The sequence below is a fragment of the Eubalaena glacialis genome, chromosome 3 (assembly GCF_028564815.1).
Source record: "Eubalaena glacialis isolate mEubGla1 chromosome 3, mEubGla1.1.hap2.+ XY, whole genome shotgun sequence".
Classification (NCBI taxonomy): Eukaryota; Metazoa; Chordata; class Mammalia; order Artiodactyla; family Balaenidae; genus Eubalaena; species Eubalaena glacialis.
In genome coordinates, this window is record NC_083718.1 from 35,852,109 (window position 1) to 35,996,287 (window position 144,179).

At 44.2% G+C, this 144,179-nt stretch overlaps 3 protein-coding genes and 1 pseudogene across 3 annotated transcripts; 3 read left to right on the forward strand and 1 right to left on the reverse strand.

The window, feature by feature from the left end:
- Window positions 1-25,928: 25,928 nt before the first annotated feature.
- CHI3L1 (chitinase 3 like 1) lies at window positions 25,929-36,130 on the forward strand. Its single transcript, XM_061183726.1, is given in 12 exon segments — window positions 25,929-25,977; window positions 26,177-26,206; window positions 27,141-27,206; window positions 27,209-27,341; window positions 27,861-27,917; window positions 28,691-28,841; window positions 29,580-29,701; window positions 30,773-30,896; window positions 31,486-31,668; window positions 32,169-32,285; window positions 32,485-32,646; window positions 36,113-36,130. Coding segments are annotated over 12 exon segments (1,212 nt in total).
- Window positions 36,131-36,277: 147 nt separating this feature from the next.
- On the forward strand, window positions 36,278-43,627 carry MYBPH (myosin binding protein H). Its single transcript, XM_061183727.1, has 10 exons — window positions 36,278-36,479; window positions 36,587-36,721; window positions 37,473-37,640; window positions 40,040-40,128; window positions 40,508-40,703; window positions 40,886-41,025; window positions 41,646-41,805; window positions 43,053-43,189; window positions 43,339-43,525; window positions 43,611-43,627. Exons 1-10 carry the CDS (start codon window positions 36,278-36,280, stop codon window positions 43,625-43,627), a joined length of 1,431 nt encoding a protein of 476 aa, XP_061039710.1.
- A 2,278-nt stretch (window positions 43,628-45,905) lies between these two features.
- On the reverse strand, window positions 45,906-79,033 carry ADORA1 (adenosine A1 receptor). The gene is made up of 3 exons (XM_061185517.1): window positions 79,015-79,033; window positions 78,250-78,592; window positions 45,906-47,041 (listed from the first exon to the last, which is right to left on the reverse strand). The coding sequence occupies exons 2-3, from the start codon at window positions 78,588-78,590 to the stop codon at window positions 46,402-46,404; spliced, it is 981 nt and encodes a 326-aa protein (XP_061041500.1). The 5' UTR covers window positions 78,591-78,592; window positions 79,015-79,033; the 3' UTR covers window positions 45,906-46,401.
- Window positions 79,034-115,559: 36,526 nt separating this feature from the next.
- Window positions 115,560-116,517, forward strand: LOC133087851 (annexin A2-like; annotated as a pseudogene).
- Window positions 116,518-144,179: the final 27,662 nt, after the last annotated feature.

Below are 144,179 nucleotides of genomic sequence, written 5' to 3' on the forward strand. Positions count from 1 at the left end.
GGGACTTTGCATATGGTGTTCTCTACCTAGATCACTTTCCCACCTCTTGGCATGTCTAACTTCCTATCCCTCAGATTTCAGCTTAAGCTCACCTCCCCAGAGAGGTTTCCCTGGCCATCCAAACTAAAGTAAGTCCCTCCACCTGCTCATCACCGCCCCCACCCCCAGCTTAGCCCAGGATTTGGTCCCTAACAGGGACTCAGCAGATACTTCCTGAAAGGATGGATAGCTGCAGCCCTGGGTCCCAGCTCCTGTGAGTTCTTTTCTTCCTCCTTCCACACCACCAGGGATTCAGCACCCTCCCCTCATTTTTACACTTTCTCAAAACTGCCCACACAAGCACCGTACTGTGGGGTTTCTTTCTTCTCCAAATTTAGCTGCACAATTGGACAAAGACTCCTTTGCTACCTGCTTCTTTGCTGTCACCTTCAGTTTCAGGTTTAAAAGCTAGTCACGGCAGGGGAAGAGTGGAGAGAATGGAAAATCACCAACAGGGGGAAGTGGCAGAGTCCAGGGCCTGACGCAGCTCCTGTGGACATGGTGATGCTCTATAGTTAGCTCCTGACTGCCCTTCTTGGCAAGATCTTTCCAGTTTCTAGGACAGTCCCGACTCCCACCATTCTGTTCTAGTGTCTGACTACGTACCATGAGTTTTCTTACCATATGGTTGCTCTACCCTTCTCTTCCTGCTCTTCTCCCATGACAACAACCTTTCTTAAATCACCCCCACACTCAATAGTTCAAAGGTCATGGTCTGGTTCAGCCACATGGTCTGGTTCAGCCTTGAGCTCTGCCACATAAAATCTGTGTGACTTTGGGCAAATTACTTATCCTCTTCAAGCCTCAGTTTGCTCATCTGTAAAATAGGATAAGAACAATACCTCCATTCCAGGAACTGCCAAAGCGGTGACTGGCATAATACACGTCAAGCATTTGGAACCCATAAAAAGTGCCCTCTTCCCCCTCAGGATGGATAAATGGTGTAACAGACTCTTAGGCTCTAGTAAACAATTTAGTGTTTTAACCAAATAGTGTACACATGAAACTGATATGGTATTGGATGACTGGTACATTGGATGGTACATTGGATGACTGGTACATTCTTGTGGCCTGAATGGTGAGCCAGGTCACGTCTGTAGGGCAGGAGCTCGGTCTCTGTGAGGAGGGAAGGGAAGAGGAGTTGGCTTGGGAATAAGGGCTGCACTTAAGTGGGGAAAGGGCAAATCTTTATTGGAAATCAGAGCTCATAAGACTGGTCTTAGGCAGACAGGAGAGGGTCACCCATCTCTTGGGCCTGGTTCTCTTGGTCCCAGCTTGGAAGCAGGGGTGCATCCCTGAAAATGGGTTGTGAGATGGCCCCCTTCCTGTGGGATCAAGGCGAAAGCATAGCTGGGAGGTCTCCTCCTCTGGTATCCATCTCTCAGTGTGCACTTCCCTTTGATACCCTGGAACCTTCCCTAAAGTCTTATTTGAATGCCGTGGCTCAGAGTCAGCTCTGCAGAGGGAAGGTGTGCCACCTCCTGGGCTAGAGTATTTATTAAGGGACAACCAGCGTCCCCAAGGCCACATTGGCGATAGCCTCTCAAGGGGAAGGTGCATCTTGGTGAATCCTGGGGACGGAGTAGGGATCACGTGGTCCAGTTGCCCCTCCCATGTAGGAATTCTTCTTCCAGTGCCAACTCGGGCAGTCCTGCCTGAAGTTTTTTTTTATTAAGGGAGCTGAAATGTCCCTTTCAACACCTCCGGAGGTATTCATTTCATATCGTGAAGGTTTCACCTCCCCAAGGCCACCACTTTGAAGGAGAACTTTCACTTTCAGGAATGGCCTCACAGTCCCTGAGCTCAGGTCTGCTTTAAGCTGTGCCTGGTGAAACAAAACTGAAGTCTGGGCTCTAGGGCAGGCTCTGCCACAGCAGCTGAATGAGCTGGAAATGTCACGTACTCTCAGCTTCCTTGTTGCCAGATGGAGAAAACAACCTCTGTGTTAGTTTCCTACTGCTTCTGTAACAAATTACCACGAACTTTAGTGGTTTAAGACAACACATATTTATTCTCTTACAGTTCTGGAGGTACGAAATCCAAAATAAGTTTTATGGGGCTAAAATCAAGGTGTCAGCAGGGTTGCATTCCAGGGTGGAATTCATTTTCTTTCCTTTTTCTCCTTCAAGAAGCCACCTGCATTCCTTGGCCTGTGGCCCCTTCCTCCATCTTCAAAGCCGATCACTCCAACCTCTGCTTCCGTCATCACATCCCCCTTTGCTGTGTCTGAAGGACTCTTGTGATTATATCAGACCCACCCAGATAATCCACAGTAATCTCCCCATCTCAAGATTCTTGACTTAGACACATCTTCAAAGCCATTTTTTTCATGTAAGGTACTGTATTCTCAGGTTTAAGAATCAGGATGTGGGTAACTTTGGGAAACCAGTATTCTGTCTACCGTAATCTTCTTACTATATAAGCTGTTCTTTTCAAACCTCATCCATTTCCCAGGCTCCAGAAGCTTCTTATCTCATCTCAGTTCAAAAGGCCTGGCTTAAGATTCCCTAAGAATGGAGGATCTGTAGATTCTTCTAGTTGCCTGTTTTAGTGTTGAAAGCCCTTAAAGGAATCATCTCTGGCTATGGTATAAGAGATCCATGTAGCTCTGACCAAGTGCTCCACAAATTCAGTACTTAGTGGCAGAGCCACAGAAACATTTCAACTGCAGAAGATGGAAATTCTATGGAAGAGCCAGAAATTAAGGTGGGGAGTGGAGAAGGAAGGTAACTAGCATCTGCTGAGCATCTGCTATGCACCCAGCCCTTACATACAAATCTCTCATTTAATCCTGGGGAGAAACTGAGCCTCAAATGTAAGGAGGTGGCAGAGCTGAATGAGAGTGAAAGGGTTCTTTCTGAGTCGTCCTCAGAGCAATGTGGGGTTAGGGGGTCACTAGAGCCCTGGTTTTATATTTTACCGGCATTTCTTTTCTCTTGGCATTATAAGCAATCCCAATGAGAAGACCATTGGTTATGGTGAAAATGCCTATATTTAGACAGGTTAGAGCTACACATTTGTAGATGAGAATTAGAGCTTACAGAGGAGCGAGAGGAACATTAACTCCTACTTACCTCTGGATATTCAAATGGAGAGGAAATGGGGGAGAATGCCCTACTGAATGGGAGATTAAGATTGTCATCTGGACAGGAAGGGAGGCCCAGCGAAGAATCACTGAAACCACCTCTGTATTCACTTTGTAGATGAGTGCAAAATATCCCTCAAAGAAGTGGCTTGAAATCACCACCATTATCATCCAAAGACATTTGTCAGAGACTTTGGTCCTCGAGCTAAAGACATCTGTTGAGAGTCATAACCCTGCACAGATACGGCGGTGAAGTCCGGCAGATGTTGACACAATCCCTGCCCTCAGATCTGAGATGGAAAGGAGGAGAGAGCCCCTTCCTTCAGGGAGAGCCATCTGTGGCATTTGGGAAAGAGACAGCCTCTTCCCTCAGAGAGTTCCCAGTCTGAGAGGAAAGCTATAACCCACAGGCACTAAACACACCACTACAGAGACAAGTGTTCCCAAACCCACATGGTTCAATGGCTGTAAAGCCAGAGACAGAGGAAAGATCCATTAGATGTTAGCTTGGTTAAAGAGGGAAGGTTCTAGGAGGATCATGAGTTTGGAAGCAGGGAGAGGAAAACTGAAATAGGGAGTTGGCACCAGAGTGCTGAAGTTGGGAGAGGAGCTTACCATCTGAGAGGCCTGTAAAGGCAAGAGAGGCGAGAGCTAGCCAGCTGAGGCCTTGGATGGGGAATCACCTGGATCAACTGGAGTCATCATCACTTCTTTAACAAGATGGATCCTATAGAAGAAGAAACACGCACTTGGATGAGTGAAGACTGCTGGCCCCATGTTCTCGAGTGGTTTCTCACCTGGATTTCTCTTCCCAGGCCACTTCTCAGAGAACACAGGCCCACAGGGAGCCACTGCTCCCTTACAGAGGACCCCCTCACACCCCCAGCATGGCCATCCCATCTGTCCGGGGAGAAATGGTGCCTGGGTCACTTCCCATCCAGTCTACTTACCCAGAAACTGATTTCAGGTCAGCCAAGGAGACCTAGTACAACCACCTGTCCATTATCTTCATGTGGCTTCTCCAGAGAGACCATGGTTTTCATGATCCTGTGAGGGACCATCAACAGCCAACAAATGTGTTGAGCACTGAAGAAACAAAAGTTGACACTTCCCTGTTTCCAAAATGACTAAACACTCACATGCCAGGAAAAGCGGAAAAACAAACCAACAGCATTGGCCTAACAGGTTCAGGTTCCCCAAATAATAAGCCTTGAATATTCCTCAGAAACTTGGACTCCCTAACAAAAACAATTTGATCTCTGAGTTTTGCTATGCTGAAATGTGAGGATATGATGTGAACATGATGATTATGTAAGAAAGTTGCTGTTTTCCACCATGAATAGACTAATATAAACATGGTCATCCTGGCCATTAAAAATGATTTCCTTTTAATACTTGTGCTTCGTATTTGGCCAGCCAGTTGTCTGAAGGCCAATTCATTCACAGACTTCACAAGTGAGTGTTTTCTTCCCTTTTCTAAATGCTTTGGTCTCTGGTCCTCCTTTGACAACTTATTCCTAGAGGTTCCACCAATGATGTCAACAGACACATGGAACCTACAGAGTCCCTCTGAGGGGACTCTGTAGTCACCCTCCCCTGACACCTCTGGGGACTCTCATTTGAGATGATGGAGCTAAATCTGATTCTTAGTCAATTTTGCTTCTGGCTCTGATGGAGCACAGCAAGTTGTGCCCACACTAGTGGCAGCAGGAATGGTACATGATCTGGCCATTAAGTGATTTCTGTCAGGAGGCAATAGATGGTGTTTCTGGAATCTGATTCCCTGGTAGTCTTTTGGGGGAAAATATGTTTTTCTGAGGATTCTAATATTTCCTGGCATTTGAGAATACAGAATTGAAAAAGGGTTTTTGTTTTTTGGTTTTTTTTGGTTTTGGTGGTTCTATGACTATTGATAGAATTGTCTGTGTTGATGTGTTTCATGTTGGTGCCAATGTGGATTCTGTTAACTCAGAGCCTCCTTCCTCATCCCAAAGTTCTGGCTTTTAAAGTGTATAACCCATTATGGTCCCAATAGCTACTAATAGCTACAAAGGTGAAATTCCTATACCTAAGATGAAAGGAAACAAATCAGCTTTCTTTAATTTCTCTAAAAAATTAAATGATTCAAAAATTGTCTCTTCAGAAACTTGTATACAAGGTTAAAAAAAGGATGTGGACATTAGAAGAGAGAGAGCTTAGCCGCTGAATTCAGAAGGAAATCCCCCAATTACTCAGATTTTCAACAGTGATACTTCCCCCCCAAAAAGAACTAATGGTGCTTAATTATATGTTTTAATGGATCACCTTTTAGGTTTTTCTTAGGTGATCCTTTTAGTTCTTCCAACTTGTACAAGAGTTGATAAAATTATCTACTTTATAAATATGAAAAAATTTTGAGCAAATTGATATAGTTAAACTTCTGGAGGGAGTTAATAAATCAGATTATAAGGTTTTATTTATTTATTTTTAAGTTATTTATTTATTTATTGGTTGTGTTGTGTCTTCGTTGCTGCACGCAGGCTTTCTCTAGTTGTGGCGAGTGGGGGCTACTCTTCCTTGCGGTGTGTGGACTTCTCATTGCGGTGGCTTCTCTTGCTGTGGAGCACCAGCTCTAGGGGTGCAGGCTTCAGTAGTTGCAGCACACAGCCTCAGTAGTTGCGGCACACGGGCTCAGTAATTGTGGCGCACGGGCTTAGATGCTCCTCAGCATATGGAATCTTCCCGGACCAGGGATACAATCCATGTCCCCTGCATTGGCAGGCGGATTCCTAACTACTGCGCCACCAGGGAAGTCCCGATTATAAGGTTTTAAAATCTAGTGGAGCAAGCTCATGTTCCAAACGTCTTTTTTCTAAAAACAATACTATCATATCAAGCACTTACACAAATGTAAAGAATCCAAAGATTTCTAAAATATTTTCTACTTGCATGCTTTAAATCTGTTGACTCTTTCAGATATTTTTTCTCCCTAAAACTGTAATTCAGGGGGAAAAAGAAAAAAAAAGGGTTTTGACTCTGGGTTTAATTAATGACCTTTGTTTCTAGGTTACAAAATAAGAAGCAAAAGTATTACTGGTAAATAAGGTGAACGTTTTAACATCTAATATATAATTGTATAAGAAGAAAAATCTGTATAGTATTCTCATCAAGATGATTCTTTGGAAAAATTAAACTGGTTTAATAATTTTGGCTTAAAACACCTCTATGCCTTCTCCCTGATTTTACCACCATTTAAAAACAATGCAGACACAGTATTCTAGTTTGTAACTCTTGTGATTATTTTCTCTTGAAAAATCCAATTATTTTGGATGGCCTAAATTTCTTCTACTGTTTTTTCTGGTCATATAAACTAACATCAATTTATTTAAGATTATAAAATTGCAAAATAAAGAGTTCAGCTAAATAGATGATAATAAGTAATATCTTTGTAAAAGGAGATTATTTTATGTAATGCTAAAAGATCACATAGACTTGATGTGCCAACTTAAATTGTAATTTCTAGACCCTTAGTTAACTTTATGACCTTAAACTAATACTGTATTAATTTGAATTAGTAATAATCTCTGGATACTCAAACAACAAATTTAAAAATACTCCTACTGTTATTTAATGCATCCTAACATAGCCAACAGTAACAGGTTGGAAGCTTATGTAAATGCTTTTGGGTTATGTTAATGTACACATTGAGTTTTTAAGAAAAGTACAAAATGTCTGGGCCAGTAAGGAGATGTGTATGCGAGATAATGGATGTGTTTTTGTTTATCAAGGGAAAAAAAGGAATAACTTTATCTTAAACTGAAAATGTTCTTGCTGTGTCAAAACATAAAAGAAGATAAAAGAGACAAATCTGAGGTTGTTTCATAAGCTTAGATGGTCTGAGGGGAAGTAAACTTTATTTTCTTGTGTTTAAAATAGCTACAAATAATGAGTTTGAAAAGCATAATTATATATGTTAAATTTTTAAATGCAGTTAGACCAATGTTAATTAATTTACTCATTAGTATTGTGTTCTTTACTGAGATTTTTCTGCCCATTTATATAATCAATTTAACCTATACCAAAACAACAGAAGTCTCTTTTTATGATTAATATATTCTGTTAATATTAATTCTCTGTTCTTTTGGCATGTTTTTACATTTTAACAAAGATTCCTTCTTTTTGAAAAAGTTAATATTTCTAATAATTATTACTACCTATATCTGAGTGTTTTTTAAAAACATTGTTTATTTCTTGCCTTTAAATACTTCGATGTAAGTTCATATCTTGTATCCTCTGACAACTCTTTCGAATTTTATCTTGCTCAAATTCAGGCCCCTTATTCAGAATTGTAAAACTGTTAGGATGTCTTTTTTACCAGACTATTTATGGGTTTTTTAAGATGGCCATGGGTAACACATGAATTTATTTTTTACCTTATAAAAGGTGAGATATGAAAAATAGTTATATTTGACATTCTCCAGATGATTGATTAGCTCAACACAGTTGTTAGAGCCATCCTCTTCATTCCTGCTTATCAAAAAGAAACATTCAGCTTTTTAGGGTTAAGTATTTATAAGTAAAATGTATTAATTTAACCATTTCAGTGATTCCATTGAAAGCAATCATACTCACATTTCACTTTGAAAAGAAACATTCTGATGTTCATGTACAAAAACTAAAACACAATAATTGCCAACACATCTATTTATTTTAGGTTTTGTCCCTAGGTTTAAATATCCTTGTCAACCGGTGACATTCTTACTTTACGGCATAAAATAAAGGCCCTGGAGATTTGCTAGTATCCTCACTCTCTCACACAAATTGACTGCATATCATACTTGAATTAAAAAGGCTCTAAATTCCTACAATCTGTTGATTAACCAGAACCATTTAATCTTCTTATTACAGATGATAGTTAATTAATCATAATTACAGATTATTTTTCCTTGCATCTACTAAAGGCCCCTGCTACAAGCTAAAGATCAGGAATTCAGTCTTCTGAAAGAAATAACAAAGGAACATCAATTAAAAAAAAACTGAACCTGGTACTCTTTTTTTAAAAAATTAATTATTTATTTTATTTATTTTTGGCTGTGTCGGGTCTTAATTGCGGCGTGCAGGATCTTCATTGAGGCCTGCAAGACCTTGCGGCGTGCAGGCTCTTCGTTGCGGTGCGCGGGCTTCTCTCTAGCTGTGGCATACAGGCTCCAGGCCAAGTGGGCTCTGTGGTTGTGGCGCGTGGGTTCCAGGGCCCGTGGGCTCTCTAGTTGAGGCTCTGAGCTCAGCAGTTTTGGTGCACAGGCTTAGCTGCCGCGCAGCCTGTGGAAACTTAGTTCCCGCACCAGGGATCAAACCTGCATCCCCTGCATTGTAAGGCGGATTCTTTACCACTGGACCACCAGGGAAGTCCCTGAACCTGGTATTCTTGACTTGGATACGATAGGATACACTCATGGGTACAGACCTCCCTAAATAAATGGACATCATTACCATGGATCTGTTAGACTGAACCAAGTGACTGAGTCAGAATTCCTAGAGTGGTTTTGGTCTGGATTTGAACAGGGGTCAGCAAACTATGGCCCTCGGGACAAATCCAACTAGCTGTCTGATTTTGTAAACGTTTTATTGGAACACAACCATGCTCATTGAGTCACTATTATCTATGGCTGCTTTCCTACTACAACAGCAGGATTGAGTGGTTGCAAACAGAGTATGCAACTGTTCTAAAAGCATACAACTTTGTAGAAGTAGACTACCTAACCCCAGATCAATAAAATAAAAATTAATTACCTAAGTGGACTAAATGAACTGATTTCATATGATTAGCATTTATATTAATTGACATAAGAAAAAAAAACTTTTCTTTTTTAATGTATTTCTTATCCTCCACTTAGAATATACCTAAAATTTTTTAAATAATATATTTTATTTAACCCAATATATCCATAATATCAACATTTCAACATGTAATCAATATAAAAAATATTAGAGATATTTTAAATTCTCTATCTTCAATTTTATTTTAAATGCAGTGTTTATTTTTATACTTACAGCCCATTGAATCACGTTTTTTTTAACATTTAAAATAATTAATTAATTAATTAATTTATTTATTTTTGGCTGCGTTGGGTCTTCGTTGCTGCGCGCCAGCTTTTCTCTAGTTGCTGAGAGCAGGGGTTACTCTTCCTTGAGGTGCTCGGGATTCTCATGGCAGTGGCTTCTGTTGTTGCAGAGCATGGGGTCTAGGAGCACGGGCTTCAGTAGTTGTGGCACATAGGCTCAGTAGTTGTGGCTTGCGGGCTCTAGAGCGCAGGCTCAGTACTTGTGGCACACAGGCTTAGTTGCTCCATGGCATGTGGGATCTTCCTGGACCAGGACTCAAACCCGTGTCTCCTGCATTGGCAGGCGGATTCTTAACCACTGTGCCACCAGGGAAGCCCTGAATCACATTTTGAATGTCATTTTTTCCCAAATGAACTTTTAAATTTCAAAAGGAAAAAAATATTCCATGAGTGATCCTAATATAGATTATAAGCTAATGTATCATTAGGACAGTTCAAAAAGAACAATTTTGTAAATGGTAATGACATGTATTGATTGGACTTGTCTACAGGACAATGATAACACAGGTTAAATAATATGGAAAGTGCCTTTACTAAGTTCCTATACTTTTTTTTTCCTTTTCTTGTGATGTCTTTTTTTTTTTTAACATCTTTATTGGAGTATAATTGCTTTACAATGTTGTGTTAGTTTCTGCTGTATAACAAACTGAATCAGCTATATGTATACATATATCCTCATATTCCCTCCCTCTTGCTTCTCCCTCCCACCCTCCCTATCCCACCCCTCTAGGTGGTCACAAAGCACCAAGGTGATCTCCCTGTGCTATGCAGCTGTTTCCCACTAGCTATCTATTTTACATTTGGTAGTGTATATATGTCAATTCTACTCTTTCACGTCGTACCAGCTTACCCTTTCCCCTCTCCGTGTCCTCAATCCATTCTCTACGTCTGCATCTTTATTCTTGTCCTGCCCCTAGGTTCATCAGAACCATTTTTTAGATTCCATATATATGTGCTAGCATACAATATTTGTTTTTCTCTTTCTGACTTACTTCAGACTGTATGACAGATCTAGGTACATCCACCTTACTACAAATAGCTCAATTTCGTTTCTTTTTATGACTGAGTAATATTCCATTGTATATATGTGCCACAGCTTCTTTATCCATTCATCTGTCAATAGACAGGTTGCTTCCATGTCCTGGCTATTGTAAATAGTGCTGCATTGAACATTGTGGTACATGACTCTTTTTGAATTATGGTTTTCTCAGGGTATATGCCCGGTAGTGGGATTGCTGGGTCATATGGTAGTTCTATTTTTAGTTTTTTAAGTAACCTCCATACTGTTCTCCATAGTGACTGTATCAATTTACATTTCTGCTAACAGTGCAAGAGGGGTCCCTTTTCTCCACACCCTCTCCAGCATTTATTGTTTGTAGATTTTTTGATGATGGCCATGCTGACTCGTGTGAGGTGATACCTCATTGTAGTTTTGATTTGCATTTCTCTAATGATTAGTGACGTTGAGCATCCATTCATGTGTTTGTTGGCAATCTGTATATCTTCTTTTGAGAAATGTCTATTTAGACCTTATGCCATTTTTGGATTGGATGGTTTGCTTTTTTGATATTGAGCTGCATGAGATGCTTGTATTTTGAGGATTAATTCTTTGTCTGTTGCTGCATTTGCAAATATTTTCTCCCATTCTGAGGGTTGTCTTTTCATGTTTTTTATGGTTACCTTTGCTGTGCAAAAGCTTTTAAGTTTCATTAGGTCCCATTTGTTTATTTTTGTTTTAATTTCTATTTCTCGAGGAGGTAGATCAAAAAGGATCTTGCTGTGATTTATGTCAAAGAGTGTTCTTCCTATGTTTTCCTCTAAGAGTTTTATAGCATCTGGCCTTACATTTAGGTCTTTAATCTATTTTTAGTTTATTTTTGTGTATGGTGTTAGGAAGTGTTCTAATTTCATTCTTTTACATGTAGCTGTCCAGTTTCCCAGTGCCACTTATTGAAGAGGCTGTCTTTTCTCCATTGTATATTCTTGCCTCCTTTATCAAAGATAAGGTGACCATATGTGCATGGGTTTATCTCTGGGCTTTCTATCCTGTTCCACTGATCTATATTTCTGTTTTTGTTCCAGTGCCATACTGTCTTGATTACTGCAGCTTTGTAGTATAGTCTGAAGTCAAGGAGCCTCATTCCTCCAGCTCTGTTTTTCTTTCTCAAGATTGCTTTGGCTATTCGGGGTCTTTTGTGTTTCCATACAAATTGTGAAATTTTTTGTTCTAGTTCTGTGAAAAATGCCAGTGGTAGTTTGATAAGGATTGCATTGAATCTGTAGATTGCTTTGGGTAGTATAGTCATTTTCACAATGTTGATTCATCCAACCCAAGAACATGGTATATCTCTCCATCTGTTTGTATCATCTTTAATTTCTTTCATCAGTGTCTTATAGTTTTCTGCATACAGGTCTTTTGTCTCTTTAGGTAGGTTTATTCCAAGGTATTTTATTCTTTTTGTCCAATGTTTCCTTAATTTCTCTTTCAGATTTTTCGTCATTAGTGTATAGGAATGCAAGAGATTTCTGAGCATTAATTTTGTGTCCTGCTACTTTACCAAATTCATTGATTAGCTCTAGTAGTTTTCTGGTAGCATCTTTAGGTTTCTCTAGGTAGAGTATCATGTCATCTGCAAACAGTGACAGTTTTACTACTTCTTTTCTGATTTAGATTCCTTTTATTCCTTTTTCTTCTCTGATTGCTGTGGCTAAAACTTCCAAAACTATGTTGAATTATAGTGGTGAGAGTTGGCAACCTTGTCTTGATCTTAGAGGAAATAATTTCAGTTTATCACCATTGAGAATGATGTTGGCTGTGGGTTTGTCATATATGACCTTTATTATGTTGAGGTAGGTTCCCTCTATGCCTACTTTCTGGTGAGTTTTTATCATAAATGGGTGTTGAATTTTGTTGAAAGCTTTTTCTGCATCTATTGAGCTGATCATATGGTTTTTATCCTTCAATTTGTTAATATGGTGTATCACATTGATTGATTTGCGTATATTGAAGAATTCTTGCATTCCTGGTATAAACCCCACTTGATCATGGTGTATGATCCTTTTAATATGCTGTTGAATTCTGTTTGCTAGTATTTTGTTGAAGATTTTTGCATCTATGTTCATCAGTGATATTGGCCTGTAGTTTTCTTTTTTGTGACATCTTTGTCTAGTTTTGGTATCAGGGTGATGGTGGCTTTGTAGAATGGGTTTGGGAGTATTCCTCGCTCTGCCATATTCTGAAAGAGTTTGAGAAGGATAGGTGTTAGCTCTTCTCTAAATGTTTGATAGAATTCGCCTGTGAAGTCATCTGGTCCTGGACTTTTGTTTGTTGGAAGATTTTTAATCACAGTTTCAATTTTAGTGCTTGTGATTTGTCTGCTTATATTTTCTATTTCTTCCTGTTTCAGTCTCAGAAGGTTGTGCTTTTCTAAGAATTTGTCAATTTCTTCTAGCGTGTCTTTTTTATTGGTATATACTTGCTTGTAGTAATCTCTCATGATCCTTTGTATTTCTGCAGTGTCAGTTGTTACTTCCTTTTCATTTCTAATTCTGTTGATCTGAGTCTTCTCCCTTTTTTTCTTGATGAATCTGGCTAGTGGTTTGTCAATTTTGTTTATCTTCTCAAAGAACCAGCTATTAGTTTTATTGATCTTTGCTATTGTTTCCTTCATTTCTTTTTCATTTATTTCTAATCTGATCTTTATGATTTCTTTCTTTCTGCTAACTTTGGTTTTTGGGGGGGTTTTTTTGTTCTTCTTTCTCTAATTGCTTTAGGTGTAAGGGTATGTTGTTTATTTGAGTTTTTTTTTTGTTTCTTGAGGTAAGATTGTATTGCTATAAACTTCCCTCTTAGAACTGCTTTTGCTGCATCCCATAGGTTTTGGATCATTGTGTTTTCATTGTCATTTGTTTCTAGGTATTTTTTGATTTCCTCTTTGATTTCCTCAGTGATCTCTTGGTTATTTAGTAGCGTATTGTTTAGCCACCATGTGTTTGTGTTTTTTACAGGTTTTTTTCCTGTAATTGATATCTAGTTTCATAGCATTGTGGTTGGGAAATACAATTGATACGATTTCAATTTTCTTAAATTTACCAAGGTTTGATTTGCAACCCAAGATATGATCTATCCTGGAGAATGTTCCATGAGCACTTGAGAAGAAAGTGTATTCCGTTGTTTTTGAATGGGATGTCCTATAAATATCAACTAAGTCCATCTTGTTTAATGTATCATTTAAAGCTTGTGTTTCCTTATTTATTTTCATTTTGGATGATCTGTCCATTGGTGAAAGTGGGGTGTTAAAGTCCCCTACTATGATTGTATTACTGTCGATTTCCCCTTTTATGGCTGTTAGCATTTGCCTTATGTATTGAGGTGCTCCTATGTTGGGTGCATAAATATTTACAATTGTTATATCTTCTTCTTAGATTGATTCCTTGATCATTATGTAGTGTCCTTCCTTGCCTCTTGTAATAGTCTTTATTTTAAAGTCTATTTTGTCTGATATGAGAATTGCTACTCCAACTTTCTTTTGATTTCAATTTGCATGGAATATCTTTTTCCATCCCCTCACTTTCAGTCTGTATGTGTCCCTAGGTCTGAAGTGGGTGTCTTGTAGACAGCATATATATGGGTCTTGTTTTTGTATTCATTCAGCCAGTCTGTGTCTTTTGGTTGGAGCATTTAATTCATTTACATTTAAGGTAATTATTGATATGTATGTTCCTATTACCATTTTCTTAATTGTTTTGGGTTTGTTTTTGTAGGTCTTTTCCTTCTCTTGTGTTTCCTGCCTAGAGAAGTTCCTTTAGCATTTGTTGTAAAGTTGGTTTGGTGGTGCTGAATTCTCTTAGCTTTTGCTTGTCTGTAAAGGTTTTAATTTCTGCATTGAATCTGAATGAGATCCTTGCTGGGTAGAGCAATCTTGGTTGTAGGTTTTCCCCTTTCATCACTTTATTTATTTATTTATTTTTAAACATCTTTATTGAAGTATAATTGCTTTACAATGGTGTGCTAGCTTCTGCTTTACAACAAAGTGAATCAGTTACACATATACATATGTTGCCATATCTCTTCCCTCTTGCATCTCCCTCCCTCCCACCCTCCCTATCCCACCCCTCTAGGTGGTCACAAAGCACCGAGCTGATCTCCCTGTGCTATGCGGCTGCTTCCCACTAGTTATCTATTTTACATTTGGTAGTGTATATATGTCCATGACACTCTCTCACCCTGTCACATCTCACCCCTCCCCCTCCCCATATCCTCAAGTCCATTCTCTAGTAGGTCTGTGTCTTTATTCCCATCTTGCCACTAGGTTCTTCATGACCTCTTTTTTTTTTTTTTTTCCCTTAGATTCCATATATATGTGTTAGCATACTGTATTTGTTTTTCTCTTTCTGACTTACTTCACTCTGTATGACAGACTCTAACTCCATCCACCTCATTACAAACACCTCCATTTCATTTCTTTTTATGGCTGAGTAATATTCCATTGTATATATGTGCCACATCTTCTTTATCCATTCATCCGATGATGGACACCTAGGTTGCTTCCATGTCCTGGCTATTGTAAACAGAGCTGCAATGAATATTTTGGTACATGACTCTTTCTGAATTATGGTTTTCTCAGGGTATATGCCCAGTAGTGGGATTGCTGGGTCATATGGTAGTTCTATTTTTAGTTTTTTAAGGAACCTCCATACTGTTCTCCATAGTGGCTGTATCAATTTACATTCCCACCAACAGTGCAAGAGTGTTCCCTTTTCTCCACACCCTCTCCAGCATTTATTGTTTCTAGATTTTTTGATGATGGCCATTCTGACCGGTGTGAGATGATACCTCATTGTAGTTTTGATTTGCATTTCTCTAATGATTAATGATGTTGAGCATTCTTTCATGTGTCTGTTGGCAATCTGTATCTCTTCTTTGGAGAAATGTCTATTTAGGTCTTCTGCCCATTTTTGGATTGGGTTGTTTGTTTTTTTGTTATTGAGCTGCATGAGCTGCTTGTAAATCTTGGAGATTAATCCTTTGTCCGTTGCTTCATTTGCAAATATTTTCTCCCATTCTGAGGGTTGTCTTTTGGTCTTGTTTATGGTTTCCTTTGCTGTGCAAAAGCTTTTAAGTTTCATTAGGTCCCATTTGTTTATTTGTGTTTTTATTTCCATTTCTCTAGGACCTGGGTCAAAAAGGATCTTGCTGTGACTTATGTCATACAGTGTTCTGCCTATGTTTTCCTCTAAGAGTTTGATAGTGTCTGGCCTTACACTTAGGTCTTTAATCCATTTTGAGTTTATTTTTGTGTATGGTGTTAGGGAGTGTTCTAATTTCATACTTTTACATGTACCTGTCCAATTTTCCCAGCACCACTTATTGAAGAGGCTGTCTTTTCTCCACTGTATATGCTTGCCTCCTTTATCAAAGATAAGGTGACCATATGTGCGTGGGCTTATCTCTGGGCTTTCTATCCTGTTCCATTGATCTATATTTCTGTTTTTGTGCCAGTACCAAACTGTCTTGATTACTGTAGCTTTGTAATATAGTCTGAAGTCAGGGAGCCTGATTCCTCCAGCTCCATTTTTCGTTCTCAAGATTGCTTTGGCTATTCGGGGTCTTTTGTGTTTCCATACAAATTGTGAAATTTTTTGTTCTAGTTCTGTGAAAAATGCCAGTGGTAGTTTGATAGGGATTGCATTGAATCTGTAGATTGCTTTGGGTAGCAGAGTCATTTTCACAATGTTTATTCTTCCAATCCAAGAACATGGTATATCTCTCCATCTATTTGTATCATCTTTAATTTCTTTCATCAGTGTCCTATAATTTTCTGCATACAGGTCTTTTGTCTCCTTAGGTAGGTTTATTCCTAGGTATTTTATTCTTTTTGTTGCAATGGTAAACGGGAGTGTTTTCTTAATTTCACTTTCAGATTTTTCATCATTAGTATACAGGAATGCAAGAGATTTCTGTGCATTAATTTTGTATCCTGCTACTTTACCAAATTCATTGATTAGCTCTAGTAGTTTTCTGGTAGCATCTTTTGGATTCTCTATGTATAGTATCATGTCATCTGCAAACAGTGACAGCTTTACTTCTTCTTTTCCGATTTGGATTCCTTTTATTTCTTTTTCGTCTCTGATTGCTGTGGCTAACACTTCCAAAACTATGTTGAATAATAGTGGTGAGAGTGGGCAACCTTGTCTTGTTCCTGATCTTAGTGGAAATGGTTTCAGTTTTTCACCATTGAGGACAATGTTGGCTGTGGGTTTGTCATATACGGCCTTTATTATGTTGAGGAAAGTTCCCTCTATGCCTACTTTCTGCAGGACTTTTATCATAAATGGGTGTTGAATTTTGTCGAAAGCTTTCTCTGCATCTATTGAGATGATCATATGGTTTTTCTCCTTCAATTTGTTAATACGATGTATCACGTTGATTGATTTGCATATATTGAAGAATCCTTGCATTCCTGGAATAAACCCCACTTGATCATGGTGTATGATCCTTTTAATGTGCTGTTGGATTCTGTTTGCTAGTATTTTGTTGAGGATTTTTGCATCTATGTTCATCAGTGATATTGGCCTGTAGTTTTCTTTCTTTGTGACATCTTTGCCTGGTTTTGGTATCAGGGTGATGGTGGCCTCGTAGAATGAGTTGGGGAGTGTTCCTCCCTCTGCAATATTTTGGAAGAGTTTGAGAAGGATAGGTGTTAGCTCTTCTCTAAATGTTTGATAGAATTCGCCTGTGAAGCCATCTGGTCCTGGGCTTTTGTGTGTTGGAAGATTTTTAATCACAGTTTCAATTTCAGTGCTTGTGATTGGTCTGTTCATATTTTCTATTTCTTCCTGGTTCAGTCTCGGCAGGTTGTGCATTTCTAAGAATCTGTCCATTTCTTCCAGGTTGTCCATTTTATTAGCATAGAGTTGCTTGTAGTAATCTCTTATGATCATTTGTATTTCTGCAGTGTCAGTGGTTACTTCTCCTTTTTCATTTCTAATTCTATTAATTTGAGTCTTCTCCTTTTTTCTCTTGATGAGTCTGGCTAATGGTTTATCAATTTTGTTTATCTTCTCAAAGAACCAGCTTTTAGTTTCATTGATTTTTGCTATTGTTTCCTTCATTTCTTTTTCATTTATTTCTGATCTGATCTTTATGATTTCTTTCCTTCTGCTAGCTTTGGGGTTTTTTTGTTCTTCTTTCTCTAATTGCTTTAGGTGCAAGGTTAGGTTGTTTATTCGAGATGTTTCCTGTTTCTTGAGGTAGGCTTGTATTGCTATAAACTTCCCTCTTAGAACTGCTTTTGCTGCATCCCATAGGTTTTGGATCGTCGTGTCTCCATTGTCATTTGTTTCTAGGTATTTTTTGATTTCCCCTTTGATTTCTTCAGTGATCACTTCGTTATTAAGTAGTGTATTGTGTAGCCTCCATGTGTTTGTATTTTTTACAGATCTTTTCCTGTAATTGATGTCTAGTCTCATAGCGTTGTGGTCGGAAAAGATACTTGATACGGTTTCAATTTTTTTAAATTTACCAAGGCTTGATTTGTGACCCAAGATATGATCTATCCTGGAGAATGTTCCATGAGCACTTGAGAAAAATGTGTATTCTGTTGTTTTTGGGTGGAATGTCCTATAAATATCAATTAAGTCCATCTTGTTTAATGTATCATTTAAAGCTTGTGTTTCCTTATTTATTTTCATTTTGGATGATCTGTCCGTTGGTGAAAGTGGGGTGTTAAAGTCCCCTACTATGATTGTGTTACTGTCGATTTCCCCTTTTATGGCTGTTAGTATTTGCCTTATGTATTGAGGTGCTCCTATGTTGGGTGCATAAATATTTACAATTGTTATACCTTCCTCTTGGATCGATCCCTTGATCATTATATAGTGTCCGTCTTTGTCTCTTGTAATTGTCTTTATTTTAAAGTCTATTTTGTCTGATATGAGAATTGCTACTCCAGCTTTCTTTTGATTTCCATTTGCATGGAATATCTTTTTCCATCCCCTCACTTTCAGTCTGTATGTGTCTCTAGGTCTGAAGTGGGTCTCTTGTAGACAGCATATATATGGGTCTTGTTTTTGTATCCATTCAGCCAGTCTGTGTCTTTTGGTTGGAGCATTTAATTCATTTACATTTAAGGTAATTATTGATATGTATGTTCCTATTACCATTTTCTTAATTGTTTTGGGTTTGTTTTTGTAGGTCTTTTCCTTCTCTTGTGTTTCCTGCCTAGAGAAGTTCCTTTAGCATTTGTTGTAAAGTTGGTTTGGTGGTGCTGAATTCTCTTAGCTTTTGCTTGTCTGTAAAGGTTTTATTTCTGCATTGAATCTGAATGAGATCCTTGCTGGGTAGAGCAATCTTGGTTGTAGGTTTTCCCCTTTCATCACTTTAAATATGTCCTGCCACTCCCTTCTGGCTTGCAGAGTTTCTGCTGAAAGATCAGCTGTTAACCTGAGGGGAATTCCCTTGTAGGTTATTTGTTGCTTCCCTTGCTGCTTTTAATATTTTTTCTTTGCATTCAATTTCCGATATTTTGATTAATATGTTTCTTGGCATGTTTCTCCTTGGATTTATCCTGTATGGGACTCTGCGCTTCCTGGGCTTGATTGACTCTTTTCCCATGTTAGGGAAGTTTTCAAGTATAATCCTTCAAATATTTTCTCAGTCCCTTTCTTTTTCTCTTCTTTTTCTGAGACCCCTATAATTCAAATATTGGTGCATATAAGATTGTCCCAGAGATCTCTGAGAATGTCTTCAATTCTTTTCATTCTTTTTTCTTTATTCTGCTCTGTGGTAGTTATTTCCAATATTTTATCTTCCAGGTCACTTATCCATTCTTCTGCCTCAGTTATTCTGTGATTGATTCCTTGTAGAGAATTTTAAATTTCATTTATTGTGTTCTTCATCATTGTTTGTTTGCTCTTTAGTCCTTCTAAGTCCTTGTTAAACGTTTCTTGTATTTTCTCATTCTATTTCCAAGATTTTGGATCATCTTTACTATCATTACTCTGAATTCTTTTTCAGAATAGGCACGTAGACTGCCTATTTCCTCTTCATTTGTTTGGTCTGGTGGGTTTTTACCTTGCTCCTTCGTCTACTTCATATTTCTCTGTCTTCTCATTTTGTTTAACTTACTGTGTTTGGGGTCTCCTTTTTGCAGGCTGCAGGTTCGTTGTTCCCATTGTTTTTGGTGTCTTGCCCCAGTGGGTGAGATTGAACCAGTGACTTGTGCAAGCTTCCTGGTGGGAGGGACTGGTGCCTGTGTTCTGTTGGGTGGGGCTGGATCTTGTGTTTCTGGTGGGCAGGGCCATGTCCGGTGATGTGTTTTGGGGTGTCTGTGAACTTAGTATGATTTTAGGCAGCCTCTCTGGTAACAGGTGAGGTTGTGTTCCTATCTTACTTGTTTTTTGGCATGGGGTGTCCAGCACTGGAGCTTGCTGGCCGTTGGGTGGAGCTGGGTCTTAGCATTGAGATGGGGATCTCTGGGAGAGCTCTCACCAATTGATAGTACATGGGGCTGGGAGGTCGCTGGTGGTCCAATGTCCTGAACTCAGCTCTCCCACCTCAGAGGCTCAGGCCTGACACCAGGCCAGACCACCAAGACCCTGTCAGCCACATGGCTCAGAAGAAAAGGGAGAAAAAAAGAAAGAAAAATTTTAAAAATTAAAAAAAAATAAATTTTTAAAAGTTATTAACTTAAAAAAATAATAATTTTTTAAAAAAGAGAGAGCAACCAAAGCAATAAACAAATCCACAAGTGAGAACAAGTGCTAAAAACTAAACTAAGATAAACATAAAAATCAGAAACAAATCAGTTGCAGACAGCAAACTTCAAGTCTACAGTTGCTCCCAAAGTCCATCGCCTCAATTTTGAGAACGTTCTTTGTCTATTCAGGTATTCCACAGATGCAGGGTACATCAAGTTGATTGTGGGGATTTAATCCACTGCTCCTGAGGCTGCATGGAGAAATTTCCTTTTCTCTTCTTGTTCGCTCAGCTCCTGGGGTTCAGCTTTGGTTTTGGCCCTGCCTTTGGTGTAGGTCGCCTGAGGGCATCTGTTCCCCACCCAGACAGGAGGGGGTTAAAGCAGCAGCTGATTAGGGGACTCTTGCTCACTCAGGCCAAGGGAAAGGAGGGGTACGGTAGTCATAATTGGAATGTGGGGCGAGCCTGTGGTGGCATAGTCCGGTGTGACATGGCAACAGCCTGAGGCCTGCCGTGTGTTCTCCCAGGGAAGTTGTCCCTGGATCGCAGGACCCTGGCAGTGGTGTGCTGCACAGGCTCCTGGGGTGGTGTGGCTAGTGACCTGTGCTTGCACACAAGATTCTTGGTGGCATCGGTAGCAGCCTTAACGTTTCATGCCCAGCTCTGGGGTCTGAGTTGACAGCCGCAGCTGGTGCCCGTCTCTGGAGGTCATTTAGGTGGTGCTCTTCCTTCTGTGGGCAGACGGGGAAGGAATCCCCTCTCCTCGTGCACCCTGAAACAATTGTCTCCTGCCTCTTCGGCAGTTCCAGACTTTTTCCCGGACTCCATCCTGGCTAGCTGTGGTGCACTAGCCCCCTTCAGGCTGTGTTCACGCAGCCAACCCCAGTCCTCCCCCTGGGATATCAACTCCGAAGCCTGAGCCTCAGCTCCCAGCCCCCACCCGTCCCGGCGGGTGAGCAGACAAGCCTCTCAGGCTGGTGAGTGCTGGTTGGCACGGATCCTCTGTGCAGGAATCTCTCCACTTTGCCCTCTGCACCCCTGTTGCTGCGCTCTCCTCCGTGGCTCCAAAGCTTCCCCCCCGCCCACCTCCTGTCCCCACCAGTGAAGGGCCTTCCTAGTGTGTGGAAACTTTTCCTCTTTCACAGCTCCCTCCAAAGGTGCAAGTCCCGTCCCTATTCTTTTGCCTCTGCTTTTTCTTTGTTCTTTTGCACTTACCCAGGTACATGGGGGTTTTCTTGCCTTTTGGGAAGTCTGAGGTCTTCTGCCAGTATTCAGTAGGTGTTCTGTAGGAGTTGTTCCACTTGTAGACGCATTTTTGATGTATTTGTGGGGAAGAAGGTGATCTCCACATCTTCCTCCTCTGCCATCTTGAAGGTCCCCCCCAGTTCCTATACTTTTTATGGCCTAATTCCCTATTTTATAAGTTTGAGGCAATGGAACCGAATTGATGTACCTTATTTACCTCTAGAGTGATTTAATACTTATGGTCATGTAGATTGTTTATATAGGTTCAATAAGAATCTGTCCTTTTTCTTACCAGAATATAATTGAATATTCACTATGCCAAAAATTCCACTTAATTAGGTGTGATAAGCCCTTTATTAAGGAACAAAGACTACATTTTACATGTGAGAATGACATCTATGAAGTCCTCCCAGGAAAACTTCTCTGGGATGGCTTTATGACTTATGAAATTCTAGCCTTACAGGTAGTAAAAATTTCATTTCCTGGCAGGCATATTAACAAATATGGGAATCTTAGAGAAAATAGTGCTAATACGGATGGTAAAATTTCTTCTGACACATAAAAGTTATTCCCAGCCCTAGGAGTTTTACAAGCCTCCAGACAGAAGTTCACTGTCAAGCCTCAATATCATGTGGCTCTAATTCTGTTAGCCACTCAAAAAGGAAGTGTTTATATGTTACATCAACTCCTCTTGTTATGCTTGTGGAAATAAATTTTAGTCAAATAAAACAAAATATCAATTTAATAACACTGAGTCAGAAAACTGTTAATCGGCTTAGGTTTTCTCAAAGGCAAGAACTTGCCCACAGAAAAGAAAAACTGCAGAAGCAAAAACTGACACTTCGTTCTGCTTCATTCATGACTGAACCACTGGGGGGTGGGGGTGGGGACATTCCACATCTGGAGATAATCCAAAAACAACAGGCTATTGTGCCTGGCTCAGGACTCCAAAATAATAAACTCTGACTCTTTCTCATAAATATGGACTCTGGCAAAAACAATTTTCTCCTTGATTTTTACTATGCTAACAAGTGAAGATAAACTGTGAATATGATGGACATGTGAGAAAGCTGCTGATTTCTACCATGAATATTGTAGCCTTGGTCATCTTTTTTTCCCTTTAAATACTTGTTGTGATTTGTATTTGACAAACCAATCTTTCTTTCTGAACTTGGACTCCCTTTACCTTTTGCAGTAAATTGTTTATTTGTCCAAATGTTTCTGTCTCTGAGTCTTTGACGGCATTTACTATGTGCTGACACTAACACCATGCTGGAGTTGAGGATTTGGAAATGAATTTGGAGGAAGACACCTGCCTGTAAATAAAGAACTTCCCCTCAAATATTTGGTGGGATGTTAACACCACCTTCATTTGCTCTGACACTCCATGCAAAAGGAACGGATCCTCAAAACAGTTATGCCTAAGAGGCCACACCTGGGATCCAGAAAGTTGTCCTCTGAGGTGGTTCTGTCTACAGCATCCTTATCCAGCCTCATCTGTGCCTCTCTTGCCCTACTTCGTGCTTCAACCACTCTTGAATCCTCCCAGGTCTTGGAACATGGCAGCCTCTTCCCACCCCAGGCTTCTTCTGTTTCTCCTGCCTCACATGTTTTTGCCAAGCTAGTACCTGTTCCTTCACAATTCAGCTAAACATCATTTCCCTAGGAAGACTTCCCTGACCACCTGTAGCCTTTTATAAACTCTCCTAACCCTCAGAATTGCCTTGAACTTTTCACAGTTGTAATAAATTATGTGATCCTTTGTTTAATGTCCACATTCTTTGCCAGACCATGTACTTCATGAGGACAGGCACTGATTCTCTGTTTTCACTCACCTTTCTGCCCTCACCACCTCCCACGGTGCAAGGCAACTGTGCGCGCTCAGTAAACATTGGTTGAATGAGTAAACGAATAATAAGAGCAGCGTGGGGGCTTAGAACAATTGGACCAGGGAAAAATTGTCAGGATGTTTGTTTTGCGATTTCATGGTACCTCCTGAGTTGGTTATTCACAAGGTGACAAGAACTATTGAAAGAGATGAAATTTCTAGAATTTCAGGTTCCAAAGAAAATAGAAGAGTTTGAAATTATGTACCATCCTGAGATCATTCATTTTTTCAGTCGTTCAATAAATACTTTACTAAGCATCTACTATGTGTCAAGCACTAGGGATGGACACAAAGGTGAATAAAACAGACCCAGTCCTTGCCTTTACTGTTTATAGTCTAGTGAGGGAGGCAGACATTAACAACATCCACACTGACACACAAGATGTAAAATTATAACCAAGTCACGTGCTAGGAGGAGAGGTACAAAGCACACTGACAGCCCCAATAGGGGTTTTCCCTCACCAGGGAGTCTGCCTTTTCCAAAGGTGCCTGCTGAGCTGCAATCTGAAGGATGAGTAGGTGTGTTTAATTAAGAATATGCAGAGTATGACCTGCTGAATAAGGATGCACAAACCATACACACAGGGTGGGCAGGTAGCTCCCTCACTGTCTGAGCTTCCACTTTGGGGAAATGTTTTGACTGAAGGCACAGTTTCAATACACTCACACAAAGAAGTAAAGTGACAAGATTTATTACTTACAGATTCCAGAAACAGAGGAGGGTGGTGTGCATTGAGCTTGGGCGGGGGGGCAGTCCTCTGTCCTGGGTCACAAGCCAGCAGGACACAGAGAGTAAACACCTTTTACTTATAAGATGGTTGGGGAGCACCACTAACTTTTCGAGGGCTTAACTTTAAGTGCTTATTTTAAAAGGTGTCCTGGGAAATGCAAAGCAGGACCTTGTGGCTGGAATCCTAAACTCAGGTCCTTATCTAAATGTCCAGACTCTGGGTACAAGCAGAGTTATACTGTAAAATGCCTGGGCAGCAACTCAAAATAGTTGCCTCTTCACAGGAAGTGATGCAAACATGAAGTTCATGCTGCTTGACATGCCATGAATAAGTACTTTTTCTCTGACCTAGGGTTCTTGTGTCTTCTGCCAGAATCCATGAGATTCTGTCTATCTCATTAGCTTGCAAGTAGTATAAAATCTCAGGCCCTTCATAGTTATTGACAGGCTAGTAGATGACATATACAAAGGCACTATGGTGGGAGAGAGTAGAGCAAATATAAGAAAGAAGGCACGAATGGATGCGTTATAGGGAGTGAAGGGGGCATGGCATGAGATGAGGCTGGGAGGTGATGTGCCATGGGACCCTTGGCCAATCCTGCTGGGGCAGGCCCAGGGAATGTCTTGGCTGTTTGTTATGACAATGCCACCTTCATGCAGAACATGTGGAACTAATAAACTGGGTTTGGGGGAGCACAGGACAAGGCTTGGGCTAATCCGTACCTATGAAGTAATTTTTAACAAAGGAAGAGAGTGAACTTAGGTGTTTTCTTAACATCCTGCACCCTGTTATGAAAATTTTTACATGCCTACTACTTCGTAATACTTCTATTAGAGATTAGAGGAAGTCCACTTCCCAGTGCCCTAAACAAACAAGGGGAAGTTATCATGGACTATCATTGCTATCAATCATCTAGGGTACAAAAGAAGGCTAGTTGCCTTAAGAGGGTGAAGCCATGACCCTTTAGTATTCGTGAGTATGACTCTGGACAAACTGCTTTCTGACCATTTCTCTTAATAAAGAGATGTTTCAGTTTATAGGGAGAGGAAGGAAGAGAAGTGGGACAGAGGGAGAGACCTCACCAAGAGAGGGCTGTGAAATCAGTGTGGCTAACATTGGATTATTACCTGTGATTGTAAAAATAAAGGTATCTGTTGAGAAGCCCTCTGACCCATTCTGGCAATTGGAGTTCTGAACTTTTCACTCCCTGCCTATTAATTAATTTATAGCCTGCAAAGAATGGAGTTGTCCAGGATCTTTGGCCAAAAAAAGTATCCACAAACAAGGAACAAATCATGCAGAGCCTTGTTAAGAAGTTTTGTTCTTATCTGAAGAGTGATAAGAAATCACTGAGGGATCTAGAAAGGGTTGGCATCATTACACTTAGGTTTCAAAAGAGAGGAGCTGAGAGTATGGAGATTATTGATCTTCTGAGATTATCTGCTCCTGGGGGAAATCAAGAGTTCCCTGAATTTTTACTCCTTGGTACTTCGCTGCAGCCCCAGGCTTCCCAGATTCATACTCATTTTAATGGGCATTTCAAAAAGGAAGCAAAACAGCACCAGGTCTCAGAGCGTTCTCAGCAATATCCCACTCCTCTCCAGGTTTCTTTTAAATAATCAGCACAGGCCAGCTGTGGGAAACAGCTTGGAGAGGGGGAGAGTGGGTGAGGCAGGGTGCTGCTGGGCTCAGGGAGAGAATAAATAACAGCATTTTTTGGGGTACTGCTGGTTACAGAATTCAATTGTGCCCAGTTTCAACCTGGCTAAGGGCCTGGACAGAGGGCTGGAGAGGCAAAAGTAGAGGCTGCCAGAAAAGCCCGGAAACTTCTGGCTTTTGGAGAAGATCATCCGCCTGATGGCTTTTCTGCTGGCAGGTGCCTCAGGAAGACCTGGCCCAAGTTTTCAGAACTCTCCAGGGTTTCTCAATCCACCTCAGGTGGCCCGCAGTGCTCCTCCCCCGCCACTTTCCAGCCTGCTAGTTCCTTCACTGACACACAGCTCAGTTCCTGTAAATGGGATGGTTTGGGGTGTGGGGGAGTGGAGTGGGACAGGTATAAGAGGAAGTTGGAGGCCCAGGGAAGCGTCCTGTCTAGGCAGCTGGGCACCAGGAGCCTAAGGGCAAAGGAAGAGGCCACGCCATGCCCCCCTCTGCTGCAGCCAGGATGGGTCTGAGGGTGGCTCAGACAGGTCTCTGGGTTGGCCACAGAGCCGCTCCACAGAGGGCCTGGCTTCCTACCTGCTGTGGGAGTGGTAGCAGAGTCAGGGGAGAGAGAGAGGAGGAGGCTGGTGTGAGGAGGCCCTTGATTCCTTTATGGTGGGGGGTGCAGGGAGCAGGAGGAAGGGCAGGAGGTACTTGCAGGGGGTCTCACCCTGGATCTCCCTTCAGGTTTTGTGGTCCTGGTCCTGCTCCAGAGCTGTAAGTAACCCCTTTTAAGTCATGGGAGGTGGGGATGTGGTGAGGGCTGTGTGGAAGGGACCTTGCCACTAAGGTAGCGCTTTTCCAGCTTCTTCTGTGATTCAGATGGTTCAGAAATATTAGCATTTGTTAAACCAAGGTGATGAGTATATAGGTGTTTATTATACTATTCTCTACTTTTCTGTATATTTAAAATTTTTGAAAATTAAAAACTTTCAAAGGCTCGGGTTCAATGAAGGTTTCAACTAATCGTTTACTGGGAACCGCTAACAGGAGACCAGTAGCAGCATGGATGAGTGATGCCCACTGTTATTCCTCCACAGTCAAGAGGGCAGAAAAGGCTTACTTTGCAGCAGGAAAAATTAGAATGAGCGGGGAGGAGGAACTTCCTGGTCCATTGGGATATTGTGCCCCAGCTGGGGGGATGGACTGAAGGGGTCTGGGGACTGCCATTCTGGGTGGGTTACAAGTTAGGGGCACTCCCACAGGAAGGCAGAGAAGAGATGCGCCAGAGCTTCTCAGATCAAGGACTCCACTGAAGGTCCTGCAAGACTCTCGCCTGAAGGCCAGGGTCTTCTGATATGGCTGTCTGGGGCTGGGTCCCTCTTCTCCTTCAAAGCCGCTGCCTCCAGGAAGCCGTCTTTACTTGTACCAAGTCCCATTTCATCTTTATTCATCAGCACCCCCTCACCCCACACAGTGTTCTGTTCTTAGTCTGCAGTATATTTATCTACTATATTTGATCTTTTCTAAGCATTTTCAAAATAGACCTTATTTTCATCAGAAAGAGAACTCCCCTGAGCCAGCCCTTTTCATTTAGAATTCTAACTTTGCTCACAATTTTGCCCATCAACCCCGCCCCTCAAAACCCCATTAGTGCTCAGCTCAGGGCTCAGCCAGAGGGTCCCTGGCTCAATCTTGGCCTTCTCCTCAGGTGCTGCATACAAGCTGATCTGCTACTACACCAGCTGGTCCCAGTACCGGGAGGGTGATGGGAGCTGCTTCCAGATGCCATCGACCCCTTCCTCTGTACCCACATCATCTACAGCTTTGCCAACATAAGCAACAATGAGATCGACACCTGGGAATGGAATGATGTGATGCTCTATGACACACTGAACACACTCAAGAACAGGTTGGGCCACTGGCTGCCCAGCAGGAGGAAGATGGAGGGTTAGCAGGGCTGGTCTCAGGGCAGAGTACTCCTGCTCAAGAGGATGGGCGAGGTCCCCAGTACTCACCTCTGGGTGGAGAATTGGAGGGCCTTAGCTTAAGCGGGAGGAAGTGATGAGGGCAGGTGTCAGGGTGTAGAAGAAGACTGTAGAAGAAGGCACAGCTGAGCTCCCCTGGGAAAGGGAACCCTCTCCATCCTCTGAGGGTGCCTCTCCACAGAGAAAGTGCTCATGACTCTATTTTGCCATATCCTGGCTTCCCCACTGGAGGGAACAAATATTGGCAACGTACCTCAGAGTAACTGCCACAAATGCTTAGAAAGTCTTAGAATACTGAATCTCAGGGTTGGAAGGACCTCAGAGGCCTGATTCAGCCTCCCACCCAAAGCTAGAAGCCTGATACAGCCTCCTAAACATGGGGCCACCCCATGTCACAACAACTTCACTCAACCCCTGCCCTCCTGCCTCCCTGTGCCCCACAGGAATCCCAACCTGAAGACCCTTCTATCTGTTGGAGGATGGAACTTTGGTTCTCAAAGGTAGGATGACTCATCCCCCAGAGGTTGATGGAATATGAGGAGGCATAGGTTTCTCCTCATCCACTGGATGGGGGTCACAGGGACCCCAGACTGGTCAGGCACAGGGGCCTGAATGGTTGTCAGGAGCCTGTCTCATGTACAACCACGAAATCAGAGCACAGAGAGGGAAAGGAACTTGCCAAGAGTCACACAGCAAGGTGGCAGTCAATATTCTGATTCCTTGCCAATGCTCTTTTACTACTTCTCAGACATGAAAACAAAGAAATTTGGGGTGGCGAGGGATACTGTCCTAAGGGCTGGAAGGAGAGAGATGGAATGAATGGGAAATTTGGGAATGGAGACCCTGTGAGGACATCCTGGAGCGGGTAGAATTGGAACAGGCTTTAAAAAGGGGGCAAAGATGGCCATAGCAGCTCTCATTTACTGAGCCGTTACTATGTGTCAGGCATCCTGTCCAACCATTATCACATGTAATCCTCATAATAGCACTGTGAGATGGTATATTTATGCCCATTTTACAGGTGAGGAAACTGAGGCTCAGGTTATAACCTGCTCAAAGTGGCTTGGCTAGTAGGTGATAGAGCCAAGGATATCTGACTCCAAAGCACATGGTCTTTCTAAGATAATTGGAGGTGGGTCCTGTCCCAACCATGCCCTCCTAGAGCTGTGTGGGTTCAGACTCCCAGCTCCACATGCCCCAGAGACCCTTCCAGAGGGCTAAGGCACCCAGCGTATTGGTACTGAGCACTCTACTGGGGTGATTTCGGTTCTAGATTTTCCAAAATAGCCTCTAACACCTGGAGTCGCAGAACTTTCATCAAGTCGGTGCCACCATTTCTGCGGACCCATGGCTTTGATGGACTGGACCTAACCTGGCTCTACCCTGGGCGGAGAGACAAGCAGCATCTCACCACTCTGGTCAAGGTGCTGGTTGGGTCAGGGAAAAGGGCAGGGAAGTGGGGAGCACCAGGGAGTGGGGAGGGCAGAAGCTGTCTTCAGAGATATTCTCCTGAGGCAGGCAAAGGGGGATTCAGGCCTCTTTGCTGCAGGGTCCTGAGATCTGGACCAGGGATAAGACAAACAAGCCTGTGTCCTGAGATCTTACACAGCAAGGAAGACATCTTTTGACAACAGTGGGAGGTAGGGAGCGGTTCTAAGAGGCAGAGGTCACTAAGCAGAGCACCCATTCTTCACTGCCTCTTTTCATTCTCAAACTGACACTGCCCACTCCACAGCATGCACTGCATCAGGGGTACTCAGTTACCCCAGGGGAAGAGTGATCATTTAAACAAATTGTTCACGGTACAATATAAATCACTTTAATTTTGTGTTCTCATTTATAAGCTTGAACAAAGCACAGACCAACAGGCAAATATCTTCCAGCACCATCTGTGGACCAAGTGGGATCACTCTCTATTCTCATGGTCCCTCCAGGACAGAGAATAATTGAGTGTTGATGAGTATGCATGGGGTGTAGGGATGAGATTGGTCCAAACAGTTTTTTAGGAAAAGGATGGGTGAGTCTGAGGATGAGACCACTTTATCGTTCCCACTGAGCTCCAGTCAGGTTGGAGACTACAGCAGACAGCGAAGGCCAATGGCATGCTCAGAGATCTTTCTCCGCAAGGTTTGCTGTCACTCACCTGCCTCTCTCCCAACCAGGAAATGAAGGCTGAGTTTGCAAGAGAAGCCCAGGCAGGAGCAGAGCAACTCCTGCTAAGCGCAGCAGTGTCTGCTGGGAAGATTGCCATTGACAGAGGCTATGACATCGCCCAGATATCCCGGTGAATCTCCTGATGCACTCTGCCCTAGCACTCCATGTGCAATCAGAAGACTGGGCTTCTAGTCCCAGTTTCTCCAAAGATGTGTGACCTTGAGCAAGTCACTTCCCCTCTGTGTGCCTCAGCCTCCCCATCTGTCAAATGGGGCATAACAATCCCTATCCTTCCTTTTCATTTGGGGTATTGTGCTGCTCAGTTGAGAAAGTCGTTATGAATGTATGTATTTGTGGAAAAGGAAGTAGCGAAAGTTATACAAACCAGCCAGTCACTAGTCTCTGGAGGGGCAAGGCAGCAGTAATGATACCTTTCATTTCCAGGCTGCTGGGGAGTCCTCAATGTGCTGTCACATGCAGGTGACCCCCTCCCTTTCCTGTTCACCCTGCCCCTCCTCCTCGCCCTGCCTCCTCATGCGTGAGAATGAGCAGTCCCCAGCCAAGCAGGCTGATCTCTCGGTGGAACAAAGGCATGGGTCTTAGGAAACCCAAGAGTAAGAGACAAAGGCTCTTCGCTCTGACTTTAGAATCTTCTTTAGGGTCTTAGGGAGTGTAGACTTGGTGCTTTAATTGATCACTTAGAGGGTGGGAATGAGGTGGCTCTCAACCATTTGCCATAAACACCTGAAGCTCATGTTCATGCAATCCACCTGCAGACCCCCCAACTTTGTGTGTGGAAACCTTACTCCCCACCAGGAGGAATCATAGGTTCAGGCCATCCTTTGGTCCTGCTCTCTCCCGACAAGGCTAGCTGTTGATGCCACTTGTAATCTGCTTTCTCAAAGATGAATGTGGCTGGAGTGGAGGGGGTGACGTGTGTTGGAGGCCAGCTCCGAATTGTGTGCTGGGGGCAGATTGGAAGAACCCCATTCTTGCCTTGAATGCTCCTGTGGGACCCTGAGCCCACTTCCCAGTGTGGCACAAGGGAGGTGGTCCAGCAGCCTAGACAGTGGGTCACTGGGTTCTACTGGGTTTTGGGTTAATGGCTTTTCTCTTGGCTGCCTGTTTCTCCAGCTCACATCCTGCTAGGGTGGTGCGCTTATTCAATTTTTCGCCTTGTCCTGCATCCACTCTTCCACAGACACCTGGACTTCATCAGCCTTTTGACCTACGACTTTCATGGAGTGTGGCGCCAGACCATAGCACATCACAGCCCCCTATTCTGAGGCCAGGAAGATACAAGTTCTGACAGATTCAGCAATGCTGTGAGTGTCCCAAAGGAAGGAGGGCTGAGAGGGGACCACAGACATGCCACTTGCCAGAGCTCAGACACCAACCTCTCCACTCCTCAGTAATCCTGCAAGGGAGGTGTTATAGGGCCCACTTCACAGATGAGGAAACTGAGGCCCAAAGTTTATGCATTCTCCACAGCTCTGGGAACTGGGAAGGTGATAATTCCATAAAGAATCAGGACATCTCCTGATGGGCCTATAGGGTGGACCTAGTGAAGGCAGAGGGCAGATTGAAGACAGCACAAAGAGGGCTGGGGGCTGAGAGGGCAAGAGTCTAGTCTAGACCTGCCATTGTTTGCTGTGTAACCTGGGCCAATCACCAGATTTCTGCAACTATCGAACAGTAATAATCCCTTCCTATACCTAAGAGGATTTTTTTCAAGACTGAAATTACACAATGCTTTTTAGACTGACATTACAGGTTCCCAGAAGGAAGGGAAGTCCAGATGCATCTAGACCTGGAACTCCACCTTTCAAGGCAGCAGTGGGAACTGCACAACCTTTCCCCTCCTAGACCACCAGCATCTAACTGCTCAAACTGTCCTGCCCTACCCACCCACAGGACTACGCTGTGAGCTATGTGTTGAGGCTGGGGGCCCAGGCCAATAAGCTGGTGATGGGTATCCCCACTTTTGGGAGGAGCTTCACCCTGGCCTCTTCCAAGACAGATGTGGGAGCCCCGACCTCAGGGCCAGGAATACCAGGCCGGTTCACCAAGGAGAAAGGGACCCTCGCCTACTATGAGGTATGAGCTGGGGAGAAGGTATGATTTCCCACGGCACCCGCAGCCCCGGGGAAGGTGAGCCTCCCACCCCACCCCCACTTTACTCCTTTGGAAGTTAAAAAAAATGTTCCAGCAGACCTAGCACGCTGGAGAAGAGGGAGGAGGAGGGCAGGCACATCCTGTCTGCACCCCCTCTGGCCACCAAGTTGGGGCCTTCCTTCTAGCCCAGGAAAAAACAATGGCCAAGAGGTAGGTTCTTTTGTTTCAGCCCATCCTCTGATGCTCTGTGCTGCCTTGGGCCGGTCCTCAGTGTCAAAGCACCATTTCCCAAATCCCTGTTTAAGATGCAGGAAGCTAATCAGAGCCCCCATAATGCCCTCACGTTACAGCAGCTACAGGATCCTGGGATCTTTGCATCTGTTTTAAGTAAAGTTGTGTGAAGCCTGCAGTGGCGTCCCCCTGGTGACCTGCAACGTCTCAGCACAGCTCCCCACACCACCCCTGCCCTGTTCTCTGCTCAGACCTGTGACTTCCTCCGCGGAGCCACGGTCCATAGACTCCTTGGTCAGCAGGTCCCCTATGCCACTAAGGGCAACCAGTGGGTGGGGTATGACGATCAGGAGAGCGTCAAAAACAAAGTACGTACCTAAGGCCACACCCCAAGTTGAAGAGGGGGAGGGAAGCCCCCTGCACTGAGGGTGGGGCTTGGCTACAGAGGTGTTTTGGGTCTCAGGTGTCTGCTTTTTTCTCCCATGGGGAGGTGTCCAGATAGCATGCCCCCCATAAGCACCCTGGCCCAGGGAACCCAGCCCTGCCTGCTCTGGGTCTCCCTGCCAGGTGCAGTACCTGAGGAACACGCAGCTGGCCGGCGCCATGGTGTGGGCCCTGGACTTGGATGACTTTCAGGGCACCCTCTGCGGACAGAATCTGCACTTCCCTCTCACCAGTACCATCAAGGATGCGCTTGCTGAGGTGCAGCCTTCGGTTCTTGGGCACACAGTGAGGCAGAGATCACTTGGCTCTGACTGGCTAGGAGACTGATCACCTGCCCTGCTGGGTCCCCTGTTGAGCTTCAGTCTCCCTTCCTTGGGCCCATGCGGAGGGCCACAGCTCTGCCATCTGAGCTCAGCTCCGGTGGACAGGCAGGTAAGGGTGGGGCTGCGGGACCAACACAGTGTAAGACACGGGGTCAGCACATAACTGCTGATTATGGAGAATGCTCAACAACTCCAAGCCCCACACAAGGAGATTTCTTCAACTCCCTTACCCTCAGGCCTCCATGCCTAAGGACACCATTTTGGCAAGCTCTACCACCGCAGAGTGAAATATCTTACAAGAAGCAGCAACCACACTAATTATATCCTCTGCAAAGCCCAACTTGAAACCTTTACTCAGGAACATAATCACGTCCCCATTCCACTTCCCATTCCTGATTCTGCAGCTGCTCAATAAAGCACTGGGGCTCACCAGTTATTAGTGCTTGCTTCAGTCTATCTTTGTGGTCCCACTGGACCCACGGGGCTCACCTCCCCCATCTCTTCTGGATTCCTCTCTCTCAGGCTTGGTAGTCCTGAGCTGCAGAAAGTGAGATCACCCTGTCCTCTGCTGGGCCCCAAGAAGTCCCCAAAAGAGGCAAGCATCACCAGACCCATCAATCATGGACTTAACCCAAGAGGGCTGATGGGCTTCCAGATCTTAAAAGTCATTGTCGTCCAGACTTCTCGATACAGTTCCTTGTTGAAAGAAGCCTTTTCTGTTTCCAGGGGCTAGCAGGCACTAGGAAGGAAACTCTTTAACACCAACCCTTCATCTCCTCTCACCCTGGGGAGGGGTAGGAGCCAACACAGGGTCAGGTTAGAGAGAGCCCTGACCCTGGACTCTCAGGGCTAGAAGGAGACACCTATGTTACCTCACATACCCTCCCTCCGTCCCAGGCCTAGAGTCTCTACAGGGCTTGAGAGCTAGCCTTCCAACCTCCCCCCACACTCTCAGTGACCAGTTGCTCATTACCTTAGAGGAACCCTTTCCATTGCTGGGCTGAAATCAGTCAGATGTCTTAGGGCTGTAATCCAGCCCTCTGTCTCTCCCCTCTCGGGACATAGCCCTCAGCCCATGCAGAGATCAAGACTCCTCAGCTCAGCCTGGGACATGAGGTGGGGGCCAGATGGGACGGGATGGGTCAGACGGGATGAGCTCAGATCAGCCAGCCTTCCAGCCTTTATGAAGTAGAGATGTTCTCAGCAGTTTCTGTGAACTCCCAGAGCCCCGAACATGCCTTATATCCAAAGAGAGTTCAGCTGCATGCTCCAAAACCAAAGAGAATTTATTTGTGGATTCCCCGATGTTTGGATTGTCTGTGACTTGGCCTAGTGGTTTGTGACACTGGTTTGAGCTGTGGGGAAGAAAACACCTATTGGCCTCCCTGAAATCTGAACCAGCTGGAGCGGGGCAGATGCAACTGATCCCAAGGTCACCGCCAAGCTAAAGGCAAAGAGAGTGAGAACTTGGCCAGAGCTTCAGCGGGTACCTGGCATTTCGCTGCTGGCCAGTGGGTCAAGCATTCCCTAATCCCTGCCCACTGCCTACTCTACCACACAGGGGTCTTTGAAAAGCCAGGGGCTTTTGAGTGAGTCCTCCAGGGCAGTCAACCCCCACCCTACCTCCCCTGGCCACCCTTCCCCCATCCCGGGACAGTCTCTGGAGGGCTGACGCAGTGTCCTGCAGAGTTAGTCACATTCACTTATAGCTGCAGAGTCAGAGGCCAGGGATAGGGATCGGGTCTCCAGTCCTGGAGGACTGCCCAGCAGGACACTGAGTCACCCGGTAGAGGTCACGTGCACCCAAGCAGGGCAGGATCTGGAGGCTCCCCAGGCCCTCCACTGCCTCTCCCCAACAAGGACAGCCACTGGTGAGAGGTGGCCACACTCCTGTGCCCCCAAGCCCCAGGGCAAGGGGAGAGCATGCATGCGACTGAGGGCCCTAAATGAATTACATGTGTATTGATTTTTAAATTATGGGATATATCATACAAGCTAAACAGTGCATAAAATGTATTTGTTTAATTTAAAGAATTACTATATAGTGAAAGCCTGTGTAACCACCACCCAGGACAGGAAATGAGACCTCATTGGTGCCCCTGAAACTCCACAGTCACATGCATCCCTGTCCCTCTGCCCAGAGGCAGGCACTATCTTGACCTTCCCTGCCTTCTTTTGTGGTCTCACCCCCTAGAGACGCCCCTTGAAGAAGAGAGCTGGTGCTCCCTGTGCTTGAATTGAATATGAATGGGGTCTCATCGCTCTCTGTGCCTGGCTCCTTTTGCTCCCTGTTATGTCTGTTAGATCAACCATGTAGCTGAAGTTTGCTCATTTTATTCCATTTTGGTTTATAGGGGTGCATACATGTCACAGTTATTTATGCATTCCCCTGCTGAAGGAGAGCTGTGTTCTCCAGATTTGGTGTTACAAACAATGCTGCTGTGAATGTTTGCATGCATGTCTCCTGGGGCACAGGTGTGAGAGTTTCTGGGGGTGTAACTGCTGGGTCAGAGAATTTGCACATTTTCAATCTGACTAGATATTGTCTCACTTTTTCCAAAGAGATTGCTCCCATCTACACTCCCACCAGCAATGAGAGTTCTTGTTACTTCCCCTCCTCCCTGACACATGTTATTTTCAGGCTTATTAAATCATTCTCAATCTTACTGTTTTATTGGATGAATAACTCAATGACTAGAAATTTGGTTGTACCTGTCTCATTTCCCCGTGGCATGCAGATGTCCTGCTTCGAAGAGTTTACAAGTCTCAGAGTGCTGTCCTCCTCCAAGGTCTCTTCCAGACCTGTCTTATGACTTGATTTTACCCCCAAGGGCTAGGGGACTGTCATAGTGCTCTCTGTAACAGATGGGGAAACTGAGGTCCAGAGCAGGGATTGGAGAGGCTGGGTAACCAGGGGCCTTAGACTCCCTTCCTGGGGTCCCATTGCTAGAAGACCTTCCTCCAATCAGGCCCACCTTGGGCATCCCAATTCCCTCCCTCTCTAGGCCCTCAACCTCATACAGCACAAGTGAGAATTCCCAGGGAATGTGAGGACCAGGGGAGTGTGGGAGCCCAGGGACAAAGCTGGGAGTGCTCCCAAGAGAAGGCTGTTTCAGGCTGTCTGGACCCCAGCACCCAAGCTGAGAAGCCCTGGGCACAAGTGGTCCCCCAGAGGCCAAACACACAGAGCCTGATCTGGGTTCATTCTCCAGATGGAAGCTCTTGTTCCCATTGCCCTGACCCCTGGCACAGGCTCCTGGCAATGTCCCATCTCACCGATCTGTACCCTCCTCCCATCTGGGCACCAGAACCTTGCCTGCTGAGATCCAATCGGGGTGATGGATGAGGTCGTGCACTCCTCAAGGGACCCTTGCAGTCCTCCGCCAGAGCTATTCCTGGCTTCAGCGCCTCCCCACGCACCCCCCCAGTCCCCCTGCCTGACCTGACCCCACAGCTGGGAATCATTTGCTTGGGGGTGGGGCAGCCCCCTGACTATATAAGCCTGGACCTAGGTGTCCCAGGCACCCTGGAAGCACAGACCCTCCAGTGCTGCTCCCTGCGCACTCCAGCCGGACCCTCCAGCAATCCTTGCAATGAGAGGAAAAGCCACCTGGGAAGCCCTTGCCTGTGGTCTGGAGGAGACTGCCTCTGAGTCTGCAAATGTGCCCACCACAGAGCCCTCTGGAGAAGTGGCAGCACCGAAGTCTACCGGGGAAGAGCCGGCTCCCAAGCCACAGGAGCCTGCCCCTCAGGCACCTGCCCCCGCAGCCTCTAAACCCACACCTCCAAGTGAAGGTGACAAGAGGCGGGGCAGGTGGAGGAGGGAGGCAGACTTGGCGGAGAGTGGTGCGGGGAGAGCTTTTGACTACGAACCTCTTTATCTCCCCCTGCTTCTCCCTCAGATGTCCCCAGTGCCCCGCTGCTGCTGGCTGTGGAGGACGTGAGTGACAGCTCGGTGACTGTGAGCTGGGAACCCCCGGAGAGGCTAGGGAAGCTGGGGCTCCAGGGCTATGTTCTGGAACTCCGCCGAGAGGGAGGTGAGCTATGGGCTAAGCCCTGCATACACCCAGGGGAGGTGGGCTTAGAGGGCAGCAGGGACAAGCTTCCAGACTCTGCAGTTGGGTCAGTCCAAAGGGAGATACAGAAGGAGGGAGAGGAAGCAGTCCGCTCAAGCCACTCACACACAGCTTCTTGCTCCACCAACACACCTCTGAAAGCAGGAGGATGTCCAAACAGCCTTAGGAGGCCCCCTGTCCTCCAGCTCCAGGAAGCCTCTGAGTAACAGAGATAAAAGGGTAGGTGACACTGGGGCACTCCTCTGTGAGAATGAAGGAGGTGGTAAGTCTCAGAGGACCCTGCTTGGGGAGGGCAAGCAGGAGGTGGAGAGCAAAAGAAGCTGAGGGGGAGGGTAAGTTGTAAGCGACAGTGAGGAGAAACAGGGGACGGGCAGCTCTGGCCAAATTCCTCATGCCACCATCCTGTTATCCACCTCCGTGGCAGTCAAGTTCAGCCTTGCCTCTGCCTTTGCCCCTACCTTGCTGTGTGATTTGGCAAATGTGTCCAACCCTCTCTGGGCTTCAGTAAACCCATCTCTGGCCACCACTCAAGGGTTCTAACATCAGGTGTCTTTGATGCCATTTGACAACAAGAAGTCAGGGAGGCAAAGGGAAAATAAGTCCCAGAAAGGGAGGTCAGCTTCCTCAGATCATCAGCGAGAAGGGAAGCCCCACTGAGAAGGGTGCCCACAGCCATGGAGCCAGGGCCTTGCACTCTCTTCATTTCTCTCAGCCTTGGAGTGGGTGCCTGTGAATTCCCGGCCCATGATGGTGACCCAGCAGACCGTGCGGAACCTGGCTCTAGGTGACAAGTTCTTCCTACGTGTGGCTGCAGTGAGCTCTGCAGGGGCTGGCCCACCAGCTGTGGTGGACCAGCCTGTCCACATCCAAGAGATCATTGGTAAAGCCTGCTCCCCAGCCCTTCCCAGGCACCTTATCTAATGGATGGAGAAACTGAGGCCAATGGGTAGAGCGAACAGGGCAGTCATTTCCCCCCATCCCACACTCACGTGCACAAGCCACCTGCTATCGCCGTTTTGCCTTAAGAAAGTCCCAGGTTCCTCAGCAGCAAGGGGCCTCTAGAGGTCAAAGAGGCCATTTCCATGAGTGGCCCAGCCGCCAAGCTTCCTGACCTCCAGAAGTGAGAGCTCAAGCTCCCCAGGTCACCTGCCTCAGAGTCCCAATGCTTAGAGTCATTACATTCTTCCTACCTAATCTTAATTCCTTCAGCGGCCATGGAAGCTCATTTTCTGCTCATTTCATATGGCCTGGGTTCCAGATTCTCCCAAACATTTTGGAATAGAGAGGAGTCTTTGCTTGCCTCTTGCTGCACCACGTCCCTAGTGGGAAGAAGATTAATGCCCTGCAAAAGGCCGGTGAAGGTTTCTCCATCCCCAGAGGCCAGTGCTGCACTGGGAACCTGGGAGGCCAGCTGCTGTCCCCTTGCTAAGATTTCTATTTGTAGGGTGCATTAGCCTCAAGCCCTCCCAGGACTGATCAGGTTTCAGTCTGTTAATGGCAGTGAGTCATTTGGTCTGATCCAAGGTCTCTGGGGACAGCCCAGAGCCGCAGGGTGACAAGAGACATAGGCCAGCAGGTGGCCTGAGGCCTTCTCCACATTTCTCCTTGTTCCCCCCTCCTCGTCTTGACCCCATAATTCTGGACAAGGCCTCCAGACAGAGGGCGTTTCGCGGCCACAGAAGGGGGTCAAGTTTGGATTCAAGGAAATACTTTTCAACTCTAAGACCTGAGAGATGTGGGAACCAGGAGGTTGGGAGTGTAGAATTGTAGACTGTTACGGCTTGTCCATCCAAGCCAAGCAGGTCCAAAGGCACCCAGGACTCCCTTGAGGTCACCTAGCCTATTAGTGGCAGTCCCAGAACCTGACTCCCACACAGGACAGTTCATGTCTTACCAGGCAGCAGGGAGTCTTTTTCTGGTGGTTTTCAAAACCAGAGGACTTTCCCTTCCTTTGAGTCTGGGTGAGACATGGTCCCACCTGGCAGCTCAATATGGACTCATCGATTCTAGCCTGGGAGTGCCAGGAAGCCCTCCTTGTTGCGGAGTGGGGTTGGTGGGCATCCTGGACCTTCCCCGAGGGCCCGGGGATCTCAGACTCTGAGAGCCTGCAGGGGCCAGGGCCCTCTACTTCAAGGCCTAACACGGAAGGAGTCAGCTAGACTCAGCACCCTCTACTCCATTAAAATTCCTCTGGCAGGAGAGAAGGGGATTTCCTGGAGAGAAGAGGGGAGGAGGCTGTGAATAAACAGGGAGCAGCCAGCCAGGCCCCCCTCATGGGCAGGGCAGGGTGGGGACCCTGTCCAGAATCCTCAGCTGCTCAGCTGTCCCTCCTCAGCCACCTGGAGCTGCCAAGCATTCCTGGCCCCCTGCAGCTGCCCCTGGAACATTCCACGCCTGATGCTCCCAGGGCCAAGTGCCTGCACAGCTAATCCTCAGAGACACTGTGTTCCTTCTGTCTCCTCCGTCTCTGCCCTGCGTGCCACTGACCAACTGCTGCCACCTGTTTGCCACTGAGGAGCCTCAGCCACCACCACCCCTACGCCCGCCCAGGGGGATAGTGGCAGGGGCTGTTGCAGCTTCTCTTGGAATGCCCTTGCACCTGATTAGGTGATAGTCAGGAAGGTGGTTCTCTACCGTAGCATGGGGCTGAAGTAAAGTGTCAGGAAGGACTTCCCCACCGCAGACTGAAAGGTAGTGGAAGGAGTAAGAGAGAAGGAAGCGGGTAGGTCTGCTCTGGCTTCATTTAAAAAGGGAAAGATCCCAATCCTCCCATATGGCTTGGAGACAGAGCAGTGGGCAAATGGGTCTCACAGGGGCTTCTCTGAAGGCCTGAGCTGTTCAAAGCAGAAGGGCAGAGGGACTGGGAAGACAGTGTTGCCACCCTTCCTGGGAATGCAGGGCCACAGGCGCAGCACATGCTGCCCACCAGGGGGAGCCAGGGAGCCAGCTGGGGCCCATCTGGAGCCCAGGAATACCAGAGCTGCAGGGCAAATCCCAGCCTGGCAGGGTCAGGGCACCAAGGGAGTGCCCGGGATGCCTACCAGTTCACACCATGGAGGCCCTGCCCTCCTGGAACCTCCTGGCTCTCAAGTCCCCAAGGGCCTCAGCGGATTTGGTCCCTGGATCTGGGGAGTGAGCTTTGCCCTGTCCACAAGGAGGCAGCCTCAGAGCACACCCAGGAGACCTCCTACCCAGCCAGCAGCCTTCTCCAGTTGTCCCCTACCCCTGCCACAGAAGCCTCCAATCAGCAGCCCCCCTGCTGTGCTCGCTTTAATGCAGAGGCCCCCAAGATCCGCGTTCCCCGCCACCTTCGTCAGACCTATGTCCGTCAGGTGGGAGAGATGATTAACCTGCAAATCCCCTTCCAGGTGAGTATGCCTCCTGCCCAGGTTAAGAACTTGGGTGAAATAAGGGCCCCCGTCTGAGGTGTATTAGAGGAGCCCAGGAAATGTCAGGATCCCCGTGGAGGTCTGCCTGAGACCCATCCACCAAGATGGCCTCATCCTCCCTCTGTTGTACACATGACTCAGTTGTGATTCTCCAGCCGGTGAACAGGACAGGTGGCCCCGGGGCTGGCTGGACATCCGGAGAATGAGGCTGTAGGCAGCACCTGTGGCTCTAGCCTCTGCTACCTCTGCTCGGAAGGGCCAATGGGGCCAGCTCTCCTGGCACAGGGATCCCTGGAGCTGAGTGGGTGTGGGGGTGCTGGCACCTTCTGCGTTCACCTTGAGGGCTCCTCCCTCCCAGGGGAATCCCAAGCCTCAGGCCTCGTGGACCCACAACGGTCACGCCCTGGACAGCCAACGGGTGAGTGTGCGCACCAGGGACCAGGACTCCATCCTCTTCATCCGCTCAGCCCAGCGCTCCGACTCAGGCTGCTATGAGCTCACCGTACAGCTGGAAGGCCTGGAGGCCAAGGCAGCCATCGACATCCTGGTGATCGGTATGGGGCCAGGAGAGGCAGGGCTGACTTGCTGGGGACCCAGAGACCTCACCTCCTGCCGCAGAACTGATGGCCAATGGGGTCAGGCCAAGAGAGAGTGATAAGAGCCAGATCTTGGGTGGGGGGATTTTGCAGCAAGCCCAGCCCTCCCCCTCACTCTCTCTCACACCCTGGTCCTACAGAGAAACCTGGATCCCCCAGCAGCATCAGGCTACTGGATGTCTGGGGCTGCAACGCTGCCCTCGAGTGGACACCACCCCAGGACACAGGCAACACAGAGCTCCTGGGCTACACAGTGCAGAAGGCAGACAAAAAGACAGGGGTGAGGCCTGCTAGAGCAGAGTACGGGGAGGAGGAAGGTCTGACTGGGGTTGGGTTTGCGGGGAAAGAAGTGGCCCAGGTGTCTGGGAAGGCCTGTCCACTAAGAGTCCATGGACCGAAGAGCTCTGGTCTGCCCACCACTAACCTGACTCCCTGTGTGGCTTTTGGCAAATCTCTTTCATCTCTGGGTTTCAGTTTTCTCCTGAAGACTTCAAGGGTGGCTCTCTGAGGCCCTTCAAGCTCTAGAGCAGTGCTTCTGGAAATGTAATGTGCATATGAATTACCTGGGAATCTTGCTAAAATGCAGATCTTAATTCAGTGGGTCTGGGGTGGGGACTGAGATCTTGAACTTCTATGAAGTTCTCAGGTGATTCTTACTTTGCAGGACCTCGGGCCACACTTTGACCAGTAAAGTTCTAGAATTCTCTGAGGACCCCAGCAAGGTCACATTCTCCCAGGGGTTCCTTCTCCCAATTTAAAGTCCCTCAGACCCAAAGCTGGATGATTCAGCCTCCCAGGGATGGGGCGTGGAACAAGCCCCTCTGAGGAAGAGGCCACAGGGGGAGCAGGGAGGGGGAGGGCAGGGGGGAGGTGAGGATGACAGGCCCAGGGTCCCTGCAGCAATGGTTCACAGTGCTGGAGCGCTACCACCCGACCACCTGCGCTATCTCCGACCTCATCGTGGGTAACTCTTACTCCTTCCGAGTCTTCTCGGAAAACCTGTGTGGACTCAGTGCCTCGGCGGCCGTCACCAAGGAGCTCGCCCACATCCAGAAGACAGGTGGGTCTGGGTCCAAGACCGGAAACCAAGCTAGGCCTTGCCATGCTGACCCTTCTCCCTGTCTCTGACTTTTCCTTGGTGTGTCAGCAGCCCTCCCTGTGTGCTTCTCATGGGTGCCCACTTGCCAGAGCTTTTGCTGCCCTCTCCACACCCACTCCACAGCTACCCACACACACACATTCACATGGCGTGACTGTAAAGAAATGGATGTGGTTGATTGATTGTAACTAACACATCAGAGCAAACCCATGCAAATGAGAAGCACCCCTTGGGAGGCTGTGCACTTATTCTAAAGATGCCGTATGGCTGCCAACATCATAGCAGTCATTGGGTCTCCTGTGCAGTATCCCAAGGGAGCTACTCTGAAGGGCAATGTGTGTGGACAGGTAGACTGGTGAGTTTGCTAAAAGCAAACTCCCGACCCTAATATAACACCACAAAGATGGACAAGAGAGATATGGGTATTTACTGTCTCTATACAGACACATGGCCCTCTTGCGTCAAATGTGAAATTCCAAGCCCTTTCTCCCTGTCACCCTGCGTGCTCCAAGGCCCTCCCCCGTACAGTCTGTGTGGGCTGCAGAAAGCACACTCTTTTAAACACTAGCCTGAACTGCACAGAATTAGGAAGAAATTTTCGTTTAAAAGAAGAAAGCCAGTCAAGTCTCCAAAGACAAACAGAAATGAAATGTAGAATCCCTGGGTTTTTAGTCTCCACCCTCAGCCAAGATCATCTCGTCTGTTTGGTTTTGCTGCCCACTCCCCTCTGTCCTCCCCTCTGTGACTCACCCAGCTGTGGTTTCGGCTTTCCTCTGCCTCTTTGAGACATTCTGCCTCTAAGCTCCTGCATGTTGGTTGTGCCTGGCTTCCCAAAGACCCCAGGAGCCTGGGGTCCTGCCATGGGGTTCCAGAGGAGGAGGCAGGGATGAAATGGATTGTCTCCCACCCTTAATTTTCCTCCAGACCACCAGCTCTCTGCTCAGAGAGCCATAGTCATCATGTGACCTTCCATCGCTTAAGCCGCAAACTCACTACGTGATATTGGGCAAGTCCCTCATCTATGAAGGGTCTTAGTTTTCCATCTGTCAACTGGGGATGACAAATTTATCCTTGCAAAGGAATGCTGTGTAGATTAAGTGGGATACCTAAGTGTAAGCTGTAGTGATTTTAAGAAAATGGATGAGGTCAGTCTTAAGAGGTCTCCTCCTGTAACCTCAAATTCACCCTACTTTGTCCCCCAAAACCAGATATTGTTGCCAAACCTAAAAGCTTTGTTGAGCAAGACTTCTCAGAAGCCCCCTCGTTCACCCAGCCCCTGGCTGACCACACCTCCACCCCTGGCTACAGCACGCAGCTCTTCTGCAGTGTCCGAGCATCACCCAAGGTAAGGGGCAGGGCCCTGCTGTGCCCTGGGCAGGGGCACTGGGGTTGAAGGATCTTCCCAGGCATCTTTCCCTAAGCCTGAGGATGGCCTTCGAGAGCCTCGTCCTGGCCCACAAACTTCCCAGCTCTCCTCTGACCTTGCTTCCCCAGCCCAGGATCATCTGGATGAAAAACAAGATGGACATCCAGGGTGATCCCAAATACCGCGCCCTCTCTGAGCAAGGTGTCTGCACCCTGGAGATCCGGAAACCCAGCCCCTTCGATTCCGGGGTCTACACCTGCAAGGCCATCAATGTGCTGGGGGAGGCGTCTGTGGACTGCCGGCTGGAGGTCAAAGGTGAGGGCTTGAAAGGGGTCACTCCTTAGGAACCCTCCAATGGATAGGAGCCCAGGAGAAGCCACCTCTTCTCCTGCTGGACTAGACGAGGCTGAGTGCTGAAAATCAAGGCAAGACAGGGGTAGTGAAAATCGAGGTCAGGCTGTCAGAAGGACTTTCCAAGAGGGAGGATGGCTTAATGTGGGTAAAGGAGGCGGTAGAGTCTGCCTCGTAGACAGATGGATCACTGGGGTGAGGGCATGAGACTCATTCACGCCCCCTCACCCCCCACTCGGGTCCCCAGCAGACACCCACCCCCTCCCTGAGCTCTAACCTTCAGATCTCTCCCAGCCTCAGCCACACACTGAAGAGCCACTGGTGGAGGCTGTGATGAGGAGGAAGGTAAATGGCTGCATGCACTCCCTCTGCTGCCTCTGGGGGTGGAGTCCAGGAGCAGGGGTGGGAGTGAGAAGGGAAGGGGGCAGCCAGCTCTGAGTACAAATCTGCAGTCACAGGCAACGAACACGCACAGTCCTGGGGGTGTTCCACAGATGCTGCAGGGCAGGGTGATGCTGGTGAGGCCTGGAAGGGATGGGCATTCAGTGGAAGGGATTCAGTGGATGGTCAGAGGACAGGATCTAGTCCTGGCTCTGAATGACCTTAGGCCAGGGCATTCCCTTGGATCTGTTTCCTCAGTCAGAAAAGTAGGGGCAACATCCGTGCCCTGACTGCCCTCCCCAGGTGGTTCTGAGGCCCTGGACTAGTGAGGATGTATCCTGGAGCTGCAGTGGGCAGAGCTGAGACCTGGGCTTTGGGCCCGAGGGCCTAAGGGGAAGGAGGCCTGGGAAAGGAAGAGGGGTACTGCTTCGCCCTGCCCATATCACCTCTTCAGCAGGGCACGTATAGCCCAGCTCTGCCTAACAGCAGGGGCTCATGAAACATGTTCTCTGCTAGGTGCTGCAGGCCTGAGGGTTCAGGGCAGCCAGGCCCAGAATCAAGATCCACGGAGGCCAGAGGTCCCCATCTCCATAGTGATGACTGATGGCTTTGCTCCTTGGTACCTGCCTAGCAGGCCCCAGGCCAGGCTTCCTGGATACAAGGGGCCCTGGAAAGTGCAAAGATTGGAGCGCTCCTGCAGAGAGTTGTACACTGGGTGAGAAGCACTTGAATAAAGGTGTGTGGTGATACAGTACAGGGGCCTCTGTGACAATGAGCATCATCATGATGGGGGCGGCACTGCGTCACCATGAGGGGGGTGTTAAATGTGTCATCATGAGGGGGTCTCCACCTCTGACACCATGAGGAAGGTGCCAGTGGGAGGGAGCTTGCAGTGTCATGGGGGTTTTCCAGATGTGAGATTTTTTAGGATCTCATTTCACATGCAGAGTTTGCTACCCTAAGAGGATAACTATAGGAACAGACACACCCTTCTTTGGAACCCTCCTTGCTCCAAATGCCTCCAAGTCCCCCCTCTCTTCACTTCTCCCCATCCCCCACCATTGCTTTTTCTCTGTTGAGGTTGTTTGTTGCCCTCAGACAGTGGTGGGGTACGTTCTCCATGAGGGTTCACAGTCTTTTATTAGTCAAGTGGCCCGCCCTGGGAGCCAGGGGATATCCCACCTCTGAGAGAGGGAAGGGCCTGGAATCATGTCTGGAGTTGCTATTCACACTTAGAACCTGGCCCCTCATTCTTCTGTATAAGGAGCTTTGGGCTTGGCCAGGAGCGGACCCTTCCCCAAGGGTTTAGTCTAAAGGCCTAGACGCTGCAACAGAGCCTCAAAGCCCATGATCACTGTGCTAAGTGTCAGGGGTACTGAGGGTATCTAAATTCTGGTAAGACCTTCCTGCCCATATACCCAGGAGGGTAGTCTCCTCTGGCCTGACCACCCTGTCACACTTCATCCCAGCGTGACCAGAGCAGCCCACTTTCCCTTCTTCATCCACTCCCCAGGCAGGCAGAATGCTCCCAAGAGTTGGCATGTCTGGGGCTCTCCTCTCCATCTGGCTCAGAAGCAACAGAGATGGGTGTCATCTAGGAGGGCACAGGCCCATCACCGAGAGCTGGTGGCCCAGAGGACAGGCAGTTACACACCAAGTCTCCTACTTGGGAGGCTCAGGGCAAGAATGAGGGCTCAACGCTGTCTCCCAGTGGCTGTTTGAGGCCCACACCTACCATTCCACATTAGCTCCAGAGAGCTCGGAGCCCCCACTCAGGTCCAAGGGCTAGTGGAGAATAAAGCAAATACTGGAAATTATTTCTGGACTCGCTATTTTGGCCTCTCCCAAGTATAACCCTGGAATCCCCAGGGCAAAGAGAGCAGGCACCCTGGCATGCAGCATGGCCAGGAACACAGGGTTCTGGGAGGTGGGGACTGAGGCTCCTTGATTCCTGCCTGTCAGTGGCTCTGGTCACCTTCTGCTACAGAACAGGAGAGAAAACAAGGCCAGGACATCTAGTTTCTCTCCTTCCCTCCATCTTGGCGGGGATATTCTCCTCTCCTTAAGCTTGGTCCCAGGGCTGCACCACTACCACCTAAGACAAGCAGACTCCCCTCCCTGCCCGCCATGGGACCTGAGCTTGCCCTCCTGGCCCACATGGCCCCTTGGCAGTCTCAGTGTCCCCAGGTCCCACTCAGCCTGATGCGCTGGGCTGCCTGTGGGTTGGTCAGGCAGGTGGGGAGGCTCAAGCCGCTTTCCTCCTCCCCTCAGGTTACCTGGTTCTTTCCCCATGGGTTGCCCTCCCAAAACTCCTCCAGGACCTCGAGGTGCCGGGCACTCACAGCCCAATGCCCAGTAGGGAAGAGTCAGGGAGACAAGGGAGACAAGCGGGACAGTAGGGAGGTGAGGACTGGGCTGAGATGCCCCAGATGTGGGCAGGTGGGAGCAGGAGGTGGAGTCTAGTCATTGGGCCTCTCTTCTGGAGGATCCTCATCAATGGGGGGTGCAGGTTGGCAGCGGAAGTGGTCATTCCAAATCTTAAGGAAGGTAACCCGAAACTTCTGGATGCGGAAGGCATAGACGATGGGATTCATGGCCGAGTTACCATGTGTGAGGAAGATGGCGATGTACATGAGGAGCCTCGGCTTATGGCAGGAAGGGCAGAAGAGGGTGATGCAGTTAAGGATATGTAGGGGAAGCCAGCTGAGGGCGAAGAGGAAGAGGATGAGGGCCAGCGACTTGGCAATCTTCAGCTCCTTCCCATAGTACTTCTGCGGGTCGCCAGAGGATGCGGACACCTTCTTGTTGAGCTGCTTGCGGATCAGGTAGAAGACCTCCAGGTAGATGAGGACCATGAGCAGCAGTGGGGGCAGCACCCAGACAAAGAAGTTGAAGTAGACCATATACTCCATGCTGATGACCTTCTCAAACTGGCACTTGATCACGGGCTCACCTACACTGCCATTGGCCACCCAGGCCCGCTCCACTGCACTCAGGTTGTTCCAGCCGAACATAGGTGTCAAGCCCACCACAAAGGAGAGAATCCAGCAGCCAACGATGGCCACCACAGCCCTTCGGGGAGTCACCACTGTCTTGTACCTGGGGGAGAGGAGGGCAGAGTGTGAGGCCCCCTCCTCAGTTCACCCAGCCCCTGGGGGTCTCTAAGAGGAGGCCCCTGCTCAGCCAGGGCCCAATGAGTGGGGAGGTGGTTGTCTTTGGCTAGAGGGTCAAGTCTTTGGGATCTAAAATTTAGGCCAGAACTTGCAATGCACTGGTTCATGTCTACTGCTGAGGGTGGGAAAAAACATAGAAGAAAACAACAAATGAATTCCTTTAGGAGTTTTACTAAAATTACCAAAGTAAAAATTGCTCACATGTGCTTGGCACACCCCCACTGGTGACCTTATCATTGCTTTGTGACAGTTCCCATGGGGTAGAAAAGCACCAGCAGAATGAGTGCCCATTTGACAGCTGAGAAAACTGAGGTTCAGAGTAGTCACGTGTTCTGCCCAAGACCACATGGAGGGTGGCAGCAATGTCCTATGCTTCCTAACTGACCACACAACAAGGTGATTAACAAACCACCCCTCCCCTTGGGCCAGCTGACACACTATAATAAAAAGCCTTCCCACACCCCCTCCTTTTGGCTGTGTCCCATCTCTGCCAGTGCCCCCATCTCCCACCTCCATCCTTACCTCGCCTCCCCTTTCAGTCATGTACAGTGCTTATCTCCTGAGGGGTTGATCTCAAGAACCAGCTCTCCACCCCCAAGCTAATTGGGAACTATTCTCAGGAAAGAAAACTGATGTTCATTGAGGACTACATGCAAGGGACTCCCATTTATGCATGCATACATCGGTGTATTCATTCATTTTTGCGTACTTTCTGTTCCAGGCATTGGTCTCTGTGCTAGGAGTAAGATTAATAATCCCTACCTCTATGCAGCTCACATTTTGGGTGAAGAAATAGATAACACAAAAGTAAGGAAATAAATAAACAAGACAACTAGAGGTTGTGATATGTCCTTTGAAGGAAATAAGCAGGACGATGTCAAGGGGCAGAGCTACCAACCTTTTTCATGCCATGACATACACAGATGATGAAAACATTTGGATGACACAGAAAATGGATGAGGCTGCCCATGGGCCATGACTCTTCCCCCACCCCTGCCCCCAGGGTTGAGGGGATGCCCCTCCAAGGGGGGGCTCCCCACTTCCCTTTAAACCAATCCAGCCGGCAGCCAGAATGTCCTCTGCCCAGGCACTGGCCTTGGAGCTAGTGCCAAGGGCGGGGCCCGCCCAGCTCTGTGCTGAGGAGCTGGCTCAGCCCAGCAGCTTGCCCAGTTGTTATTTTCCAATGTAGCTTCTGAGATGGATGGAGTGCCCTCCTGAGCATGTGAACAGCTACTGAGACCCACGGGTGTGAAGGCGGAGGCCTCCCTCTGACTCCGTTTTCTTCCCGTGCCTGTGGAATCTGCGGCATTCTCCTTCACAGTAGTGATTCTTAAGGTCCCTCTCACCCTGGACCAAAGCCCACTGCTCCTTGAAGGCTTTACAGGAGTGGGAAGGGGAATGATTTGAGGGATGGGAGAAACTGGACCGCACCCCCACCCCATCTAGAAAGCAAGCACTAGAAGCGACCTCATTTCCAATCTCATCATTCCAGTGGGGAAACTGAGGCCCCTAGATGACTCCAACACCTTCAGTGTGGTTCCCCATCCCCTACTCTGTAATCATAGGGTCCTTGTGTCCCCAAAGCTCCAAGGGGCCTTGAAATCTGTCCAGTTTGCTTCTGCCTTCCTGAAGTTTTCTTAGATCTAATCTTTGCTCTCTTGCTGTAACTAAAGCCTATTTCCACCTCTTGAAGCCCCAGCAGGATAGCCAGCCTGGTGCATACTTTGGAGTCAGAGATCCATATCTGGGCCCCAGGTCTGTAACTTACTAGGTCAGTTCTTCCTCTGTAAAGTGAGACTGTGGGACCCACTTCAGATGAGCTAACATATGTGAAATGCTCTGTAAGCACGCCACCAACATTCCTGTGCCTGAGCTCCTAACCCTCCAAGCCCCTGAAAACACACGCACCTGAGGAACCCTGCTATCTCTAGATGCTCAGCAAACACAGCCTAATGGCTCTGTAAACATCTGGCTCAAGGTTTGTTTCTGATGAGCTTAAAGTGCTTCCCACATGTCCTATAGTGAAAGAAGCTCTGGGCAAGTCTATGGGGTGAGACTAAAGGAGCGCAGGTCATTCTATCAAAAGAGAAAAAAGGCTAAGGTACTCTGCCACAGCTGTCACAGGCAGGGGGGCAGGTCCCTGTGGTGAGCCTCAGCAGAGCCCAATGGAGCTGCAGCTGCAGAAAGAAGGATGTGGGCCAGGCACCCCCTATCATAGCCCATCACATCTATGATTTACATCATATTTATCATTTACAAAGCCCTTTTACATTCATGTCCCAGGTAATCCCCGTAACCACCCTGTGAGGTGAGTACAGCGCATAATGGAATCCCATTTTACAGATTAGGAACTCGAGGTCCAGAAATGGGCAACGACTTGCCCACATCTCCTGACTCCAAGACCAGCTCTCCTCAGGGCACCAGGCTGACTGTGGGTTGTTTAGATGTGGATGACTGGCAGATTGGGAACATCCCTTTCCTACAAGCTTTAAAATGGGAATGTCTAGACCCTATTCAAAGGTGGTACCACCCAGAGAAAGGGGGGTAGACAAAGTGACCTCTGGTATTGCCGTCCAGCCTGAGGACTAGGGGAGGGGGTATCTCGCCCAGGACCCACATCTGGGCAGTGATGACCCACCAAGAGAGGAGGTGAATTCTGACAGTGTCCCAGGTGACAGAGAAGGAGGAGGTAACTTCTAGCTAGAGAGGTGCCCGCCTTTTCTCTTCCCCTCACCCTTCCCAACTGCCTGGAGCCCCGGGGTTAAAGCTTTCCTGGGGCTCCTCCGGGCCAGGTCCCAGCAGACCCTGCAGCTTAGGGTATCAGTTCTCATCTGTTTTTCTTGCTATTTTCTCCATGGTGGGAAAGGGCTGGACCCAGGACCTTGGCTGAGGTAGGGCAGGCTCTCACAGGAAGGGCTGCCTCTCAGAGCTGGGAGAAAAACTTACCTCTCCCTACACGTGGGAAAGAGAAGCAGAGGCTGCAAGTCCTAGGGTGCACATGGGGTGGGGCGTGCTGAATGTGCCACAAACACTTGTCCCACCAAGTCATGGTCCAAGGCCTCATAACCCCCAACTTTATAGACAGCCCTGTGAGAGCTAGCCAGAGAGATGGCTGCCCTCAGGAGTGTGCAGTCTCAGACAGACAAAGAGGAAGCAACAGAATGGAGGCACTGGAACACCAAGTGGAGCCCTGTCCACAGACAAGCAGGGCAGGCAGCTCCTTAAAGATGTTGTTGAAGAAACCAGGGAGAGCCCTGCCCCCTCCTGTAGCTCCCACACAGTGCATAAAATCCCCCCATTGGTGAGGTGTTCCGTTGGGTTAAGAATCGCCCTGTGTGTTATTTTTAAAGCCAAGATAACACTGACTCCATAGCATGAATTACTTTGTCAGTATCTTCTTATTGATGATGAGAAAAATGAAAAAACTGGGTACCTAGAGTAGTTGGGGCGGCAGAGACTCCAAGAGGAAAAGGGAGAGCTTAAGGAAAGAGGTAGAAGAGTCTCCTGTTGCCAAGAGCTGGCCTAGCTGAACAGACAAGTATTTCATAATATAGCTACTGCAAGAATAAGTAAGTGTGGTTTAGAGGTCAAAATGAGGGAAGGAGGGCTACGAATCCTGTACCCAAATAGGGAAAGGCAGAGGAAGCCTTTGCTACTTCCCTGGACACCCTGGCAGGGCTGCCATAGGAGAGGAGGAGGTTCTGGAGGCTAAGGGAGGGGGATGTTCAAAAATAATCGTTAACTGATTGACAGTAATAATAACAATGCTAATAAAAGCTAACATTTATTGATGCTTTTCACATGCTGGCACCAACTTTATAGACAGCCCTGTGACTTAGGCATTATGATGATTATTATTCTCATTTTCTAATCGCAGTAACTGAGATTCAGATTATGAAACATGTCCAAGGTCACTCAGTGAGTAAGAGGTAGAGATGGAATTTCTAAGACTGAGATTTGTCCTAGTCCAAAGCCCATGATGGACCCCAGCTCTGCCACTCTGGGAAGATGGAGGACAAGGGGGGCTCAGAGGGTGGAGGTCCAGTACAGAAGAAGGGAGTCACGGTGGATCTCCCCTGCTTCAGGTAACCCCCGGACTGGGCAGCTCTGAAGATGACAGCAGGCCTGCCTGGGAGCCTCCCTCCTCCCTCCAAGTCCAACCTCTTCGTAGCCCTCGGACTGGTCTGTTCATGATCTGCTCAGCTGTTTAGTCGTCAGTGCTGGGGCAAGTAGGCAGCTGAGGCACCCTCCCTTTCATTCATTAAACAGATATTCACGGAGGGCTTTTAGGTGCCAGGTTACAAGTTCCGGGTTCAGGAATATCAAAGAGAACAGGCTTTCAGGAAAGTAACATTCTAGAGGCAGGGGATAAACCAATAAACAGATCGTTTGAGACCTACCAAGTTAAAGAAATAGGACACCCTGAGGGCCAGTGGCTGGGCATAGAGTGCTGTTGACTTAGGTTGTGTGCGTGCTCAGGACAGCCTCTCTGAGGAGGAGACACTGAGCCGAGAGGGACATGACCACCAAGGGCAACCAGCCATGAGGTACCAGCAGGCAAAGTCCTGAGGCCCGAGTGGCTCAGGGAGCAGAGCAGCTAGTGGGGGCTTCCTGAGAGTGAAGGCAAGGGCCAGGGCGGGGCAGTCACAGATGTGGTCTGGGATGGCCACCTGGGCTGGGCAGGTCACACGAAAGGTTCCAAGGTTTTATTCTTGTGCAGGGAAAGCCATTGTAAGCAAAGGAGTAATATCTAATTTCTGTTTTTAAAAGATACTTCGGGCTGCAGTGTGGAGAGTGTGTTGTGTGCAGCAGGGAAAGCAAGAACACCATGGGGAGCGTATTTCAGCCATCCAGGTAATAGGGGAGGTGGTGAGCTCTCGTGGGTGGCAGTGGGGAGTGGGGAGGAGTGCCTGGCTGTCAGGTGTGTTTGGGAACAGAGCCAACAGGACCTGTTGCTGAGTTTGGGTGTCCAGGTGAGAGAAAGCACCATCAGGATGACTCTCATGTTTTGATCCCGACCACTGAAGGGAGAGTGGGGCCATTCCCTGACCCTGACCCTGACCCCTCTCTGGCCAGGGGCCCTTCCCCTACTCCCAATCCTGTTGCACTCACTCAGGAAGTCCAGACCACACTGCTGGACACTTCTTTGTGTGCACCTCCCACCTGGGGACTGTGCACTTCCTGCTCACCTCCCTGAGAGGGCTGGTAAGGCTCCTTCCCCCACATCCAGATCTCAGCTTAGATGTTACCTCCTCAGAGGAGATTCCCTGACCACCCTGCAAAAGAAGCCCGTCACTCTGTAGCCTTCTGCCGTTTTTAATTCTCTTGATAGAGCTTATCACTTCTTGACTCTCTGAATCCATTCATCTACCCCCCAACTGCTTCCTCTCTCGATTAAATATAGATATAAATATGTAGGTGTTTAGGAATTTATCTGTTTCTCTCCAGTGGAATGTAACTCCATTAGGACAGAGATTCATTTTGCAAGTTCACCAACTGCGTTCCCAGTACCTAGAAAAGTGCTCAATAATTATTTGTTGAATGAATGAGTAAATAGACGTAAAAATGGATACATGAATCCATATATCCATTCATTCAATCATTTATGATTTATTCAATGAAAATACATTTTATTCAATGATAAATAAATAAATGATAAATAAATTAAAATGATAAATTAAAAAAAATTATTCGATCATTCATGATTAATTGAGGACCTACCATGTGAGTACCTGTCAGGGAACCACAGATAAGGATTAAATGGTAGGTGCTCAATTAGAGACAGTCAGATTAGAAAGGCATAGCTGAAGTCTTAGAAGCAATTACAGTGCCCTGGATGGAAAAAATCTTTCCCTTGTTCATTCCCCACTGGGCTAGAAGCTGTGGGGATCTGCTGCTAAGTCAGATAACTACTGGTCCCCTGCTTAAGCCCTGTGACATAAGGTTGCTCTGATGAGGGCCTCTTATGAGAGGTATGAGCAAGTGCCACCAGGCCACCAGCCAGCCTCCAGCACATCTATGGCAGCCCTGAGCCCCAGCTCTGTCCCTGCATACTGTGAGACCAGCAGAGGCCACCCCGGCCAGAACTAGCCTCCCCAGAGTCTTCCAGAGGAGCAGCATTTCCATCTCAAGCTAAACCCCAGCAGGAGCCATGAGCCTGCCTGAGCTCTCCATTGGTCCTTTGCTTCATGAAGAGGCCCCTTTCATAGGTAATCAACTGGATCAAATCCAGTTGGAGGCCTGACTGCACAGAGGGGTGTCCTCTGTCTGCCTACAGCCTCACAGGAGGGCTCTTCCTGGACACCACTGGGGACTGACTTTTAGGCTGACTCTGAGAACATGAACAATAAGCCTCCTTAGAACAGGAAAAGCTCAGAATGCCATTAGGTGGTGAACAGACCAGGGGACCTAGGCAGGAAAGATGCATTTGACAGAGAAAAGAGAAGGGGGGTGGGCGGCATAGAGATACGCAAAAACTCTCTTTGGTGGACCAAGAACTGACCAACGGAGGAAGGTGTTCAGATAATCTGCTCCATCACTGTACAAACAAGACTGGAGTGTGCTGGTCCTGAAGCTGTATGTCCTCAGCTTCCCCTCCTTGCCCTGCCCTGCTCTGAGTCGCGGGGGAGGGCGGCTGACCCCTGCAGGCTGCATTTCCCAAGCTCCTGGGTCACTGGGTTCATGGAAGGCATTGGAGTGCTGGAGGGAGGAGGTGGAAGGATATTTCCACCCCCCTCTCTCTGTCACAGATGGGTCTCAGGCAGCGGTTACATCTCTTCCTTGGCCCTACCTCCCACCAGCCAGGCCCTCTATGGTTTCAGCTTCCACTAGCCCCCTGTAGCCCCTGGGCTCCAGGAGCACCTCCTTCCTTTGCCCTTTAGTCTAGGGGTAGCTTCCTGTTGTTGCTAATGTCTGAGTTACCTCACTATCCCCTATATGACTTCTTAGATTCTTCATCACCTGTGTGACCAATTCCTGGCATTAAAAGCCCTCAGCTGTAAACACCTAAGCCATTTCCACGTTCCTGGTTAGATCCCAATGGTTCAGGAGTGAAGCTGGAGCAGGAAAAATTGAATGTAGTTATCACAAAGAACTCCCTCCTCGAGGGATGAGAGGACTGACCAGACTCTTAATAAATATGTGTTGACTCAGAAGAAGAGAGAGAGAATCCACAGGATGGGTTTGGAAAAGGCTAAACATGGCTCTGTTTGAGGGCAGGGGTGATGAAGTGTCCTGTGAACTGCTGAGACCAGGGCAGGGTCCTCAGGCCTGGCTGTCCCTGTTTCTTGTCACCAAGGCACTGGGCATGCGGCTGGGTAGGGTATTGGAGCATGTCTGCATCTTTCTGCAACGTGCAGTTTGGATAGTCTGGGACTGAATCCTCCATCTTCCCTTCCCACTTTCTTGCCTTGTGAGAAGGAGTGATTTTCCACAGCTCTGGTGACCTCCTTCCTTGCCTCCCTCCTTATCATTGATCTCAGCTAGTTGTAACTGGAAACTTGGATCTCAAGACCAGGGAAGTAAGGCTTTAGGACTATAAACCACTTCCTTCAGAGAAATTCTCCCTCTCAAAGGAAACAGGAAACCGGATACAATCAAAGGCACTGGGCACACTCCAGGGGCCAAATATTTAATGGTAACATTCCCCGGGGGAGTCTGGATCAGGGACCCTGGGGAGGGACCTGGATGTCTGGGTCCTAATAATCCTGCCTTGAATCTTGCTTGCTTCAGGACCTGTGGCATCACCCACCAACTCTAAATATCAGTGTCACCAATCCCCGAAAGGGGGATCCATTGGACACCCTCAAGGCTAGTTTGCAGAACTATAGAGAGCGGGCCCAGACACTGAACTCCTTGAAAGAACAGAGCTGGATAAATTAGTTAGGCTAGTAGTGTAATGGGCCTTGGAAATAACTCCTGGTCATGTTCTGAGGACAAACAACTCAACAGCCTGGTGGGAAAAACAATTATGTCTATGTATGTGACCCAGTAGCGTCCTCTATTCTGAACATCCTCTATTCTCCCTGCTTCAGATTCAGAGCCCCTTCCTTGAATCTGGGAGTGAGCAGAAAAAACATAGCCCCTGACCTAAAGGAGTTCTCCATCTGATGGGGAAGGTACAGCCCCTGAGCAGAGGGAGTGCCCAGTCTGATGGGAGAGCAGCCCAGGCTAAATAAAACATACAAGGCCAAAGTTCCTGGCATCAACCCCAGACTCAAAGGTGGCACAGGTAACTGACATTGCAAGTTCTACCTCAGGCCTGTGTGCCTGTGATGAAGCCCCTCTCCTCTCTGGTTGCATCCTCTCATCCTTACAAAGAGGGGTTGGGATTTGTTCAGTGCACCTGATCCACAGGAGGCTGCAGGGGGTAGTGTAGGGAGGGAGGTTCTCAGGTTTGGGGAAGGCATATTTTCAAAGTATACTTGCCAACAATCCCCAACCCTTTCCCGCAGTCCGGGGCATATCAAAATGTCCCCACACAGGCAATGGGAGGCCCAGGGACTGCACTTTGACATAATCCCCTAGGTAATTTTGAGATGCAGCCACCTCCTCCCCAGCCCCAGTCCTCTAACTCCTGAGACCAGTGCAGCCCCACATCCCAGTGACAGGGTGGTCTTCAGGGAGGAGGGTGTCTGACCTGAACTGTAAACTCAGGACAACTGGACCCAGACCTCAGCATTCCTGGCCATTTCCTGCTCTGAGGTTTGATTCTCTCCAGCTCTTGGGGTAAGGCCAGGATGGTGAAAATACCAAGGCCAAATTACCCCACCTGCTGTGGTAGACTTTCTGACTCATTCGGCGGTATGGAAAAAAATTATCCTGTCTGCATATGGATTTAATGACCTATGAGTGGCTGGCGCAGTGAGGCCTTACTGGGATGACCATTGTGGTAAAGGGGGTCAAATTTCTTTTCCAACTAAGTGGAAAGACCTGACATTATAGGAAAAGAGAGCTGACTGAATCATTCCCCACCAGCCTCTCTGGTCTTTGCAGATAGTGGTCACTTTTAAGAGGTGGCAGGGAATCCTGCAGCCTGGCTGGCACATCAAGAGGGTGAGGGCAGGAAGGAGCTGGAAATGTGCAGAGCTCCCCAGCCTCGAGAGAGCAGGGGGCCCACACTGCCCATCAAGGTGCCTGCAAGGACAGCAATGACATGAAGACCCCCAGAGCAGGGCAGTCCTCCCTTGGAGCACCCCACTGTGGTGGGAACCAGGAGACCTCGGTTCTGCTCCAGGCTTTGTTGGGAGGGAATGAGCTGGCCTTGGGTGAAACTCCTCTCCTTTGGGGGCATCTCTATCCTCATCTGGATAATGTAGGACTGAATGAGATGTTTCCCAAGCTCTGGCAGGTCAAGTTCCCCTCTTCTGAAATGTGTCAGATCATCTGATACGAAGAGGTGAGCTTGGCACTAGTGGAGGGAGGGAACACCAAAATCCAGTTTGGGGATGGGGAGCCCAGGGGCAGTAGTTGAGAGGCACATACAACTCCCCAGAAGGGAGTCCCCCCCTCTAAGGATTTCATGCTCCAGCTATGTGCCCCATGGAGAGGAAGATGGGGAGCAACATGGAATGGAAAGAGAAATAAATATTTGTTGTGAGTGAATGAATGAAGGAATGAATGAAGAGTGTTGCGGAGTCAGATCTGAGTTCAAGCTGTGGCTCTACCAGTTAACAGCTTGTGGCCTTGAACAAGTAAAAATTCCTTGAGCCTTGCTTTTGTCCTCAGCATAATGGCACAAGAAGACTTGCTTGGCAGGCTCACTGTGACCATGAGGCCCCTCTGTGAATAGTGGCAACTGGTGCCTACTGTTATCACCTCCCCTCTCCCAAGGATGTCCCCGACTCCCCCAGAAAATACAGTCAGCTCCTGAAGAGATACAAAACAGGTTGCAGTGACACAGACAAACAAAAAGTTATTTGTTTCACTTTGGAAAGACTGGTCACATGGCTTTAGTATCTAGTTTGCACTCAGCTCTCCTACCTAACTCAACCTTCGTACAGAATTAGTCTGTGTTCCCTGATCTGTCTGCCTAGCATCTGAGTCTTGGGTGAGGAGCAGATAGGGATGTGGGAGCTTGCTGAGCCCAGCACAGACCCCACACAGGGCCCTGGAGAAGCCACACTTCCTGGCTAAGCGCAGTAAAGCTCTCTTGAGTAAGTGGCCAGTATAGAGACTGGAGACCGGGGAGGCAGACTCAGGGGGAGCTCATGATGCCCCTTCTCCCACCTCCCTTCTGCATATCTCCTGGCCTATCTGGAACCACAGAGTACTCAACATCTGCCTGAAGGCCTGTTTCCCTCAAGGGACCATGATCCAACTCTGGCCAGAGAGACAATATACAGATTCCAGAGCAGCCCAAAGGCAGTGGTCCACTGAGAGCCAGACAGCAGACCCAGTGCCCTAGTGCCCAGAGCCTGGAGTCACAGGGGATGGCCTGGGGGACAGGGATGCTTGCCCTGAGGAGGCAACTGCTCTCATAGGGCTTGGGTTCTTTCTCTGCTTTAGCTGCCTGGGTCTTCAGAGCTCCCTAAAGTTCATAGCATCTAGCCCTCTATTCTAGAAAAGATGCAACAGATGGCAGGATGTGGGAGGAGGACAGAGAGGACAGGGAGACTTTTGTCCTCTTTCCAAAGAAAGGTCCCACCTTCACCCTCAGGCCTCCCTCCATTCCATAGCTTGTACTTTTATATCAGAAAGTCCTACCCAGGATCTAACTTCAGTCCCTCTTGCTGCACCACAACCCAAGGCAGTCCTGCTCTTGCGACCTGGAAGAAGCTGCAGTCGTATTCTCCCAGGTCCTGGACTTTCTCCCCACTTCACATCCAGGTTGGTGGAGTTTGGAGCCCAGATAACAGTGGTAAGAACCCCAGTACCCAGCAGTTTCCCATCATCCCTCCTTGGTGCCTCTTGTTGCTTTCTTTGTCTTACGTCCCAACACATGCCTATTCACTGAGCCCCACAGTGTGCAGGAACATTTACATGAAGCTGCAGGCCAGGCCCAATCCAGGAACCAGTGCAGCCACTCAGGCAGCAGCATGCAGAAGAGTTTAGCAACAGCTGTCAGCCCTGAGCCCTGCCCCACCCTGCCCCTCCAACGCCCTGCATTTGCTCCAGGTTTTCCTCCTCTTTTCTGCCCCAGCCCCAGAGATGGGCTGGGGATAAGGAGGATCCTGATGCAGTGGAAGGTGGGGAAGCACCCAGTCTTGCCCAGGTAGATACAGGCTGGGCATAGAGTCCCCTGCCCAGGACAGCATGCAGCAGGATCCCCTGGATCAAGGTGGGAGCTGATGCCCTCCTCTTCCCCATGTGGGACAATCAGTAAAATTATTTGTTTCCTCCCTGAGCATATAACTGCAAGTCCCCCAAGAGCAGGAGTCAGGTCTGGTTCAATGTTGTACTCCTAGCACCCACCATGGTATCTGGTACACAGTAGGCACACAATAATATTTTTAGAAACGAAAATAGATTCATATAAAATGCTCAATTAAAACCAGAGAAGGTGGAAAAGAGAAGGTAGGGGAGAAACAAACAACAAACCCAATGAATAGAAAAGTTACCAACATGGTAAACATTAATCCAGTGATATCAATAACCACTTTAAATGTGAATAAAGTAGGAAGGAGGGTAAGAGGAAGCCACTTTGAAGCTTTTTGCTTCTCTCCACAACATCCCTCCTGGCAGGTAGAAGACCCTGCACCCAGCCCACCCAGATGAGGGACCTTCCATAGAATCCTTGAGATTTCCATTCCAAGTTTCTGTCCCAGTCACCCAGTCACTTTGCATTATAAGTCACCCAGCTTAATACATTAAGCCACTTAATTAGGTGGTTCTAACTACAAGACCAGCCTTTCTCCTCACAGCTGTCCCTGGGTGGAAGTAGGGAACAGTCTGTTCTCAGGGAGCTGCCTTACACCCCTGTGATTTGCGCCAGGATAATGGAGCAGCATGGAGCCGCTGGCAGCATCCCAGAGCAGGGGCCTGGCAAGGCAGCTTCTCTGAGCATTGATCAATGACCATATTTTCAGTCACTTCTGCCACTCTGCAAAGCCCAATAAATCACTCACATCTGCCACGACCCTCGATGTGGGAATCTCACATTATGATGTATGTGGGAGAGGAGGAAGCTTATTATACCAAAGCCTTTTTTTTCCATACACCATTTACAAAAACTTCAAAGTGCTGTGCTCAGAGCCACAAAAAAGAAAATGCAGATTGCTGACAATAATGGGCCTTGGGGACTCAACCAGGCAAGAATCAGGTAGGACAGGCACTGCAGGCACAGGGTGGGGACACCAAAGTGGCCTCCCTCACCCAGCTGATATTAATACCAACAATCTGGGGCATTTGGAAGGTCCAACTCTAGGGTCCCCAACTTTCAAATCCCACAAAGGCCTGACCACCCAAAACTCTCCCTCCCTGACCTCCATAGCTGGTACCCACTATCTCCAACAGAGTCACACCAGTTGGCCAAGGAAGCAAAAGGCTCAAGATGACAAAACACTGGCAGGCATGTGACAGGCATTAGAGGGCCTGGGCTCTAATCAGACTCAAACTTGCTGTGTTAGCAGATTATATCACCTTTCAGAATCTTAGCTTCCTCATCTAAAATGGAGCTGATATCTGCCTAGCCCACCTCCCAGTGTTCCTATAGTAACAACTTGGCATTGAGCTTTACATACAGTCTCTCCTTTCCTCTTTTCACAATCATCTTAGGAGGAAGGCAGCATCTCCACAGATGAGAAGACTGAGTAACTCCCTCAAGGTCACATAGCTGGTGGTCAGAATTGGAACTGCAACTCAGGTCAGCCGCCTCCCAAACCAGGGTTTTGTGTTTCACACAATAATATCCCCATGAGGCTGTGAGGACTTTGAGAATAGGGACCATAGTCTTATGTTCCCCAGTACCCCTTATCGTCCAAGCTTCTCAGACTGCAATGTGTGTGAGGAGCAAGGCCCAATGGCATTCAGCCTAATGCTGGCCCAGAAGTAACCCTCCCCACCCTTGTTTGGGGAGAAGGCTGTCTGAGGAGCCCAGAAAAAGGAAAGGCATTGTCTTGGATCCTGCAGGAAATAGGAACTCAAATCCCTGCCAGATCCCTTGCAAACCACCTGTGTGACTTGTTTCTGTTAATGGACAGCCACCTCCACCATATGGAGAGAGGAAAGGCAGGGAGCCAGGGTGGGAAAAGGGAAGGCAAGAGGCTCCCCACCTCAGCGAAATGATAGTGGGGCGGCACAGCTCTCCTCACAAAGCATTTCAGCTTGCCTGATAGACAGGGCAGATTTTGTTGCTGCCATTTTACAGAGACCCAAGAAGGTTCAGTGAGTGCCCAAGGCCATAGCTTGGCTGATTAGTGTTTGAGCTGAGACTGAACCCAGGTTCCTCTGAATCTGGCCCAGTGCTCTTTGCAGGATGCATGCTACCTGTGGGTGGCAGAGAAGGTCTCCTGGAATCCCTCACAACACTCAGCCCTAGGACCCAGCCCAGGGTCAGCTGGGCTGCCTCTCTAGCCCACCTCCTCCATTCTCACTTCCACAGACCTCATGGGATTATTTCTGCTGCCATGATGTTAGCAACACCTCCTGATTTAGCTTCCCTGCACTTGTGATCTAGGTAGCTGTGCAAATGAGCACATGCAGGCCCTAGAACCTGAGAGAAAGCAGGCAGGGCCTAAAGGAAACCAGATGGCAGGTCAGGCCAGGCCTGTGCCCACTAGCAGCCTCTGTCCCAGAAGTCTCAGCCCCTCTTAGCTCGGCCTGTGCCAATTTCTCTTAACTGCAAAATCTTGTGTTCTGCCTCCATCTTAGCCTAGAAGCTCTCTGAGGACAGGGGCTGTGGTTCCCCACAGTCTGGAAATCCCTGAGGAAAGTGCCTGGGTTAGTGGGTATATCACAAACAGCATTCACTTTGGTATCTGGCAAGCTGGTTCAAATCCCAGTTTTGCTAATTACTAGCTGGATAACTATTTTCCAGTTCCTTTACCTCCCCGGTTCTCTTATTTCTTTATTTGTAAAAATGGTGTTGATACCAGCCTTGCAAGGCTAAATAAAATTAAACATGCTACCAAAGAAGGCACTCATCACTGTTCCCGACATTGAGGAGACACTCAGCAGGCAGGCACTCCCTCTCCCCCCAGACCACATGTCTCCTTCCTCAGGATCCTCTCATGTCAGGCAGCCCCTGGACTCATGGAGGAGCTTGAAGCAGAGAGGGAGGTGCCCCAGGCACTGTACCCAGAACAGTGACAGAGCACGCCTCACCTGTGTATACGGCTCTATGCACCTCCGAGCCGTGCCACGGCCACTTCCCCAGGTGGAGCTCACCAACATTAGGCCATGGCATGCACGTAAAGGAACCTTTCAAGCCACAGTGGAGGGTGGCTGTGTTAACTGTCCACCCCAACTGCAACAGAGACAGAGAGACACACGTGTGCATGCTGCTATCCATCCATTGTCTTCCCTCCCATGAAACAGCAGGAAAGGGGAAGAACAAGCCCCTGTGATACTGGAGAGAGATGGTGGGTTTACATTATTTTCACGTGTAATCCCCTCAACAATCCAATGAGGAAGATGTCATTATTTCCATTTTACACATGTAAAACTGAGGCTCAGAGAGTTTGGACAAGATCATAGAACAAGTAAGTAGCAGAGTCAGGACTGGGAGACCAACACTGCCAGCCTGACTCCTAAGGCACTCAGAGTTCTGTGCCTCTCAGCATCCCTGCTTTCCTCAGACTCAGCACACACACTGCGTGCTGGATCCTTGCAGCAACGCTGAGAAGTCAGGCAGGGACTGTGAGTCCCCTTTGCTGAGGAAGATGCAGCTCCGGAGAAGTGAGGTGGCTTGTCCAAATGGGTACAGCGGCAGACTGAGTTCCAGCCTCTGAGTTCCCGGCTCCGGGTCTCCCTCTGTACTGGGTGAATTGGGGGATCAAGTCTCCCTGGTTTGGGAGGGGGTTCCCCTGTCCTTGATTCTCCTCCCAAGTGTTTCCCTTGAACATTTTTTTCTTCAAACTTTGACAGTAGACCGAACTCAGACTCAGGCCATGTTCTGACAGGAAGACTGCGGCCTAGAGAATGGCCCCTCCTTGCCTGTGTGGACTTCAGCAGTGGGAGGTGACAACCGCTCCTGGCAGACCCCTTGAGGCCCTGGAGCTGCCCGTCATGGAGGAGTTAAAGCCCAGCAGTAGCCTGCACATCCAGTCACTGTGAGTTCCCTCCCCACCAGGCCCAAGGCGCCCGCCCACCTCGTGTGGTCAGGGAGTTGTTGGTGTGGAGCCTCCACTCCACTGAGTGCTGGAGATGCACGACCGTCTCCCAGCAGCCAGGAGAGCTGTCTACAGCTCGAGCAGGTGGTAGACAGTGTGGCACGACACCCAAGGGGGAAGAGGGAAGAGGTTTTCTCTTTAAACGGCAGCTCCAAAGACAAACTCAGCCCCTCTGCCAGGCGTGCGGCAGCACCCACTTCCTGATCCTCCTCACTTCCCGGTGGTAGTTGTGTCTCTCTCAGGTCTCTGCTCCACTCAGGTACCCATAGCCCGGCAGCCAACATTAGCTCCTTCTGCCACCTCAGTGCCAGGCAGTCAGGCCAGCTCTTGGGTGGTACTCTGCAGGCCAGAGGACAGCTTGGGGTGGGGGTTTGGGAGCCTCCCCACACACACCCAGAACCAACTCATCCCTGAACAATGCAGCCATTTTCCTCTTCTGAGAGCACTGCTTTATAGACAACTCTCTGCAGTAGGGATAAGGAATTGTGCCCATTCTATAGGTGTGGAAACTGAGACCCAAAGAGGTAAGTGATTTACCCAAAATCACCCAGCAGTAAGGCTGGAGTCAAGGCTCAAATGCAGGTCTCTTCATTCATCCATTCAATTGTTCGTTCAACAATTCCAATTACACTTAGATGTTGTGTGACTAATAATAAGTTGTTTAACCTCTCTGAGCCTCAGCTTCCTCAGAAAATGTGGAAAATAGGAATATATTATTACTATTATAAAATACTATTAGTGCCTCTTCATAAAATTGTGCAAGGATTTGAATAAGAGAATCCATATAAAGTATTTAGCAAAGGCCTAGCAAATATTAGGTGTTCAAGAGTCACTTGCTACTATTACCATTCATTTATTGGTCAGGCATTGGATACCAAAAATGGGCAGAAACTATGCTGGACACTGTGAAGGAGAGTTGAATAGGCTTGGACCCCACCCTCAAGTTGCTCACAGGCCAGTGAAGGAGGTTACCTTGGTGCAATCTGACAAGGGCTGTGTTACAGGGGAGCATGGGGAGCTGTAAACACACCAAAACAAGGAAGGCTTCGGGAGGAGGTGTCATCTGAGTTGACTATTAAAGAATGAGTAGGAATTAGAAAAGAAAAGGGAACACATTTCTGAGAGGTGTGTGTGTGTGTGTGTGTGTGTGTATTTTTAAGACATGGTCTTCTTAGATGTTAAACATCCTTCTTTCATCCTCCTCAACTCCAAGGCCTGGACAGGTTAAGATGTAACTGGCTAGGAGGCAGGGAAGGTGAGTTTTGAGCACAGGTAAAACGTGGGGTGGGGTTGAGCATCTTAGACTGGGGGAGCAACCTTGGCCCTGTGTGCTTGTGTGTGGGCCAGGCCTGCTCAGGCCTCCTGCTGCGTGGCAGCTGGTAAATTGTCAGTCTTGCCCAAGAGACTGTGGGTCTGTGCCATTGAGGGCAGGACTTGTGTTGTCAGAAAACATTTCTTAACTTGAACATATAAACTGTGTTCCTACGTCAAGGAAGATTAATGGTGGGGGTAGGGCATGAGGATTGGGTGGGGCACAAACAGGAAAGAGATTAGCCTTGTTGGGACTCTTCCCTAGGCCTTGAATGAGGGACTGGGATGGGCGGGGGCAGGGGTGAGCAAGCAGAATTGAATGAAAGGTCTGAAAACCCAGGATATAATTTTTTGACCTTTAAAAATAAAAAGCTATAGCTCCCTACACACACACACACACACACACACACACACACACACACATACACACACCCCCCACTAAGAGCCTGAAGCCACCGTGGCCTCCTGTCATGATTACAGGTGATGATGGCAGAGGGAAGGCATCATGCCTTCACACCCCTCTCTGGCTTGCTGGCTGCTCCCAGACTGTCAGCCCCTGGGCCTGACAGAGCCGCTCTGAGCGGTTTCTGCGTCTCTCCCTGGCCCTTGCTGGGCCATCTGAGAATGGCAGCCCCAGGAGCCCATAATGTGGGGTAGGGGGTGTTGTATTTACTCTGCAGAGGATGGGCCACCATGGCAGGTGTGTCTGCTGAGCACAGCGAGTCCCCAAACACACTGAATGTCTTCCTCCCCAGAGAGGATTTACAGAGCTGCCAGCCCCCAGGGGAGCCCTTGCTTCGGCTCCCTCAGAGGCCAACCGTCCAGGAAGGGCTGGACAAGGCCTTGGGAAGACAAGCAGAGCTCAGGAGGGACTATTCACACCCTTTCCTCATAGAAACAGGAGCACGGGGACCAACAGGAGCTGAGCTGGGGGTCAGGAGGCCAGAATACTCCCCCCTAACTTGCCAGGTAAGCTTGAGCGAGACCCTTTACTCCTCTCATCTCCTGGGGATGTTTTAATGAAATAACCCTTCACTCTCCAGTACCTGCGTTTGCCCTCTGTGGGTGAATGTAAAATATCCAACTAACTTCTTCTCTACCTGGCTACTCAATGTGCCCCACTAAGGCTTCCTTCCCCCCACAGACACTGATCCAGCCACCTACTAAGTGCCAGCCAGGCATGTGTTGTTAGGTACTGAAATACAATGAGCGAGGCAGATGGAGAGAACCACACCCTGCTCTCACAGAGTATGCAACTCATCTCGATGAGGACTTGTCCCAGTGGAACTACAGTGGCCACACAACATCAAGTGGTATGTGAGAACCAAGTTTGGATTATTTGACGATAGTAACAGCCCCCATTTGCTGAGTGCCTACTATGTGCCAGCCCCTTAATGTATCTCATCCCTAAGCCTCATTACAACCTTTAGAGGAAGTATTAAGAAGCCTGTTTTGCAGAAGAGGAAATGGAAGCTCAGAAAGGTTAGGTAACTACTCCAAGATGACACAGTTCCAAGTACCTGAACTTTCTGTCTGGGGAGACTGCTCTTACCCTTCATTCCACTTGCATACCTCCATAAAGCAGGGGGAGAGAGATGTGTCTCTGAAAAGGTGATCATTAAAAATATCTGGGGTAAAATAAGTCATGGGAATGTAATATACAGCATAGGGAATATAGTCAATAATAGTGTAATAACTTTGTATGGTGACAGACAATAACTAGACTTATCCTGATGATTATTTTGTAATGTATAAAAACATGAAATCACTATGTTGTACACCTGAAACTAATATTGTAAGTCAATTATACTTCAATAAAAAAATGAAAAAACATATCTGGGGTAGAGGGGCTTTTTTCCAACAGACCTTTCCCTCTGGTGCCCCCAAGAGAATCACTGCCTGGTACATTCCATTCCAGTTGGGTGGGTGTGCATCAGAGCTCTTGGTTCCGTTGGGCTAGAAAAAAAGGGCTAAGAAGTAGCTCTTGCTCTGCTGTAGTCTCAGCCCCTGCTCTCCCAGGGGTGGGAAGCAGAGAATTGGAAGCCTGTGGACTCTGAGAGCAGGCTGCATGGTGAGAGCTGCAAGGTCTGGCCCTCAGGTTCTGCACCAACCTCACCAACTGCACTGCAAAGCTTTCTCTGCTACACAAGGCAGAAGATAGTTTCTGCACAGAGGAGCTGACAGTGCTCCACCAAGCAGTCCAGAGTGACAGAGACCCCGTCCCTGTGTGCCCTATGCTAGCCTTGGGGCTCCCCCAGCCCTCCTGCTCTGCCCATCAGGGTTAGGCTGGAGCCGATACTTGATAACTGCCTGTTTATTGATTGACCATCTTCTCTGCTGCATTAGCTGAAACTGGGCCACCCAGTGCCCAATATAGCAGCTGTGAGAGGACCCTGCTGCGGAATTGGGGAGGAATGACCACTGTGCAGGGGATTAACACAATCCCCAGTGCCAGGCCACTAGTGGGTTCCAGCGATGAGGGTGGGAAATGAGGCTGTGGAGGCACAGAGTATCTAGGGAGAGTGCCCACCTGACTGAGGATGGGTAGAGACTTGGGGGGCCTTAGCTATCACAGAAGATACTGTGTCTCATTCTGAATAAAGCCTGGCAAGAAGGACGAACCCCCAACTATTCTGTCTCCTTCTGGAAGTTTTAGGGAGCCCATAGCCACATGTCCTTATTGCTGTGCTTTCAGCCTAAGAAAGCCAAAAGCCTCCTGAGAAGTGAGGTGGGAACAGTAGATGGAGCAGCTGGAGGCACCCAGGAAACTTGCTGGACATTTGAAGGACTCCTTCTTTGGTGCTGTGTGAGGCAAAAGGGGGCCCATCTGTTGGACCACATGAAGGGACAGAAGCTGGGGAATGAGCAAGAGAGAGACCACCAGTGGACCCGCCGTTATATCACTACCACTTGAGTACCTACTAGGATCTGAATCTTCTCCCTATTCCTCCCTTCCCCACCCTTCCCTATCTCCAGAAATGGCACCACCATCCACCCCGTGGCTTCACCCTTAATCCTGGAGAGTCATACTTGATCCTTCTCCCACTCTGTACCTCCAGTCCATCACCAGTTGGTTCTAACTCTAACATGGAATAAAACCTATTTGGTTGTGATATATTATCCTTTTTATGTGTCACTGGATTTGATTTGCTAATATTTTGTTAAGGACTTGACATTTTAAAAATGTAATCTGGATTATGTCATTCCCTGCTTAAAGCACTCAAAGGCTTCACTGTGTACCTAGAATCCTATCCAAACTCTTGACCATGAACCACATGGCCTATAAGGCCCTACCTTAGTCCTTGGGCCCCGTGAGGGCTGGACTGACACAGGGTTTAGAGAAGCCAACAAGGGCCAGGCACAGTCAATTCCAGGATGGCTTCCTTCCTCAAATACTTCTCAAGGTGTAATTGTAGCTACCTCCTTGTTTATCTGTGTCTTGGCTCTCTCCCAGCTAGTCTCTAAATTTCATGAGGGCAGGGATCAGGACCGACTTCTTGACCATGATAAGATACCTAATGCCTGGCATGGAATCTGGTGCTTCTGAATTAGTGAAGGAGTGAACTCGCTGCCTCCTCCATGCCTGGGCCTGTGCATCTGAACACTCAAATTTATCACCACGAATTTCAGGTGGGCCCTTAATGCTGCCTCCAACTATACTAGACTTTCTGAGTCTAGCCTTTCTCCTACTTCCTAAAGAATTATTTCACACTTGCTACTCTCTCCATCACCTCCTCCCTCTCAGCTGATGACCTCGCTTCCCACTTCACTAAGAAAACCGAAACACTCCGAAGAGAACGTCACCTACCAGCACCCACATACTCTGCCTTTCTGCCTCTTAGATGATCTCCAGGCTCCTCTAAAGCCAATCCCTGTGTTTGCCCTAGGTCCCAGCCCTGCTTGCCTAAATAAGGACATCAATCCAGAAATTCTATCCTTTGCCCTATCATTAGTTTTGCACTCTCTACTAGATCGTCTCAGTCAGTACACAGACATACTAATGTCCCTTCTTAGCAAACAAAGCAAAATGCCTTGTTTCCACTTCTCCTGACAGCTCTTGCCCCATGCCTTTATGCTCTGCAACAAAATACCTCAAAAGAGTAATCTACACCAGCTGTTTTCAATTCCATTCCTCTTCTCTCCTGAGCCCTCTCCAACTAGACTTTCTGCTCCTACCACTCTATTAACATTGCTCTTGCTAAATCCAATGGTAATTCTCAGTCCTCATCTCACTTGACCCATTGGCAGCACTTGACAGCCAATCTCTTACTCCTCCTTCATATACTCTCTGCTTGGCTTCTAGGACACCACACCTGGGGCTCTGGGTTTCTTCCTGTATCTGTAGCTCTCCTTAAGTCCCTTTTGCTGGTGCTTCATCTTCTCCCCAAACTCTCAATGCTCAGTCCTTGGTCCTCTCCTCTGCTTTCTTAAACTTTTAAAAAAATTTTTATACAATTTTGAAAGGTTACTTTCCATTTACAGTTATTACAAAATATTGGCTATATTCCCCATGTTGTACAATACACCTTTAAACCTTACACCCACTCCCCCATCCCTATATTGCCCCCACCCCTCCCACCCCCTGCACTGGTAACCACTGGTTTGTTCTCTATATCTGTGAGTCTGCTTCTTTTCTGTTACATTCACTAGTTTGTTGTGTTTTTTAGATTCTACATATAAGTGATATCATACAGTATTTGTATTTCTCTGACTTATTTCACTCAGCATAACGCCCTCCAAATCCATCTATGTTCCTGAAAATGGCAAAATTTTGTTCTTTTTTATGGCTGAGTAGTATTCCATTGTATATATATACCACATTTTCTTTATTCATTCATCTGTTGATGGACACTTAGGTTGTTTCCATATCTTGGCAATTGTAAATAATGCTGCTATGAACATTGGGGCGCATGTATCTTTTCGAATTAGTGTGTTCGTTTTCTTCAGATATATACCCAACAGTGGAATTGCAGGATCATATGGTAGTTCTATTTTTAGTTTTTTGAGAAACCTCCACACTGTTTTCCACAGTGGCTACACCAATTTACCTTCCCACCAACAGTGTAGGAGGGTTCCCTTTTCTTCACATCCTTTCTAACATTTGTTATGTTTGTTCTTTCTGTTGACAGCCATTCTGACAGGGTGAGTTGATATCTCATTGTGGTTTTGATTTGTATTTCCCTGATGATTATCTTTTTATGTGCCTTTTGGCCATCTGCATTTCCTCTTTGGAAAAATGTCTATTCAGTTCTTCTGCCCACTTTTTAATCAGGGTTTGTTTTTTTTTTTATGTTGACTTGTGTGAGTTGTTTATGTACGTTGGCTCTTAATCCCTTATTGGTCATATCATTTGCAAATATTTTCTCCCATTCAGTAGGTTGTCTTTTTGTTTTGTTGATGGTTTCCTTTGCTGTGCAAAAGACTTTAAGTTTAATTAGGTCCCACTGGTTTATTTTTGTTTTCATTTCCATTACTCTAGGAGATGGATCCAAAAAAATATTGCTGCGATTTATGTCAAAGAGTGTTCTGCCTATGTTTTTCCTCTAGGAGTTTTATAATATCTGGTCTTACATTTACATTTTTAATCCATTTTGACTTTATTTTTGTATATGGTGTTAGAGAATGTTTTAATTTCATTCTTTTACATGTAGCTGTCCAGTTTTCCCAGCACCACTTATTGAAGAGACTGTCTTTTCTCCAATGTATATTCTTGCCTACTTTGTCGTAGATTAATTGACCATAAGTGCATGGGTTTATTTCTGGGCTCTCTATCCTGTTCCATTGATCTATGTGACTGTTTTTGTGCCAGTACCATACTCTTTTGATTACTGTAGCTTTGTAGCACAGACTGAAGTCAAGGAGTGTGATTCCTCCAGCTCTGTTCTTCTTTCTCAAGACTGTTTTGGCTATTCTGGGTCTTTTGTGTTTCCATACAAATTTTAAAATTATTTGACCTAGTTCTGTGAAAAGTGCCATCAGTATTTTGACAGGGATTGAACTGAATCTGTAGATTGCCTTGGGTAGTATGGTCATTTAAACAATATTGATTCTTCCAATCCAAGAACATGGTATATCCTTCCATCTGTGTGTGTCATCTTCAATTTCTTTCATCAGTGTCTTACAGTTTTCAGAGTACAGATCTTTTGCCTTTTAGGTAGGTTTATCCCCAGGTATTGTATTCTTTTGGATGCGATGGTAAGTGGGATTGTTTTCTTAATTTCTCTTTCTGATACTTCACTGTTAGTGTATAGAAATGCAACAGATTTCTGTATGTTAATTTTGTATCTTGCAACTTTACCAAATTCATTGATGAGCTCTAGTAGTTTTCTGGTGGTGTCTTTAGGATTTTCTATGTATAGTATCATATCATCTTCATCCTCTTCTTTATTTCTACTTTCTCTCTTGGGGATCTCATCCAGCCTCGTGTATTTAAACACCATCTACATGCCAATGGCTGTCACATTTACATCCCCAGCCCAGACCTTTCTCCTGAACTCCATCCTTGTATATCCATCCAACTGCCTGTTCAACATTCCACTGAGGTATTTAACAGATACACCAAACTCAACGTGTCTAAATCTGAACTCCTTTTATTGCTCCAAAAACTTGTATCACCTGCAGCCTTTCCCACCTCAGATAATGCACACTCTGTATTTCCAGTTGCTTAGAACTAAAAGTTTGGTCATACTTGACTCTTCTTTCTCTCACACCCCACATCCAATCCATAAGAAAACATTTTATTTCTTCCAAATACATCCAGAATTTAAAAATCGTGGCACATTCATTCAATGGAATTCTAACAGCAATGAGAAAAAACAAAACAAAAACAAACAAGCAAAACCAACTATTTCGCTCAATAGTATGGATGAATCTCAGACATAATTTTAAGCTTCAGAAGCCAGACAGAAAAGAGTATATACTACTCAATTCCCTTTATAAAAGTTCAAGAAAAGGCAAAATCAATCTATAGGGATAAAGGTCAAAATAGTGGTTACCTTTTGGAAAGTACCTTTGGAAAGCACCTTCTGGGGTGTTGAAAATGTTCCAAATATTGATCTGGGGGGTGGTTACATAGATACATCCATATGCCAAAAATTTATTGAGCTATACACTTAAGACTTAGGTACTGTATGAACATTTTACCTCAATAAAAAGGATATAAAAAGTTAAAATTTGAAAATGCACATCCAGAATTAATCACTTCTTACCACCTCCTCTGCTTCCTATCATTCTGATTCAAGCCACTTCCCTCTTCTCTTGTCTGAATTACTGCTGTAGCTCCTAACTAGTCCCCTGCTTGCCCCTACAGCATATTCTCAACACAGCAGTCAGAGTGAGCCTTTAAAACCTAAGTCATATCATGTCAATTCCTTGCTCTAAACCTGCAATGGCTCCCCATCTCCCTCAGAGTAAAAGCCAATGTCCTTCCAGTAGCCTCCAAGCCAGCAGCTTATTATCTTTCCAGCCTTATCTCCAACCACTCTCCCCCTTTATCCCAGCCACACAGACCTCCTTGCTACCACTTTGGGTACGTTCCTTCCCTAGGACCTTTGCTCTAATTATTTCCTCTGTGTGGAATGTTCTCCCAGTATCTGCATGGCAGAGTTCCTCACCCCCAAGATTGTGCTCAAATGGCACCTTCTCAAGGAAGCCACACTTACCACCCCATTTGAAATTGCAAACCTTTCTCCCCACCCCCATCTTAGCATTCCCGATCCCATTTGCCCTGCTTTTTATTTTACCTTCTAACACTCTACATATTAGGTATTATGTTTATTATTTAGTGTCTGTCCACCAACCCATTAGCATGCAGCCTCCATGAAGATCTTTGTTTAGTTAATGAATGTATCCCAAGTACCCATAACAATGCCTGGCACATAGGAGGCACTCAATAAGTATTGCTGAATGAATGAATGAACAGATTTCTCTATATTAGGGCCCTGTGTGGAGACAAATCAGGGTGACCAGTTGCTTTCCTCTCCCAAAGAACAGAGAAGTTCTGAAAGCAGGTGGCAGGAAGACAGTCCCAAAGGCCCTCTCCACCATGACCAGGGCTGCAGAGAGTGGGTGTGGAGTTGGGTCCAGATGCCCAGCCCAAGCACTGCAAGGTGTCAGGGGCTGATTTTCAGCTCTCTAGCCACCCCCACTCCCACCAAAGGCAGGTTGGGAGTTTCTACTTGGCCACCTTGGTCTGTGGGAATCCACAATCTCAACAGTGTCTAAGCACCCCCAGACAGAGATAGAGACCAGACCAGACTGCCCATCTCTGTATCCCCAGGCCCCACAAAGTACCCAGTAAATGGTCAGTACTCAAAGTATGTTTATGAAATAGATAAATGGATATCACCAGCTCCCTAACTGAACAGCTCTCTGCAATCCTGCTAAGGAAAAAACTTCCAGGGTGAGGAGCATTGCAGGATAAGATGCCTGATCTCCTTTATCTTTTGGGTCAGGGAAGCCCTTTGCCAGCTGTCCCTGTCTCCCTGCCCACCCACAAGCCAGTATTTCCAAGGGGACATGAATGCCAAGGCCCACCTGCCCACCTCCCCTTTGTATCCCAGCCCACCATCAACTGCCAGCCTTTTCTTTGTTCTACAGAGCTGGTAGCCTCCTTTGGGCTTGAGTTAAGAAGGAGGCTAAGGCTGAAGGGGTGATTCATGCAGCTCAAAGAGCCAGGTATCATCCTTCCTCTTTGTTCTGTGCCCATCCTGCCAAATGAGGCCAACCAGGAAGTACCATACTCCAAGCCCTCTACTCTAGGGACTGCTCTCCTCACTAAGATGCAAAGAAACAGGATGCCCAGGCCTCAGGGAATAGAGACTAGGCAATGTGGACTAGACTTGGGGGCCAGACAGTCCTGCCCTACCTAGCCCAGAAGGGCAAATGGGCAGAGAAATGCCAGGTGCACCTCTGGGGGTTTGCAGTTTTGGTGAAACTGGGCAGGAGGAGAAGGGAGAGTTGGAGGAAAGGGAGTTGGGAAATATTTAACCTTATAAGAAAATCCTTACAGACAGAAGCTGTGCTATCTACTAGGAGGCAAAACCCAAAGTTCTAGGCTTGGCTTTGATCCTACAAACAATGTGAATTGTGGGTATCACTGTAGTGTTATTTGTAAAAATTAAAAATCAGTAACAATCTAGTCAAAATTATAAAAATGAGTCAATAAAATATGATAATCATTTATTCAAAAAATGTTTATAGCATGCCTACTCTGTGCCAGGCATGAGGGTTACATAGGTAGGTGAGCAGATGTGGTCCTGGCCCTTTTGGTGCTTACCAAGCCCAGAAAAACTACCTGGGCCAGGAGAGATGGGGAAGGAAAAATAGATCCACCCAGAGGAACTAACAGAGGAAATGAACCTGGTCTAGCGGGGGAGGGGGTCAGAGAAGGCCTCCTTAAGAAGGGGCTGTTTTAGCTAAGACTTAAAAGATGAATAAAAAGACAATCCAATATTATACCATTATAAAAATCCTTAGAAAATATTCTTTATTGACATGGGGGAAATGATTATAATGTAACATTAAGTGTATAAAATAGGATATAAAAACCATAGATGCACTCAACTATGTAAAAATAATTATCTATCTAACATCTATCTATCTATCTATCTATCATCTATCTATGTGGGAAAATTTTCTGGAACACCAGAAATTTAACAGTAGTGATCTGCAGGTGGCAGAATTACTGGTTATTTTGTCATCTTTATTCTTTTCTATATTCCTCAAATTTTTAACAATAAACATAGATTGCTTTTATGCTTGGAAATAAATATCAAATATCAAACACAACACAGCCTCCAAGGCTCTGCCCCATGACCTCTGGGTAGAGGGGTTCTTCAGAAAGTAGCCTGGCCATTCCCTTGCTTCCAAGCAGCACTCCTAAAGCACTCGGAGGCTTCCTAGATGCCATTCCAATGTCAGCTGGGAGAAGCTTTCACCACTGATACTAATCTGGATTGCCCAGAGTGCTCTTTAGCATAACCCACCTGAAGGCTATCCCTAGTTCAAACAAAGAAATTACCTTTTTAATCACAAAGTTGACATCCTTCCATCACTTTCCCCCTGTAAGCCCACCACTAATTTGCTGACTTAACCTGTGGAGGCTGAAATTTCTCTGTTCTATTCCTTGCAGGTAAGCCTTTTACATCAAAGGCTGGGGAGCAAGAGTCAGAATTAGGAGGAGAAAAGAGGCTGTGGCTGAGTGACCTTGAACATGCTGGAACTCTGGGCCTCTGTTTCCTCTTCTCCAAATGTGAGGGAGTTGGGCATCAGGGCTTGCTATCACTCCTCTTCTGTTTCAGCCACTCTAGGCCGATGACTAATCCATCCATACAGGAGTTAGAGATGGCCTACCTCTGCTGAAAGCAGATGGCACCACTAGAGAGCCCAGGCTAGCTGGGGGGTGGGGGGAGAGGGCTAAATTGATGCCTAAAAGCAAACATACCTTAATCTACCAGATTTCTTTCCCAGAGCTCTGGTCCAGCAGTCTGGCCTCCCCCACACTCTGCTGTACTTCCCTGGTCAGCAGCCCAGTTGGGCAGGCCTCCAGCTGTGGACAGAGGCAGGGCTGCCAGGGGCTCAACTGCCCACTGGAGTGAAGGTGAGGAGGGAGGGAGAGGCACCAAGCATGGGCTGGAGCAGAGTGCAGAGGCCATGGCAAAAATCAGAGGGGAAATATCACCCCCGCTGACAGCCGTGAGGAAACTGCTCCATAAATCCTATAGCTTCTCGAGGCTGATTCAAAACACATATGGGCTCACTGGTTAAAGGCATCTCTGGTAGACAGACCTGGATTCAAATCCTGTCTTGACTCCTGATAAGATGTTTGGGAAAATTACTGAAACTTCCTGAGCTTTAGACCTCAGTGTATCTATAGACGTGTCTAGAATGGGGATAACAATAACCTCTACCAGCAAGAAACTATGAGCATTAAATGAGATAAAGCATATAAAAATATAGCATTGTGCCTAGCTCACAACCACTAGGAGTTTAAAAACACAACACAATCTTCCCAGGATTTCAACACAGTATTGGCAAGAGTCATGGTAAGGAAGAACTATAGAAAGTTAGAGCTGAAAGGAACCTCAGAGACCTCGAATCCAGAATCCAGTCCCTTCATTTAACAGACGGTGGCAGGGGGTGTGGTGGCGAATAGGAGGCTCAGGGATTGAATAACTTATCCAAGAAGGTTGCACAGCTAGTTTGTAACAGCAAGGTTCAAACTCAGGTATTTCTGACTCTCAAATACCCATCACCCCTTCACCCCACACCAACCCACCTAGTCACAGACAGACCTTGCTCAGGTCTCCTTCTCACAGAGAGGGCTGTGGTGGTCAGGGAGTGGCACTCCTCCCCATAACAAGCCCCCTGGAGTAGGTATCAAGTTGGCACAGAGTGCCACCAAGAAAACCCAGGGATTCCCTAGAAGTAGGAGCTGAGGGGGATGGGGTATCCATTACCAAGCATGTGGAGGTGCCAGGCAAATAACCTGTAAAATACATGTAAATAACCACAGGTTATTGATGAATCAACAATTTAAGCTTTTTTTTTTTTTTTGTAACTGGATCACACTACACGATGTGAACCTTTTTTTCTCTTGGCTTTCTGCCAAGTGGAAGGAAATAAAATTTGTAGTTGCCTGACCAAACCATGCCTTGCTTGGTGAGGGGCCCAGCTGACTCCTGTCACTGAATGCCCCATACATGCCTCACCAATGCTTGGGCAGTATTGCTCCCTGGTTCCCAGGCCACATCTACCTCTGTCTGGCTTGTCAGGGCAGGGAGCCAGGCACCTGGGGACCTCCGGCAGAAAGGTGTTCTCCCAGACCCAGCAGCCTGCTGACTCCAGCTGCCCAGAGGGCAGCAGCGCAAGCTGTTCCTCCTGCAGGGGGACCTGGAGTGACCCGTCACCTCAGCCCAGCCTCCAGGATCCCAGCTTTGGAAGCTAGGCCCAGCAGCCTTTCTCTAACTCAGGAGAAAGACTCCTCTCTCAGGCACTGCTGGGGTGTGGCTCTGAAGGAGCCACCTGAGCTGATAAGGGCAGCTGTGGTCAGGGCCCTGAGGTAGAATGCTGGGAAGATACAGACCACAGCACGATGGTTAGAGGTTAGACCCCTGGAAGGCCTGCCCGAGGCTCAACTGTGTGAGCTCTGAAAACTCATCCAATTCAATCAACATTTACTGAGTGTCTGCTATGCGCCAGACACTATGCTAGGCATTCTGGAGAATCTGTAGAAACGAACAAAATGTGGTCACTGCCCAGGTCGCTGCACTTGAGGCATGACAATCTAGCAAGGAAGAAAAACATGTATAAATATAACTTAACAGTACTTTGACACCTCCCTGCAAACGTGGTGTGTCATGTGTGCCCATGTGTGCGTGCATGTGTATAAGGGCATATGTGTTGTTATGTAAGAGCATCAGTGTGTGGGGGGGTGGGGGTGCAGGGCTTGCCTATTCAGACCCACTTTGAGCCATATGTTAACAATGATAATAAAACTACAAAATAAACCTACCACTTACGGCTTGCATATAACGCCAAGTGCATTATACAGTACCACGTGCTTTATATGTAGGAGTTTATTATATTCTTCCAATCATCCTAGGAAGAAGGTACTATTATTAATGTCTCCTTTTATTGACGTGTAAGTTAAAACTGAAGGAGGTTAATAAGTGACTTTCTCAAGGTCATACAGCTAGGAATTCATAGCAAGGATTTGAACCCAGGCCTGTATTTTTAGCCTCTATGCATACCTCTGCCTTGGCCCTCCAACAACAGCTCTTAAAGACCCCCAGCTCCTCAAGGCTGGAGCAAGGAGCAACAGAAGCTGTCTTCTGGAAGAATGAGCCTGCAATTCTGCCAGCACAGCCATCGCCATCCCCACAGGACAAGGAGGGCACATTCTGTGGGCCCGTAACCTCTGTTACATCATGACCAGGCCTTTGGTTTGCATTGGCACCCACTCAGTAGACCAGATTTCTTAAGCAGCCTTCCTATATTCACATATCTGCATGACTTTCCTAATGTGGCAACACTTTGTTATAATCGCCAGGCTCAGAGGCCCAGCCCACTCTAATGGGTTGAAATCAGGTTCATTGGTATACCCCAGCCACAACCTGGGGCTAATGGCAGCATGAAGGCCCCTCAGTGGCTGAGCTTACAGGGTTTCTGGGCTGCCTTCCCTGTCTTCCCTTCTCCCCTGAGCAGCAGTCTTCACCTCACCTTCCCTGGGAAACTTGGAGGTTGTGAAGGAGGTAAACAGGGCAGAAACACTGCCATCAGGGGGCTGGGACACTGGGGGAATCAGGAAGGAAGGGGAGCAGTGGAATCAAGGCTCTGCTCCCAACCAGCTTCAGGAGGTTCTCTGGATCTGTTTCCCCTTTACCAGCTCCTACTTCACCTCCCTTATAGGATCATGATGAAAAGAGGAAAAACATGGTGCATTATAAAATCTTTGAAAAATTAAATGTGTACAAATGTAATGCAAACAGGAGAAACATGGGTGCCTAGGCCTGCCTGGGCAAGTTGTCAGGTGAGGCCAGAGACTCCATGTCCCAGTTATGGAAGCTACTCCAGGGACAGCAGGTGCCGAAGACGTCTAGAACTCCGCAGTAGAAAGGGAATCTACTGGTGAGAAGATTTAAAGAGGGGGCAAGCACACCTCACAAGAATGTCCCAGTGAGGCCAGCACTGGCAGTGTGCCCAGGCATTTGCTGGCACTTGGTGGCCCAGGCACTGCCTGGTGACAAGATTATGGCCTGGCAGGCCCAGGGAAAGAGCCCCAATGTGGACTGGACACCTGCATGACAGGACTGCCACTATTAGGTCACCCACCCTGGTGCTGCCTGGACACAGCATAAGCACCTCTGCTGTGACCGGAAACACAACATGGTTTTGCAACACAACAGGAACATTAAGAGCCTGCCTCCTCCTGCCTGCAACAGAGATCCCATAAGTGGGAGTTGGGCAGAGGTAAGCAGACTGTCTGGGTTCAACAGGACAGCCCTGGGGCATGGAGCTGGCTAGCACAAGGGTATCTGCAGAACAAGAAAGAGTATCCTCAGGAAGCTTTCCCAGGTCTGGTTAGAGAAGCAGCACTCTTGTCCGTGGTGTGCCACCCTAAGCCCACCCTAGCAATCTGCTCTGCCCCTTCCACTTCCCTCAAACTGGTGGAGATCAGCTCATTCCCAACCAGGGCTCACTGTCCACCCCACCCCCGCCCCCACCCCCCTACCCCCGCCCCCCCAGGCCAGGCTGAACAGGCAGCCTCAGGTTCCCTGGCCGGGTCAGGAGAACAGCGGAGCTTCAGCTCTGGGGTCCTGAGCACTGCCAGGTTCACATTCCTCCAGCCACCCAGCCCCCTCCTGCTTCAACTTCAGTTCAGCCTGATACTGCAGAGCAGAGGAGAGGAAGGCAGAGTGAGGGCTGGGGCACAATGGCCCAGAGCCTATCCGGCTTACTTGGGGTCTTATGCTCTACCTTTTATCCTCTCTAGATGGCCCTCAAGCCACCCAGCATGGGGCACAGCAGGTACCTTCAGCTGCTCTGGACTCACCTGAGTGGGATCTTGACACGGAGGTAGCGGTCGACAGCAATTGCCAGCAGGGCCAAGATGGAGCTCTGAGTGAGGATGAGGACAGGGCAGGCGACCATGAGGCAGGTGTGGAAGTAGGTCTGTGGCCCAATGTTGATGAGGATGGCAAGTGGGATGACCAGAGCGCCCACTGCCACATCAGCCACTGCCAGGGACACGATGAAGCAGAACGTGGCATCCCGCAGTGCCTGGTTCACCTTCACTGCCCAGATCACCAGCACGTTCCCAGGCACGGAGACCAGGGCGATGAGCACCTCGATGCCAATATACGCGGCCTGGAAGGCCGAGATGGAGGGCGGCATGGTGGGCACAGGCTGGGCACATCAGCAGACAGGCACCAAGGGGCAGGAGGCAAGCACCTGTGGTCACGGAAGCCTGGGGTGGGAAGGCCTGTCTGGGAGGGGGAGGGGAACCCAGGCAGCTCTGGAAGTCCAGCTGCTCTTTGGAGATGTGCCCCACTTGGCACATCTAGTGCCTGCCCAAGCTGGTGGGGTACCCTAACCCTTTCTCTGCCGAATCTTTGTCCCCTCCCCTTATCAATCCCAGAGGATCCATTCGACAACATAAAATAGCAGCACTCACTCCTCCACTGGCTTTTTTATCAGGTGTGAGGCAGTTCCCAGCACACACTCACCCCACAGGGGTCCCCCGTGCTTGGCTCTGCCTGCCCATGCCCACAGAACAGGATGCAGGGAGCTCACCATCCTGTCTGCTGGTGGCCAGGGAGTCCCAGAGGCGGTGCCCAAAGTTCCGGGCACCTGGTGCCGCTCAGGGCTTGAGGCCGCGCCAGGCAGGGCTGGGCTCTCAGCACCGCGCGCAGCAGCTCACAGTCCTCCAGGCTCCCGCCGCAGAGCTCCTAGCCCGGCCTTTCAGGCAATCACATGGTGCGGCAGAGGCTCAGCCCCGACGCTTTTAAAGAGGTAGCGCCCCTGTTTCGCACCTGGGACTGGTCTGGCAGACGTGGGTCTGGAGGACTGAGCCCAGCACCAAGCCAGGGTGCGGGGTCCCCTTTCCCCAGCTTGCAGCGCACACATGCCCTGCGCCCACCCACCAGAGGCACTGCTGGCTCCTGCTTCCTAGCAGTCCCCGGTCCCGGTCCGGCTCTGCCAGGGACCCTCGCACACACCCTGCCCCAAGGGGGCATTCTAGTCGCCTCTTTCAACCCTTTCCTGCATCCCCACTGGGGATGACCCGGAGGCGAACTGAGGTACAGACTTACCCAAGGTGACCAAAGCTGGCAGAGCTCCTAGCCACCTGAACGGTTCTGTCCAAGCGCCCTCCTAGCTCCACGCCTTGGGCAGCCTCTTGTTCCAGGGATGCCTGAAGAATCCAGGGCCAGCCTGTCAGGTCCAGAGGGATGGCAGCTGTCTGGGACTCGACTCGGGCACCCGGCGCCTCCGTCGCCCACGGCGCCGGAGCTGAGTGGCAGTCGAGCTCCGCACAACCGGAGGGGGTGGGGGCGGCGGCGGCACCGCGGGGCCCCTCCCTCCTGGCCCTCTATCTCCTCCCCCATCCCCTCCTCTAAACAAAGGCAGTGATTCTGGGTGAGAAAAGCTGGGAAATGTGAGCTTATCGTAGGGTTTGATGTGTGAATCCTGTCTCAAGAGTGGACAGCGGTGCAGCCTCCCTGTGTTCACTCTCCCTCTCTTCTCACATGTGGGGTGTCAGCGATCCCTCCACCTGTCACAGCAAGGCATCTCACCTGCAAGACTCCAGGATGCCCCCCTTCTCCATTTCCCCCAACAGTCAGTTGGAAGTCCTGGCACACTCCCGGACCCCTCAATCCTGAAACCCTGCTTTCCCATGAAATCAGCCCCTGCATATTCCAGCACACATTGCTCTGCAGGCTCTATCCTGAGTAATTGTGTTCCTTTCTCCTCTATCTGGTAATTTCCATTTTACAGAAGAGGACACTGAGGCTCAGAGAAGTGACCTAGCTTCACAAGGTCATCTACATCAGTGTCACCTCTTCGTGTGCTCCTTTTCTTTCCTCCTTCTCCCTCTTCATAGCACAGTACCTAAGCCATAGGTATCCAGTCCAATTTCCACATGTTATTGATGAAAAAGCAGACCCAGGGAAGGAAGGGACTTTCATAAGTTCCCACAGCAAATTCTAACAGAACCAGAGTAAGAAACCATGCTACTGACTCCCAGCACAGGGCTCTCCACCACTGTGCTCCATCCTGATCCCACTCTTGGCTGTCTCCTACCACAGTTTCAGTTTAGGTGGGCCACTGGTATTGCCTAAGGACCACCCCATGGCAGATGCTCACTCAGACCAGGTGCCTTACAAAGAACCCGACTTGAGAAATCCTTGTTCACGGATATTGGGAAAGAGCTCTATGAGGGTGAAGAGAGGCTGGGAGACCCCAATGCTGCCTGGCCACATCCCAGTCACTGAGGTCACTGCATTCTTGTTGGGTTTCAGGATGTCAAGAGAGGAGTTCTGCTGAGAGGAGCGTGCCAACTAAAACTGCCACTTGTCATCTGCCTCTACAAGGATTAGGTCACTAGCCACTGCAGTCCCTGATCTTCAGCACAGGAGCTCAGGGCAGAGATCAGGAATGAGGCACTCTAATGAGTTTTAGATTGTAATATGTGAATCATGACTAAGTGTTAAAATGAAACTATGAGATCTCTGGTTGTATCTGTCTATATGTCTATGTTGGCATATATGTCTTTACCTTTGGATGGTATTAGCTGTACTTAATTGGCTTAAAGGAAATTAAGTGCTTATATAAATTTCTCAGAAAGGAAACTTGCCAGAATGAATTTTGTGTTCATGTGAACTGGGAAATATTCAGTATTAAAATAATACCTGGTATTAAAGTTAAAGTTTGTAGATTTAATTAATATAGATATGTCTTTAGAGTCATCAACATTAAGTGTAATACTTTTATTGTATCAATACCTAGATTTCATAGACATCAAATAAGATCTTATTACATCCGTTGCAAACTTGTCAGCAAGAAAAATAACTTGTTATGATGAAATTTTTATAAGTAAATTAAATGTAAGTGAGATAAGAGCTTTTGGGTGAACTCTTTAGGAGTAATTATATTTTAAGAATGTCTACTTAAAAATAATCTCTCCAGATATTTGGTAACTTAAAAGTTTAGAGTTGTGCTAAGTTAAGTTAAATGATAGAAGTTTATTGAATAGCTAAGTCATTCCCAAATAAAATAGGATACTGAAACATTAATTACTGAACATTGGCTTCCTTTTACAGAGAAACTAAAGGTATTGAGGATTATTAATAATTGTATTTGGTGCCACACTGAGACATTTTCTATAAAAAAACACATTTTTTTTTAGAAGTTATTATTGGTATTTATGTTTTCCAATCTACAGAATGCTAATGTAGAAGACAGTTCCCAATTGCTTACTTTTTCATTCTCACTAGAAATTAAGGTGTTTAAGAGTTGAGGATTCTAATTTAAATATGTCATTAAAGCTACTTGAAATAATAAAGGAAACATTTCAGTATGCAGCAAGAAAGTAGGATGTGTGTTTTCAATAAAGGAAGTTATGAGGAATGGAATTGCATTTCACTAAGGGAAGAGTAATTTTGTCCTAGAGCTGGTTGTTGCTGGATGGAGAAAATGAGGGACAAACTAATATGGGTACAGAAAGTGATGGAAGGTTTGTGGGAAAGGAACCCTGAGAAGAGTTTTGTGCATGGTCAGGATTGGTTAAATTTAGAATAACTTTAATCGAGTAAATAAATTTTAAAAGTAAGTTGGTGCAAAACTTGAATTTGGTTTTTCTTTCTGTAAAGAGAACAAAGTTTTCTTAAAATGTCGATCTGCTTTTGATACCAGATTTTAAGTTTCTCTACATTTTCAGTGATTTGTTCTGTATTTGTCTTTGAAATCTTTTATTGTCACTTTGGTTAAATGAATAAGTATTATTTCACAATGACCTATGATCCTATTTGACCAAGTGTTTTAAAACCTTTTTGTTATTTTTTGACAAACTTCCCAAATCAAATTCTAATGAAGTTTCTTTGACCTCTAGCTAACTTTGGGATGCTTTAAGGGGCCCTAAAACATCCCAAAGAAAGATATTAAACTAATTAGGTTCATTTGGTATGTTAATTACATGGGAAGCATTGTCAAATGGGTAATAAATCTTCTTAGGTTATATTGTATGGGTAAATGTTTTTAATCTAGATATTCTAGAAATTATATGGAATTTCTAAAACTATGGTATGTCCTGGTAAAATGTTATCAGTCATAATTATAGTTATTATCTTAAAATGTTGTATGTCAAAGCAGTAACCAAGTTTTTTTGTCCATGACAATGTAATCAGGTCTTTAACTGTGCCTTCTTAAGTCTTTGTCATTCATAGACAGTTACTGTTTTACACTTATGCCTGCAAAAATGCTTCCTCTTCAAGAAGACTCATAGCAAGAACTTTCTGACAAGTTACAGCAAAGCCAAATGTTAAAAAAGCCTGTATGACCAATTATATGAGTCATTAGACCAAGTTTATCGAAACCAGACTTATTTTGCAAACAAATTAGTCAACTTGGCTGTATTTGGTAGAAATGAAGGTAATTTTAGAGAGAAAAAGATTATGTTTCAGTGGATTTTAAATTCTAAATTTGTTAATTGAGGTCTGTATTCACTGCCTAAGACTCACTTCACACATAGCTCTTTGTTGTTATGTTATATTATTGTAAAGTTTAATTGAATTATTAAAAAACACTCTAAGTTTGTTTCTGAAGCTTATCCCAGTAATCTATCTTTGGATGAAGATCAGATGCCCCATGACCTGAAACCAGGAGAGTATACATACTGGAAAAGACATAATTTAAAAGACTATCTCCAACCTAGATGGAAAAACCCTTATCAGGTACTCTTAAGTAGCTCATGCACAGCAAAACTGAAGAGAATTGACTCTTGGATTAGTATACCCTCTTAGAAAGGGCTCCTACACTGACCCAGCCTATAGAGAGGACTTCAGACCTTAAAATCACCTTAAAACAATGCTCAAGCAGAGAAGAAACTACCAGACTAGGATAAGAGGAAGACAATATCTGAAGTAGAGAGCTGGCCCAAGATGCTGGACCAGGCCTCTATACCAATTACTCTGATAATTGCTCACACCTTTGCTTATGAACCAACTATATATCACAATCTTATGCAGAGTTAAAGTTCATCCAATTGTTAGGTTTATGGTCAATTACCTATATCCAGTATTTCTGGGTTACATTGGTGGATTTCTCCACTCCAAGGCTCTAATTGGAAGGCCCTTAGGGAATTATTCTAGAAGAAAGAAATTATAGCTCTGTTCAGGTCATTACCAGTATTACTAGGTGGGATCCCCTCACCTGGCCATTCAATAATACCTGCTCTGACTCTGACCATAAATATGAATTTTCTTCTAAAGTTACTCAAGTTCAGTCAGAGCAACAATTAAAATTTCAGCCAAGGAATATAACCTCCCTCAGTTGTGGGATGGATTTATATGGCTAACACCAGGCTATAATCATTTAAGTTTAAGGTCCCTCTTAAGTTGGGAACCATATTAAGGATAACCAGCATAATAACACTAGGAAATTGGGTTGGGTGCCTTATGAATAAAACCAATATGTAATTTCCCTTAAAGGTAAGGATTGGTACAGAATTGACTGAGATGACTGGGGATATACTGGGTTACACCTAATGGAAGATCTTGACATTTGTATTTTGCCTGAGTTACAAAATTGTTGTTTCTTGCATTACCAAATGTATGACTGAGCCTCTGATAAAATGATGACTAGGGGACTTGAAGCAGTTGACCAATTACATAGTTCTATATGAATGGTTGTTATAGTGTAACTCTAAATATGGAAAAAAGCAACAATAAGGAATCATTTCCTGGACCATAACAGACTAGTAAGACAGGTGGTCCAGAGACGTTTGGCTACCATTAATAAGGTCTAGTCCAGTAATAGCACATTGAAAGTAGCAGGATACAAAATTAATGCACAGAAATCTCTTGCATTCCTATACACTAATGATGAAAAATCTGAAAGAGAAATTAAGGAAACACTCCCATTTACCATTGCAACAAAAAGAATAAAATACCTAGGAATAAACCTACCTAAGGAGACAAAAGACCTGTATGCAGAAAACTATAAAACACTGATGAAAGAAAGTAAAGATGATATAAACAGACGGAGACATATATCACGTTCTTGGATTGGAAGAATCAATATTGTGAAAATGACTATACTACCCAAAGCAATCTACAGATTCAATGCAATCCCTATCAAACTACCACTGGCATTTTTCACAGAACTAGAACAAAAAATTTCACAATTTGTATGGAAACACAAAAGACCCCGAATAGCCAAAGCAATCTTGAGAAAGAAAAACAGAGCTGGAGGAATCAGGCTCCCTGACTGACTTCAGACTATACTACAAAGCTACAGTAATCAAGACAGTATGGTACTGGCAAAACCCAGAAATATAGATCAATGGAACAGGATAGAAAGCTCAGAGATAAACCCAAGCACATATGGTCACCTTATTTTTGATAAAGGAGGCAAGAAAATACAATGGAGAAAAGACAGCCTTTTCAATAAGTGGTACTGGGAAAACTGGACAGCTACATGTAAAAGAATGAAATTAGAACACTCCCTAACACCATACACAAAAATAAACTCGAAATGGATTAAAGACCTAAATGTAAGGTCAGACACTATAAAACTCTTAGAGGAAAACATAGGCAGAACACTCTATGACATAAATCACAGCAAGATCCTTTTTGACCCACCTCCTAGAGAAATGGAAATTAAAAAAAAAATAAACAAATAGGACCTAATGAAACTTCAAAGCTTTTGCACAGCAAAGGAAACCATAAACAAGACGAAAAGACAACCCTCAGAATGGGAGAAAATATTTGCTAATGAAGCAACTGACAAAGGATTAATCTCCAAAATTTACAAGCAGCTCATGCAGCTCGATATCAAAAAAACAAACAACCCAATCCAAAAATGGGCAGAAGACCTAAACAGACAATTCTCCATAGAAGACATACAGATTGCCAACAAACACATGAAAGAATGCTCAACATCATTAATCAGTAGAGAAATGCAAATCAAAACTACAATGAGATATCACCTCACACCAGTCAGAATGGCCATCATCAAAAAATCTACAAACAATAAACACTGGAGATGTGTGGAGAAAAGGGAACCCTCTTGCACTGTTGGTGGGAATGTAAATTGATACAGCTACTATGGAGAACAGTATGGAGGTTCCTTAAAAAACTAAAAATAGAACTACCATACGACCCAGCAATCCCACTACTGGGAATATACCCTGAGAAAACCATAATTCAAAAAGAGTCATGTACCACAATGCTCATTGCAGCTCTATTTGCAATAGTCAGGAAATGGAAACAACCTAAGTGTCCATCGACAGATGAATGGATAAAGAAGATGTGGCACATATATACAATGGAATATTAGCCATAAAAAGAAACGAAATTGAGTTATTTGTAGTGAGGTGGTTGGACATAGAGTCTGTCATACAGAGTGAAGTAAGTCAGAAAGAGAAAAACAAATACTGTATGCTAACACATATATATGGAATCTAAAAAAAAAAAAAAAAGTGGTCATGAAGAACCTAGGGGCAGGATGGGAATAAAGACGCAGACCTACTAGAGAATGGACTTGAGGACACGGGGCGGGGGAAGGGTAAGCTGGGACAAAGTGAGAGACTGGCATGTACATATATACACTACCAAATGTAAAACCGATAGCTAGTGGGAAGCAGCTGCATAGTACAGGGAGATCAGCTCGGTGCTTTGTGACCACCTAGAGGGGTGGGATAGGGACAGTGGGAGGGAGGGAGACTCAAGAGGGAAGAGATATGGGGATATATGTTTATTTATAGCTGATTCACTTAGTTATAAAGCAGAAACTAACACACCATTGTAAAGCAATTATACTCCAATAAAGATGTAAAGAAAAAAAAATAGCACATTGAGTGGCCTATCAACGAAATCCTCATCTGACCTAGGAATGAGCATTCCTAGCACCATGGAACAAAATGATCATAAAATGCCTCCCAAACTATGGTCGAATTTAGGACCATGAGGGGTCCCTGCCAGCTAAAAATTGTCATTTGCCATCTGCCTCTACAAAAATTAGGTCACTAGCCACTGCAGTCGCTGACCTTCACCCAGGAGTTCAGGGCAGAGATCAGGAATGAGGACCTCTGTGTTCTGGGAAAAACTGGAAGAATAGGCCTTCAGATAGTTATTTTCAGGAGAATATTGTATGAGCCCAATTTCTTGTATTTTCTCATATCTAGAAAAGCACTAAAATCATTAATGGAGACCTTTGCGCCTTGTGACTAGCAGCAACCCTCTGCCAAAATGTGTGCTTGATTGCACGTATCCCCCTTCACCAAAATCACATATATACTGACCTCTCCCGCACTTCTTTGGGGCAGTTCCTCAGAGCTATCTGAGAAGCTGTCTCCAGGCTATGGTCCTCCTTTTGCCCCAAATAAAACTTAATGCACAACTCTCATGTTGTGCTTTTTCAGTCAACAAGGGTGAGAACACACCTTCTGCTGGGAGTCTGTGCTGAATCACAGTGAGGCCTGGGGTGGGGCTTGAACCTGAGTAGCTGGGAGGAAAAGGGTAAGGGTGGGTTGAATCTTCCTGGGGGAGGAGGAAGCCCAGCATGGGGAAAGCTAACTTCCATTTCTACCTTCAGGGGGAGCAAAGAATCTATGCCTCAAATAGCAAAATTGCAATCTTTCCCTAGAGCCTAGCTGGAGAAACTGGAACATGTCAACTCTCCTTCCCCCTTTCCCCTCTACTTCCCCTACAGATTTCCTCCACACTCCCGATGGCATCCTAAAGGTCTGCTTATTCCCCATGTCATGTGAACATACAAGGCTTGTGTCCATGCCCCTGCCTCTCAGCCCTTTACTTGGCCCAAATTATTTTTGGTTCAAGGCTTTCTCTTAATTTTCACTCAGCTTCCTAATTTTCACTCATCTAGCTGTCATAAAAACCTGCAAAGACCCAGGCAGGCCTGGCTTGGGGCAAGGGGTGTATGATTGGGTCACCCTATCTAAACTTCAGCAGCAACTTCAGCTCTGGAGACAACAGATCCCCTGCCACAAACACACACACACACACACACACACACACACACACACACACACTCCCACCCCCAGTTCTTCTCACTTCACCATGGATTGTTGACATGTAGTAGATACGTTTGCATAATACCTGTAGGCAATGTGTTTGTTCCTCAGCTCTGGGTAAAATAAACCAAAACAGCTTTCCCTTCTCTCCTCCCTCCCTCCTTCCCTCCCTCCCTCCACCCCCTGCCTGTTTCCAGGGTCAGGTCTTCTGGGGGATTAGACTGGCCTCTTTGAGAACGGAGCCGATTCAGTCAGAGTCCATCCTGGAGAGCTGCTCTGGGAAAAGCACACCATCTCCTCAGAGTCTTCTGGGAGGGAGAGGGTGAGGGTGTTCGTGGTAAACACAGTGCTCCTGGGCAGCAGGTCCCTTTGGTGCAGTGAAAAGACCACTTGATTGAGAGTCAGAAGAGCTAGAAGCTGGCTTCTGGACCACACTCTGCCACTCACTGGCTACATGGCCCCAGCCAAGTTACTTTTCCTCTCCTGGCTTCAGTTTATCCATCAGTCATCTCAAACAATTGACATCTATCATCCTGTCCTGCTCTGACAGCCGGTAAGTCTGTTCCAAGGTGGAAAAAATGCCAAGATGGAGCCCTTCGGCACTTGACTTTTCCATCTAGAAACTTCTAAGTCCAGGCTACCACATCTAGGACAGATTCCAGGGCTGAGAGGAGGGGAGGTTTGTGGTGGGGGAAGTAGAGAAGGGGGTCAGAGGTCTATAGTGGGCAGAGGATGATGTGGAGAGGTGTAGGCAGAACAGGTAGAACAAAGGTGTCTGGAATTTACACTGAGCCAAAAACTCCGGCTTTCACAGTATGTCCAGGACACCCTGACTAGATGACCCTCCGCATGGCCAGGGTCCACTTATGCTCTGGAGACATGTGACGTCCATGCTTTCACCTGCCTTGAACAGCACAGCCTTGGTTTCCTCATCCATAAAATTGGTGTAGGAAAACCACCCCATAGCATGGTTATGAGGGCTTAATGAGCTGACTTATGGAGTGTCTAGCACAGATATTTTGTCAACAAGGCAAGTAGGCAGCCCCAAGCAGGTGGAGTACTGGGGGTAGAAAGAGTAGAAGAGTGAAAAATTCTGGAATCTGCTCTGTGCAGCCAGTCATGCTAAAGTCCCACAGGTACCAGGTTTGGGTGTCTTTAAAGGTACCCAGTGAAAAGCTTCTATTTGGCATGTGGCTCTGGGAGCAAGATAACATCACAGAGGGTCTAAAGACCCCCAGGGCCTGGCCTCACCCCCTCTACCCCTTTATCTCTTTGTCCTGCTTCTGTCCTCCCAAGGCCCCTGTCCCGGGTTTCTCCACTGACCCTTCACACCTACAGTCTCTGCATTGGGAGAAAGGGTGGCTAGGGGGGAGGGAGGGCTGATGTGGAAACAACTCCTGAGGGGCAGCCCTGCATGTCTTCCTTCCTTGAGTTCTCCAAACTGGGCTAGACACCCCAAGTCAGGAAGGGGCCTGCCCATGGAGGCGGAAGCCATCCCAGTCACCCCTCAGGACACCAGCAGGGAAGGCGGGTGTCAAGGCTCGGCTCAGCTCCAGGTGGGTAAATGAGGTTTTAGGATTCTCCCCTTCCCAACAGCAGGAGGTCATTTTGGTCCTTGCCTTATTTTTCAGCATTGTTCTGGGCAGCATGTGTATGAGGAGAAGGAGGAAGAGGAGCAGGGCTGGGAAAGGACAGGCAGTTTGGAAGGAAAAGATTTCTGGATGGCAGGGAAGCCCCTGGCCTTTCCCCAGTGGGGCCCACCCCAAGCCAAGTCTGCCTCTGCAGCAGCTTCCCTGAAGTTCCCTTCCTCTCCTTTTTTCCTCTACCCTTCCCCCTTCAGATTTGGAATCTGTCTCTGCCTCCTTCTCCCTCCCTCGTCCTCTCTCCCTTCTCCAGGATCAGAGGCTCCTATGGGGGAGATGCTGGGTAGTAGTGTCAACTCAGGCTGAGTATTCCCTGTGGATCGGTGTGTTTGTGAGGTCAGGGGGGCGTGGGATAAGTCAGGGCCAGTTAGTCCAAGTCCCTCCAGACAGCACGGAACTGTTCCTAAATCCTGAAGATGTCACTTTCATTTCTTCTTAAACTCATTGTTCGTTCGTTCATTAATCCATTCATTTATTCTATTCAACAGACATTTATTGAACCCCTTTTGTTGTATCAGACAGTGAGCTGAGCACTGGGGATATAGAGATAAGAAAACCTCCCAGTCAGGTGGGGAACAGAAGGCATAAACAACCCCAAAACACAGTCCCTCCTGTGAGGATTGGGGAAGATTTTTTCTACTTCGAACCTCAGTCTTTCTACCCCCACTGATGAGTACTTCCTCCTGTTGAATTTCAGCAGGCATGGAAAAGAGCTCACGCCAGTGCTAGAAGGATCGCTATGATACGATAAACAGAGAATCCCCTCAGGGCTTGGCAAAGGAGCCTCCAAAGGCTGGGAAGGAGGGTCAGGTCTTAGGGGTTCATAGAGCTGCTCCTGTTTTAGCTGTTTTGACTTATATGACATATGGGTTGCTGGTATAAGATTTTATTAGCCATGTGACTTTTAAAAAATTTGAAAATCTGAGCTTCAACTCAACCTGCCCATTGTATAGATAAGAGAACTGAGACCCAGAAAGGCAACAAACTCATTCCCACCCATCCATGAGTTGGGGGGAAGAGCCTGGTGCCTGGGGAGATGTCTGGAGGTGAGCCATGCTCAGAGAATCCCTCAAGCACCAGCGCTTCAAACTCAGAACTTGGTTGAGTGAGGGTTTTGGCTTTCACACCCTCCCCATCTCACATGGGAGGGAGGCAGCCTGTGAGCATACACAGGTGGACACACATTTCTACAATAATTAATCCCCCTCACAGTTGCACAGCAGCTTAGTGTTCACACAAACACACATTATGCCTCACATAACGGCATCTCATTTAATGCTCACCACACACCTGGGAAGTAGCAAAGCAGGTGTTATTAGTCCCCCATCATAGATGAAGAAACCAAGGCTGAGGGTAGTTAAAGGACAGCCATGCAGCAGAGATGAGACTGACCCAGATGTGATGTGCTTTACTCAGGGAGGTGTGTGTGAAGGTCAGGGGGTGATTAGAACCACTGAACCAATTGGTCTGTGAGGGGTTTCTGGAGGAAGAGAACCTCCAGCAGCCCCATCCATTCATTTACTTGCTCAGCTGGTTTTTATTAAGGACCTCCTATGAAGATGACACTATTCTAAGGGGCCCTCCAAGAGCTCAAAGCTCGGGGGCTGGAGTGTCAAGTCTGCTCCGGGGTGTGTTCTGAGTGCCATAGACAAAGGAGAGAGCACATGGGGCCAGCAAGGGCTAGTAGCAACCTTGGAAGATGGGGAAGATGCTCTGTTTTTGTGCAGAGGGGCTGGTGGCATGGAGGAGAGTATTCTGGGCAGAAAGCAAGAGCAAACAGCCTGAGCAAGGGAGGTATGTTTTGGGCAAGGCCAGGGGCTTGGCGAGAGCATTGGCCTCCAGCTGGGCTGATGGGTGATAGTGAAGGGTTACGTTTCTGAAAGCTTCCCAGGGGAGGCTGAGAAGACTGCAGTGGGCGGTGCACCCAAGTAAAGCTGGAAGGCCTCGGTGCCTGTCCCGGCTCCACACTTCAGCCCTGAGTGAACCCCCGCAATTCACCACATCTCTCTGAGCCTCAGTTCTCTTACCCATAAAGGAGGGACAATCACATTACCTATTTTATTTATTTGAAAGTGTTTTTCAGGTTGTAAATCACTAGGCAGATATCATGGTCTGTCCTGTTGGTGATGGAAAGCCTTTGTAGATTTTTGAGCAGGAGACTGAAGGATCTGAAAGAGCCTTTGGAAAGATCATTCTGTGACTCTGCAGAGTGAGATGGAAGAGGGAGAGGGTAAAAGCAGGGAGACCTGTCAGAGGTAACAGCAGTCTTGGTCAAAGAAGATTAAAAGCCAAACATAAGAGGAAGCAGTGGGAACAGAGGAGATGAGCAAGAGAGATGTCACATAGGATTCCCGGGCTCCTTGGCCAGTCAAGCAGAACAGCCAGGCAAAGATGACTCTTGGATTTCAAGCTTGAACTCCTGGGGAAATGCTGATGCCTATAAGGGAGATAGGGAGCAGCAGAAGCTGGTTGTGGGGACTGGAGAAGGATGCGAAGTCCACTCCTGGACAGGTTGGTGGGATGTGCCTATGGCAACATCCAGGCGCAGGGTCCAGCAGGCTGGTGGAAATGGCCAAGGGGACAACTGGAACTCCCCTTGATGTCTGGGTCATCTCAATTGTGTTCTGGGAGAGATGAGATCACTCAGGGAGAGGATGTAGAAGAGAAGTTGGAAAGAAGCAGGGCTGTGCCCATAGCACCAGGGAGGGAGAGCAGCCAAAGTGGGGAGCAGGCTAGCAGGTATTTCAGGAAGAAGGGTCCTGGGGGGGTTCAGGGCTGGAGAGCAGCTGTGAATGATACGAGGGGGAAGATTTTGTGACAAGAAGGGGGAAGAGTGGGGTAGAAGTACCATCTCACAGGTTAACACTGGAGCAGGCAGGAAAAGGTGGGGGTGTGGGTGCAGATGAGGCTTTGAAAGGGTTTGGCAGGGAAGAGAATAAAAGATGGACTGTTAGCTGCAAGAGAGTGGGGTCAAAAAGAGGTTGGTTTTAGATGGGGAGAACTGAGCATGCTCACAGCCTGAGGGAGGGACGCAGTGGCAAGGAAGAGATGAATCAGAGGGAAGAGAGACTGAGAAGAGACCCTACTTGTCAAGGTCCTAAGTGGTTAATGACGGCTGCTGGGCACAGAGTTTTGGATGCTCAGAAACTTGGAAGTACTAGTGCTCCAAGCCCCTCTCCCCTACCCCCACTGAATCTTGAGGGGAGGCTCCCAGGTCTCCTGCCCCAACCCAGTCTCTCCGAAAAGCCCCTCCACTCCCCTGCCCCCACCCACACCCGACATGAAGCCAGCAGTTTGCCCTGCCATGTTGCACATCAGTTAAAGAACCAGCCTTCTCTCAGCATCAGCTCCTTTTCATCTGGGCCCGTGGCCCAGCCCCCACTCCTGACACCAGCCCACAGGGTACTTGCTATGAATTTCTTGGCTTCTCTGGCCCTTGACGGCAGCCAAAAGGGCATCTCTGGGCAATCCCCCTGCCACCCCATCACAGGCTGGAAGACCTGGAGTTGACTACCATTAGAGCTCACACCTCCCGGCACAGCCCACCCCATCCTGGCCAGAATATTCATGCCCAATTTCCTGGGCTCCTCAAACATCACCTCTAAGGGTGCAAGGCAAGGATTCTCTGCTTCCCCTTCCCTCAGTGGGCAGAAGGAAAAATCAAGGCTAGGGAATTATGTGACTTCTGTTGGAGATTAGGCAGACTGGTATCCAGACTCCGTAATGCCTCCCTTATTCCTTCTCACTCATCAAACAGTGCTCTTGCCCCTCAAGAAAGGAATATGCCCACTACTTTCTGTATGTTCTGAGAAGGAGAAGAAGGCCATGAAGACTGGGGGAAAAAGGGAAGGAAGGACAAAAGTAGTGTTGTCAGATTAAATTCAGAACCAGTTAAAAATTTTTAACAGATTTATTGATATATAATTTACATAACATAAAGTTCTCCCATGTAAAGTGTGCAATTCAATGGTTTTTAGTATATTTACAGAATTGTGCAACCATTACTATAATTAATTTTAGAACATTTTTCTCACTCCCCAAAAAACCTTACACCCATTAGCAGTCATTTCCCATCCCCTCCCCACCCCTTCCCAGCTCCAGGCAAATACTAATCTACTCTGATCTCTATGGATTTTCCTGTTCTAGACATTTCATATAAATGGAACAAAACAATATGTGGTCCTTTGTTACTGGCTTCTTTCACTTAGCATAATGTTTTTGAAGTTCATCTATATTGTCCCACGTGTCAGTGTTTCATTCCTTTTTATGGCTGAATGATATTCTGTTGTGTGGATATCCCACATTTTGTTTATCCATTCTTCGGTTGATGTACGTTTGGGTTGTTTCCACTTTCAGACTATTATGAATAATGCTGCTATGAACATTCATGTACTGATGCAAGTTTTTGTGTGAACCTATATTTTCATTTGTCTTGAGTATATATAGACAGAAGTAAAAGTAGAACCATGTTCCTGACCCTTTCTCACATTTATTTCATATACCATCATGCTGCCTTGTTGGGAAGCTAGTGCCCTTTAACAGATTAAAACACTGAGGCTCAGAGGGAGGCCTGAAAACACCAAATGCTAGAGCTGAAATATGAACCCAGTCCAGGGTTCTTTCCAACACAGCACAATGAGCCCCTCTCAGAGAGTCTGCAGCCCACTCAAGGGAATAAAACACATGAACTTTGAAAAGCAACATAATGTGAACATTCACCTCGTCACTCTGAACTCCTAACCAAGTGCTTTGTGGACTGTGTCCTGGCATAAGGGGTTAGACTGAAGCCAGAATCTTCTTGGAAGGAGTAAGGTAGAAAGCTAGCCAGTGGAATGGCCACTTTCCTCCAATGGGACCCCAGGAGCCTGCCAGGGAGCCCACCACACACAGGTTTTCATAGTGATTTGTCCAACTGAAGCCCTGCCCAGGAGGGATGGAGCCAGGAGTCAAAGCACTAGGCACTCATCCCATCACACTGAGGAGACAACATTCCTGGGAAACAGTTCTGGGAAAAGAATGGACAGGAAACCTTTATTCTGGCTTCAGCTCATTCTCTCAGCTCCGGTCCTGTCCTGGCCCTAATTCCCTGATCTTAAGCAGAACTCTTAATATTCCATTCACATCTGCCTTGCCCCTCTGCCCTGAACCTAAGACCCTTTCCCCAAAGAGCACTGGGAGTGTGAAAAGACTCTGCGCTAAGTATATTTTCCTGAAGTCAGGATGGATGGAGAGGTAGGCTGTGGCCTGGGCTCCCCGGCCCCTCTGTGAGCCCACCCCAAAGTCCCAAATTCCAGGCCACGAGAACAAACAGGAGCTTGCCCGAGGTGTCCATCTATACCTAAGAGCCATCCACTCCATCCAGCTGATCAGATGGAGTGGGAGACACAGAAGAGCTCTCCAGTTGCTGGACTTTTCTATTTCAACCACTGTCCCTGGCCCAAGGGTTGGAGGGATTCCATCTAAGGCTTAAAATCACTCCTGGTACATAGTAGAGCTCAAGAAGCATTTATTGAATGCTGAATTTTCAGAATAATATAGTACAAGACTACAACAACAAGAAGAAGTCTAGCAATGCTTTCTTGTTTATTTAGAACTCATTTAACTCACAGCATTGCTGGTGAAGTAAGTATAATTATTTTCCCTTTTTCCAGAGCAGGAAACTGTGGTGCAGGGAGGTGTGTGGATATGCTCAGAGAAGGGATCCAGAGCCAGAAGAAGCCACCCAGCTCAGGGCTGTTGCCTGGGCCTCTGGGTCCCCCTGCTGGCTGCCGGAAGCCTGGGTATGGGGTGAGGATCTTGGAACGGCCGGCTTCCACTCCAGCAGCAGAGGCTCCCTCCCTGGGCTGGCTCTGGGCTGGGTTCCTGAGGCTGGGAGGAGGCTCAAGGCTAGGGGGACCATCAGATGCACTGTGAAAGGCTTCAGGTGGGATGCTCCAGGGTAGAATGGACAAGACCTGTGGGAGACAGACAGAGCCCATGCCCCCTAACCTTTCTAGGCTTTGCCCATCTCCTCTGGAGAGCCCAGCCAGAGGGAATGCATAGACTGCTCTCCTGACGCCCATTCCAAAGTACTTTGTTCCCCTTTTTCTAGGCAAAGCCTTCTAAACCAGCCCAAAGCAATGGGATGGCTCCTATTTAGAGAAATCTCTAGAGAAGAGGATTTTCCAGCTTCCTTTACTTTTCACCACACCTCATCTAGCAGCTCTCAGTTCTGACAGTGAGAAAGGCTAGCTTAGACCCATCCACCTCTTGTTCCTTCTGGAAATGTGGGTCTGCTGGCTTTCCGCTGGATATTTTGTTAATTCAATCCTCCTCAAGGATTATGAGTTTGGTCTGTAGTGTCAAACAAATTTGGCATCAAATCTCACTTCTGTCCCTTCTTAGTGTCTGACTTTGAGCACATAACCAAGAAACCTCCTTTTTCTCACTTATAAAATGGGCTTAACTTTCATAATGGGTTGTTGGGAATATTCAGTGGTATATCATAAAATCAATAGCACTGTGCATATAGCGTGTTCAGTAAATGTTATTAACAATAATTATTATTTTTGTAGTTCTTTTACCTTTCTTACTCTATCACTTAACTAAAGAGGAGTGGGATGAGGGGTACAGTAGGCAGGTAGGAGTTCTGGACAGAAAAGTGTGGCGCATCCTGTCATGTGCTTGAAATGTCCCCAACCTGGTCACCTCCTTTTGCTCCTACCCTTGTCTGCAAAGGGAGGGATGGCAGCTGCTCCCCTCCACCTGCCCAGGCCCTGACCCAGCCAAAGGACTGGCACAGCTGCTGGAATGGCGCAAATGCCTTGGATTTAGGGCTAGGTAGAGGACAGCTGAGGATGGGAGAATAGGGTGAAGGGCCAGATAAGGAACACTCTTCTCTCTCATTATGTCCACTTACCCTGCAGCTTCCTAAGCCTTTCAGGTCAGCCTGGGACCTCTGACCTCATGCCTGCTCCACCCTGGGGGTTGGACAGGAGGTGCTCCCCCTCTTTTCCTCCCTTGTCCTCTGCCCTCTCATGCCTCCTCCCCCATGGCTGAACCCACCCACCCCACCCCCATGCCCCTGCTCCCTCCCCAACCCATGTGCTGCCCAGCTGTCACTGGCCCTGAGCTGGGCACTCTGCCTGCCTGTATCACTCATGAATTGCCACTATTCACACTCTGGCTCCAGGGTCTCCACCTGTTCCCCTTGGTCTGCACAGCAGGACTGTGTGTTCTCATCTGTTGTCCTCCATCCAGGACCCAGTGCAAGAGACTAAACTTAAAAATTCCCAACTTCCACCTGCCAGGACTGGGGTAGAGAGGACTGGCTGAGAGGCAGAGTCTGAGTTAGGGGCACCCTCATCTCCTGGAAGAGCAGGCCTGGTTCTTCCCTGTCCCCGGCCCACCAGCACTGTCTGAAACAAACTGCAATGCAGTGTGAAGAAAAAGCAAGAAGCCCACTCTTCCCAAAAGGACATTTGCATATTTCATAATGTTCTCTTATTACATTTCACTTATTCGTGGCCAGGGCCTGAATCAGGGGCTGGTCAGTGTACAATGTAAACAGAAAGACACACAGTGGCAACATTTTTTAAATTAATTTCTTATTATACAAGCAGTATGTGAATACACTTTCCTTGATTGGGAAAATGAAACCATTGCAGTTCAGGCTCACATTCCCTTTGATCAGTCCTCTAAATCCAGACCATTTCCCTTAAACACAGAGGTGACCACTATTACCAGCTTGTCTATATAGTTGCATAATATATCCATAGAAAATATATAATTTTATCATGTGGGTTTGGGTTTTGCTGTTATTTTTTACATAAATTGTAAACTACAAATATTTTACAACTAAATTCACTAAAAAAGGTCTTATCTAAGTCAGTACATATAGATTTACAACAATCTCTTTAAATGCTACATGATATTCCTAGCATAGACACATCACAGTTTATTTAGCCATCTCCCTATTGATAGACATCAGGTTCTGTCATTTTCTCCCATTATAAACATTGTGTTCTGTCACATGCTTGAGGCTTCTCCAATCTGGTCCTGCCTGGTCCCATGTTCCTACCCCTGTGAAGAGGAAAATTTATCATTTATACTGTTTTAAGGGTGCAGAAATGGCAAAAGTGTCCTTAGGAGCATTTTATAACAAATTTTTAGTAACATAAAAAATCCTGGGTCCTATTAAGATGATCTCTACATCCACCTGAGGACAAATTACTGCTCTAGGAAAGAGAGTGCACCCAGTGAGGTAGAAGGAGATGCAAAAGAGAGTGAAGAGAGTAGAAAGTGAAAGAAAAGTGAACAGAAAAGAGCAAGAAAGAGAAAGATGTAAAAGGACACGTATATGACAGTGCTCTCTGCAACGGGATAAAACTGGAAACGTCTAGCGGCAAAGAAACAGTTAAGTAAAATTTGTCATATCCATTCACCAGAATATTATGTAGCCATTAAAATGATAATCATGAAGACTATGTAGGAGTATGAAAAATGCTTCTGATATTAAGTTAAAGAGTAGAGTACAAAATTAAAACTGCATTATGATGGTAACCATGAAAAATGATGGGAAGGGAATATAGGCAAATAAAACAATTTGATTTGTGGTAGTAGCAGAATTGTGGGTATACTATTATTATTGCTTACTTACATTGTCATAATATTATTTTGCAATATATGATTAACGTTAAAGTTAAATAGCAACAGGAAGAAGGAGGGAAAAGAAAATGAATAAAAAGAAAAAGGAGAAGAGAGGGAAGGGAGAAGGGCATGGAAGAAGAAATGAGAGAGGAGAAGAGAGATGAAAAGAGAGGGATTGGAGTAAAGCCCATGTTTTGAGGGCTGGGCCATCTTTAACAGCCACATCAGCCGTAGTATTGACTCAGGCTCTTCTTCCAGGCTCTTTGGACTGAAAACAGTTTTCACTGTACACAGAAGATGTTCACCTCCCACCCTCTTCCCTTCAGTATTTTTTAAAGCCTATTAAGGAGTTAGGGATACCAAGCTCAGGATTTCAAGAAACTCAGATTCTAGTGGCTAGAGAGAGATAGGGGCATAGATGTGTGAGCAAACAATTACAGCCAATCAACAAAAGCTCAAATAGAGGTCTAAATCTCTGTAGGTGGAGGCTGTAGGGTCCCAGAAGGCTTCATGAGCAAGCGACATTTGAGCTGCGTTTCAAAAACTGGGCAGGAGATTATCAGACAGAGAAAGGGGGGTAGCATCCTAACATCCTAGGCAGAAGGTACAAGTGTAAAGGCACCAGGGCCTAAACACACACACACACACACACACACACCACATAGACTACCATTTAGTATGGCTAAACATAGGGTTCAGGAGGAACAGAGGCAAGAGATGCGGCCTTGAATTTATCCTAAGGGCAATGAGAAGGATTAAAGCTTTTAATCAGAGCAATAGCACACTCTAATTTATGCTTTAGAGAGATGACTGTTGAGGCAATGAGGAAAGTGGGTGGTAGCAGGGAAAAGTGGAGAGAAGGAACATAAATTAGGAGGTTATTGTAAGAGTTCGATAAGAAAGAGTAAGACCCTAAACTGGGGCAATTAATGGCATAAGGGTGGAGGGATTAACTCAAGAAATCTTTATGTAGAATTAATAGAACTTTATTCATTAACTCATTTAGTGAACAACTTTTGAGAGCCTCCTATGGCATTGGGTAGTCAGTGATCAAAGACAGTGTCTTTCTTAAGAGGGGAAGATAGACAGAGAGACAGCTGGTTACAGATCAGTGTGAAAAGTGCTATGATAGAGATAAGCCAGTGAGGGAGAGGCCTTGAGAGATCAGGAATAAATGGGATATGGGAAGGGAGGGAGGAGGGGTCTAGGATGACTTCCAGGTTTCCACCTCAGATGTTGAGTGGAGAGTTGAGCCACTGGCTAAGGTGAGGAGCACAGGGTGTGTGTCTGGAGATACATGGTCATTTTGATTTGGGTCTCTCACTCTTCCTTTGCCACCACCCCATTGAGAAAGGCCAACTGTGGTTTAGGGAGCTTGTTGTTGCCTTCCCAGTTGGAAGAATTGCATGGAAAACACCTAGTATAGTTCCTGGCACATAGTAAGTGCTCAATAAATGTTAAATAAAGAAAACTAGTAAAAAGTGCAGAAACTTAAAGCAAGATTCATACTTACCATGCTGTCTCTCTCCATAAAACCATTGAGGGATGTGTGGCCCACTGGCCCTGAAAGGCAGTCCACCAGAGACTTTTGACAGAACCTCAGCCTCCCAAGAAGAGGTTGTTAAAGAGAGTATGGATATAAACATGCAAAAACTGAGCTCACTGTTGGTAGATTGGGCTCCCACAAAGAAAAGGATAGATGGGGCAGAGGGCTCTCAGCAGTTTATTCCCATCAAAAGGCATCTGCATTGCGTCATTTGTTATAAGAATATGTACTGTGAACTTTGAAAACCACCTCATTGCATGATACCATGGAGGAAGTCACCAAAGTTGTGGATTTTCTTTGTTCTTGTGCTTTTACTATTGTCGCTTTACTGAAATTTTAGAAGAAGATGAAGCAGAGTATGGAGACCTTGTTTATGTCGATGCTGTTGGGTAGTAAAGTCATGGAAAACTTGTTGAAAGATTTACTGAACTGCTTCTCCACCACAGGGAATTAAAAGACTTTGAGGGACCCAACTCATCAGACCTCAGGCAGCTCATGTCTTCCAGATGTGACAAGACTTGTAAACACTCTAATCTTGAAAGTGAAACACTGCTGATGCATTGGATGGAGGAAGTGCTCATGTTGAGCTTAAACTGGACATGTGGACTGACTGACCACTAGAACCTGCTTTCATTTCTTATTGCTTCACTACACTGAGCGCAATGAAATCACCAACAGTGATGAAATGCAGTGCTGTTTGATGGACATAAAGTCACTTTTTAAGAGAAATTCTCAGATTTTGGTAAGTATGAATCTTGCTTTAAGTTTTATATTTTTTTACCTTTTTGAAATTAACATGTATTGAGTGCTTATATGCTCCAGGCACTAGTCTAGGTGTTTTACATGTACTCATTCATTCCAGCCTCACAACAAACCTAAGAGGTAGTTTCTAGCATTATTCCCATTTCACAAATATTAACAGTGAGGTTAAGAAGAAAGACTTTTAAGTGGGGGAGCCTGGATGGACTCTACCCTGGCAGTCTGACTTCTGTGCTCTTAACCACTCTGTGTAAACTTGAAGATGTGTCTAATCACCAAGCATCAGCCCTATCAATGGGGCTTCATTTCCAAGGAACTGATTATAGTGAAAGTGAATTATGCTCACCAAGAAGACTCAATTTTCCTAGAATTTTAGAAAGCACTGGATAAATCTCAGAGTCTAAAATATTCTACTCTGTGGTCTAGCTCTGGGCAACACTTGGGTCCATTTTCTTTTTCTCATGAAACCACTGAGGGCAGTGCTGAGAAACATCGCTAGTGAGTAAATCTGGAGACTGTGTTGAGAGGTGCCCTGCTGCAGCACCCTCCACAACTCCATTTGTTTAAATTCCTGTCCTCATGGACTTCATCAATGCTCTCAAAATCAACCCACATCTAGCATAGGCCTATAAGAGTGCACTTTTGTATAAATTATGTTAATCTAACTGCTTTTATACTGCTTTTGTGTTGTTGTTAAAAATCCATAAATTTGTTCAGCCAGCTTCACTATTGTTATTAATTTTTAAGTTACAGACTTCATGTTCTGAGGTATAGCAGCGTACGTTGTTTTTTTTTTTTAATTTTTATTGTAGTATAGTTGCTTTACAATGTTGTGTTAATTTCCACTGTACAGCAAAGTGAATCAGCTACACGTATATATATATCCCCTCTTTTTTGGATTTCCTTCCCATTTAGGTCACCACAGAGCACTGAGTAGAGTTTCCTGTGCTATACAATAGGTTCTCATTAGTTACCTATTTTATACATAGTATCAATAGTGTATATATGTCAATCTCAATCTCCCAATTCATCCCACCCACCCCCCCTTTCCCCCTTGGTATCCATATGTTTGTTCTCTACGTCTGTGTCTCTATTTCTCCTTTGTAAATAAGATCGTTTATACCAATTTTTTCAGATTCCACATATATGTGCTAATATACAATACTTCTTTTCCTCTTTCTGACTTACTTCACTCTGTATGACAGTCTCTAGGTCCATCCACATCTCTACAAATGACCCAATTTCATTCCTTTTTATGACTCAGTAATATTCCATTGTATATATGTACTACATCTTCTTTATCCATTCCTCTGTTGATGGACATTTAGATTGTTTCCATGTCCTGGCTATTGTAAACAGTGCTGCAATGAACATTGGGGTGCATGTGTCTTTTTGAATTATGGTTTTCCCTGGGTATATGCCCAGTAGTGGGATTGCTGGATCACATGGTAGTTCTAGTTTTAGTTTTTTAAGGAACCTACATACTGTTCTCCATAGTGGCTACATACTGTTCTCCATAGTGGCTACATACTGTTCTCCATAGTAGTTGTATCAATTTACATTCCCACCAACGGTGCAAGAGGATTCCCTTTTCTCCACACCCTCTCCAGCATTTATTGTTTGTAGAAGGTTTGATGATGGCAATTCTGACCAGTGTGAGGTGATACCTCATTGTAGTTTTGATTTGCGTTTCTCTAATAATTAGCGATGTTGAATATCTTTTCATATGTTTTTTTGCCAACTGTATGTCTTCTTTGCAGAAGTGTCTATTTAGGTCTTCTGCCCACTTTTTTGATTAGGTTGCTTGTTTTTTTGCTATTGAGCTGCATGAGCTGCTTGTATATTTTGGAGATTAATCCTTTGTCAGTTGCTTCATATTTTCTCCCATTCTGAGGGCTGTCTTTTTGTCTTGTTTATGGTTTCCTTTGCTGTGCAAAAGCTTTTAGTTTAATTAGGTCCCATTTGTTTATTTTTGTTTTTATTCTCATTACTCTAGGAGGGGTGTCAAAAAAGATCTTTCTCAAAAAATATCAGATTTATGTCAAAGAGTGTTCTGCTTATGTTTTCCTCTAAGGGTTTTATAGTGTCTGGCCTTACATTTAGGTCTTTAATCTATTTTGAGTTTATTTTTGTGCATGGTGTTAGGGAGTGTTCTAATTTCATTCTTTTACATATAGCTGTCCAGTTTTCCCAGCACCACTTATTGAAGAGGTTTCTTTGCTCCATTGTATATTCAGGCTTCCTTTGTCATAGATTAGGTGGCCATAGGTGCATGGGTTTATCTCTGAACTTTCTATCCTGTTCCATTGATCTATATTTCTGTTTTTGTGCCAGTACCATACTGTCTTGATTACTGTAGCTTTGTAGTATAGTCTGAAGTCAGGGAGCCGGCTTCCTCTGGCTCTGTTTTTCTTTCTCAAGATTGCTTTGGTTATTCAGGGTCTTCCGTGTTTCCATAAAAATTGTAAAATTTTTTGTTCTAGTTCTGTGAAAAATGCCATTGGTAATTTTATAGTGATTGCATTGAATCTGTAGATTGCTTTGGGTAGTATAGTCACTTTCACAGTATTGATTCTTCCAATCCAGGAACATGGTATATCTCTCCACCTGTTGGTGTAGTCTTTGATTTCTTTCATCAGTATCTTATAGTTTTCTGCATACAGGCCTTTGCCTCCTTATGTAGGTTTATTCCTAGGTATTTTACTCCTTTTTGTTGCAATGGTAAATGGGATTGTTTCCTTAATTTCTCCTTCTGATCTTTCATTGTTAATGTATAGGAATGCAAGAGATTTCTGTGTATTAACAGTGTATCCTGTGACTTTATTAAATTTGTTGATTAGCTCTAGTCTGGTGGAATCTTTAGGATTTTCTACGTATAGTATCATGTCATCTGCAAACAGTGACAGTTTTACTTCTTCACTGCCAATTTGGATTCCTTTTATTTCTTTTTCTTCTCTGATTGCCATGTTTAGGACTTCCAAAACTATGTTGAATAATAGTGGTGAGAGTGGGCACCCTTGTCTTGTTCCTGATTTTAGAGGAAATGCTTTCAGCTTTTCACCATTGAGAATGATGTTGGCTGTGGATTTGTCATATATGGCCTTTATTATGTTGAGGTAGGTTCCCTCTATGCCCACTTTCTGGAGAGTTTTTATCAAAAATGGGTGTTGAATTTTGTTGAAAGCTTTTCCTGCATCTATTGAGATGATCATATGGATTTTATTCTTCAATTTGTTAACATGGTGTATCACATTGATTGATTTGCATATATTGAAGAATCCTTGCATCTCTGGGATAAATCCCACTTGATCATGGTGTATGATCCTTTTAATGTGTTGCTGGATTTGGTTTGCTAGTATTTTGTTGAGGATTTTTCCGTCTATGTTCATCAGTGATATTGGCCTGTAATTTTCTTTTTTTGTAATATCTTTGTCTGGTTTTGGTATCAGGGTGATGGTGGCCTCCTAGAATGAGTTTGGGAGTGTTCCTCCCTCTGCAATTATTTGGAAGAGTTTGAGAAGGATAGGTATTAGCTCTTCTCTGAATGTTTGATAGAATTTGCCTGTGAAGTCATCTGGCCCTGGACTTTTGTTTGGTGGAAGATTTTTAATCACAGTTTCAATTTCATTACTTGTGATTGGTCTGTTCATATTTTCTATTTCTTCCTGGTTCAGTCTTGGAAGGTTGTACCTTTCTAAGAATTTTTCCATTTCTTCTAGGTTGTTCATTTTATTGGTGTATAGTTGCTTGTAGTAATCTCTTATGACCCTTTGCATTTCTGTGGTGTCCATTGTAACTTCTCCTTTTTCATTTCTCATTTTATTCATATGAATCCTCTCCCTTTTTTTCTTGATGAGTCTGGCTAAAGGTTTATCAATTTTTTGTTTAGCCTCTCAAAGAAACAGCTTTTAGTTTGATTGATATTTTCTATCATTTTCTTCATTTCTATTTCATTTATTTCTGCTCTGATCTTTATGATTTCTTTCCTTCTACTAATGTTGGTTTTTGTTTGTTCTTCCTCTAGTTGCTTATGCATAAGTTTAGGTTGTTTATTTGAGATTTTTCTTGTTTCTTGAGGTAGGATTGTATTGCTATAAACTTCCCTGTTAGAACTGCTTTTGCTGCATCCCATAGGTTTTGGGTCATCGTGTTTTCATTGTCATTTGTTTCTAGGTATTTTTTATTTCCTCTTTGATTTCTTCAGTGATCTCTTGGTTATTTAGTAACATATTGTTTAGCCTCCATATTTTTGTGTTTTTTACAGGTTTTTTTCCCTGTAATTGATTTCTAATCTCATAGCATCATGTCGGAAAATATGCTTGATATGATTTCAATTTTCTTAAATTTACCAAGGGTTGATTTGTGACCCAAGATGTGATCCACCCTGGAGAATGTTCTGTGTGCACTTGAGAAGAAAGTGTATTCTTCTGCTTTCATATGGAATGTCCTGTAAATATCAATTAAGTCTATCTATCTGGTCTAATATGTTACTTAAGGCTTCTGTTTCCTTATTAATTTTCTGTCTGGATGATCTATCCATTGGTGTAAGTGGAGTGTTAAATCCCCCACTATTATTGTGTTACTGTCAATTTCTCCTTTTATGGCTGTTAGCATTTGCCTTATGTGCTCCTATGTTGGGTGCATAAATATTTACAATTGCTATATCTTCTTCTTGGATTGATCCCTTTATCATTATGTAGTGTCCTTCCTTATCTCTTGTGACAGTCTTTATTCTAAAGTCTATTTTGTCTGATATGAGCATTGTTATTACAGCTTTCTTCTGATTTCCATTTGCATGGAATATCTTTTTCCATCCCCTCACTTTCAGTCTGTATGTGTCCCTAGGTCTGAAGTGGGTCTCTTGTAGGCAACATACATAGGGGTCTTGTTTTTGTGTCCATTCAGCCAGTCTGTGTCTTTTGGTGGAGGATTTAATCCATTTACATTTAAGGCAATTATCAATATGTATGTTCCTATGACCATTTTCTTAATTGCTTTGGGTTTGTTTTTGTAGGTCTTTTTCTTCTCTTCTGTTTCCTGCCTAGAAAACTTCCATTAGCATTTGTTGCAAAGCTGGTCTGGTTGTGCTGAATTCTGTTAGCTTTTGCTTGTCTGTAAAGCTGTTGATTTCTCAGTCAAATCTGAATGAGAACCTTGCTGGATAGAGTAATCTTGGTTGTAGGTTTTTCCCTTTCATCACTTCAAACATATCCTGCCACTCCCTTGTGGCCTGCACAGTTTCTGCCGAAAGATCAGATGATAAGCTTATGGGGATTCCCTTGTATGTTATTTGTTGCTTTTCTCTTGTTGTTTTTAATATTTTTTCTTTGAATTTAATTTTTGTTAGTTTGATTAAATATGTGTCTCGGCATGTTTCTCCTTGCGTTTATCCTATATGGGATTCTCTGTGTCTCTTTGACCTGACTGACTATTTCTTTTCCCATGTTAGGGAAGTTTTCAAGTATAATCTCTTCAAATATTTTCTCAGACCCTTCTATTTCTCTTCTTCTTCTGGGACCCCTATAATTCGAATGTTGGTGTGTTTAATGTTGTCCCAGAGGTTTCTGAGACTGTCCTCAATTCTTTTCGTTCTTTTTCTTTATTCTTCTCTGTGGCCGCTATTTCCGCCATTCTATCTTCCAGCTCACTTATCTGTTCTTCTGCCTCAGTTATTCTGCTATCAATTCCTTCTAGTGTATTTTTAATTTCAGTTATTGTGTTGTTTATCACTGTTTGTTTTTTTCTTTAGTCCTTTTAGGTCCTTGTAAACGTTTCTTGTATTTTCTCCATTCTGTTTCCGAGATTTTGGATCATCTTCACTATCATTACTCTGAATTCTTTTTCAGGTAGATTGCCTATTTCCTCTTCATTTTTTTGATCTTGTGGGTTTTTACCTTGCTCCTTCATCTGCAACATATTTCTCTGTCTTCTCACTTTGTCTAACTTACCGTGTTTGAGGTGTACTTTCCACAGCCTGCAAGGTCATAGTTACTCTTTTTTATTTTTCATTTTTACATTTTATTTATTTTTTTATACAGCAGGTTCTTATTAGTCATCAGTTTTATACACATCAGTGTATACATGTCAATCCCAATCGCCTAATTCATCACACCAACCCCCCTACTCCCCCACAGCTTTCCACCCTTGATGTCCATACGTTTGTTCTCTACATCTGTGTCTCAATTTCTGCCCTGCAAACCGGTTAATCTGTACCATTTTTCTAGGTTCCACATATATGCGTTAATATACAATATTTGTTTTTCTCTTTCTGACTTACTTCACTCTGTATGACAGTCTCTAGATACATTCAAGTCTCAACAAATGACCCAATTTCGTTCCTTTTTATGGTTGACTAATATTCCATTGTACATATGTACCATATCTTCTTTATCCATTCGTCTGTCGATGGGCATTTAGGATGCTTCCATGATCTGGCTATTGTAAATAGCACTGCAATGAACATTGGGGTGCATGTGTCTTTTTGAATTATGGTTTTCTCAGGGTATATGTCAGGTAGTGGGATTGCTGGATCATATGGTAATTCTATTTTTAGTATTTTAAGGAACCTCCATACTCATACTGTTCTCCATAGTGGCTGTATCAATTTACATTCCCACCAACAGTGCAAGAGTGTTCCCTTTTTGCCACACCCCCTCCAGCATTTGTTGTTTGTAGATTTTCTGATGATGCCCATTCTAACTGGTGTGAGGTGATACCTCATTGTAGTTTTGATTTGCGTTTCTCTAATAATTAGTGATGTTGAGCAGCTTTTCATGTGCTTCTTGGCCATCTGTATGTCTTCTTTGGAGAAATGTCCATTTAGGTCTTCTGCCCATTTTTGGATTGGGTTGTTTGCTTTTTAAATATTGAGCTGCATGAGCTGTTTACATATTTTGGACATTAATCCTTTGTCCGTTGATTCGTTTGCAAACATTTTCTCCCATTCTGAGGGTTGTCTTTTCGTCTTGTTTATGGTTTCCTTTGCTGTACAAAAGCTTTTAAGTTTCATTAGGTCCCATTTGTTTATTTTTGTTTTTATTTCCGTTACTCTTGGAGGTGGATCAAAAAAGATCTTGCTGTGATTTATGTCAAAGAGTGTTCTTCCTATGTTTTCCTCTAAGGGTTTTATAGTGTCTGGTCTCACATTTAGGTCTCTAATCCATTTTGAGTTTATTTTTGTGTATGGTGTTAGGAAGCATTCTAATTTCATTCTTTCACATGTAGCTGTCCAGTTTTCCCAGCACCACTTATTGAAGAGAATGTCTTTTCTCCATTGTATATCCTTGTCTCCTTTGCCATAGGTTAGTTGACCATAGATGCGTGGGTTTATCTCTGGGCTTCCTATCTTGTTCCTTTGATCTATGCTTCTGTTTTTGTGCCAGTACCATATTGTCTTGATTACTGTAGCTTTGTAGTATAGTCTGAAGTCCGGGAGTCTGATTCCTCCAGCTCCGTTTTTTTCCCTGAAGACTGCTTTGCCTATTCGGGGTCTTTTTTATCTCCAAACAAATTTTAAGATGATTTGTTCTAGTTCTGTAAAAAATGCCATTGGTAATTTGATAGGGATTGCAGTGAATCTGTAGACTGCTTTGGGTAGTATAGTCATTTTCACAATATTGATTCTTCCAATCCAAGAACACGGTATATCTCTCCATCTGTTGGTATCATCTTTACTTTCTTTCATCAGTGTCTTATAGTTTTCTGCAAACAGGTCTTTTGTCTCCCTAGGTAGGATTATTCCTAGGTATTTTATTCTTTTTGTTGCAATGGTAAATGGGAGTGTTTCCATAATTTCTCTTTCAGATTTTTCATCATTAGTGTATAGGAATGCAAGAGATTTCTGTGCATTAATTTTGTATCCTGCAACTTTACCAAATGCATTGATTAGCTCTAGTAGTTTTGTGGTGGCATCTTTAGGATTCTCTATGTATAGTATCATGTCATCTGCAAACAGTGACAGTTTTACTGTTTCTTTTCCAATTTGTATTCTTTTCATTTCTTTTTCTTCTCTGATTGCCATGGCTAGGACTTCCAAAACTATGTTGAATAATAGTGGTGAGAGTGGACATCCTTGTTTGTTCCTGATCTTAGAGGAAATGCTTTCAGTTTTTCACCATTGAGAATGATGTTTGCTGTGGGTTTGTCGTATATGGCCTTTATTATGTTGAGGTAGGTTCCCCCTATGCCCACTTTCTGGAGAGTTTTTATCATAAATGGGTGTTGAATTTTGTCAAAAGCTTTTTCTGCATCTATTGAGATGATCATATGGTTTTTATTCTTCAATTTGTTAATATTGTGTAGCACATTGACTGATTTGCATATATTGAAGAATCCTTGTATCTCTGGGATAAATCCCACTTGATCATGGTGTATGATCCTTTTAATGTGTTGTTGGATTCTGTTTGCTAGTATTTTGTTGAGGATTTTTGCATCTATATTCATCAGTGATATTGGTCTGTAATTTTCTTTTTTTGTAGTATCTTTGTCTGGTTTTGGTATCAGGGTGATGGTGGCCTCATACAATGAGTTTGGGAGTGTTCCTTCCTCTGCAATTTTTTGGAAGAGTTTGAGAAGGATGGGTGTTAGCTCTTCTCTAAATGTTTGATAGAATTCACCTGTGAAGCCATCTGGTCCTGGACTTTTGTTTGTTGGAAGATTTTTAATCACAGTTTCAATTTCATTACCTGTGATTGGTCTGTTCATATTTTCTATTTCTTACTGGTTCAGTCGTGGAAGGTTATACCTTTCTACGCATTTGTCCATTTCTTCCAGGTTGTCCATTTTATTGGCATAGAGTTGCTTGTAGTAGTCTCTTAGGATGCTTTGTATTTCTGCGGTGTCTGTTGTAACTTCTCCTTTTTCATTTCTAATTTTATTGATTTGAGTCCTCTCCCTCTTTTTCTTGATGAGTCTGGCTAATGGCTTATCAATTTTGTTTATCTTCTCAAAGAACCAGCTTTTAGTTTTATTGATCTTTGCTATTGTTTCTATTTCATTTATTTCTGCTCTGATCTTTATGATTTCTTTCCTTCTGCTAACTTTGTGTTTTGTTTGTTCTTCTTTCTCTAGTTCCTTTAGGTGTAATGTTAGATTGTTTATTTGAGATTTTTCTTGTTTCTTGAGATAGGCTTGTATAGCTACAAACTTCCCTCTTAGAACTGCTTTTGCTGCATCCCGTAGGTTTTGGATCATCGTGTTTTCATTGTCATTTGTCTCTAGGTATTTTTTGATTTCCTCTTTGATTTCTTCAGTGATCTCTTGGTTATTTAGTAACGTATTGTTTAGCCTCCATGTGGTTGTGTTTTTTATGTTTTTTTCCCCTGTACTTGATTTCTAATCTCATAGCGTTGTGGTCAGAAAAGATGCTTGATATGATTTCAATTTTCTTAACTTTACTGAGGCTTGATTTGCAACCCAAGATGTGATCTATCCTGGAGAGTGTTCCATGCACACTTGAGAAGAAAGTGTAATCTGCTGTTTTTGGATGGAATCTCCTATAAATATCAATTAAATCTATCTGGTCTATTGTTTCATTTAAAGCTTCTGTTTCCTAATTTATTTTCATTTTGGATGATCTGTCCATTGGTGTAAGTGAGGTGTTAAAGTCCCCCACTATTACTGTGTTACTGTCAATTTCCTCTTTTATAGCTGTTAGCAGTTGCCTTATGTATTGAGGTGCTCCTATGTTGGGTGCATATATATTTATAATTGTTATATCTTCTTCTTGGATTGATCCCTTGATCATTATGTAGTGTCCTTCCTTGTCTCTTGTAACATTCTTTATTTTAAAGTCTATTTTATCTGATATGAATATTGTTACTCCAGGTTTCTTTTGATTTCCATTTGCATGGAATATCTTTTTCCATCCCCTCACTTTCAGTCTGTATGTGTCCCTAGGTCTGAAGTGGGTCTCTTGTAGACAGCCTACAGTTGGGTCTTGTTTTTGTATCCATTCAGCAAGCCTGTGTCTTTTGGTTGGAGCCTTTAATCCATTCACATTTAAGTTAATTATCGATATGTATGTTCCTATGACCATTTTCTTAATTGTTTTGGGTTTGTTTTTGTAGGTCCTTTTCTTCTCTTGTGTTTCCCACTTAGAGAAGTTCCTTTAGCATTTGTTGTAGAGTTGGTTTGGTGGTGCTGAATTCTCTTAGCTTTTGCTTGTCTGTAAAGCTTTTGATTTCTCCATCGAATCTGAATGAGATCCTTGCTGGGTAGAGTAATCTTGGTTGTAGGTTCTTCCCTTTCATCACTTTAAATATATCATGCCACTCCCTTCTGGCTTGTAGAGTTTCTGCTGAGAAATCAGCTGTTGACCTTATGGGAGTTCCCTTGTATGTTATTTGTCATTCTTCCCTTGCTGCTTTCAATAATTTTTCTTTGTCTTTAATTTTTGCCAATTTGATTACTATGTGTCTTGGAGTGTTTCTCCTTTGGTTTATCCTGTATGGGACTCACTGCACTTCCTGGACTTGGGTGGGTATTTCCTTTCCTATGTTAGGGAAGTTTTCGACTATAATCTCTTCAAATATTTTCTCGGGTCCTTTCTCTCTCTCTTCTCCTTCTGGGACGCCTATAATGAGAATGTTGTTGCGTTTAATGTTGTCCCAGAGGTCTCTTAGGCTGTCTTCATTTCTTTTCATTCTTTTTTCTTTATTCTGTTCTGCAGCAGTGAATTCCACCATTCTGTCTTCCAGGTCACTTATCCGTTCTTCTGCCTCAGTTATTCTGCTATTGATTCCTTCTAGTGTAGTTTTCATTTCAGTTATTGTATTGTTCATCTCTGTTTGTTTGTTCTTTAATTCTTCTAGGTCTTTGTTAAACATTTCTTGCATCTTCTCGATCTTTGTCTCAATTCTTATTCCGAGGGCCTGGATCATCTTCACTATCATTATTCTGAATTCTTTTTCTGGAAGGTTGCCTATCTCCACTTCATTTAGTTGTTTTTCTGGGGTTTTATCTTGTTCCATCATCTGGTACATAGCTCTCTGCCTTTTCATCTTGTCTGTCTTTCTGTTAATGTGGTTTTTGTTCCACAGGCTGCAGGATTGTAGTTCTTGCTTCTGCTGTCTGCCCTCTGGTGGATGAGGCTCGGGTCATGGTTACTCTTGCTTCTGGTGTCTGACCCCAGTGGGTGCAGTTGGTCCAGTCACTTGTGTAAGCTTCCTGGTAGGAGGGTAGGTGCCTGTCTTCTGGTGGGTGGATTTGGATCTTGTCCCTCTGATGGGCAGGGCTGCATCAGGTGGTATGTTTTGGGGTGTCTGTGGGCTTAGTATGCCTTTAGGCAGCCTGTCTGCTGATGGGTGGGTTTGTGTTCCTGTCTTGCTTGTTGTTTGGTGTAAGCGTTTAGCACTGGTGCCTGCAGGCAGTTGGGTGGAGCTGGGTCTTGGAGTTGAGAAGGAGACCTCTGGGATTCCCTGGGGTTGGGAATTCTCTGGCATTCCAATTTCCTGGACTTGGCACTCCCACCCAAGGCTCAGGCCCCACCCCTGTCCTGGGAACCAAAGCCCTGCAAGCCACACATCTTGGCTAAAAAGGGGAAAAAAAGAAAAGAAAAAAGAAGAAAAAAAGGGCAGGATGAAAACAAACAAACAAAACCCAGGACAAATAGCAAAGCAAAAACAAGCAAACAGCAGCAACAATAATTTAAAACAAACAAGCAAACAAACAAAACCCCAGATAAATGGTAAAAGCAAAACCGAACAAAAACAAAAAAAAAAACACATACAAAAAAAGCAATATAAACAAAAACAGAGAAAACAAAAAACAAGAGAACAACCAGACAAACAAAAGGACCCCAAAATGAAATCAAACAATTAAAAACAAAACATAAAAAACAAAAGAAAAGCAGAATGCAAACTGAAGGAAACAGGAAAGAAAACAAAACAAACACACAAAAATGATAAAAAAGGATTAAAAAAGATAACACATAGAAGAAAGGGAAAAAAAGATAAAAAAAAATAGAACAAAGGAAAGAAAAAAACAAGGAAAAAACACAGAACAACAAATAGGTATCATAGAAATATAAAAAATAAAAAAATTTAAAAACTAAATAAAAACAAATAATAATTTAAAAAGCAACAGCAGAACAGAACAAAGCATTAAAAAATAGTAAAAATTACATTTTTCTGGTGTTGCAGCTGTCATTGCCCCAACTGTGAGTCACTGCCAACCTCCACCTCCCCAGGAGGCCCTCAAAAACCTCTAGGTAGCTCTCTAGTCCATCTGTGGGCACTATGGGTGCATCTCAGACTCTGACGTGGCCCAACTGCCACGGGTACTAATCCCCAATGTCCACAGCTGCTAGAGCTAGACCAGTTTCAGTTGTGGGAACAATCATTGTCCATTCAGATATTCCATAGATGCAGGGTTTACCAAGCTGATTGTGGGGTTTTAAACTGCAGTTTGTGAAGTGACACAGAAAGATTTTCATTCCTCTTCCTTAGTTGCCCTGCCCCTGGGGCTCAGCTGTGGTTTCAGCTCCACCTCTGCATGTGGGTCATCCACAGGAGTCTGCTCCCAAGGCTGCCCTGGAACACTCTGGTCTGCCCCGGTGAGGACAGGGCATGGAGGTTGCATGACTGCCTGAGTCATAGGGGCCCTGGTGGCAGCAGGTATGCAGGAAAGCTGGCGGCCATGGGTGCGAGAGATCCGGCCCTAGTGGAAGACTTTCCTATTGCCTGGCAGCCAGCACAAGAAGGTCAGCCCTGGTGGGGCTTTTCCTAGCACCTGGCAGCAAGTGCAAGAAGGCCAGCCCTAGTGGGAGCTTTTCCTAGTGCCTGGTGGGGCAGGGGACTGGCATGTGGGGCGAGAGAGGCTGCAATGGCGGCTCCACCCCCTGCACATCACTCAACAGTGGCGCCTTGCTTCTGTGGCAGTCTGGGTTTCTTCCACAAGCATTTCCAGTTGTAGATTTCCTCCCTCTTGTCCCCTCAGGCTGTCTCCTCACAACCAACAGCATTTCTACCCTTGGGTTTTCTCTCTAGTCCTCACGTTCAAGCTCTCAGCCCCAGTGTGCACCAGTGGACACATGTCCCAGTCTGGGGCATGCAAGGCTGTGCCATGGACTGTCTGTGTAGGTCTCACTCTGTCCTGTCTGCCACAGACCAGCCATTTCACCCTCCTCTGACAGCCACAGATATTCCCCTTCTGTCCCAACTGATTTCCCCATTGGTGAGGAGGCTTCCCTGAATGAGGGAACCTCTTCTCTGCTTCAGTTCCCCCCCAGGGGTACAGATCTCATCCCGTTTCATCTCCTCTTCTTTCTTTTGTCCTACCCAGTTATGCAGGGATCTTTCTTGTCCTTTCCAGTGTCCAAGGTCTTCTGCTAGTGTTCAGCCAGTGTTCTGTGAGAATTGTTCCATCTGCAGATGTATTCTTGATGCATTTGTGGAGAGAGATGAACTCCACATCCTCCTACTCCTCCACCATCTTGGTGAAATCCAGCATAGTACTTTAGTGATTGATCCTCTCACTAAGTAAAACTAAAAATGCTGGACAAAATAATTAAACTCTATTTTTAAATGCATCAGTAGACTGGGAAAAAATTACAGGTAAATGCAGAAGCCTTAACATCACATAAAAACCATAAATATAAGCCTGTACTAATGTCAGCATTTATAATGAGTTTCAATTTTCACAAATCTTGCAAGGCATGGAGGACTTGTTAAAGGTAAAAAGTCTAACAGGAGTCCACACTCCCAGTATAAACCCATAAACCTGGAACCCAAAGGCTACAAGTCATCATAAGGGTGAATTAAACATAAGTCTGTGCTCTACCCACCTGCCTTAAACCTGGCACTGAATAGAAGGGAGAAAAACATCTCTCTTGAGAATTAGTAACTACCAGCTAGCCCTTGTGCAGATTTGCTGCCCAAAATTCACACTATCTTGATGGTTCAAAAAACCTAAATCCAAATATTTATTTTTTGTGTGATCCTGAGCTGGCAGAATCCTCAGGTGCCTGGCAGTAGCAAATGGAAAACAGTCCCAAAGGAAAACATTTCAATCTAGGCATTAGAGAATTCTCACAGATACAGGTTTAAGAAACATGAGCTTACCTAAAAAAATCACAAAACACAAGGAAACAAGACACCATGAGTGAGGTCCCATAAGGGAAAAAGTAGAGGGCATATAGTTGTTCACAAGCTGGGGCAATATTGCCCTCCAGGAGACATTTTTGGTTGTCGCAATTGGGAGGGGAATGTGTGTGCTCTTGGCATCTAGTGTGTAGAGGTCAGGGATGCTGTCAAACATCCTCTAATATGCAGGACAGCCTCTTACAATAAAGACTTATCTGGCTCAAGATGTCAATAGTGCTAACACTGAGAAACCCTGAGATAGCAGAATCATGCCTGCAAAGCTTCTATTTTGGAATCATCTGAAAAAAACATAAATAATAAGTATAAACTTAAGGAAAATGAAAGAAGAAATTTAAAATATGCATAAAGAGCAAGGGAATATATTATCAAGCAGATTTGAAGAATGAAATAAAATTTCTAAAAATGAATTAAGTAAAACAATTGAAATAAAAATTTCAGTGGAACAAACATTTTGAAAAATAGCTTGGAATTATCTAGTAAAATTAAAGGTATACATAACCTGTGACCCAAAAATTCCACTCCTAGTACGTAGTCTTAAGAAATTTATACACATGTGTTTCAATATACATATACAATGATGTTCATAGCAGCATTGTTGAAAATAGTCTCCACAAAAAGGGGAAAGAACTAATCCAAATATTCATCAAAAATAGAATAAAAAATTATAATATTCTCATGAACTATACTACCTCCCAGCAGGGAAAGTTAGTGAACCACAGGTACAAACATGCATTAATTTTTAAATATTATGTTGAATAAAAGATGCAAGACCCATAATACAGAGTATTACATTAAAACAAACAAAAATTGATATAGCTGGTAAACTATAAAGAAAAGCAAAGAAATGATTACACTAAAGTCACAGTGATGATCATCTCTGGCGGAAGAAGTGGTGGTTGGGGATCAGAAACAGAGACACAAGGGACTTCTGGACTATTGATAATGTTCCATTTATAGGGTGATTATTTGGTATTTGTTTCATAATTAATTGTTAAGCTATACATTTATATTTTTGCACTTTTTTGAATTGTGCTACATTTTCTCAATGTAAAAAAAGTTTAAAAAATGAAGTGGACAGGTTTAACAGCAGCTTAGACAAAGCTGAAGTGAGAATTACTGTATTGGAAGACAGATCTAAAGAAATTGTCCAGAATGCAGTTCAGAGAGACAAAGAGATAAAAAGTAGGCAAGAAAGATTGCATTGGAATTCTAAAAGACATGAGACAAAAAAGGGGCAGTATTTGAAGGGTTGATGGCTAAAAATTTCTCAGAACTGAAGAATAGATAACTGACAAAATTGGGAAGCCCAGGTAATCACAAGCAGTTTAAATAAAAAGTAATCCATACCTATAACACATCATAGTGAAACTTTCAGAATGTCTAAAATTAAAAAAAAAAGGTCCACATATGGGAATGCTCATGGTACTTGGCCCAGCTTCTGTCAAAATGTCTACTGGTTATGAAATTCTGTACAAGCCCAGCCTGAAGGGTGATTACACTACACCCTCAAGTACATACAGGTCAGTCAAAGCGTACAACTCTGATGCTGAGTAGAATGCTTTGAACATTGAAACAGCCATCAGGACCAAAGGTATAGATGAAGTTATCATCATCAACATCTTGACCAAATGCAGCAATGAACAGACAGGATATTGCCTACCAGAGAAGGGCCAAAAAGGAACTTGCATCAACACTGAAGTCAGCCTTGTCCAGCCACCTGAAGATGGTGATTTGAGGCCCATTGAAAACACATGCTCAGTATTATGCTTCTGAACTGAAAGCCTCCATGTAGGGGCTGGGGTCTGATAAGGACTGTCTCATTGAGACCATTTGCTCAAGGACCAACCAGGAGCTACAGGAAATTAACAGTCTACAAGGAAGTGTATAAGACTGATCTGGAGAAGGACATTGTTTCTGACATATCTGGTGACTTCTGCAAGCGGACGGTTGCCCCTGCAAAGGGTAGAAGAGGAGAGGATGGCTCTGTCATTGATTTTGTATTGATTGACCAAGATGCCTTGGATCTCTACTGTACTAAAGAGAAGAGGAGAGGAACTGAGGTTCTCAAATGGATCAGCATCATGATCAAGTGGAGTGTGTGTCACCTCCAGAAAGTATTTGAAAGGTACAAGAATTATGGACCTTATAACATGTTAAAGAGCATCAAGAAAGAGGTCAAAGGAGACCATGAAAATGCTTTCCTGAACCTGGCCCAGTGTATTCATAATAAGCCCCTGCGTTTTGCTGTATACGACTCCATGAAAGGCAAGGGGACTCATTATAAGGTGTTGATTAGAATCATGGTCTCCAAATTGCTGTACTACTACATCCAGCAAGACACCAAGAGTGACTACCAGAAAGTGCTCTGTACCTGTGTGGTGGGGATGACTGAAGCCTGAGACAGTGTGAATGTCCAGAAGTGGTGCTCCTATGCTTCCAGCTAACAGTTCTAGGAAATCAGCTTGCTACTAACAGCCCCCTTGTGCCCATTCCCTGTGAGGATGATGTTAGTATTGCTCCCCTTGGCCCCAACCTCATTTTAGTTGCCTAAGCATTGCCTGCCTTTCCTGTCTAGTCTCTCTTTCAGCCAAAGAAATGAATATTCCAAGGGGTGGGAAGTGCAATCTATGATGTGAAACACTTTGCCTTTTGTGTACCTTGTCATAAATAGATGATAAACTAAATTTTTATTTTAAAAATTAAAAATTAAGAGAAAAGAAAAGATATTAAAAGCAGTCAGAGAGAAAAGATATATAACCTTCAAGTAAATGACAATTACACTGACTCCTATTTTCATCAATAGTGAAAGCTAGAGAACAGTACAACAATATTCTTAATGTGCTAAAGAAAAAGTAAGTCTATTCCTAGAATTATTAAACTTAGTGAAAATAACATCCATGAAAGAAAGAGATCTAAAAACATTAAATAACTCATGGATTAAAGAGTAATTATAATTGAAATTAAAAATATTTAGAAAGGCTTAGAGACAAAACACTACATGTCAAACTTGTGAAATATAATTAAAGTGGTACTTTAGAGAAAAATTATAATCTTAAATGCTTATATTAGAAAATAAAACAGAAGGGGGATCAATATGGTGGAGGAGTAGGTCGTGGAGCTCACGTCCTCTCATAAATACATCAAAAATACATCTCTGTGTGGAACAGTTCTCATAGAATATCTACTGAACACAGGCAGAAGACCTCAGACTTCTGAAAGGGCAAGAAAATCTCCATGTAACCAGGTATGACAAAAGAATAAAGAAAAAGAGAGAGAGAGAAAGGAATCAGAATAGGACCTGTGCCTCTGGGAGGGAGCCATGAAAGAAGAAATGTTCCCACACCCTGGAAAGTCCCCTCACTGGCGGGGAGACCAGCCAAGATAGAGGGGGAACTTTGGAGCCTTGGAGGAGAGCATGACAACCGGTTTGTGGAAAGCAAAACAGAGAGAGACCTGCACAGATGGTCGATACCACCACTGTGCACTCCCCAGCCTGAGACACTTGTCCCCGGTGTGGTCGGGGGCTGGGTGCTAAAGCTTGGGCTTCAGAGGTCAACTTGGGGAGAGAACTGGGATTGGCTGCGTGGAGACAGCCTGAAGGGGCTGGAGCAGGGTGTGGCTGCAACTGAGGGTATATGCAGAAGAAGCCTGAGCCAGCCAAAGTGGCAAGGCACCATTGTTGGGGGGTGCGCAAGGAGAGGGGTGGGACCACATAGGAAATTCTTTGCCCATTCAGGCTCTCAGGTAACAGGACGGCCTACACAAGCTCTGAGGGTGGGCGTGAGCCCCCACTGCCATCATGGGCTTCGGAGGTGGGTGTGGGTCCCTGCCACTTCTGAGAGAATTGGGAGTGAGTGCCAATCACTGTCCCCACCCTGTCATGGGCCCAGGGAGTGTGCTCAGACTGCTGCCACTTCTGAGAGACCCATGAGCAAGAGTCAATTGCTGCGCCTGCTGTTGCAGTCCCCGGGAGTATGCATGAGCCACCGCATCTGCACACCCCCTATCAAGGGGATAACAGCCAGGACATGCTGAGGAAAGAGGTGGAAGGCAACCAAACTAAAAGCAGCTCTCATGCCAAAAATATTAAACCCACACAAGTTACACAGGGATGCTCCCACATATATCTAGCCTTCCAAGACTACAGTAGATAACTGTTTCTCCTAAACTCACAGAGTAAGAGAAACAGAAGTAAAATGAAGAAGCAGAGAAACCACTCCCACTTAAAATACCAAGAGAATTTCCCTGAAGGAACAAACAATGAAACAGACCTCTTCAGCCTAATAGACACCGAGTCAAAAAGGGGTAATGAAAACACTGACGGAATTAAGAAAGGCTATCAACAGAAATGCAGAGTACTGTAAAAAGGAATGAGAAAATATAAGGAGGAGGCAAGAAAAATTAGAAAATTCATTTGCTGAGACAAAAGCTGAACTAAAGGCAATGAATAGCAGAATGAATAATGCAGAAGAATGAAGAAGTGATCTGGAAGATAGAATAATGGAAATCACCCAATCAGAACAGCAGACAAAAAGACAAATGAAGAAATATGAAAGCCATATATGAGACCTATGGGATAATATAACAAGCCAATCTACACATAATAGGGATTCCAGAAGGAGAAGAAAGAGAAAAGGGGATTGAAAATGTATTTGAAGAAATTATGGCTGAAAATTTCCCAAACCTAAAGAAGCAAACCAATATCCAGATACAAGAAGCACAGAGGGTCCCAAACAAGATGAACCCAAAGAGACCTACACCAAGACACATACTCAAAATGACAAAAGTTAACAAGTTTTGAAAGGGAATAATCTGCAACCTAGAATACTCTACCCAGCAAGAGTATCATTTAGAATAGAAGGAGAGATAAAGAATTTCTCAGACAAGCAAAAACTAAAAGAATACAGCAATACTAAACCTATCCTAAAAGAAATAGTGAAAGGTCTTCTCTAAAGAGAAAAGAAGCAAGAAGAAATAGGAAAGAGGAAATCACAATTGGAAAGTAAATCACTTAAATAAGCCAGTATACAGATAAAAAAGGAAAAAAAAATCCATCTGTGAAAACAATGATAAACACAAGGAAAATCAAAAGGATAAACATGAAGATGTAAAAAAGGACATCAAAATCATAAAGTGTGGGGGAGGAGAGTAAAAATTGTAGATTCTTTTTTTTTCTTTTTTTTAGAATGTGTTTGAGCCTATATAACTATCAGTGTAAAGGAAGCAGATATAGGAAGGGGTTAACATACTTGAAAAAAAGGGTAATCACAAATCAAAAACATAAAATAGATTCACAAAAAACAAAAAGAAGAGAACACAAACATAAAATAAAAGGAAATCATCAAACCACAAAAAGAAAAAGAAAGGAACAAAGGAGAAACATAGAATCAACAGGAAAACAAGGTTTAACATGGCAATAAATACATGTTTATCAATAATTACCTTAAATGTCAACAGACTAAGTACTCTAATCAAAAGACATGGAGTGGTAGACTGGAAAGAAAAACAAGAGCCTACGATATGCTGCCTATAAGAGACCCATTTTAGGGCAAAGGAGACACATAGATTGAAAGTGAGGGGATAAAAAAAGATATTTCATGCAAATGGAAATGATAAGAAAGCAGGGTTCACAATACACATATTAGACAAAATAGACTTTAAAACAAAGGCCATAAAGAAAGATAAAGAAGGACACTATATATTGATAAAAGGATCAATACAAAAAGAGGATTTTACAGTCATCAACATATACGCACCTAATATAAGAGTGCCCAAATACATAAAAAAAAAATACTAACAGACATAAAAGAAGAAAATGACAGGAATACAATAATAGTAGGAGATTTAACACCCCACTCACATCAATGGACAGATCTTCGAGACAGAAAATCAGTAAGGCAACAGAGATCCTAAATGATACAATAGAACAGTTAGACTTAATTGATATTTTCAGGACATTACATCCAAAAAAAAAGCAGAATACACATTCTTTTCAAGTGCACATGGAACATTCTCTAGGATTGACCACATACTAGGGCACAAAACAAAACTCAACAAATTTAAGAGTATAGAAATTATTTCAAGCATCTCTTCTGACCACAATGGCATGAAACTAGAAATCAATCATAGAAAAAGAAATGAGAAAAAAAATGATTACTTGGAGACTAAATAACATGCTACTAAAAAAACAATGGGTCAATGAGGAAAGCAAAAAGGAAATTCAAAAACACCTAGAGACAAATGACAATGAAAGCACAACCATAAAAAATCTATGGGATGCAGCAAAAGCAGGTATTAGAGGGAAGTTCATAGAGATACAGGACTTCCTCAAAAAACAAGAAAAATCTCAAATAAACAACCTAACCTACCACCTAAAAGAATTAGAAAAAGAAAATTAAACAAAACTTAAAGTCAGCAGAAGGAAGGAAATAATAAAGATAGGAGAGGAAATATATAAAATAGAGATTCAAGAAAAAATAGAAAAGATCAATAAAACCAAGAGCTGGTTCTTTGAAAGAGTAGAAAAAATTGACAAACCTCTGTCTAGGCTCACCAAGAAGAAAAGACAGAGAACACAAATAACCCAAATGAGAAATGAAAATGGAGAAATATCAACTGATACTGCAGAAATACAAAACACCATAAGAGAATACTATGAATAATTATATGCCAACAAATTCGACAGCCTAGAAGAAATGGACAACTTTCTAGAAACATACAGCCCACCAGACTGAATCAGAAAGAAATAGATAATTTGAACAGACCAACCACTAGAAATGAAATAGAATCTGTAATCTAAAAACTCCTTACAAACAAAAGTCCAGGACCAGATGGCTTCACAGGGGAATTCCACCAAACACAAAAAGAAGAACTTATACCAATCTTTCTCAAACTCTTCCAAACTCAAACTCAACCATCACGCTGACACCGAAACCAGACAAAGATACCACCAAAAAATAAAATTACAGGCCAATATCTTTGATGAATATAGACACAAAAATTCTCAATAAAATATTAGCAAGCTGAATCCAGCAACACATAAAAAAGATCATACACCATGACCAAATGGTATTCATCCCAAGTTCACAAGGATGGTTCAACATACACAAATCAATCAATGTGATAAACAACTTCAACAAAAGAAAAGACAAAAACCACATGATCATATCAATAGATGCAGAAAAAGGATTTGACAAAATTCAACATCCATTCATGATAAAAACTCTTACCAAAGTGGGTATAGAGGGAACATATCTCAACATAATAAAAGCTATTTATAACACAAGCACATGGAGGATAAACAACATGTTATTAAATAATCAATGGATCACTGAAGAAATCAAAGAGGAAATCAAAAAATACCTAGACACAAATGACAAATAACATGACAATCCAAAACCTAGGGGATGCAGCAAAAGCAGTTCTAAGAGGGAAGTTTATAGCAATACAATCCTACCTCAAGAAACAAGAAAAATCTCAAATAACAACCTATCCTTACACCTAAAGAAACTAGAGAAAGAAGAAGAAACAAAACCCAAAGTTAGCAGAAGAATAAAAATCATAAAGAAGAGCAGAAACAAATGAAATAGAGATGAAGAAAACAATAGCAAAGATCAATGAAATTAAAAGCTGGTTCTTTGAGAAGATAAACGAAATTGATAAAACTTTAGCCAGACTCATCAAGAAAAAAAGGGAGAGGATTCAAATCAATAAAAGGAGAAAGGAAAAAGGAGAAGTTACAATGTACACCACAGAAATACAAAGGGTCATAAGAGGTTACTACAAGCAATTATACGTCAACAAAATGAACAACCTAGAAGAAATGGAAAAATTCTTAGGTTATAACCTTCCAAGACTGAACCAGGAAGAAACAGAAAGTATGAATAGACCAATCACAAGTAATGAAATTGAAACTCTGATTAAAAATCTTCCAACAAACAAAAGTCCAGGGCCAGATGGCTTCACAGGCAAATTTTATCAAACATTCAGAGAAGAGCTAACACCTATCCTTCTCAAACTCTTCCAAATAATTGCAGAGGGAGGAACACTCCCAAACTCATTCTAGGAGGCCACCATCACCCTGATACCAAAAACCAGACAAAGATATTACAAAAAAAGAAAATTACAGGCCAATATCACTGATGAACATAGACGGAAAAATCCTCAACAAAATACTAGCAAACCAAATCCAACAACACATTAAAAGGATCATACACCATGATCAAGTGGGATTTATCCCAGAGATGCAAGGATTCCTCAATATATGCAAATCAATCAATGTGATACACCATATTAACAAATTGAAGAATAAAATCCATATGATCATCTCAATAGATGCAGAAGAAGCGTTTGACAAAATTCAACACAAATTTATGATAAAAACTCTCCAGAAAGTGGGCATAGAGGGAACCTACCTCAACATAATAAAGGCCATATATGACAAATCCACAGCCAACATCATTCTCAATGGTGAAAAACTGAAAGCATTTCCTCTAAGATCAGGAACAAGACAAGGATGCCCACTCTTGCCACTTTTATTCAACACAGTTCTGGAAGTCCTAGCTATGGCTATCAGTGAAGAAAAAGAAATAAAAGATATCCAAATTGGAAAAGAAGAAATAAAACTGTCACTGTTTGCAGATGACATGATACTGTACATAAAAATTCTAAAGATGTTACCAGATCAAACCACCCCTGGCATTTTTCACAGAACTAGAACAAAAAATTTCACAATTTGTATGGAAACACAAAAGACCCTGAATAGCCAAAGCAATCTTGAGAAAGAAAAATGGAGCGGGAGGAACTAGGCTCCCTGACTTCAAACTATACTACAAAGCTACAGTAATCAAGACAGTATGGTATTGGCACAAAAATAGAAATATAGATCAATGGAACAGGATAGAAAGCCCAGAGATAAACCCATGCACATATGGTCACCTTATTTTTGATAAAGGAGGCAAGAAAATACAATGGAGAAAAGACAGCCTCTTCAATAAGTGGTGCTGGGAAAACTGGACAAGTACATGTAAAAGTATGAAATTAGAACACTCCGTAGCACCATACACAAAAATAAACTCAAAATGGATTAAAGACCTAAATGTAAGGCCAGACACTATCAAACTCTTAGAGGAAAACATAGGCAGAACACTCTATGACATAAATCACAGCAAGATCCTTTTTGACCCATCTCCTAGAGAAATGGAAATAAAAACAACAATAAACAAATGGGACCTAATGAAACTTAAAAACTTTTGCACAGAAAAGGAAACCATAAACGAGACGAAAAGACAACCCTCAAAATGGGAGAAAATATTTGCTAATGAAGCAACCAACAAAGGATTAATCTCCAAAATTTACAAGCAGCTCATGCAGCTCAATATCAAAAAAACAAACAACCCAATCCAAAAATGGGCCAAAGACCTAAACAGACATTTCTCCAAAGAAGATATACAGATTGCCAACAAACACATGAAAGAATGCTCAACATCATGAATCATTAAAGAAATGCAAATCAAAACTACAATGAGATATCATCTCACACCAGTCAGAATGGCCATCATTTAAAAATCTAGAAACAATAAATGCTGGAGAGGGTGTGGAGAAAAGGGAACCCTCTTGCACTGTTGGTGGGAATGTAAATTGATACAGCCACTATGGAGAACAGTATGGAGGTTCCTTAAAAAACTAAAAATAGAACTACCATATGACCCAGCAATCCCACTACTGGGCATATATCCTGAGAAAACCATAATTCAAAAAGAGTCATGTACCAAAATGTTCATTGCAGCTCTATTTACAATAGCCAGGATGTGGAACCAACCTAAGTGTCCATCAGCAGATTAATGGATAAAGAAGATGTGGCACATATATACAATGGAATATTACTCAGCCATAAAAAGAAACGAAACTGAGTTATTTGTAGTGAGGTGGATGGACCTAGAGTCTGTCATACAGAGTGAAGTAAGTCAGAAAGAGAAAAACAAATACCATATGCTAACACATAATATGGAATCTAAAAAAAAAAGAAAAGAAAAGGTCATTTAGAACCTAGGGGCAAGACGGGAATAAAGACGCAGACCTACTAGAGAATGGATTTGAGGATATGGGGAGGGGGAAGGGTAAGCTGGGACAAAGTGAGAGAGTGGCATGGACATATATACACTACCAAATGTAAAATAGACAGCTAGTGGGAAGCAGCCGCATAGCACAGGGAGATCAGCTCGGTGCTTTGTGACCACCTAGAGGGGTGGGATAGGGAGGGTGGGAGGGAGGGAGATGCAAGGGGGAAGAGATATGGGAACATAGGTATATGTATAACTGATTCACTTTGTTATAAAGCAGAAACTAACACACCGTTGTAAAGCAATTATACTCCAATAAAGATGTTAAAAAAAAACAAACAACAACAAACAAACAAACAAAGATGTTACCAGAAAACTACTAGAGCTCATCAATGAATTTGGTAAAGTCTCAGGATACAAAATTAATTCACAGAAATCTCTTGCATTCCTATACACTAACAACGAAAGATCAGAAAGAGATTAAGGAAACAATCCCATTTACCATCGCATCAAAAAGAATAAAATACTTAGGAATAAACCTATCTAAGGAGGCAAAAGACCTGTACTCAGAAAACTGTAAGGTACTGATGAAAGAAATCAAAGATGACATAAATAGATGGAGAGATATACCAGGTTCTTGGACTGGAAGACTCAATATTGTGAAAATAACTATACTGCCCAAAGCAATCTACAGATTCAATGCAATCCCTATCAAATTGCCAAGGGCATTTTTCACAGAATTACAACTAAAAATTTTACCTTTTGTATGGAAACACAAAAGACCCCGAATAGTGAAAGCAATCTTGAGAAAGAAGAATGAAGCTGGAGGAATCAGGCTCCCTCACTTCAGACTACACTACAAAGCTATGGTAATCAAAACAGTATGCCACTGGCACAAAAATAGAAATATAGATCAATGGAACAGGATAGAAAGTTCAGAGATAAACCCATGCACCTATGGCCACCTAGTATATGACAAAGGAGGCAAGAATATACAGTGGAGCAAAGACAGCCTCTTCAATAAGTGGTGCTGGGAAAACTGGACTGCTGCATGTAAAAGAATAAAATTAGAACACTCCCTAACACCATACACAAAAATAACTCAAAATGGATTAAAGACCTAAATGTAAGGCTGGATACTATAAAACTCTTAGAGGAAAATATAGGCAGAACACTCTTTGAAATAAATCACAGCAAGATCTTTTTCAATCCACCAATAGAGTAATGAAAATAAAAACAAAAATAAAGAAATGGGATCTAATTAAACTTAAAAGCTTTTGCACAGCCAAGAAAACCATAAACAAAATGAAAAGACAGCCCTCAGAATGGGAGACAGTATATGCAAATGAAGCAATTGACAAGGGATTAATTTCCAATACATACAAACAGTTTATGCAGCTCAGTGTCAAAAAAACGAACAACCCAATAAAAAATGGGTGGAAAACCTAAATAGACATTTCACCAAAGAAGACATACAGATGGCCAACAGGCACATGAAAAGATGCTTAACATCACTAATTATTAGAGAAATGCCAATCAAAACTACAAAAGGTATCACCCCACACCAGTCAGAATGGCCATTATCATAAATCTACAAACAATAAATGCTAGAGAGGGTGTGGAGAAAAAGGAACCTTCCTACACTGCTGGTGTAAATGTAAATTGGTAGAGCCACTATGGAGAACAGTATGGAGGTTCCTTACAAAACTAAAACTAGAACTACCATATGACCCAGCAATCCCACTCCTAGGCATATATCCGGAAAGAAACATAATTAGAAAGGATGCATGCACCTCGATGTTTGTTGCAGAACTATTTACAATAGCCTAGACATGAAAGCAACATAAATGCCCATCGACAGAGGAATGGGTAAAGAAGATGTGGTACATATATACAATATTACTCAGCCATTAAAAGGAACAAAATAGTGCCATTTGCAGAGACATGGATGGACCTAGAGACTGTCATACAGAGTGAAGTAAGCCAAAAGGGAAAAATAAATATTGTATAATATCGCTTATATGTGAAATCTAGAAAAATGGTACAGATGAATTTATTTGCAAAGCACAAGTAGAGTCACAGATGTAGAGAACAACTTATGGTTACCAAGGCAGGGAAAGGGGGTGGGATGAATAGACAGATGGGGATTGACATATATATCTATGTAAAATAGATAACTAATGAGAATCTACTGTATAGTACAAGGAACTCTACTCAATGCCCTGTGGTGACCTGAATGGGAAGGAAATCTAAAAAAGAGTGGAGATACATATACATACATCTGATTCACTTTGCTGCACAGCAGAAACTAACACAACATTGTAAAGCAACTATACGCCAATAAAAAATCAAAATAAAATAAAATAAAAGCTACTTATGACAAACCCACAGCCAATATCATACTCAACAGTAAAAACCTGAAAGCCCTCCTGCTAAAATCTAGAACAAGACAGTGATGCCCACTCTCACCACTTCTTTTCAACATAGTATTGGAAGTCCTAGCCACAGCCAACAGACAAGAAAAAGAAATAAGATGTATCCAAATTGGAAGGAAAGAGGTAAAATTGTCATTATATGCAGGTGACATGATACTATATATAGAAAATCCTAAAGATTCCACACAAAAATTATTAGAATTGATCAATGAATTCAGGAAGGTAGCAGGATACAAGATTAACATACAGAAATCAGTCCCATTTCTTTACAGTAACAGTGAAATATCAGAAAGAGAATGTAAAAAAAAAAAAACCTTTTAAAATTGCACTAAAAAAAATACTTAGGAATAAACCTGACCAAGGAGGTGAAAGAGTTATATGGTGAGAACTGTAAAACATTAATAAAGGAAACTAAAGATGATTCAAAGAAATGGAAAGATATTCTGTGCTCTTGGATTGGAAAACTTAATATTATTAAAATGGCCATACTAACCAAAGCATTATACAGATTTAATGTGATCCCTATCAAATTACCCATGACATTTTTCACAGAACTAGAAAAAATAATCCTGAAATTTATATGGAACCATAGGAGACCCAGAATTGCTAAAGCAATCCTGAGGAAAAAGAACAAAGCATAACCCTCCCAGACTTCAGACAATACTACAAAGCTACAGTAATCAAAACAGTGTGGTATTGGCACTAAAACAGATATACAGATCAATAGAACAGGATAGAGAGCCTAGAAATAAACCCACACACCTATGGATAATTAATCTTTGACAAAATTGGCAAGAATATACAATAAGGAAAAGACAGTATCTTCAGCAAGTCGTGCTGGGAAAGTTGGACAGTTGCATGTAAATTAATGAAGTGAGAACACACCTTCACACCATACACAAAATGGCTTAAAGACTTAAACATAAGATAAGACACCATAAAACTCCTAGAAGAGAACTTAGGCAAAACATTCTCTTATATAAATTGTACCAATGTTTTCTTAGGTCAGTCTCCCAAGGCAATAGAAATAAAAACAAAAATAAACAAATGGGGGCTTCCCTGGTGGCGCAGTGGTTGAGAATCTGCCTGCCAATGCAGGGGACACGGGTTCGAGCCCTGGTCTGGGAAGATCCCACATGCCGCGGAGCGACTGGACCCATGAGCCACAATTGCTGAGCCTGCGCGTCTGGAGCCTGTGCTCCGCGGCAGGGGAGGCCGCGATAGTGAGAGGCCCGCGCACGGCGATGAGGAGTGGCCCCCGCTTGCCGCAGCTGGAGAAAGCCCTCGCACAGAAACTAAGACCCAACACAGCCATAAATAAATAAATTAATTAATTAAAAAAATAAAAAATAAACAAATAAACAAATGGGACCTAATCAAATTTACAAGCTTTTGCACAGCAAAGGAAACCATAAACAAAACAAAAAGATGAGATACGGAATGGGAGAAAACATTTGCAAACAATGCAATTGACAAGGGCTTAATTTCCAAAATATACAGACAGCTCACACAACTCAACAAAAACAAAAAAACAAACAACCCAATTGAAAAATGGGCAGAAGACCTAAATAGACATTTCTCCAAACAAGACATACAGATGGCCAATAGGCACATGAAAAGATGCTCAACATTGCTAATGATTAGAGAAACTCAAATCAAAACTACAATGAGGTACCACCTCACACCAGTCAAAATGGCCATTATTAAAAAGTCTACAAATAACAAATGCTAGAGAGGGTGTGGAGATAAGTGGTAGTATTGCCACCTACACTGTTGGTGGCAATGTAAGTTGGTACAGCCACTATGGAAAACAGTATGGAAGTTCCTCAGAAAACTAAAAATAGATTCACCATATGATCCAGCAATCCCACTCCTGGGTATATATCCAGACGAACCTATAATTTGAAAAGATACATGCACTATTCACAATAGCCAAGACATGGAAACAACATAAATGTCCATCGATAGATCCATAGCTAATGAAGATGTGGTATATGTATATGAGTGAATACTACTCGGCCATGAAAAAGAATGAAATAATGCCATTTGCGGTAACATGGATGCAAGTAGAGGTTATCATACTAAGTGAAGTAAGTCAAAAAGAGAAAGACAAATACCATATGATATCACTTATATGTGGAATCTAAAATATGACATAAATGAACATCTCCAAAGCAGAATCAGATTCACACCTGTGGTTGCCAAGGGGGTGGGATGGAGGAGGGGTGGACTGGGAGTTTGGGGTTAGTAGATGTAAACAATTACATATAGAATAGATGGACAACAAGTTCCTACCATATAGCACAGGGAACTACATTCAATGTCCTTGGATAAACCATAATGGAAAAGAATATAAAAAAGAACCTATATATGTATATATTAGTCACTTTGCTGTACAGCAGAAATTAACACAACATTGTAAACCAACTACACTTCAATAAAAAAAAAAAGAAAACAGACTGAAAATCGATGTGTTAAGCTTTGAACTTAAGAAATTCAAATCACCTCACACTCATACCTGTCAGAGTGGCTATCATCAAAATGACCACAGATAACAAATACTGGCGAGGATGTGGAGAAAAGGGAACCTAGAACACTGTTAGTGGGAATGTAAATTTTTGCTGCCACTATGTAAAACAGTATGGAGGCTCCTCAAAAAACTAAAAACAAAACTATCATATTATTCAGCAATTCTACTCTGGGTATGTGTCAGAAGAAAACAAACAAACAGAAAAACAAATCTGAAAAGATGTATGTACTCCAACGTTCACAGCAGCATTATTTACAATAGCCAAGATATGGAAGCAACTTAAATGTCCATCAGCAGATGAATGGATAAAAAATATGTCATATATATGTACAATGGAATATTACTCATCCATAAAAAAGAATGAAATTTTGCCATTTGCAACAACATGAATGGTCCTGTGAAGATATTATTCTTAATGAAATAAGTCAGAAAAAGACAAATACTCTATGTTATCACTTATATGTAGGATCTAAAAAATGAAAAAACAAATGAATATAACAAAACAGAAAAAGACTCACAGATATAGAGAACAAACTAGTGGTTACCAGTGGGGGGAAGAAAGGGGGAGGGGCAAGAGAGGGGTAAGGGATTAAGAGGTACAACCTACTATGTATAAAACAAATAAGATACAAGGATATAGTGTACAGCACAGGGAATACAGGAAATTTTTACAATAACTTTAAATGGAGTATAAATTATAAAAATATTTAATCACTATGCTGTACACCCAAAACTAATATAATATTGTAAATCAACTATAATTAAAAAATAAATAAAAGAAATTCAAGAAAGAACAATAGATTAAACTCAAAGAAATTGAAGGAAGAAAATGATAAGAACCAGAATTAATAAAATAGAAAACAATACAGAGGATCAATAATACCAAATTTTGTTTTTTGAAAAGTCTAATAAAACTGCTGAAACTCTGGCAAGAATGATCAAGTGAAAAAAAGAAGACACAACTCAAAAATATCAGGAATGTAAAGGGATGACACAAATTTACATAGGCTACAAGGGCTTTAAGAAGATAATAAGATAATATTAAGAAAAATTTTGTGCCAAATATTTGAAAATTTAGGTGAAATGGAAAAATTTCTAAAAAAAGAAAAATAACTTACCAAAACTAACTCAAGAAGAAAAAAATCTGAATAGTCTTTTAGCCAGTAAAGAAATTGAGTCAGTAGTTCTACCAAAAATTCAAGAATTAAGTACTTCCAATCTTACAAAAACTCTTCCAGAAATATAAACAATGAAAACTTGTGAACTTATTTTATGATCCTAGAATAATCTTAATACCAAAGCTAGATTTTAAAAAAGCATGAGAACAGAATTTTAGGCCATTTTGTTTATTAACATACATGCAAAATCTAAACAAAATATTAGCAACCAGATAGAGCAACATGTAAAAATGTACTACATCTTGACAGAGATGGGTTAATTCTAGAAATAAAAGTTGCCTTATAATTTTTTAAAAAAATTAATTAATACAATTCACCACATTAACAGACTAAAGGAGAAAAATCATCTTACTTGCTGCTGAAAAAAGCATTTGATTGATTCTCCATTCATGATAAAAACTCTCAGCAAACTAGAAGCAGAAGGAAATTAAAAGATAGCTTTTTAAAACTCACAGTGAACATTACTCTTAATGGTAAATACTTGAAATCTTCTCTACAAGACCAGGAACAAGAGGAGAATGTACATTATCACCCCACTGACCTGGAAGTTTTAAGCAAGACACAGAGGAGGGAAAGGAGAAAAGGAAGAGAGAGAGGAAAGTTATAAGAATTAATAAGGAGGAACCAAAATTGTTATTTTCCACAGATGATAAGATCATCTATTGGCAAATCCTAAGAAATCCACAGATAAATGATTAGTATAAATACAAGCATTTTGCAAGGTTACTGGCCAAAAAAAAAAAATCAATATACGAAGATCAATTTCACTTAATTTTATTTCCATGAACCAGCAAAAACAGATAAAGAATGTAACCTTTAAAACTATAGCCATTTAAAATAACATCAAAATATAAGTAACTAGGAATAAATCTAACAAAAGACTGCATGATTTTTATGAAGAAATATTTAAAACTTTATTGAAAAACATTAAAGGAAAATTATTATTTCATGTAACAAACACTTGTGCAGAACCCACTGTATGTCTAGTAATTCTAATGCTTTACAATTATTAACCTAATAAATCCTCATAACCACTCCTATGAGAAAGGGACTTTTATTATAATCATCCCATTTACCTTTAAGGGAACTAGAAAATATCACAAAGTTACAAATCCACTGAGTAACAGAGGTAGGATTTGAACCAAAGCAGCTTGGCTATAGAATCTTGTATTAGGTTGTCTTTCTTGGTGAACAAAATAAATGGAGAGAGACATCCTATTTATGGTTTAGAATACACAAAATATAAATATGTCAGTTCTCCTCAAAATTATAAGGATGCCAAATTCTCCCCAAAATTATTTTATAGTTTCAAAGCAATTCCAATCAAAATTCCAAGAGATGCCATTGTGGTTCAGGTGCAGCATCCAACCAGGTTTTGAAGTTCACTTGCAGTGCAGGGGGCAAATCAGATAACTGCTGTGACCCATGTAGAAGCCAAAGACTGGGCTGTCCCATTTATTAAGCACCTACTATATTCTAGTCAATGCTCTAGACACTAGGATACAGTGATGAACAAGATAGACAAGGTACTTGCTCTCATTGAGTTTTTCATCTAAGAGGGAATATATGTCTACCTCTGAAAAAATAATTGGCATCAGATTACTCCTCATACTGAGAACTTTAAAAGCTGGATAAAAGTGTTTGAAGGCACAAAGCTGGCAGCCAGGACTTGAAGAGCCAAGATCCAAAGAAAAGGGAAATGTGCTCCGTTGAGCCCAACATTCTAAAGACAATTTTCAATCAAGACAAATGTGCCTAAATTGTGCACATGTGAGGAAAAGCTTCAAGAAAGCAAGTAGAAAACAATAAATGCTGGAGAGGGTGTGGAGAAAAGGGAACCCTCTTGCACTGTTGGTGGGAATGTAAATTGATACAGCCACTATGGAGAACAGTATGGAGGTTCCTTAAACAACTAAAAATAGAAATACCATACAACCCAGCAATCCCACTACTGGGCATATATCCTGAGAAAATCATAATTCAAAAAGAGTCATGTACGACAATGTTCATTGCAGCTCTATTTACAATAGCCAGGAGGTGGAACCAACCTAAGTGTCCATTGACAGATGAATGGATAAAGAAGATGTGGCACATATATACAATGGAATATTACTCAGCCATAAAAAGAAACGAAACTGAGTTATTTGTAGTGAGGTGGATGGACCTAGAGTCTGCCATACAGAGTGAAGTAAGTCAGAAAGAGAAAAACAAATGCTGTATGCTAACACATAATATGGAATCTAAAAAAAAAAGAAAAGAAAAGGTCATTTAGAACCTAGGGGCAAGACGGGAATAAAGACGCAGACCTACTAGAGAATGGATTTGAGGATATGGGGAGGGGGAAGGGTAAGCTGGGACAAAGTGAGAGAGTGGCATGGACATATATACACTACCAAATGTAAAATAGACAGCTAGTGGGAAGCAGCCGCATAGCACAGGGAGATCAGCTCGGTGCTTTGTGACCACCTAGAGGGGTGGGATAGGGAGGGTGGGAGGGAGGGAGATGCAAGAGATATGGGGATATATGTATATGTATAGCTGATTCACTTTGTTATACAGCAGAAACTAACACACCATTGTAAAGCAATTATACTCCAATAAAGATGTTAAAAAATAAAATAAAATAAAAAAATAAAAAGCAAAAAAAAAAAAAAAAGAAAGCAAGTAGAAACTTTTGGTAATGCTTATGGATCAGGGGAGACAAAATTAGAGTTCAGGGCCCCAGGCTTTCAGTTTAGCCACCAGATAGCCTAGAAGTAAGGATAACATGGAAACAGATAAGTCTCAATTGGATCAAGTTAATCTGATCATAACCTACCACAAGACAGTTAAAGCCTTACTTGGAGGAAGTTAACATCATTGAGAGCTTCTATAGTTTCTGAGAAAAACAATATTCAGCAAATAATTGAAAATTGACAACATAAGAAAGATTAAAAGCCAAGAAAAAAAAGACCCCTCCCTCCAAAAGAAAACACAGACACATAGGTGATTCAGATTTTGTATTTACCAGATACAGACTTTAAAATAATTATGATTAATGTATTTAAGAAAATAATTTGAATTGAATGGAAATCCTGGGACTGAAAAATACAATACCATAAATTAAGAATTCATTTGATGAGTTTAACAACAGATTAGACAAAGCAAAAGAGAGTATTGGTAAATTGGAAGATGAAGCAATAGAAAATATTCAGATTAAAATACATACCCCCAAAAGGGTGGAAAATGTGTGAGACATATAGTACATAGTTAAAATCCCAACATACGTGTAATTGGAGTGCCAGAGGAAAGGGAAAAGAATAAGACAGATGCAGTATATGAAGAGATACTTCACATAGAAGTATTCCAAATCTTAGAATATTTCAAAATGAAGCCACAGACTGAAGAACATCCATAAAACCACCCTCCTCCCCCAAATCTAAATATATCATAGTAAACTAGAGAAAACAAAACCAAAGAGAATATGTTAAAAGGAGGCAGAGTAAAAACAAACATTGTTGCAAAGGAGCAACTATAATACAATTAGTGAACTTTTCAAGAGAAACAATGAAAGCCAGATGACAATGAATGACATCTTTAAAGTGTGGAAAACAAATAACCATATGTAGCATTTTATAAACAGCAAAAATAACCTTGGAGTGACATCAGCAAGATGGCAGAGTAAGAGATAGCAGCACTTTTCTCCCAACAAATAACAGACAGCTATCTACAAACAAAAATAACTCTGGGAGGGCCCAAGAGTCCAGTTAAGAACTACAGCAACACCATGGAACAAAAAACAAAGATAATCTTCCACACCAGAAAATTATTAGGGAGATTGGCCTGGCTGAGATGTCTGGAGATGACTTGGAATAAAGAAGAAGGGAAGGAGCTATAAGTATCAGTGTCATCACAGTTCCCAGTGGCCTGCTCTATGGAGAACTCTGGAAGCCTTTGTCACTAAGGACCTCAACAGCTCCCATGACAGCTGCAGACTCCCCACAACTTTCACAACAGAGGACCCTGTAGTGTTCATTGTCACAGATCTCAGAGGCCTGCTCCACAGAAGACATGGACAGCTTTCACCTCTGAGGTAACCAACAGCTTCACATCACATACAAAACTCAGTTCCAGACAAAGAGACCTAATGTAAAGTTTAAACAATAAAATTTCTGGAAGAAAACAGAAAAGAGTACCTTCATGACCTTGCAGTAGGCAAATATTTCTTAAATAGGAACTAAAAGCATTAACTCTAAAGGAAAAGAAGTGGAAAGGCATCTTAAGAGAGTGAAAAGGCAAACCAGAGTGGGAAAAGATATTTGTAATACATATATCTGACAAAGGACTCCTACTGAAAATATATGAGGAGCGCTTAAACCCCTACAATCAATAAGAAAATGACAAACAATCCAATGGAAACATGGGCAAAATACTTGAAGAGGAATTTCACAAATGAAGAAATCTGAATAGCCAAAAAAAACTCAAAAAATATTCATTAGTCATCAGGGATATGCAAATTTAACCACAAGAGATGCCATTTTGTTCCCTCCAGATAAACAAACAAACAAACAAAAATTAAGTCTGAAAATAACATCATTAGTGGAAGTATAAATTGGTGCAAATACCTTGGAAAACAGTTTTTACATTATCTAACAAGGTTTGAGATGCATATACTCTGTGAGCCAGCGATTCTATTTCTATGTATATAGCCTAGAGCAACTCTTCCACACATGCATCAGCACACATGAAGAAGAATATTCGCTGTAGCATAGTATTCAGTACTCTCAAACTAGGAAAAAAATAGTTTCTATCAGCAATAGAATTGAGAAGTTAGTTGTGATGTATTCACACAATGGAATTCTGCACTACAAAGAAAAGAAAATGAATTGCAATACACATAACACAGATGAAAGAAGTTAGTCACAAGAGAAGATGTACACTTTGATTCCACTGATAAAGTGTTCAGAAACACATAAAATCAAACATTATGCCATTTAGGGATTAAAAACATGATAAAACTGTAAAGAAAACCAAAAGAATTATAAGAACAAAATTAGTGATGAGGGTTACCTCAGATTAAGGAGGGAATGGATGAGATCAGGGAGGCATTCAAAGGCAAAGGCTGTTATGTTTTCTTTTTTAAACTGGATGGTGGGAATACAAGTGTTTGTTAAATTGTTTTTATACTGTATACCTTATAAATAAACATTAATTTATAATTAGTAAATTTTGATACAATTAAAACTTTGTCTTTTATGTAAAATATATGTAAATTATATATTTACATATAAATATATGTAAAATATAAATCTTTAATACAGATTTCTGATCATGTGGCTCATGATGGAAAAAACATGGCTGCCTCTGTACCAGGTTTCACTAAGGAGCAGACCACAGTTGTTGACATTGTCTCCAGGAAGGCCCTGTTGAAATGCTCTTCCTGAGAAGAGGGAATGTTCTAACCATTCTGTTTATATAGAATATAACACTGGCTCAGGCTGCCATAAAAAAATACCATAGACTGGGTGGCTTAAATAGCAGAAATTTATTTTCTCACAGTTCTGAAAGCTGGAAGTCCAAGATTAGGGTGCCAGCATGGTCAGATTCTGGTGAAGACTCTCTTCCTGGCTTGCAGACATCTGCCTTCTTGCTCTGGTCATATGGCCTCTTTTCGGTGCATGTAGAGAGAAAGCAAGTTCTCTGGTACCTCTTCTTAGAAGGGCACTAATCCACTCATGAGGGTCCTACCCTCATGACCTCATCTAACATTTCCTCCCAAAGGCCCTATCTCCAAATATCACCACATTATCATATCATTCACATATGAATTTGGGGGGGACAAAACATTCAGTCCATAACAAATGGTCACCCAGATTAGCTACTTATCACTTTGGCAGGTTGAGAGGGGCTGAGGCACAGAGGCCTTATGCAGAATATGTGTTTTTAGGGGTTGGGAATGAGAGTGAAGAAAGATCCCAAGGTCTCTCACCTTATTCCCTCCAACAAGGTTGAGGGCTTGCTTAGCTCTAGGGACATAGAAAGCCATTGCTTCTGAGTCCCTTTGCCTTGGGTGATACCTGTCTCACAGTCCCCTCACGTTTTCTGTGCACATTCCATCTGCCTTGCAGCTGCTGGTCCTGCCCGGCCAAGGGTTGTGGAGGGAGTACACTGTTTCCATGCAATTTCCTTAAACAGGCACTTCCTTCTTAAGAGAACTGTTCCCCAGAGATTTCCTCAATATTTGCAATGACAGAAGGTCCACACACAGGCTTGGGGTTGGGGAAGAAGGCACAAAAGGGAAGAGATTTAAATTCTAAAGCAGAGAAAATTGAAATCCTGCCAGAAGCAGAATAAGATGGGGAAGGATAGGGAAGCTTCTGCTTTTGGTCTCAGTATTGGGGTTTCAGAGAACAGATGGCTGGGGGTTATTTATAACTTATAACAGGCAGAGCTGAGATCCGTGAAATGCCAGTGGCTTGGCTGACAATGGATTGAGCCAGGGTAAGGACTGAGACTTCCACAAGGACTCCTAGAATGTGGGTTTTGGTGTATTTGGGGAGGGGGTGTTCCACCATGGAAAGGTTAGGTGGGAAGCCCTCCCAAGAATCGCTGCTTTTAGGAATAATAATAGTCCCACTAATAATAATAATAACTAACATGTTATTAGCTGACTGGGTGCCAGGAACTAAGGTAAGTGCATTTATTTGTAAAATGAGAAAACTGAGGCTTGGCGAGGGTAAGTAACCATCCTAAGACCTCACAGCTGTAAGTAGTGAAGCTCTCTGTCTGGCACCCTGGCTTGTGTGGGAGGGGGGAGAGGCAAAGGGTCTAGATATCTTCCCCTGTCACATCAGCCCTTAGCGACCTAAAGAGGCAAGATCACAGGGATAGAAGTCTGGACCAGGAATTTTGATGAGGGTGGGGAAGGGGACAGGGAACTGGCAGACCCAGGAGAGGTGCAGAAGGGCAGCTCTGAACAATGCAGCATGTGTGTGTGTATATCCAGGTGATCACCCAGATAAAGGCAGTGTGATTATAAGTAGAAGACATTAAATGCTTATTAAATAAATAAATCCTGGCTCTTGAGGACAAGGCAGGCAGGGGCTGAAGTTCAATATGGCTTATTCCACTCTGCCATCTGTCACCTCAGGCAGGCCACTTCCTCCTCTCTAGTTATCAGTCTTTCCTCTTTAAAACAAGACAGTTGGTCTAAGATTCTTCCCAGCTCTGATTATCTATGCATCTATGATTTCACTGTAGTTAGCAAATGTGGGGAAGAGGAGTGTTGGGGATATCAGAGGTCAAAAGTCAAGATCTTGGCTATCAACCTCCAAGGCCAAGAACCAAGCCTTGGCAAGAACAGCCAGCAAGAGCAAAGCAAAAGGAAGACAAGTCAGGAGGCGCCATCTCTTCCGTGTGGCAGGGAGTGAGGTGCCATGAGCACCACTGATCATGCCAACATCCACTCCCAGGGCTATGCACTGGTGCCAGGCATGCCTGCCAATTGGTGGATAGAATGCTCCCAAATTCATGACTCCAGGAGTGAGGCTGTCTGTCTCAGAATAAACAAAGCGCCAGGCAACTTGATGCAGCTCATCTACTCCTCAGAATGCAACAGTCCTTTTTAAGGTCAAGGTGTCGGGCTTCTTGCCTCTATTAGTCTATAATTCTATGTCCCTCTGAACCACATCTTCATTTTTTTTCCCCAAAGGGTATCAGTAACATCCAAAGGGCCAGGAGTTCACCCCAGGTCACAAAGCATGTGGGCCATGATGTTCAGGTCAACCCAGAGGAGAAGTGACCCAGAACGCTCACTCTGTGCCATAGAAGGGACTTGCTTTGATGACGTGGGCTCCATTGTTTAGCTCAGCTAATTAGTAAGCATGTAGTGTACAGCCACCATGTGCACTTGCTGAGTACCTACTATATACCCAATCTGAAGAGGAGTTGGTTACCAAGGTCATCCAAGGCCTGAGTCTGAGGTAGCAGACCATAATGGAAAAGACTGTCCACTGAATTTGAGGTTGGTCAGGCTGGGTTCTAATCCTGCATCTATCCTCAGTTAGTACCATTAGAAAGTTTCTTAACTAGAACTCGCAGTCTGAAAATTGTAAGATACCTACTTCATAGAATCATTGTAGAGACAAAATAGTGCCTGGCAAACAGGAAAGTCCTAAATGATGATGTAGCTGTTGATGATGACATGGTGACGATGGTCACATTGTCCCCCCTGAGTCAATCCTACTTCAGGTCCAGGGTACTTCCCTGACTATCCAACACCCACTGGGTGATACTAGATGGAGAATGCAGCTGGCTATGGGTTCAGGAATACAAGAAAACATTTCCCCTCACTCCTGGACCAGGAAGCATGAGAACCTCACTAGCAAACAAAGGAAACTGTCACTTTCAGAAATCTGGATACAGTCAAGAAAGATGAGAAAGACAACTGGAGACTTTGGAAGCCAGACACAGGTTTGTGAAAGCAGCCCTATTAAGAGACCAGGGATGGAGGAACAGGGTGAGGGAAGGGCAGGTGCCTGAGATCCTATCACAGTCTGGTCCCCTGACCCACCTCCTAAGACCTCAACTTCCCCATCTATAAATGCAGAAAAGCAAAGTTTGCTATGTGAGCTATGGCTAGAAATTTGAAGTCAGGGCTATGTCTCCACCATTAAGGAGCCAAGATGGGGTGAGGACATGGAACATATGAGCTGGTGAACGTTTTGATGTGTGAATTCCATGGGTGGTCTGAGAGTGTGAAGCTTGGAACTTTAGGAATGGAAACAGCCTGCTGAGGAAAAGTCCCTGGACCCAGGAAGCAAGTTTAACCCAACTACACATTTACTACCAGGAGGCCACATGCTTTCAGAGGCAGAAAAGCAAATGGGTCCTGCCTTGGGCTGGCCCAAGCTCCCACAAAGAGGGGAATGCAGAGAGGCAATATGGCTCAGGGAAAATACTCCAGGCACCAGGATCTGGAGAGTGGAATGCAGTGTTCCCACAGCTCGCTATGCAGGGAACGCAGCAGATGGAACTGCCCTGACTTGGGGAAACATTTGGTTCCTTGTCTCACACAGACTCACTGTAGAGGATTGTGAGGATGGCCTGGAGACAGACTAACAAAAGAAAAGGTCAGGAAAGGGAAAGCCAGGAAGCTGTGCAGAAGTTTCCTAAGATCCTTCCAGAGGCCTTGAGCAGGTAGTGACAAAAGGTCAAACTGGATGGGACCTTCCAGAACACAGAATCTAATTCTTTTATTTTACAGATCGGGAAACTAAGGCCCCTAGAGAAGTCAGCATAGCACAATTGAAAGAGGCTGTGGAGTCAGGGAGACATGAACTCACTGCTTAAAAGCTATGTGATTTAGTACAAATTTCTTAACTTCTCTGAGCCTTAGATTTCTTCTTTGTAAAGGGACTGTGTCACTTGTAAGAAGTGAGTGAGGTAATGTATGTAGACCACTTAGCATAGTGGCCAACTCACAGTAGAGACTCAGTAAATATTAGCTTCTGTTTCTCAAGGTCACATTGGGGTTAACAGCAGACCTAGGACTAGAGTCTAGATGTCCTGACTCTTGACCCAATGAGTTACACATTCTACCATCCAGCTACAGAAAAGTGTCGAAGACAAAACATGCCTGTGATGTGCCGTTAGAGATGGGGTAGGGAGGGGATGAAGCGATGTTAGAAGGGATTTTCTCATGACCAAAGAATGGGAATGTATTACCAAAGGTTCCATTTTGGGAACTTATTTAAGTGTGTGCTTGGAATGGATTAAAGGCTGCGAGTGAACTAAATGTCATCTTGATGACCTGTTTGGCTCACAGATGCAGGAATCAACTTACCAGAGGCAGGGCTGGTTATACTGTTCTCTAAACCCCCCAAAAGAAAGGAAATGAATATGCAATCATTCATTCAACAAACATTTATTGAGTACATGATATGCCCAGAGAAACAGGGTTTCTAGTTACCATTTTGCCTATGAGGAAATGAAAGTCCCAAGATATTAAATGAATAAAAGGTCATACAGCTAGCAAGTGTCAGGGCTAGGATTCAATGCCCTCTTGATCTGATCTTTGCTCTGCACCACGTTGCATCTCCTGTCTTCTGATAGAGAGAAAGGAGTAAGATTGTGTCTGGGGCTGACATCCTCAGAATGGTGTGCATGGACAGAAGGTCTAGGGAGAACACCCGGCTTGCCCCTTCCTAAGAGCAGAAGTAGTCCTTGGAGGCTGCCTTGTGACCTTGTCCCTGGAGCTGCCCAGCTCGCTCTGGGGGCCACCCTGCCCTGAGTAGGAATCTCTGTCTAGGATCCCATGGTTTTCTCACCAGGATCAGACATCTCCCAGGACCACTCTCCAAGACAACCTCACTGCCCAGGAGCTCCACTGGGACTGACATATTCACACCCAGAGTGATTAGGGGCAGGCAAAGAAGGAAAGTCAGGCACAGACACAGTTCCTGTGTGAAGGGGGAGACATCAGGTAGCTCTCACTCTTTAGGGAGATTCAGCCCCTTTCCCCAGAGAGCTCCCAGGAGGACAGAGTGATAGAATAAACACTACTTCTGCTCTTAGAGAGCTCCCAGTCTGATGGGGGACACACAGACAAAGGTAGGTTCAATAATAATCATGGAGCTAAAGCTTACTGAGTACATACTACATGAAAAGCATTCATATAAATATGAACTCATTTAATCCAAACAATAACTTTATGAGAGAGGTCTTATTTTTATCCTTATTAAACAGATGAAGAAATGGAGGTACAGAGAGGTCAAGCCACTTACACAGCTAGAAAGTGATAATGCTAGGATTAAAACCCAGGCAGTCTGGCTCAAGGGTCTCTAAAATAAAAGAGAAAGAAAAAGCAAGCCCCTAGGCAGTGCTGGACAGTCTGGGGATACTCTGACTACTGGTGATTCCAGGTGACCAGCAACAGTGGTTCTGGTCCAAGAAGGCTGCCTCAGGAGCATGGGCAGTCTTAAGGCTTGTTTGGAGCTCAGGGCCCAGGGATAAGGGGCAGAAAGCAGGTCTGGGGCAGAAAGCAGGCCTGCTGAGATTAGGAAGCCAGAAGTGAGGGCAGTGAAGGTGAGACTCCTAGAGGAGGAAGACCAGGAAGTCTTGTGAAGAGTTTAGATAGAGCACCTGAGAAAGGCCCATGAGCCTGCCATGGAGAGAGCTGGCTAGGGACAGAGGAGCCCCAAAACAGAGGAATTGGGGTTGGGAAGAACACAAGGAAACATCCAATGGGAGATTTTCCATAGGGAAGGCTCTTGAGCACCAAGCATGAAAGTGATATTGGGGATGGGGAGTTGCTAAGGAGACAACAGCATGTCAACAGCTGAGCCACATACTCCCCTACCCCCAAGCCCAAAAGGGCTCTCTCTGGGGCACCCATCTCAAATGCTCTAACTAGTTGACTGTTAAATAACATACTGATCATGAGCTGGGCGTTGGCATTAGAGAGATATGAGTTTCTGGTCCTAGCTTTACAACTCACCAGCTGCCTACCCTCTCTGAATTCTGGGTCCTCATCTGCAAAATGGTGGTAATAGTACCTTTAAGGAATTATTGAGAGGATTAAATGAATTACAGGTTATCTAGCACTTAGCATAGGGCCTGGAAGAAAGGGCTCAATAGGTAATGACCCATGAGTTATTTAAAAGTTTAATTTCCAAATATTTGGGGGGTTTTCTAGAAATTTCTGTTATTGATTTCTAATTTAATCACATTGTGGTCAGAGCACATGATCTTTATTATCAATATTTTTAAATTTATTGAGACTTGTTTTGTGGTCCAGCATATCTCAACCTTGTGCAGCTATTGTTGGGTGGAATATCCTACTAATGTCAATTGGCAAAATTGATTGATAAAGTTGTTTAAGTCTTCTATTTCCATGTTGATTTTATCCACTTGTCCTATGAATTACTGAGAGAGGATTTTTGAAATCTCTAGCTAAAATTTTGGATTTGTCTCTTTCTCCCTTCAGTTTTATCTTTATGTATTTTGCTTTATGCATTAATTTTTGCTTTATGTATTTTGAAGGTCTGTTATTAGGTACATATACATTTAAGATTAACATGTTTTACTGATAAATTGAGCCCTTTATCATTATATAATGTATCCCTTTATGCCAAGTAATATTTTGTTCTGAAACCTACTTTTTCTGATATTAATATAGCCACTCCAGGTTTCTTATGAGTAGTGTTCTCATGGTATATATTTTTCTATCATTTTACTCTCAACCTATCTGTGTATTTATGTCGTTAGTTTCTTCTAGACAGCCTATATTTGGATCTTATTTTTTTTAATCTAGTCTATTTATATTTAATGCAATTATAGATATGGTTGGGTGTAAATCTACCATCTTGATAATTGTTTTCAATTTATCCTATCACTCTTTGTTCCTTTTTGCCTCTTTTCCTGTCTTCTTCCAGATTAACTATTTTTTAATATTCCAGTTTATCTCCAGTATTGACTTATTAGCTATAGCTCTATGTTTTATTTTTTAGTAGATGCTCTAGTTTTGACAATATTCTTCTTTAACTTATTACAGGCTACTTTCAGATAATATTATACCACTTCACATTAAGTAAGAACCCTACAACAACAGTATACTTCTTTTCCCACCTCCCATTCTCTGTGCTATTGTTGTCATATATTTTATTTTTATGTTATAAACCCTACAGTATATTGTTATTATTTTTGCTTTAAATAGACAACTATCTTTTAAAGAAATTTTTTAATGAGGGGGGAAAGTCTTTTTATATTTACCCACATGTTTACCACTTCTGATACTCTTCATTCCTTTATGTAGATGCAAGTTTCAATTTTGTATCATTTTCCTTCTGCCTAAAGAACTTCCTTTAACGTTTATTATAGTGAATATCTCCTGATGATAAATTCTGCCAGCTTATCTTTGTTTGAAAAAAAGCCTTTATTTCACTTTCATTCTTGAAAGATATTTTTTGTTGGGTATAGAATTCTTTTTTTTTTTTTTTTAAATCAATTTTTTTTTTTTAAATTACACTATACTAGGTGTGCTTTATTTATTTATTAATGGCTGTGTTGGATCTTCATTTCTGTGTGAGGGCTTTCTCTAGTTGTGGCAAGTGGGGGCCACTCTTCATCACGGTGCGCGGGCCTCTCACTATCGTGGCCTCTCTTGTTGCGGAGCACAGGCTCCAGACGCGCAGGCTCAGTAATTGTGGCTCCCGGGCCCATTTGCTCCGTGGCATGTGGGATCCTCCCAGACCAGGGCTCGAACCCGTGTCTCCTGCATTGGCAGGCAGATTCTCAACCACTGCGCCACCAGGGAAGCCCGGGTATAGAATTCTTGTTTGATAGATTTTCTTTTCTTTCAGCACTTTAAAGATGTTGTTCTACTGTCTTCTGTCCCTCATAGTATCTGATGATAAATCAGCAGCTTTTAAAAATCTTTGTTCCTCTATACATAGTGTGCCTCTTTTTCTCTGACTGCTTTAAAATTTTTCTCTTTATCACTGATTTTCAGAAGTTTGATTATGATGTTCCTTGGTGTGGTTTTCTTTCTTTTTATCCTTTCTGGGGTTCATTAAGTGACTTAGATTTGTGAGTTCATAGTTTCCATCAAATTTGTAAAAATTTTAGTCATTATTTCTTGTAATATTTTTCTGTCCCTTTCTGGGACTTCAATTACATGTCCGTTAGTCCACTTGATATTGTCCCACATGTCAGTGAAGCTCTTTTTTAAATATTTTTTCTCTGTGTTTCAGTTTTGATTTTTCCTATTGCTTTGATTCAGATTCAATGAACTCTTTCCCTGCAATGTCTCATCTGCTATTAATCTGTTATGAACTGAATGTTTGTATTCACCCCCCTCCCAATTCATATGT

Coding starts and splice junctions, on each gene's coding strand:
- MYBPH (XM_061183727.1), top strand. CDS start 36,278: ATGAGAGGAAAAGCCACCTGGGAAGCCCTTGCCTGTGGTCTGGAGGAG. Junction 40,129..40,507: donor ACCTGCAAATCCCCTTCCAG/GTGAGTATGCCT, acceptor CCTCCCTCCCAG/GGGAATCCCAAGCCTCAGGC. Junction 41,026..41,645: donor AGGCAGACAAAAAGACAGGG/GTGAGGCCTGCT, acceptor GGGTCCCTGCAG/CAATGGTTCACAGTGCTGGA.
- ADORA1 (XM_061185517.1), bottom strand. CDS start 78,590: ATGCCGCCCTCCATCTCGGCCTTCCAGGCCGCGTATATTGGCATCGAG. Junction 47,042..78,249: donor CGTGTCAAGATCCCACTCAG/GTGAGTCCAGAG, acceptor CCTCTCCCCCAG/GTACAAGACAGTGGTGACTC.